At 34.8% G+C, this 144179-nt stretch overlaps 1 protein-coding gene across 2 annotated transcripts; it reads right to left on the reverse strand.

Annotated features, from left to right (window-relative positions):
* Positions 1-58801: 58801 nt before the first annotated feature.
* Positions 58802-106433, reverse strand: Awh (LIM/homeobox protein arrowhead). Of its 2 annotated transcripts, none has more exons than XM_073979860.1 (6): positions 105827-106433; positions 67452-67633; positions 66037-66254; positions 64896-65117; positions 64289-64414; positions 58802-60746 (listed from the first exon to the last, which is right to left on the reverse strand). In XM_073979860.1, the coding sequence occupies exons 1-6, from the start codon at positions 105830-105832 to the stop codon at positions 60685-60687; spliced, it is 816 nt and encodes a 271-aa protein (XP_073835961.1). In that variant the 5' UTR covers positions 105833-106433; the 3' UTR covers positions 58802-60684. The 2 variants fall into 2 exon arrangements, with proteins under 2 accessions (XP_073835961.1, XP_073835960.1); XM_073979859.1 differs by having other exon boundaries at positions 64884-65117.
* Positions 106434-144179: the final 37746 nt, after the last annotated feature.

The raw sequence follows: 144179 nt of genomic DNA on the forward strand, positions 1-144179 counted from the left end.
CGATTTTTTCACACTCCCGCTTTTCCATCTCTCTCTTTTTCCTGCGGAAAAGACGTTTCTCCTCTCTCCTTGCTACGGATTGTAAAGTAGCCCTATATGCCGCATTTTTCTCTTCGGTGGCAGCACGACACTCCTGATCATACCATGGATTCCTTGGTGGAGGCCTCTGGTATCCAAGTATGGATTTTGCGGCTGTTTGCATGGAGTGGGCAATGCTTTGCCATTGCGCTGATATGTTATCGGGATGAGGAGTGCTTTGATTAAGCAATTGGGCTAGTTGAGTGGAATATGCTGTGGCTATCTGTTGCGATTGCAGCTTACCGATGTCTAACTTTCGTGTTGTGTCTGTTCGAATTTTGTTTGCCACGTTTAAGCGGGTGCGTACCTTTGCTGCAACAAAGTAGTGGTCCGAATCAATGTTTGCGCCTCGGAACGATCGTACATCCAACACGCTCGATGAATGTCTTCCATCTATCACAACATGATAATTTTGATTTCTAGTTTTCTGATCTGGAGACAGCCAGGTGCCCTTATGAATATCGAGATGATTAAATCTGGTACTGCTAACTACCATGTTTTTTGCAGCTGCAAAGTCTATCAGCCTCATACCATTGTCAGATGTTTCACTGTGGAGGCTGAATTTTCCGACTGTTGGGCCAAAGATATTCTCCTTTCCAATTTTGGCATTAAAATCGCCTAGAATGATTTTAATGTCATGGGCAGGGCAACGGTCATATGTTTCTTCTAAGCGTTCGTTAAATATATCTTTGGTCTGTTCGTCCTTTTCTTCAGTGGGAGCATGAGCGCAAATAAAGCTGATGTTGAAGAATTTAGCTTTTATTCGAATTGCAGCAAGTCTTTCATTCACTGGAGTGAAGCTGGATACCAGATGTTTTAGTCTCCGACTAACTACAAATCCGCAACCAAACTCATGCTTTACGTCATGGCAGCTATAATACAGTGCTGGGTGTTGTTGTGACGCCTTTCCCAGTCCATCGTATTTCCTGTATGGCAGTAATATCGGCCTTGTACTTTTCAAGTACGTCTGCCAATGCGAAGACTGCACCTTCTCTATAAAGAGTGCGAACATTCCAGGTACAGATTCGCAGATCATGGTCCTTAAAACGTTTGCGAGGTTCGTCAACATTAGAGGGGGTTGTTTTCCTTTTCTTTCGTTTTTTCATAGTATGCTGTTTTTTCTAGGGGAGGGTTACTAACCCGACGCCCAGACCAAAGTTTTTAACGTTCTTATGGGAGAACGCGCGGCACATGTTAGCTCACTACCTTTAACGGGTGTTAAAGGCAGTTCCCCATGTGACACCACGGGGAGGTCAGTGTCCACTTGAGATGAAAGAGGGACCAAGATAAATCCTGGGCTTTGCCATGTTAAAACCGGTCAGGACCGTTGCTTGGTATCTTCCATCCCCTACGTCACCCAATATACATATAAACATATTTTTATATCCTACACCAACCACACTGTGCATATGCAAATATGCAAAAAAATACAAAATATGACCCTGGTATTGAATTCAGATTTCTGTGAAACGAATTTTGTTCCAATCGGAATCTTCGTATCTTTATTATAAAAGAAATATGCAAATATGCAAAATCCGATGTCTACTCATTAGTTAGCATTAGCAGCATAATGTGCTAACATTTTCAATATTAAACAAGTAAAAAAGCGTTAAGTTCGGCCGGGCCGAACTAAACGGAATAATTATTTTCTTTCCTGTCCATAAATATAGTAGGAGATATTTTGTGACCACTGATACCTAAATAAGGTAAAAAAAAACAATAAATATGTATTCAATCGGCCGGGAACCTTATATGGGGCTATATAAAAGTGTGGACCTATGCTTTTGGTGTAGAAGTTTTGTGACCACTGGGAACTTTAAACGTCGAATTGCAGATAATTGGGTCAAAAATTGTAGCTAAAATCCAAAAAACCGAAAATCGGGAGGCGCATTATATGGAGGGCTATACCAAACCATGTTGACAGTTTTTGGTGGAGATGTTTTTTGATCACTAGGAACCTCAACTGTCAAATTACAGGTAGTACGGTTGCAAATTGTACCTAAAATCCTCAAACTACTGAAAATCGGGAGGTACCGCTATATGAGGGCTGTACCAAAATATATACCTATGCTCACTAGGAACCTCAACTGTTAAATTATAGGTAGTTTGGTCAAAAATTGTAACTAAAATCCGCAAAACAGAAAATCGGGAGGTACCATTATATGGACCTATGTTGACAGTTTTTGGTGGAGATCTTTTGTGATCACTAGGAACCTCATATGTCAAACTACAGGTAGTTTTTCAAAAAATGTGGCTAAAATCCCCAAGATACCGAAAATCGGGAGGTACCGTTATATGGGGGCTATACCAAAAAATGGTCCAATGGCCCATCTTCGAACTTGACCTGCCTATGGAAAAAAGACACTTGGGTGCAAAAATATAGCGCTCTAGCTCAATTATTGCGAACGCTAGAGCGATTACAACAGACGGACATGAATTTTATCCCGGTCAAGAATATATAAACTTTATATGGTCGCAAATGATTAGTTCGATGTGTTACAAACAGAAAAACAAACTTAATATACCCTCCATACTACGGTGGAGGGTATAACAATAAATTTGTAATTTGCCGTATGTTTTTTGAGTTGAATTCAATTAACAACAAATTCTTTTGACGTTTCAAATTCGATCAGATGGTCTGATGCATCCACCTTGGTAATTGTGCTATGAAAAAAAAAACAAGTAAGAACGGCGTTATGTTCGGTCGAGCCGAACTTGTTATACCCTCAACCACGAGTTGTATTTAACAATTTGTTTCCCTTCGTAATATTTTCCTTCATAATATTTTGTCCAAACTTAGTTTAAGTTCGAAGATAAGCCATATCAGGCCACTCCTTCAGGTACCTCCTTCCAAGAGTTCAAAAATGTTCGGAAAAATTGTGCGCATGATAACTATTGATGGTAGTGACCGATTTCGTCCATACTTTACACATCTCAATATATCTACAAAATATACATATATCAGGTTCGTTTATGGACTATATTTGTCCACTCCTTTGGGTACCTCCCACACAAAATGTTTAAGAACTGCTCTGGAATCACTTTTGAAGCAAGTTTCATTCGCCGCCTCAAATACGGCGGTAAACTTTTTTAGGGGCAAGTTCATACTTCTTGAGAAAACAGCCCGTAAAGTGTAAAAACCCTCTATGGCGCCATGTATTGGCTGGAGAGCACGACAACTCTCAAACCAAATACTTAGTTGATCCACACTTGCCATATCGTAATATTTCTTCGAATATTAGGTGAAATTCCAAGGTGGTGCTTGTAGATCCACTCCTTCCGATACCTCCCCCACAAACATTCTAAAATTTTAGCTAAAACGTCTCATAAACAGAGCAATACGGTTGAGCGTCTGTGCGAGAATCCATTGAAAATTTTAACCTAGTGGTCCTGTTTACAGCGATATCATGTTTTTCGTAGGCAAGTACATGCTTGCTGATATAATGGTCCAAAACCTCTGAATTATATGGTGATCAACTTAAACGACAGGTGGTCGCGATATCAATTGAGGGGAATGACACCCAAAATAAGACCAACTTTCAAAATGGAATATGTCGGTCCATTCCTTTAGATACCTTCCCCGCAAAACTTTTTGAGTTTCTATCCAAATCCATATTTTTGTGGGTTCATACGCCCAAAAATTTCAAAACCCCTGAAATATATACGTTTTTGGAAAAAAGTGTTTCAATTCACACAGGCTGGGGGTATATCTCTGTCGGCAAAGCCGACTGATCCTTTTTTACTTGTTCTTGCTGTCGTTGCTGGTCGTCATCATACATATCGTCGTATCTCCAAAAAAATCAAAATTCGTTTAACGATTGAATCTAATGGATAAACCTTAAATACATGCTCTTGCAAAATTTCAAGCTTCTACGTTAAAAAATAACGATCCTATCTAAGAAATGACATTTTGGAAAATGGGATAATATTGCAGATTTTGTTGTAATGACGGATCCCAAACCCAAGCGTTTCCGCAGATTTGGTTTCATTACTTATTCCCATTCGTATACGATTGATAATATTCCAAAAACTCGCCCTCATAAGATTAATATTCAATAAAACAGTTTTAAATTGTATAACGTTTTTTGCTTCTCCTGTAAACATATGAAACTGTTACACACGACGTTTGGCATTTATGATGACAATATGTATGTTTCTCTAATAATTGTGCATGAAAGAAAGGCTATTATCTTAAAATATTTTTTAAATATCCAAAATGTTTCACCCGAAATGGTGGGAACTAAACATGAATGACTTTAAATAATGCGAATTTTATCATTTAGTTTTTCAATAATCCAATCCTTTTGGTTTTCTTTGTAAACTTTGAATTAAATTATTCTGAAGATGTCTTCCACTGGATGTCATTTGAGTAACTACAATATGTGGTGACATGTTTCCCATCTTCAATGTTCGCTTGTACTTGATTCTTCGTTGCCAAATGAACAGTGAATTTTGTGGAGGTGCCACCTGAAAGTGTTGGATAAACATATGTACATAAACTCTGATGGTCACCAGTCGACTTCATCGATTTCGACTATGGTCTCCTTGTCGAAACCTACATCCTGCATGCATATGAACGTGTATTATAATCGACAACCTTCCACCACTTAGCACAAAACGCCTGGACTACCATGGCGATTTCGCCTCGTAACAAATATGCAACCACCCAAAAGTAGCTAATAAAGCAAAACTTTGACAACATTCATTGCGACAAGATGAACGACCGAGAAGACAACTTCGACACTACCACTGTCCAAAATTTGCCTACCATCTAAGTCAAGCGAGGAGCGTCTGAATTGGCTTTGGTTGTAGTAGCCAACATCTTGTTGACGCACATTAAAACATGGAATTTTCGCCAATTAACACCCTGCAACATGTTCAGTGAAATTTCGTACAATGTTTACGCTGTTTGCCCTGACTTTGTTTTGGTTCGACTTGCTTTAGATTCATAAGTAAAAATGCGTTAATTAAAATTTTGGTCATCGCCCGAAGTGTCACAACGCCATTTACCTCCCCCACTTGCTAATGGCTGAAGGTGTTAACAACAACAGCGAGTAGCCACGTCGTGTGTTTTTTACAGATCGAATGGCCTCCGCTCCAATCGATGCTTGTTTATTTCAATGAAAATGGTGCAATCGATTTGAAATCGACTATTTATTAATTGATTGCATGAAATGTTATCAGACACCGATTGCAGCTAGTATTCGCGATAGCCGGAGGAAGCTATTCTATGCTGGACCAGTAGTGGTTAGCTGACATTGTAGATGACTCCTCTCAGCGGGCGGTGAAATAACCATCGTCTATAAATTCATGGCTGTACACACAAGGAAGAACATCTCTACCAGTACCCACTTTTATTTGAACAAACAGACATCATGTCATTTGTGCATTCGTGTTGAAACATGCATTCGTGTGGTATGAGCATATGCACCTCGTACCTCTTTCAAGTGCATCTCAATGAATCAAAACCTATGAACATGAACATAGAGATGGACATGTCCATGTAGACAACGTTTTTTCGTAATATTCCTTTAAAAGAAATGGCCACTGTTTCGATTCGGAATCAATAGAACTGTATGAATCTGTTATACAGGGGCGCATCTGGTAGAAAAAGAAGGCCTATTGGGGCTCCATTAATATGGACACTAGGGTTAAGACTTTTTTAAAACCTCATATCCCTGTGTCATAGCGTGATGAGTTTCTAAATAAGAATACATAAAATCTTAATTATAAAATGAATCGGTGAAAAACCTCACGCACAAAATTATTTTAAAATTTAAATGTACCAGAATTATTACCAATTTAAGTCCCTGTAGCGGATATATAATTGAAAATAAACTATAAAGCCACATGAGATAACAAAACTGACATAACATTTGTTTGTCACTAATTTTCTTTAATCCTGAGAATCATAAAAATGTCGTAAACGCTTTTCTCAAAGATATATTTTTTAGGCTTTACCTAATTAATTGCGTGCTGCGTGTGCGTTCGAAAAAACAAAAACTAGATAGGTACATGTATTTCAAATCGAAAACAAAAACAAATACATGTATTTTGTTTTTGTTTTTTTGAACTTTGGTACTGCGCCAATCAAAGAATATTAACGTTATTTACAAAAACTAATTATTTTCAGATGACGATGTGTTAAAATTTCGAAACTTCAAAAATATGGTTTTGGCCAAAAATTTCCTGATTGAAACCTATGTGGGATGGGAAGATGTGGGTCATGGAAAGATGGGCCGATTGAGGGTCTTGAACACAAAGAGACCTGAATCACAAAGAATGTTATCTGTGTATGTTTTGTTGTGTACTCGTTTGTCTTGTTTATTAATATTTTTCTGTTAGACCATTGTCTGACCTTGAATAGGTTTAGAACTCGCCCTGATGACTCTGAGTAGCCGGTTACGATAGTCAGCGATGTGTGGTCATAAGAGAAATGTTACAAACGGAATGGCAAATATAATTATACCCTCTATAGTATGGGGAAGGGTATAAATATGGTGATATGATAGTAGGTACCCAGCAAAATGTTTGCCTCCAAAGATGCAGTTAAATGATATGTACAAGTGATCTGGATGTGCATCAAATTATGCATTTTCACTGATGATTTTTACAAGAGCGTGACTACTGAAAGATACACTCCAAAGCACTGCATTTTAACTAACCCTTTGGCACTGCATTTTAACTGACCCTTTGGCATTGCATTTTAACTAACCCTTTTGCACTGCATTTTAACTGACCCTCTGGCACTGCATTTTAACTGACCCTTTGGCATTGCATTTTAACTAACCCTTTGGGGTAGAATAGGAGGCAGTCCAAAGCACGTGTTTGGTACAGGCATTCTGCGGAAATTGTGCAAGCCATTACAAAATATGCCAGAACAAATAAAATGCATTTATTATTTGTGCAAAACAAAAATATTAACAACTTTATTACATTAACACAAATTATGAAAATTCTCCATTGAATTCAATCGCAAACATGCGTGTTTCCTCCGCTTGCATTTGTTCCAAGCTGAACTGTTTTTGCTTCATTTGCTAAATAGGTTGTCTTCCCATCACCAGTTAAGATTTCGACACGTACTCCAACAGCACTCCATTCGGAAATTTTCTTCTGGTGAGTTACCGGAAAAATGTTCACAAATTAAATATTATTTCAATATTAAATATTATTTAGCTTGTATTAACATATGTTTGGATATGTTAACACGCTTATCTCTTTTTGGAAAATGAAAGCCGCTGCCTGTAGAGATGTACAATCTGATTTATGTACATATAGAAATCTCTAACAACTGCTAATAAAATGTAGCGAACGGAGTGCCTTTTTCACGACTCCGTTTGGACTGCATCCGCATGCTGTTAAATTGTGAGGAATTGGAGTGCCTTTTTCACGACTCCGTTGAACTGCATCCGGATGTTGTTAAAATGTGACAAATGGATGTGATTCTTTGGATTGCATCCAAATGCGGTTAAAATGTGAGGATTGGAGTGCCTTTTTCACGACTCCGTTAGAACGGCATCAAAACATGCCGTGATAGAAGCAGTCTACATTGCACTACTTCCAATTTATTTTGCTGGGTAGATTCTTTCAGGTTCTGGAACAGAGCAATCACTGGTTGTAATCAGTCATTATATACCAATACAGTGTTAATACCGTTCTAGGAGACTACAAGTTATCATCTATTGCATTTCAAGAAAATTAGTATGGTGTACTCTTCAAATTCATATTACCCATGAGTTGATGTTAGAATCCAAAATATTTGTATAACAAGCCGTAGATGCGCTCACTATATTGCCCGATAAAAAACTAATTTAGTATTTAGCTGTACTTAGAAATTCTTAATGTAAATTCTTGGCAATGCGATCCTTTTCGCCTGTTTTAGAAACTGCAAGAATCTACTATTTTTACCAGTTTTACACATTTTTCCTTTGAAAGTTGTAAAATGTTTTACATTTTTGTTTACGGGAAAACACACGTTGGGTATTTATTTGCCGTTTGGTCTGCTTTGTCAATAAACACAAAAAGTAAGTATGAATGTATATAAATGATTATACCCGAATGACTGGATATCTACCTACAGCCCCAAAATTTAGATCGACTCACCAGAATCTGTAAAGCCGGTTAGTATACTGAGAAAAAAGTTTCAGAATTGTTTGGACCCAAACACACGTAACATTCATTACCTTACCAATCTTTTAAATTAAGGGAACATATACGTTTTTGTATGCGCCCTTCGAATGGCGGTGTAATGTGCATTATACCGATCCAGCACTGAAATTTAATGAAATATGTCAGAAAAGTACGGCGGTGGCAGAGTAACACTCATCCCGTAAAATGTGTGCAATAGATTGCTCAAAAATAGCAAGGAGACACTCAATTCCCCACTGAGTTTTGGCTTGTACGAATAGACAACAAGCAAATTTCCACTTTCATGTCTTTGATGGAACAGTGGTTTAGGTTTGTGGTTAAAACATAAACTCACAGAGTTGAGTTCCAGGTTCTTTTAAGGAATTCCACAGAGTCAACCAGTGTACATTGCCCGGCGGTTCACTGTTATTGTTAAAGACATTGGATAACATTGATTATTCAGTCTCCACGAATGGTGTCGATGATGTTGTTGCTTCTGTTTTTGTGTTTGCGCCGATTCCTGTTGTTAGCTGTCGCTGTTATTGCTGATGTGTGCAGTGTTGTTCCTTTCTGTGTTCTTGTTTTATGGCAGACGACCTAGCTGGCCGACTGACTAGTTGGAGTTGCGTGTATTGCATTGCAAACACATTTAGACTTTTTACACCTTTATGCAAATGTTGGCCCAGTAAGAGGCCAATGGTCATCTTGTCGTTACTGTTACCATTCCGTCCAGTTCTCTGTTTGCCTCAGCAAATGACACCCTGCACTTCACACTGGTCGATGTTCACTCCTCTGCAGTTCTGTGGTGTTAATGCTAACTTACCTGACTTGCATTTGTATGATGTGCAAACATCAAGCAATTCACATGCGAGAGCGTAGCAGGAACCAAGAACATCATAACACATTAAGATCTTCAACACCTCCATCTCCAGACTGACGATTTCACCCAACTTCAGTTCATATTCTATGATGTTTTCGTCGTTGTTTATGCTGATATACAGGTCTGGGTGCAAGGATGAACATATGCAGAGACAAACATATGTATGTGTGTATTCATGTACTCTCTGGCTTCCATACAAAACGACAACAATTTTTGCTATTGCTTGCCGTATAGTTAACGAAAGTTGTGTCGGAGGTTATACAAACTGGACATCAACTACTTAAGATAAAAATACAGTTCAATTGATGAAAAGTATTAGGTGGGAAAAATTAGATTTGTCAGTACTTATTTTAGTCTTCTCGACAGGTCGAATCTACATGTTTAATGTTTTCCAATGACGCAATAAAACGAATAAAAAAGTATCAGTTGGCTTTGTATACAGAGATATTCATTTTCTCAGCCTGTGACATAATACAAAGAATCAAGTCCAGTATGGGTTGTTTTGCCAATGCATTACTGTTTCATTAAGTACTTCGAGAACTATCCAAAATGAACTATAACATTTATTCGCGAACAGGTCTCAACCTGTTCTTAAGCCCATATGTTTGAACTTTTGTGGAGGGGGTATCGGAGGAAGTGGACCTGGATGAACGATTCAGTTTGGATGCAGATTTTCAGTGGCCTACGATACTTTTAAGAAGTCGAGGAGGGGTACTTAACCAAACCAAAGCACCAATAGGTAGGAAGCAGCAAAGCTGCTGCTGAACTATTGAAACCCCTCTCGATTCTAGATATCGCCTTCGCCCTAGTCCAGGAACCTTATACAAAAATAAGGTGAACAGGCTAAGGAGCAAGAACTATACTGCGTTCGCAATCTCGAATGGGCACAAGATGAGGACATGTATAGTTGCTAAAAATAATCTTAATTTAATCATGCTGTCCAATTACAGCAGATGTGATATAACCACTGTATGGATAGAAGAAGCTGGGGAGGTATCCCCTTTACGGGGAAGAAATCCCAACGGGTGTGGGACCAAACAATTAGCCAATCTGCGTAAGGTAGCAAAAGAATCCTACAATAAATCCAGTAAGACGAAACTCAGTACGGATTGGGGTGCCTATGTAGCCAATTTCATAAAGTACAAGAGTGAAATCAAAAAAGCTAAGTGAAATCCTTGTGTTAGTTTCAGTGAGTCAATAGAGGGAATCAGTGAAGCTGGCATGTGTCGTAAGGTACTATTTAAGGACCCCAAATCTATAGGTAGTATCAAACGGAGCGGAGCGATGGTTCATGGACTAACTCTGGTTTAGAGACTCTGGATCTGTTGTTAGGATGAGCTGACTTCGACCGAGTCTTGCAAGTCACAGTCGAGTCCGAACTGTCGAGGATGAGCAACTAATTTATCAAAATCACCGGGACCGGATGGTATAATACCGACCTTGCTACAGAATGTATCTGAGCCAGCACTATCTATCCTAGTAAAAATTTTTAAGGTCTGCCTGCGGTTATCCCATATACCTGGTCTGTGGAAGGAGGTAAAGGTGACCTACATCCCCAAAGCGGACTACAGACCAATTAATATTTCTTCCTTTCTTTAAAAAAACGATGGAAAGGTTACTGGATCTAGAAATTCGAACACAACTAAATCTCAATCACATCAGCAAATCACAACACAAATCAGTGGAGACCGCCCTGCATGAGGTGGTGGGGCACGTTGTAAAACATATGGACAATTTAGGCTTCACACTGGCGGCCTTTCTCGACGTAGATGGGGCGTTCAATAATGTGAAGCTTGAATCAATCCACATTGCTCTCAGCAACACAGGTATTTCCTCTATACTTGTGGTATGGATTGATGAGATGCTGAAAAGTAGAATCATCAACTGATGCATAGGAGAGAGTTCTGTGAGGTAAACTATTAAACAGAGGCACTCCGCAGGGGGGAGATCTCTAACATCTGCTATGGCTTCTGGTAATAAATGAAGTACTTGTGTGCTTCGACCGGCAGAAGACCATACACTGGCTGTATGTAACCGTTGTCCTGCCCATACTACCTATGGGGGCTGGTTTGGTGGCAAGCACTTGGGTACAAAGCGTTACTCTCCAAACTATCAAGTGTACAAAGAACTGCGTCATTGCTGTTCACCGGATCGATTAAAAGCACTCCTCAGGCGGTTTTAAACGCCATCTTGGATTTCCAACCTCTAGACATACTAATCCAATTTCAGCTGGCAAGAACGGCTTTTAGATTCCGAAAGTCAGGATCTTGGCGTGGTTTACACTTCGGACACTCGAACGTCCTACAACTAATTGATAGTCGACTTGAGTTAGGTGACAATGGTTGCGTAAGTGATTATATGCCTACTTATTTCAAGTTTGATTCCTTAACCGTTATCTACCCAAGCAGGGACGCATGGTCTGAGTGCATATCTCCTCTGGATGGTCTGGCAATATACACAGACGGGTCCTAGATGGAAGAAGGTACTGGCGCCGGCGTCTACTGCGAGAATCACTTAATAAAAAACTCATACAAGCTCAACAATAATTGTTGTGTTTTTCAGGCGGAGATTCTTGCTATCAGCAAAGCAGCTGAACTGGTGAAAAGGCTTGAAGGTAGTCTTACAGGACCGGTGACTATAAATATCGATAGTCAGGCGGCCCTCAAGGCTCTCAAGTCATTAACCATTAGTTCAAGAACTATCCTTGATTGCAGGAAAGCTCTTCATGACATACACGATATCATAAAGCTATGTTGGGTTCGGGGTCACAGTAATATTATGGGAAACGAGGCAGCAGATGAACTAGCTCGAAGTGGCTCTAAGTCTATTGACTTATCAGTTAATGAAACCCGGCCACCGATGTGTGAGAGGGCACATCAAAGATGGCTATTTAAACCTGGTTGTAGGATATCCAAGGCAATCTGGCCTGTGGTCTCACGTCGAAAAACGGCGTCCCTCCTCTCACTTGATAAGTAAGGGATGAACATCACGGTGGGACTTATAGCAGGTCACTGCAGAGTGAGATCTCTAACCTCAAAATGGGATGACAGTGGCTGTGACTACTGCAGACTATGTGAAGATGCGGAGGAGATAGAGACTGTCGAACATCTGCTTTGTAGGTGCCCCATGTTGCAAACAAGGAGTTACCGAACACTGGGTAGATATGGAAGGTCAGAGTATCTATCTGACCTTCCTGTCTAACATAGATCCCATTGTTCTACTCAACTTTGCCAAACATCTATCATGGCTTGGCAAGGGTCCATAACTACTAAATACTAACAAATTTCTTCTATTTTCCAGTACAACATCATCTCTACCTTATTTAACTACTTCTATAAGTAGTCACAAAATAACTACGCATTTCGCGTGACATGCTCTTGTTAAAATAATGGGTTAGTAGGAGGTTTTGTAATGAGTATTTTTGCTGGGTTACATCTTTAAATCACCGTCTGCAACTTTAACCTACACAGGATGATCACAATGGACCAACGGGCTCCGAGTGAAGCAGTCTTTAAACCTAACCTAACGGTATTTGGAAGCTAAAAAACTTGACGTTTACATCTGATAAGGTAATTGGTGACCGCAAAGTCTACCTTTTAGGTACAATCAGTAAAGATTTAAATGGCTTTGTATATAGAAATTTCAATTTTATTGTATTATTCATGTTTTTCATTAAGAATATCTAAAATATGTAACACTAACTGCTGTATATATTAACTGTATGGATGTATATTTTTGGATGTGTTTTGCTAAAATACAATATTGCTAGCAAAGTGCCCGATACTTTGTATGCGTGAAGGAATAAGAATAAATAATATTTGATATGGATATGGTGAAGTATGAAAGGTTTGTTATTAATTGATATTAAATACGTACGTAAAGCTATCTTAAAGGTAGATGTTAGTTGATTTTATATGAAATATTGTCGCAAAGTATTACTTTGTCAAGCTGTCAGCATTTTCTTTACCATAGAAATTTATTCAAAATGTACGGGAACGGATGGCAAAACTAGCCGAAGTGTCAAAATCAACGTATCACCCAAATTTATGTGGGAGAAAATAGCAGAAGACAGCGTCATTCAGTGCCATTTTTGTTTAAAGAGTAGTGTAGGTTTTGCTACTTTTTGGAAAAATAGTACTAAATTGTACTATTTTGCATGTTCTGGAACACAACTTATATTAATGCAATAGGGAGAGCGAGAGTTCACAAAATTTAAAACACAAGAATTTGGTACAGAGTGCAAAACTAGTCCTTGGATATTCAAAATTGAAAATGTACGATAACACATCACTTTCGGTATAGTTAGTCCCCATACAAAAGTTCCGCCTGGTTTTCGGTATTTTGAAGTTTTTATCATTCATATATCCAACCACAATCAACTCATATTCAATATTTTGGCATATAGTTCACGAAGACATTTTAGAGCAATGTTTAAGAAAATTGCGATGACTAAAAGGCCATTTAGATATGACTTCATTAGCCGGATTTAACGCATTACCAGGTTTTATTTGCTAAATCCAGCCAAAATCTACCAGATTTCCCATACAAAAATAAATCCTCGCATTGGGTGGATTTGTTTTAAATCCGGCACAAATCCTCGTATACAACTTTGTTTTTTGCAACATGTTGCTATAAAATACAAAAAGTTGCAAGCTGGCACAAGATACAAGGTAGATGCATCGGTGAATTGCTACAATAAAAATAATTTAAAATGTCAAAATTTGTAAACAATGCGGAAAAATTAAATTTGTTTTGATGCACAAAGTTGATTTTAATCAAACAAGGCTAATATTTACGACGTCTAAGCAATAAAATAATTCTTTATTTGATCTTTAGTTAGCATTAGTAGCATAATGTGCTAACATTTTCAATATTAAACAATACATTTGTAATTTGGCGTATGTTTTTTGAGACGAATTCAATTTACAACAACTTCTTTTAACGTTTCAAATTCGATCAGATTGGCTGATGCATCTACCTTGGTAATTATGCTATGAACAAAAATCAGCAAAAATCAATGCAATGAGATTTGTACTGGATTTATTAAATCCAGTCAAGGATTTATGGCTATAACTCTAGCTCCTTTGTTATTCTGCTAGACAATTTTGGCCGAGTAGAAACTTTCAACATATTTGGACACGTTGATTTTGACATTTCTGATTGAGGAAAACAACTTATGTTGAAATAGGTTATTCGACATTTTCTCTCTTGTGAAAACTGATTTAAGTCTTATTAATTCAGATTTATTGCTGTGGCGGAATATCTTGAGAGTCTCAATAACATAATAATCTGCAAAAAATAAACGGCAAAAATACTTTATTTAGAACGCTTTTTGATGATTTTCCAAATTTAATTGACGATTTCGTAAAAAAAACGATTGCATATTTAGCATATTTTTGGCATATTTTTGATATGACCCCAAATATCGAAAAATTGACCCCCAAAACGCCTACATCCAAAATGTTAGTCCAATCGGATAATAAATAAAAAACATGCTAAAATCCGATGTCTACTTATCAGTTAATGGAAACCGGCCACCGATATGTGAGAGGGCACATCAAAGATGGCTATTGGAACCTGGTTGTAGGGTATCAAAGGCGAACTGGCCTGTGGTCTCTCGTCGAAGAACGGCGTCCCTCCTCTCACTTGATACGTTAGTGATGAAAATCGCGGTGGGACTTATAACAGGTCACTGCAGAGTGAGATGATCTCTAACCTCAAAATGGGATGTCAGAGGCATTGACTACTGCAGGCTATATGAAGATGCTTTGCAGGTGCCCCATGTTGCAAACAAGGAGATACCGAACACTGGGTAAATATGAGATAGATACTCTGACCTTCCTGTCTACTTATACTTCTATAAGTAGTCACAAAATAACTACTTATTTCGCGCGACATGCCCTTGTTAAAATAATGGGTTAGTAGGGGTTTTTGTAATGAGTATTTTTGCTGGGTTACATCTTTAAATCACCGTCTGCAACTTTAACCTATACAGAATGATCACAATGGACCAACGGTCTCCGAGTGAAGCAGTCACCTATATTAGTAGATGGCTGCGCATCCTTAAACCTAACCTAACGGTATTCGGTAAGAAGAAGCTAAAGAACTTGACGTTTACACAATCAGTAAAGATTTAAATGGCTTTGTGTACTGAAAGTTCAATTTTATTGTATTACTCGTATTAATGTTTTTCATTAAGAATGTCTAAAAATGTAACACTAGACTGCTGTACACATTAACTGTATACGAGTATGGATGTATGTTTTTGGATGTGTTATGCTAAAATAAAAATAATAAAATAAATAATAAATACTATATAAATAAAAATCAAATGTCGTTCGTTGGTAATGGCATCAGTTGAGAACGGCTGGACCGATTTCGATAATTCTTTCTGTAAAATGTGCGCCATAACCCGACTCGGGCTTTTATGCAAATAAATTTTGACCACACCCACTTTTACGCCCATTTTTCTCAATTTTCAATATTTGTCATATCTACAAAAACTACGGTACCGATTTTTCTGAAATTGCCAGGGAATGTACAGGGATGGCCCCGGTTAAAATAGGCTACAAATTTTGTTAAATTTCAGAAGGGGCGGGGTACTTCCCATTTACCCTATTTCTTTAAAAATGCTAGCTTCTAATATATAAAAGACAATGTGTGTATGTTAGTATGTTTGTTTGTTTGTATGTTTGTATGTTTGTATGTTCCGAATAGACTTAAAACGGCTGAACCAATTTTCTTGAAAATTTCAGATAATGTACAGGGAACACCGATGGTGAAAATAGGCTATATATTTTTTTGCTTTTCGAGGGGGCGGGGTACCTCCACTATGCCCTATTTTTTTAAAAACGCTATTTTAGCACAACTGACAAACCTATCGGAGAGAAAATTAATTTGCGAGACAATGGTTGTTGTGTCTCCGATCCTATATACTCATTTGGGGCCTAAAGACCCGACCACGCCCACTTTTTTAAATAGCTTATATATCAAAAACAGCTTAACCAATTTTCTTGAACATGTCAGAGAATCTACTGGGAGGACCCGTGGTGAAAATAGGGTACATATTTTGTTGAATTTCGGAGGGGGTGGGGTACCTCCCCCATGCCCTATTTATTAATAGCGCTATTTAAACAAAACTGACGTATCGGAGAGAAAATTAATTTGCGAGACAATGGTTGTTGTGTCTCCGACCCTAGGTACTGATTTGGGACATAAAGACCCGACCACACCCACTTTTTTAAATAGCTTATATATCAAAACTGCTTAACCGATTTTCTTGAAAATCTACTGGGAGGACCCGTGGTGAAAATAGTTTATATATTTTGTTGAATTTCGGAGGGAGCTGGGTACCTCCCCCATGCCCTATTTTTTGAAAATGATATTTTAACAAAACTGAAGAACGTATCGGAGAGAATGATAATTTGGAGACAATGGTGGTTGTGTCTCCGACCCTATGTACTCATTTGGGACCAGAGCACGCCCACTTTCTAAATATCTTATATATCCAAAACTACTAAACCGATTTTCTTGAAAATTTCAGAGAATGAATAGGGATGATCCCTGGTGGAAATAGGATTTTGTTGAATTTCTGAGGGGGCGGGGTACCTCCTCTTTGCCCTATTTTATTAAAACTGTGTCTTTGCAAAATTTTTTAACGTATGGCTTAGTAAATAGGGCTTAAAGACCTGACCATGCCCACATTTTTAAATATGTTATATCTCGGAAACTACTGAGCCGATTTTCTTTAAAATTTCAGAGAATTTACAGCGATGGCCATCATGAACACTCATGGCGAAAATAGGCTATATATTTTTTTGAATTTTGGAGGGAACGGGATAACTCCCCCATGCCCTCCTTATTTTAAAATCCTTTTAGCACACCCATTTTTTAAATACGTTATATCTCCAAAACTTTTGAACCGATTTCCATGTCATTTTCAGATCATATACAGGGATAGTCCCTAGTGGAAATATGCTATATAAAATTACGAACGTGTCCGTATCCCCAATCCTTGGTACATATTTTAGCCGTAAGACCCGACCACTCCCTATTTCTGAAATATGTTACAAATCAATGGAAATAACAGATGTTATGCATAACGAAGCTTTGGTCTTATTGGAAAGCAAGTCTTTGGATTAGAAGGCAACATATCGATAGCTATAGCTTCATCAGGTATACATTATAAGAAGGTGCAAGGACTGGACATTCTATTGATTGAATTGCACACATGCAATGTTAAATGAAAATTATCATCTGGAACGAATGTACGATGGCACATAAAAATTCCCAAGAAGCTTTACAACGATTCTTGAAGTATTTAAGAGCAATTCATGTTTAGATTTCAGACAAACACTGCCAGTTATACTATTCCAGCATATGAAATAAATGCATGCCTCAAATTTCATATAGACACCATCATTTCTGAAGATGTTTTATTTATAGTCACTTGCAGATCCCGACTAATTTGCGACGCAAGAAAAATATAATTTTCTTAAGAAAAGGTAACATAAAACTGTTTCAAGGGGCAGCAACGCGGACCGGGCCGGCTAGTAAATAATAAAAATAAGCAATTATTGATATGGATATGGTGACGTATGAAAGGTTTGTTATTAATTGATATTAAATTTCATTTAAGAACCCTTCGTACCCATTTAAATCAAATTTTCAACCGACCAAAAATCATGAAATTTTCAAATGTTGTGTAGCGTTACACACACACAACAATTCATTTTTCTTGATTATTTTCCACCACTCTTTAGCAAATTTGTCTAAAACAGGATTACAAAATTTGAATAGAGGCAGTGAAACAAGTTTCGAATCGGCTTTCGAGATATAGTCCATGAAAAACCATGTATCAATAGACATTTCTTTCATGCACTTCCATTCTCACTTTGATGAACTAGTATTTCTTTGGAAGCACGATGGTATAGAAAATTTTGAGTAAATTCATTACGGAATTCCGTGTTCCTTCATTATTTGATAATGGAATGACATGGCATAATGACCTAATCCAGATCTTACTGGAAGTTTCCGTCAAAAAGAGTATTCAAACGAAAATTTTGAAAATATTTCTTCAAAACTTGTTAATGAAGCACATTTTCAGTACAGAAACATCAGTAGTGGAATTCTGCAACGCATTTTTTGAGTTACCGACAAAACTCGATAAAAATTAAAACGCAAAATTATGAATGAAAAAGTGCCCGCGTACGTCCTGTGTACATCTCTGTATGGCACTATTTAGTATTATATTTCAAAACACTAGCTCATCTCCATTGCACAATAACAAATTATACCAAATTCTGTAACATTTAGTACTTTTCGTACATTTCCAAAACTATCTCTAACTTCTTTCAAATTCAAATTGTACCAAATTTGGTACCATTTAGTACACATAAGTACGAATTTCCAAAATTTCCTTCCTTCCTCCACTTTATACACCAATATGCTACACCAATACCGAATTTCAAAATTACAGCTCCACCCCGTTAGTACCTATCGTATTTCCAAAACAAACATCCACATCTAAACCCCACACCTCCACCTCCTCCATATCTAAACCCCAAACAGGAATAGGATCTCTAATACCAAATTTTAGAATACATAAGTGCGAATTTCCGACACTACCTCCATATCACAACCCCACACTTAAATCCAAATTTCAGTATTCCAAATCTATCCATTCACACATATCCAAAATATACCAAATTTAGTACCATGTGCACTAAACATACGAATTTACAAAATTACCTCAGTATCTCAATCCTTCACTCCAACAGTAATCTTTATTCCAAATTTCAGGATTCAAGTTCTCTAATGTACCAAGTTTAGTATCATGTAGTACCTTTTGTACACATAAATAGGTATTTCCAAAATTTCCTCAGTCTTACACACCAATTCTGAATTCGAAATTTTAGGATTCTATCTCCATCCGCTCAAACCAAATCCAAAATGTTCCCAAATTTACCTCCATATATCAATCATACATTGCAATATTAACCTTAGTTCCAAATTTCAGGATTCCAGCTCTATCCGTTAGGATTCCAGCTCCATCCCAAAATACAAATTGTACCAAAGTTAGTGTAATTTAGTACTTTTCGCGCATATAAGTAAGCATTTCCAAAACCGTTTCCTTATATCAACACCACTTCCCAACCTTGATTCCCATACAACATTTCCAGATTCTAGTAGTACTTTTCGTATACTTATAGCTCGAATTTCCAAAACCTTTTGGTACATCTTTCTCACTCTCTATCAGTGCCTTCATTCTAAATTTCAGAATTCTAGCTTTTCATGTTTGTCAAATACAAAGTGTACTCTATTTAATACTTTTCGTACCTTTCTAGTTCGAATTTCCCAGCCTTTCCTCACCCCTACACATCAACAATAACCGACTCAAAATATCAAGCTTCTAGTTTCAGCCGTTTCGTCTGGGCGATGATATGTCAGTCACTTAGTCATCACTTATCTCTTTTATATATTAAGATGACAAAACTTTGACCTACATTTATGTATATTGAAAATAATTATGGCTACAATGTTACTGGAACCTTCCCAAAAGAATTCAGATAGTTATGTTGTATAAAAGTATCTTTGTCGTAGCTTCCAATACAAGCAAAACTGGAAATAGACCTAATCGAGAACTCCCTTTAAGAGTCATTATACCCTACTTTACACTGTGGTAAGGGGTATTATGTCTTTGTGCATAGGTATGTAACATACATAAGGAAACCAGATAGACCCCTAGTTCTTTTTGGGATATATATAGAATCACATTCTGAGCCTATTTATGCATGTCCATCCGTCCGTCCGTTAGCAACGTACAGATCGCATTTATTGTCCGATTCAGCTGAAAATTGAGCAATATCATTTTTTTAGCCATAGGTGAATATCGCTTCAGATTTGGATATAGCTCCCATATATATTTTCAGCGGATTTCACGCATTTGCTGCACCTAACACGCTTTATTTGTCCAATTTCGATTTGAATTTGTGACTGAATTCGGTCTAGAAATAAATGTGCCAAATTTGATGGAAATCGGTTCATATTTGGATACAGCTCCCATATATGTATATTTTAAATATATATCACACGTGGGATTTTTTACAGTATTTATTATATCAGGAAACATGGACATGCTTAGGAAAACATTGCACAAGGTTTTTGACCACTTTTACAGCATCTTCCGGCGATTGCTACTATTTTTGGAGCTCATACGCATAGTTCCATGATTCGCCACCTGGATCCATCTTATAAACGTCTCTTGAAGCACGCAATCGTATTTTTACGAAATTTCTTGCACCGATCAACAAGGGATACAACGAGAAAAATCGCATTTTTGCCGCCATGTTGTCAATGCAATATCATATGTTAGTTGGTGGAATAAATGCCCAAGGTTGCCTCCATCTTACTGTATTTAACATGACGATCTTGCATTATCCGTTCACGCAGTCGGTGCTTTTAGCGAGTGCCGGCCACTATTGAATTTATTAAACCAGTTTGTCATAGTGCTATAAGATGGCCCTTTATCGAGACATACAAAGAATAAATTTGATCGATGGGCTCTTGCCGGGATTATCCACGTCGAAAGTTGTGAACAATAATTGGACGAAAATGTTCGCAAGTAAATTCCATTCTTATTGCTGTCCTGAGTACATTTAGGATAAAAACTGTCAATCTTTCCAAAAAATATCAAATGGTTGCCTAGCCCAGAAACTTTTCAAGTTCCTCTAGTATCGCTGTAAATACTACCACAAGGATTACTTTAGGCAAAAATTTGCAAACGATTCTTGAAAAGCCGTTGAACTGAACTTAAGTGAAAGTTTTGAAGTTTCGTGAGAAAATTACATGAAGATGTTTTCCAATATAGACTTTCTTGAATCTTAATGTACTTTTGGAAGAAGTTTTGCGTAGTGTAAAGTTTTGGTTCAATCGAATACGAAATTCGTAAGTCATCGTGGGTGCCGACAGAATTTTTATAGCTTTTGGTCCATTATATATTTATGTATGTAATAAAAATCGCAGTCTGAAAGGGAACTTTCCCATAGACGTTAAGCATTGAAATAAAATGAAAATGAAATTATCTCAGGAAGTATGGACAACATTCAGCGAATTCCACACGGATCGCTTTAAACTGGACTTTGTTTAAAACTTTGCAATACTATTATATTTTCATTAATCCTGGTGTGGAAAGGAAGGGCGTAAAGAAACACTCCCAAGGCCCCCAGAAATACTCGTAACACCCAAAATCGAAAATGAAAATAATAATATATAGAAAACAAGAACAAAGCTATTGGGGATTATGTAAGCCTTTTTGGAACCTTTTTCCTTTAGCGGTTGGCGTCACAATAAGAAAATCGAAAAGGAAAACTAATTTAGAGATTAAATAATATTGGGTGTATTTGTCCAAATGCAATTTTTGTTTACAAAAACAACAAAGTGGGGTGTCTATTCAAGATATATTATTAAGAAATATACAAAAAATCAGATGCAATTTCGGAATTTTTTAAAAACAATGAACAATGTTATGCCATATTAATGCAGTGTACTTAAAAGAAAAAAATTAATTTAGGAAAATTTTGGATCGCATAGCCAGTTTTTGGAGTTTATCCAATTGGAAACCCAATTCAAAACATTTCTGGTGTTCTTTCGGTGAAACTAAATTCCACACGCTAGTTGGGAAACCAACGTCATGTGAGCCATGTTTTGGATAATCCAACAGAATAGGCCAAATACGAAACGCTTAAGAAGACAATGTTGGACGAATTTATGGGATTGGAGAACGTACACGCAGAAAAATATATGTTAGAAATATGTTTGGATCCAAACAAATATTTGTTTGGATCCAAACATATTTCTAACATATATTTTCCTGCGTGTACATTTTTTAACATATCTCAATTTTATTTGTTTGGGTACCAACATATTTTTTATGTTAGAACATATTTTTTATGGGTGGAGAGAGGATTTATTTCAAAGAGTAACAACAGGACTCTCGCGGCTGCGGAATGCTGTTTTATAATAAATAGGAGAATATGCGGCCAAACATTTGTTGTTTTCTAAATACAATCGTTGAGTAAAGACGGTAAAGTGAGTAAATAAATCAGTGTTTTGTGTTTTCTTAAAGAATGGAATGGAAATATTTTATTGGACAAGGAAGAAATCGCATTTAATATTGGTAATTACATCAATACATTTTTCATATACATACATACATACATATGTATATTTAATTCAATATGCCGATTTCCCGCTGATGATTTCAACTTTGAGGAAAATGTGTTTTATTTTACAACTAAGGAGAAGCCTTCAACGATGTTTCTATATAATTTTTTAGAAACATATGTGTCTGTTGTTGCTTTTGTTTTCTATGCCTTTCAATAAGCCACCACCATTTATAAATGTGTGTATATGTTAGAGATAGCCAGTGAGCGTTTACTCCCTTGCTCTAAATCAGCGTCAGGCACCATACTTTTCTATTGCATACTTTACGGGGCGTCATTGTGTGAGTGCATGCTTTTTCAATGGGTTTAATTGGGTGTGGGGAGAGAGCAACGTTGAATGAGCGCACACGGGCGCCTAATCGCCTGACGCTGCTCTAAATAAGCGCCCACTGGTACATGTGTTTGTTTTTTTGTGGCTTTTGGGTTTGTATTTGTTTGCACCCAAACATATATTAGTTTGCAGGACCCAAACATATGTTATGTTGGGACTGATTGCAAACAAATATATGTTTGCTGCAAAATATGTTGGGGACATATGTTAGAGAGGCCTTTTTTCCTCCGTGTATGTATTGTTGACAAAAAGCCCTCACAAAGCCATTGAAAACATTTAGGTACCTCATCTACGATGATGGATGAGTGTGTGCTCCAGATAAGTCGTCTGTTCATTCAAGATAAACATTCGAATTGGAGGTATCTTATAGATACCACCGACAAGTAAGATTCAAATTGTCCACCGAAATCATTTGTGGTGTATGCGGGAAATAATACGGAAATACGAAAATATGGAACAAAATATATATATTGCAACATTGGTCTATGAAAAAAAAAATGTTGCATAATTTATATAATTTAGTTGTTCCCGATTTGTTCATGTTATGACAGCGAGTTACCCCCAATAGAACATCCTATAAGGCGACATATTTATATAAGAGCACCAGTAGTTTCCTCTAAGGTACGGAGATTATAACCAGAGAAACTCAAAATCGAAAAACATGAATGCATGATGGGGCAAGCCCATTGCATTGTTTTTTTACACAAACTTAACGTCTGTTTCTCTTATTTTTATGGCATACACGTCGCTTCTGAAAATGAAGAAGGGCGCGATGATATTCTCTCGGTTACAAGATTTTGGCATTATTATCAACAATCGGTGTGACCATTTTAGCATTTTTGCAGCTAAATTTAGCATTACCTTTTTATTTAGCCGCAAAATTTCCATTTAGAATTTTTCAATTATCAATTTAGCCTTATTCTATTCACAACATCTCAAATATTTTAGCACTTTTTTGTAAAAAACAATCAGATAATTTGTGGTTGAATACACATTTATACATATAAGTATTGAGATTGTCAGTTTGTTTTTGACATGTAAAAAGGTTATCATATAGTCGGACCGCCGACCTTGATCCTTTCCTTACTGGTTATAACTGGAGGCATTATATTTACGATATTAATTTTACGCTAAATACAAAAAATTTATGTATGTATGCATATGACGACATTTTTCTTGAACTAAATGCTATTTATTCAGAACTATGAAGTAGAATTTAGTCCATATTCATAACTGTTTTCACGACTACATTTACTAAGGGCAATAATACAATACTGCGATACGTTCGGTTCGACATCTTAATCATATTAGAAAAACATCCGGTCAAGTGTGTGAATAAATAAAACAAATCTGAAATCATCAAAATGTACAAATCATCACCAGCACATGATCAATCTCACAATCCAGCTGCCGCTAGGGGCACACCTCGAAACATGCCAGACATAATGACGATATCCAATACATTCCAAGGCATCATAACAAACAATTGAGATCTCAAATCCCTTTCTTCCATCCTACCTTCTGGTCTGATTTCAAAGATTACATTGAAAGTGCAATGTCAGTCGAATCATCAAGCAACCCATCGGTCGGTGTCAATAACGGTGTTGGTGTATGTGTTACGTTCAACCCCCCTCCAGCGACCTGTACTGTCGACGCCAAGACAAACAACAACTCATCTCTGACGATTCGTATTTGTTTAATATTAATTGAATTATAAGCCTAAATTATGTACACACAGACATCCAGAAATGACAACAACAAAAAATAACGAAGAGATTTCCTGCCGTGAGATGCTTCTGCAGGGTCTTCTTTTTCCAGTGTAGATGCACTAACGAACGATCGTGATGGATCTCTGTCTCTTTCGTCTCTCTAAGTGGAAGAATAGCCTTCGTCATAGTTGGCGTTGTTTCGAGAGCGTCATAAGCGTCACTAGGCAAAAGATAACAACTAAATCATGTTATTGTTAAGTCAGCAATGGAGTAAACGATACCAGATTTTCATCACTTACGGCTATTTATGTTATGACTTCCATTCGACAATAATAAAAATGAATGTTTGTTGTATTCCTCCGTTCCCGTTTGCTGGCTGTACGTTTTCTTGCCATGTCATTTTACCGAATCAATTTGTGTTCGAACAAAGGAGTTGCTATATCACGATTGAGGATAGTATCCTTAGTTCAACATTGCTTTTGCACTATGCACCTTAGGGTGATGTCTTTTTACAACACCACATCCCAGTATCATATTTGGAGGAGTTTTTATTCAAGATTAAATAATATTTTACATATAAGATGACTCGATAAAAAACTTCCACACAAACCACTTTGACATTTTTTAAATCATTTTGTGTGTAAGTTTTTTATTTAATTACATTATATATAATATTAAATAAAACTCATCAAAATCTAAGTTATAACTCTTGCATTAGAGTCTTAACTATGATGATAAAATTCAAAATTAGATAAAAGCTTACATAGATATAAGGTGAATATATATATATATATATATATATATATATATATATATATATATATAAACCTCACTTACAAAAATTCAAAATTGTGCTGAAGGGTTTCAATATACATATAAATGGAATAAACGTCATTTTAGTAGGCAGAACTTCAATTATAAGAATAATTTTTGAAAAGAAAAAACAAGTCAAAAAGTCATGACCCTTATGTACCTATGTAATTTTGTTTAAGGGAAAATTGATTAGCGATTGAGGCTTGTCGGATACCATCGTGTGATTTTCAATCATAAATGATGATAATCCAGGCAATTGCTGCCACCCATGACGGGATAAAATTCTGCCAAAATACCCGACAATTCTATAATTTCGACTACATATTGATATACGGAAATTTTGTCTATAATGACACTGTGAACCGAATTTTTGGGGCAGAGATAATTCCTTTTGGGGATGAGGGCCCTTGGTGAGTATATTAAGAATCCCCAAATGACAGATCCGCAGTGAGTCGAACTTCCGAGGTATGGCGTGATAAAATTTGTGCTGAAGACCATGCAAGGCATCTGAAATAAGCGTTATATCTTAGTTAACTTTTGTTTTAGCTTATTTATGAGATGGCATGTCTTCAGTCAATTTGAATGAGGCTAGTTCCGTAGAGCATTTTGACCTTTTAACTCGCTTGTTTCAATATCATTTTCGTCTTGTCGAAATGTTCTGCAAAAATGTCGCTCAGGAAATTTTAGGTACGACTGTCACTGACAACTAATCGATTTTGTCTCGTTTTCATGGCCCTGTTGTGCATTTACCCGGTTTTTGTTCAGAAAAAGACTAACAGGTATGTGATAGAAATCGAGTTCGAGCGTTTATTTTTCTCGGTTTGAAAACGGTCATATTTTTTGGTCGATTTATAAACGATGTAATACATTTTGAGATTTTTTAGGAAAAAAAGGTTGAAATTTAAACACGGATATAGAATAGATAAATTTACATTTATTTTCCTTATTTTTTGGTTTATCTTGTTACGAAAATATTTGATATTTCTATAAAAAAGTACAGATAAAAAAATCAACTTTAACATGTGTTTCTCCAATTTGGGAACACCCGCTTAATATGTTGTTTTCACTGTTTATAAAGAATTTCCACACTAAACTTCCAGATAGGCCAATTTAAATAGGAACACAAATTTATTTTATTTCTTATTAATTTTTTTTTTGCTTTTGCCATCGCCAAACAAAAAAGGTGTTTTTTCTATTTTTCTTCTTTTAACTGCAGATGAGGGATATTTTTGTTTGTGGGAATTTAGTGAAATTAGGTCTGTTCGATAACCCAAAAGTTTGTACAGATTTGTACAAACTTTTACAAAATGCTGTTCGATAACAAACTTGTTCAGTAAAAGAGAAATGAGAAGTAGTTGCAAGTACTTGCAAGAACTTGCAAATATTTTTTACTTGCGGAGTTATCGAACAGGTCTACTAAAACAACGTGGAATTGAAATTCGATGCGGTTCCCATCACATCTAAAAGCAATTCACTCGTTTTGGGTAAATCGTTTTCATTGCAAATCGATTCGAAATTCATCACATACCTGTATATATATATTTGTTTGTATATTTGTTATTTATTACAACATAGTTCTTTCTGAGTCAAAACAGGGTAGATGTCAAAAATGACCATGAAAACGCGACAATAGATTAGTTGTCAATGAGATTCATACCTAAAATTTTCTAAGCGACATTTTTGCAGAACACTTCGAAGCTGAAAAACGTCACCTTATGGTACGTTTATAGCGGTTCTTAAAATAAGGGACGAAAAGGACATTGAAGGAAACGAGTTCGAAGGTCGAAATGCTCTTGACTGAAGACATGTAATCTCATTAATAAGCTAAAACAACAGTTAACAAATATATAACGCTAATTCCAGATGTCTTACAGAATCTTCAGCAGAAATTTCATCACGCCATAACTCGGAAGTTCGACTCACGGCGGATCTGTCCTTCGGGATTCTTAATATACTCACCAAGGCCTTTCATCCCCAAAAGGAGTTATCTCTGCCCCAGATTTTCACCTCCATTTTGTGTCACAGTGTTATTAATGAAAAAATAAATATTCACAGAAATTTATTCTTAATTAGAAATATGAATGAAAATGTAAAAATAAAATAAATATCTTAATTAGAAATATTGTTAGGATGAATGCAAAAAAAAAAAATCTTTTGTATATTTTATACACAATAATCGAAATTTTATCCATTGGACCCCCGAAGCGGTGATGCATTGCATTTCTGGCGACGTCTCTGGCCCACACTGGCCACTGGGGTCTGAAATTCATATGGAATGTATTACATCCAGATTTTTACTATATATCAAGCCTATATTTGCCCTATCCCAACCTTGCTAAGATACCGAATACTGTAATGTATGATGGAATTATTGTCCGCAGTGCCATCAATAAACATCATGACTGTTGCTAATCGTTTTTATACCCTCAGCCTTTAGGCTAAAGAGGGTATTTACACTTTGATACGACCAAAAATGTGCCTCATCGAAATAATGGTTTTAGACCCCAAGTATGTTTGTACGATATCCGTTTCAGACAATTTTGAGTAGATCTAGCAATGTCCGTCCGTCTGTCTGTCTGTCTGTCTGCCCGTCTGTCTGGCTGGCTGGTGCGCACGATAACTCTCGAACGGATCAATCGATTCGGTTCAAATTTTGGGTATCGAAATATTTTGTCCAGATTCGATTTAAGTTCGAAGATGGGCCATATAGGTCCACTCCTTCAGGTACCTCCCCCACAAATGTGCAAAAATTGTCGCAAAACTTGTGCCCACGATAACTCTTGTAGGGAATAACCGATTTGGTCCATACTGTGCATATCGTGTAATTTCTACCAAACTTAGATGAGGTTCCAATATGGACTCAATCGGTCCACTCTTACGGGTACCTCCCACACAAAATTTCGGAAAAGTTCAGTTTAGGACCTGGTCTAGAATCGCTTTGATTTTTGTTTACGCAAGTTGTATTCGCTGTCCTCTATACGACTCTGTAAATTTCATTAGGGGCAAGTCCATACTTCCTGAGAAAATAGCCCTAAAGTTAAAAAAAAACCCTATGACACCGTTTGTAGTGGTTGGAGCGCAAGATAACTTTCGAACGTATCTACCGATTCGGTCCAAAATTTGGCTTTCGTAATATTTTGTCCAAATTTAGTTCAAATTCAAAGATGGATTATATCGGTCTACTCCTTCCGGTACCTGCCCCACAAAAGTTCGAAAATGTTCGGAAAATTTATGCGTACGATAACTCTTGAAAGAAGTAACCGATTTGGTCCATACTTTGCACATTATGAAATTTCTACCAGACTTAGGTGAGGTTCCAATATGGACTCAATCGGTAAACTCCTTCGAGTACCTCCCACACAAAATTTCGGAAAAGTTCAGTTCATATCGGTCCACTCCTTCAGGTACCTACCCCACAAAAGTTCAAAAATATTCGGAAAAATTGTGCGCACGATAACTCTTGATGGGAGTGACCAGATATAGATCAGGTTCGAATATGGACTATATTTTTCCACTCCTTCCCGTACCTCCCACACAAAATTTTGGATAAGTTCACTTTAAGACCTGCTATTGAATCACTTTGATTCGCTGCCTCAGTTACGACGGTAAAAGTTGTTTCAGGGGCAAGTCCATACTTTTTGAGAAAACAGCCCGAAGAGTGTAAAAACCCCCTATGGCACCCCCATGGTCTATGTCGGTCCATTCCTTTAAGTACCTCTTCCGCAAAACTTTTGAACTTTAATCAACAATTTTGTCGGTTCATACGACCAAAATTTTTGAAACCCCCTAAATACATAAGTTTTTTGTGAAAAAAAGTGTTTCAATTTGCACAGGCTGAGGGTATATCTCTGTCGGCAAAGCCGACTGATACTTTTTTACTTGTTTTTTTTTTTTTTAATTCTAAACATTGCGTATCTTTCCTACTAACTCATGCCGAGCAGGACATATGATTGAGATGACTTCATCATCAAATCTGATCCCCCCAAACCTGCGATGGGCATTAGAGCTATGCATGTCTCTAGTTTTGAATACCCCATATGGTGAACTTGAAAATAATCCAGCGTTTAGTTTTACATTTTCGAGTGTGTGTAACTTAGTACCTTTTACTGAATATGTCCAGCATGTCGGACCGTGCCACTTCAAGCGTTAATGTCGTAACATTGAATGTTGACTCTTATCTAGAAACGTAGAGGCCGGTTCACAAGTAAACATAAACAAATCGCTAACATCATTAATAATGGACATATTGTTCGCTTGCATTTCATAATTCGCTAGCACTCAATCTTGGCCACCCGTCATCTTTATTCCCTGGTTCACTCTGCTCATAAACATGTTATTTTTGCCATTTATAACTGCTGGATTTTCAATTCATCAATAAATGATAGATTGTGATCATCGCGAGGGTACTCATATGTTTGTCTGTCCCTGGCATATTCATACGGGTGATATTGTCGATTGTCAGTAAGGAGAGGAGGATTTCAGAAGAGGAGCAATGGCAACCTTATGTTATGTATGAATGATATGATATTTGCCCATGTACGATGTGTTTTGTTTGCAGGCGTAAAAAGGCATGACATCTTCCTCGAAGTCCGCATATGTTTATCTTCGTCAAAGATCTGATCGTATTCATCCATATCAACAGAGCTCTCTGCGTATTGTTAAATTTCTTTTTATGAGTAGCCACAAAATGTTCGACGAATCAATGTTATTTTCATTACATGGATCATTCTTATCGTTGTTTGGTTTTGCAGATTAACTCGAAACAAAATCATTTCGATTCGAGATACAGTTGTATCATTAATTTCTCTTTGTCGTTCTTTCTCAGTCGAATAGGCATGTTGCAAACATTAATCATTATCATAAAATGTCCTCACCAAATCTTCAATTCAAGAGGAAACCACTTCATACATCTATGGATGCTGGTGATGTTGATGGACTCATTTTTCAAATTCATGCAAACACTTGTTGATTTTTTTCTGGCCTTTGTGTTCAGTTCATATAAAAATGTTACCCTTTTGCCAAATCTTGATTAAACATACATACATACATACATATTATTAATTTGTTGTCTGTCGTTTGCAATGCTTCATATCTATATATATAAAATATTAGAAAAAAACTGGTTTTCTATTTTATGAATGGTGATAATGTTATCATCCAGATGTGAGTACTGGAACCTGTACTTAAGATACCTTAGTACGTCTTGATATTTATTGGTCAATGCGACCTACAATGGTTCAGAGATCGATTTTCCTTACCAAAACCCCAATTTTTTGTCGACACCTATTTTTAATTTAATACGATATACGAAAAAAATATGTCAAAATATTGGAAGGTCTGGGCGTGGCATGTCCCTAAAGACGAAAATTCTCCTCAAATTCTGGATAAAACATAAACAAAACAAAAAAGTTAACATTTCCCCTTAAAAACGGTTCTGTTGTTCTGGCATCGGAACCAACAAAGTTGTAATCAGCGAATTGATTTCATAAAAGCGTTGTAATGGTATACGTATAAGCTTAATCGGTTACATAAAACCAATTCAAACCCCGGGTTTTTATATCGGAGTATCCGGTTAAAAAATAGAAAACGGGATCTATCCTCGAAGAAAATTTACCATTAACGTGTTCGGTATAATGAGATCTATTTATGATGAATATTTTAGATGTCGGGTCTAGATGTCTATAGCAATAAACAATATGTATGTATGTTTACATATCAATACATAAGCAATAAATAACGAATATACAGAAAAAGTGAAGGACGAAAAGGACAGTATGAACTGTTTTACAAAAAGATTTCCCAAGTACAGGGTGATCCAACTAGAGTAGGCCTTTGCACACAACTATGTACATACATATTTTGAGATTGTGTTTGTCAGGGTTTCGGAGTCGGAGTCTACGAGTCGGAGTCGAGCAATTTTGCTGGAGTCGGAGTCTGAGTCGAAAAAAATAACTCGACTCCGACTCCGGGCAAAATTTTTTCAACGCTAACGAAATATAACATTAAATTTGAAACAAGAACATTTTTTTAAATCACTATTTATTTTAAAAGAAAGATATAAAAAAACATATATGCTACCGTTTGCAATTTACTAAGCTAAAGGACAATTCACAGGATATTTGCTATCCTCTGAAGTGTAGTCTATTCATCCCTAACCTCTTTCCTCGGAAGTCTTACTGGTCTTCCCACAAAGGTCTATTGGTATTCTCATCTTGTTTTTAATGAGAAGTCATCCTTTTCTTCTATTAAATATATTGTGGTCTCTATGGGAAACCTTACTGAATACCGTGTGACACAAAATGGAAGTCAAGATCTGGGGGTGGAAAAATTCCTTTTCGGAATGAAAGCCCCAATGATACCATAGCTGAAATTTCTAAGTTATAACATAATGAATTTTTTGATTGACCCCCATCAATCATTGAGATATTGTTTGGAGATATTGTTGCATCATTTCAGTTAAATAGAATGAGGAACTTTCTGTCGAATATGCTGTCCTTCTAGCTCAGTTACTTCCATGTCCTTTTTGTTCTTGAACTCAAAGAGTAAAACAAAATGAACTTTTCTACAAAAATGTTCCACCGAAAATTATATGTAGGTTTCCCATATCCAAGAAATCGATATTGTCACGTTTTCATTGTTCTTTATCAGTTTTACCCCTTACTTTCTCAAAAAACCCGTATGTATTTCGGTAAATTTCGCATAATCTATTAACTGTATGTGACATTCGGATGGTTACGCTTCTGAATTAGATCATCATAAATTTGTTGTTGGTCAACGACAGATTCATCTGTCTGTCTGACAAACGGCGAATATTTCTTCTAGGATTCATTATAAACTCAATGAGGGCTTTAGATGAAGACATTCAAACAACCGGATCTGTGCGCCAGGAACAGATATAGTTTATGTGTATCCGAGTTTTCTACGCAACCAATAACATATATGAAATTCAATGAAATACATAATCATAGAGTTTTCATGAGAAAGGATTGGGTAAAAGTGATAAAGGACAATGAAAACATGACAATACACGGTGTGCCTTAACAAATTTAAATGGAAGGTGCTTACACCTCGGAAGTTTTTGCTAATTCTGAAACTACAATGCTCATAGATGAGAAATATCAAGAAACGAAAAAAATCGCCGGAGGGATTTTCAAATAAATCGCGATTTAAGTTCACATTTTTAGGGGTTCTTTAGGTTTTCACGATTTAGCTTGGAAACCGCGAGTTCTATGTAAATAGGTCTAAATAAAATGTTGTAGCAGAGAAAATTCTGCACAAGATTGTCCTTTATGATATTTTTGTATGTTTTACCGTTTTTGAGATATGGAAGTTCAAATTGGGACAATGCACTGACTGTATCGTCCCCTTATAAAACAATATTATGCACAGTGCCCCTTAACTAACTTTTAATGGAAACCGCTTACACATAGGATGTTTTTGCAGATTCTGAAACAGCAATGTTCATAGATAAGAAAAATAAAAAAAAAAAAAACAGAAAAAATCGCGATCAAAATTCACAATTTTAGGGTTTTTTTAGGTTTTCATGATTTTGCTTGGAAACCACAAGTCGTATCGAAATGAGTCTAAAAAAAATGTTGTAGCTGTAAAAATTCTCCACAAAATTGGCCTTTATGATATTTTCGTAGGTTTTACCGTTTTTGAGATATAGAGGTTCAATTCAAATTTTTAGGTTTTTATCTTAAATCTTCACGATTTTGCTTGAAAACCGCAAGTCATATGAAAATGGGACTAAAGAAAATGTTGAAGCTGTGAAAATTCTCTACAAGATTGGATGATTTATTTTTTTCTAGGTTGTGCCATTTTCAAGATATATAAGTTTAATTTGGGAAATTGCAGTAATGACATTGTTTTATAAGGAGGCGATACAGTCAGTGCATTGTCTCAATTTGAACTTCTATATCTCAAAAACGGTAAAACATACGAAAATATCATAAAGGTCAATCTTGTTAAGAATTTTCACAGCTACAACATTCTCTTTAGGCCATTTACATAGGACTCGCGGTTTCCAAGCAAAATCGTGAAAACCTAAAGAACCCCTAAAAATGTGAACTTAAATCGCGATTTATTTGAAAATCCCACCGGCGATTTTTTTCGTTTCTTGATATTTCTCATCTATGAGCATTGTAGTTTCAGAATCAGCAAAAACTTCCGAGGTGTAAGCACCTTCCATTTAAATTTGTTAAGGCACACCGTGAATATCGACCCTACATAAAATTTTTTTACGTGCTGGGTGGTGTACACAATATATCTCAAATATTTCAATAAAATTATCTACTCCACATCAAAGTTCAAAATGTGAGCGCTGAATTTTAATTTTAAGGGTGATCCCTACTTATAAATTTCAGAAAAAAGTTGAAAGTATAAATGTCATAGAATATGTGGTCAAATGTTGAAGTCGATCGGGACAATATTGCCTTAGTATGAGCGATAGATGGAAACAATTTATCTTATTTTGTATGCATCATATAAACTGTTTTTTTTTCTCGAAATCGGCCACAAAAATATACGACAATTGGTTTATTAGTTTTCGAGCTAGAGTTGACACAGCAAAATGCTTAATAAAAACAGGGTTTCATAGACGGCCTCAAACTTCGTAGAATTTTTTCTTTCAGATGAAGAAAAAAATCTGCCAAAAAGTTACGTAGTTTTCTCGGAAAAAAATCATGAAAAATGGCTTTTATTGAGCCTTACAACTGGTGGTCTCCTTTTAAGGCTATTCACACTAAAATGTTGGCTTACATCCAGTTTGAAACTTAGTAGTTTTTCTCTTATAATTTTCATTGCATGTAATCCTTATGATTTGTATTGCCCCTTCATTTTCACATATTTTAAAAAGCTTAAAGAATTTCGTCCAGAATATACTCTGGAAAAAAGGAAATCCGACAAAAACTTTTTAACTTTGCTATTTTTCAATGTTAGATTCGGCAGAAACAATATTGATATGTTCGAATGTATTCGAACGAATGTCCTATCTAATGAATATGTAAGAAAAATCTAATACATTAGCCTATATCGGCCAAAATATAGGAAAAAGTTCAAAATTTGTGCACATTTTATTCATTTTTAGTGGTATAGGAATTCACTCTCGGAGTCGACCCGGAGTCGGAGTCGGAGGCGGAGTCGTGCAAAAAACTCGTCTGGAGTCGGAGTCGAGCCAAAAATACCTCGACTCCGAAACCCTGGTGTTTGTTTGAAAATACAAATATTTCCCATAGTTTCCCATTCGCGAATTTGGTGCAAATGGCACCATATTATCTTGTCGGATAGGTACAAAAAATATTTTAATGAAAAGCAAATATGTTGTTATAACAGATAAAATTGAAAAATGCATTACCGAACTTCAATGCAATTGGTGCGGAAACTTTTTTCGCGATAGAGAAAAAATAACATCTTATTTCATAATAGTTTTTCCTGCTCTACACGGCTATGTGTTGGTATTTTTGATATTTGCAAAAAAGTGCAAAAAGTTATATCCCTACTGCCCATACAACTACAAACATATTTTGTTATTGTGTTGGTTTTGAAACACAAACATTTTGATACCCCTTAGAAAATCGAGTCTTCGAAGACATATTCGTGCACGATTCGTTAACGAAATTTCCGAAATTGTCATGAACGACAAGTGGAATGATAATGTCTTGCAGTGTGTCTTGGCAAAGAACCCAAGAAATTTTTCAAAAAAGCGAACTTTTAAATTTATTACCACTTTTATGACGAATAGGTGACAATTTGCAAGACATTGTCTTGCAATGTGTCGTGCAAAACAAAAAAACGATACCAATTCAAAACTGTATGAAAGCAGCATGTTATGCAATATTAATAGAAAATTAAAACTATTTTTTTTGTTATTTTCAATTCGGTTTTTGCCTTCAAATAAGCTATTGAATATACATATTAAACGTGTGTTTATATACATAAATAAACGTGAATAAATATACAGATTATAAAAGAACGTAAGTAAAACTAAATAATATTTACAACATTTCATTATGTCATCTAAAAGATCTCTGCGGCGAGAAATTTCTCGAAAAAGTCTGGATTATTTGAAAAGAGTTCGAGGAAAACAATTTAATCAAAAAGACTTCTATCAGGCAGAGGACAATAATAATGTTGAAGTTTTGCCAGTTTACAACGAAAATTCCCAGTTTGAACCATTCCTTGAAGATTTGCCTGTTTGTGACGAAAGTTCCCAATTCCAGCCAACACTGCGTGATAAATTGAAGCACAACGTATCTAGAAGTTTGGGAGATGATATATTGACAATGCTGAGGGAAGAAAACTTAAATGTTCCCAGCACTTCCATCCAACTTTTAAATTACGATAAACAGAAAACAAAAATTGAAAAATATTTCCAATTTTATAATTATTACTATTTGTTTTAATTTTTATTATAACTATGTTATCATTTTAATTATTATTAATTATATACTCTTTGAAAAATACAATGTTTGAATTTACTTTATTTACTTTAATTATATATGCATTATTATATATTCAAAAAATGGTTTCTTTTCTTTTTAAATGGGGTTACTGGAGGAACTGCGGTTATTTATCCCGTCATGTCGTCAACGACTCATTGCATGACAGTGTCTTTAAACTGTCGTCAACGACTTATTGCAAGACAGTGTCTTTAAAACTGTCGTCAACGACTTATTGCACGACAGTGTCTGTAAAGTTGTCATCAACGACTATCTGCAAGACAGTGTCTTTAAAACTGTCATCAACGACTATCTGCAAGACAGTGTCATGTACATTGTCACCGACGACAACTTCGCTTACCCTGTCGCCCAAGTTGTCGTGCATGAATAGGCGGACACTTGTGTGAAAATGTCGTCAACAATCCCAAAGGGCTGTCTGCAAAGAGTCGTGAACGAATTGGGTATGTCGTGCACGATTCATCAATGTTGTCTCGAAGACACTTTCTATTGGTAGTTTTCCAACATACCGTTCAGTCTGTTTTTTTAAAATTTACGAAAAATAATTCGTATAAATACATTCTTCAATTACACGGATAAGCTAATAACACTGTGCTACAGTGAAAATTTGCAGGGGTTCTAATGCATAAATTCGGTTTTGTGGGAGTCCACAGAAGACGAAAATACCTTTGGTTTCTTTGGGTCACTTCGGTTTTTCATTTTATAACGGTAAATGTAGTGAAAAATGGGCTTTCTTGGATTTCCAAATTTAAACGGACATTACTTCTTTTTTCCACAACCGATTTGCACACACTGTTTTTCATTATAAAGGGGAGAGTAATGCCTTTCGAACAAGCCATAGATTTTTAAAATCGGTTAACAAATGGCTAAGTTATAGTGGTTTAAGTGTGACAAAAACGCATTAAAAAACAATAAAATGGTTTTCCTTGTGCTCTAGGCTGCGTAAACGACACCTAACAGTACTATGATTTACGGTTAACAAGTAGAAAATTTAGTTGGCTTTCTAAAATGGGAAAAACCGACAAAATCCGTTGAAAAATGAGTGCGTTATGGCATTTTTTGTGTTTCAACTTTTAGGTTTTTTTACATATTTTCCTTTATAAAACATTGATACCTTGTGCGTAATTGTTAAGCAAAATAATCACAATTAGAATCATACCTGCTAAGATACCCATCATTTATAAAGGAAAATATGAAAAAAACCAAAAAGTTGAAACACAAAAAATGCCATAACGCTTTCATTTTTCAACCGATTTCGTTAGTTTTTCCCATTTTGGAAAGCCAACTAAATTTTCTACATGTTAACGGTAAATAATTGTACTGTTAGGTGTCGTTTACGCAGCATAGAGCACAAGGAAAACCATTTTATTGTTTTTTAATGCGTTTTTGTCACACTTAAATCACTATTACTTAGCCATTTGTTAACCGATTTTAAAAATCTATGGCTTTCTCGAAAGGCATTACTTTCCCCTTTATAATGAAAAACAGTGTGTGCATATCAGTTGTGGAAAAACGAAGTAATGTCCGTTTAAATCGTGAAATCCAAGAAAGCCCATTTTTCACTACATTTACCGTTATAAAATCAAAACCCGAAGTGACCCAAAGAAACCAAAGGTATTTTCGTCTTCTATGAACTCCCACAAAACCGAATTTGTGCATCAGAAATCCTGCAAAAAACTTTTGTCCACTTTTGTATCACAGTGTAATTAGCATAAACATTCATTATTTTCAAGAGAATCAAGTTTCATTTATTCTCCAGTGGCTACGCAGAAATTTATAATTCAAATATGTTGTTTTTTTCGAGTTATGTTGGTTCGCTGGGTTGTCTTGTGTAATAGAAAAAAAATGTGTATTGAAAATTTTCATTTTAAAAACAAAAGCTCTATTTTTTTAATTGTGTGAGTTAGCAAATTGACACACACCGACAGCAGAAGTGCGCCCTTTGTGCAGCCTTGTTTCAAAAACAAAAGCTCTCTTTTTTAATTGTGTGAGTGAGCAAATTAACACACACCGACAGCAAAAGGGCGCCCTTCCCAGCCAGCATTTTTTGAAAATTTTAATCAAATTCGAGTCTTTTTTGATCCGACTGCACGATTAAAAAGCTGGAATATGAGCTCATTTTCTGATCATAAATGACTCCTTTGTCAAGAGGAAAACGTAACCTCAGGCGACTCTTCTAAACAAATCACAAATGAGTCTTCCTTTGCATTAGTTTCGAGTCATTTTTGCCCATTTTCATGAGTCTTTAGGGATTCATTTATGAGTATTTTTATTAGACGAAATAAATTAAAAAAAATTTCTTTTTATTCTTTTTTGTTCCTTTCCTTTGTTTTATTGTCTTTCTGCTTTGTTATGTCTTTTAATTATCCTTTATGTTGCGCGGTGGTTAGTATACTGCTTCTTCATTTCACTTGGCAAAACCTGAACATGTGTTGTGTTTGTCTATACACTTAATATTATACGTTACATTTATATCAAAGTTTTATAAAAAGTGCATATGAGAATTATTTACAACCAAACAAAAATAAAACAAAACAATCAGTTTTTAATCACCTATCTGTTCAAAATATGATCAGAGGATACATAATTATAATCACTTTTCAAACACCTGCATGACCCTTTTTTGGTTAAGCATTTTTCAATCTTCATGAAGATCAAAATGTGACTATAAATAACGAAAAAAAGTCACATTTTAAACGCCTCAATGATTCATTTGTGATTGCTACACATTTGTTGTTGTATTTTAAATTGAACTCTTTTTAATCATTACAGGGAGTCACTTTTGAGTCCCTTTCTGATCATACAAGCGACTTAATCAATTTTTGATCACCAAAGGGACTCTAAAAAGACTCCGCAATGTGATTTTTGAAGAAACAATCTTCCAAATGCTAGCTGGGCTTTGAACAGCCATAAACTAGAGGTTCCCAACTTAAAAAAATAACACACAGAAAATTCTAATTGAATGGAAAATGCTTATTATCATTTGAAAAAATATTCTTTGGCATTTATTTTTTAAGTTTATGTACATATATCAAATGTTGGCCGCGTCTACGTCTTAGACGGTCTACGGACAGAGTCCAATTTTCGATGAATCGTTCGAACATTTCAACTGGTAACTTGAATCTCTTTTGATTGCTCTTAACCCACATTCGGCTAATTTCCTTGTTTACATACCCATGGAGCCAGATATGGGCCTCATCGCTGAACAAAAGAAAGTGAATTTTCGTAATAAAGTTGAACGATTTGCAAAAATTGTTCAGTCACAAGTCTTGACAGCATGACGCGACTCACACGTGATCAGTCAAGAAAAGGCTATTAAAAAAAAGTACCTCTAGTTGGATCATCCATTATTAAAGGGGAAAAAATCAAAAAATTCCTCATGCCATATCTCAGAAACTCACTAAGGGCTTTCATCCCCAAAGGAAATTTTCCACGACCCAGATTTTCAGTTCCATTTTGTGTCACAGTGTAATACATGTTTTCGGCATAAACCTTTGGTCGTATGTTTGACGCCTTCCTAAGGAAGTGAGATGTAATAGACGATCTCCTTGAAAACAGCAATTTTTGCGGGCTAATTGAAACATGAACATGTATCAAATGAATGAGTCTAATTGGATTACCCTCACGTAGTCTGTCATCCACACTATGGACATACACACATACAGTATCGGACAAAACATTTGCAAATGATCATAAAATTTCGTTTTAGCGCTTATTATACTGTGCAACAAAATGAAGCTCAAAGTCTGGGGGGTGGAAAATTCCTATTGGAGATGAAAGCCCTTGTTGAGTATATACAGAACCCCGAAGGACAGATTCGCCGTGAGTCCCACTTTCGCGATATGGCGTGATGAATATTTTGCTGGAGACCCTAAAAGCCATCTGGAATCAGCGTTATATCTTTGTTCGCTGTTGTTTAAGCTTATATTTAAGATGACATGTCTTCAGTCAAATCAAATGAGGATTTTTTGCGTAGAACATTTCGACCTTCTAACTCGCTTCCTTCAATGTCCTTTTCGTCCTTTATTTCAAGAACCGTAATAAAAGTGGTACAAGATGACATTTTTCCGCTTCGAAATATTCTACAAAAATGTGGCTTGGAAGATTTTAGGTACGGTTCCCAAAGACATAAAATCGATAAAATCTTGTTTAAGCGGTCGTTTTTCACTTTTACCCGAATCTTGCTCAGACAGCCCTATATCTATTTATTTCAATATATTATTGTTAACCTATTGATGACCGAGAATTCTCGGAGTCATTAAAACTGTTGCATCTCGTTTTGCTAAGCACGTTAATTTAATAATTTTTTGGAATAAAGATCCGGATATCCGAATTATGGAACCGGTTCTTCTGATATTAAAACCGAATTTTTATCCGGTTTTTATGAACCGATTAACCGTATATCTATATCATTAGAAAGCTATTAAAATTGTCAATCAGATATGATTAATATGCATTAGACATTTTAAGCGGCTTTGGTGCTGGAACAAAAAAAAACCGTATTTTCGAACCGTTTCTTAACGTTTGTGAGGATACATTTCTGTACGTGAAAAAAATTATGATCCTGACCTGGGGGGTGGAAAATTCTTTTTGTAGGTGAAAGTCCTTGGTGGGGACATACAGAACCCTGAAGGGCAGATCCGCCGTGAGTCGAACCTTTGAGTTATGGCGGGTTGAATTCTGGGATGGTGACCCATTATTGCAAGTATAAAAAGTTACGTAACCGAATTTCAAGTGGGTTTAGAGTTCTACTGGGACAGTATGTGCTAAGTCAAATCGATTTAAGACGATTTCTGTAGAACATTTTGTGTCTTACTCTTATCCTGCCTTGTTGTTGAAAAAGTTATAAAAATATACTTTAAAAATTCATCCGATTTGGCTAGGGCATATCACGAAAATAATCTTACGCCGACATAGCACATATTGTCCCAGTAGAACCCTAAACCCAGTTGAAATTCAGTTACGTAACTTTTTACACTTGCAATAATGGGTCACCACCCCTAATTCAACCCGCCATAACTCAAAGGTTCGACTCACGGCGGATCTGCCCTTCAGGATTCTGTATGTCCTCACCAAGAGCTTTCACCTTCAAAAAGAATTTTGCACCCCCCAGGTCATGATCATAATTTTTTTCACGTACAGAAATGTATCCTCACAAACGTTAAGAAACGGTTCGAAAATACGGTTTTTTTGTTCCAGTACCAAAGCCGCTTAAAATGTCTAATGCATATTAATCATATCTGATTGACAATTTTAATAGCTTTCTAATGATATAGATATACGGTTAATCGGTTCATAAAAACCGGATAAAAATTCGGTTTTAATATCAGAAGAACCGGTTCCATAATTCGGATATCCGGATCTTTATTCCAAAAAATTATTAAATTAACGTGCTTAGCAAAACGAGATGCAACAGTTTTAATGACTCCGAGAATTCTCGGTCATCAATAGGTTAACAATAATATATTGAAATAAATAGATATAGGGCTGTCTGAGCAAGATTCGGGTAAAAGTGAAAAACGACCGCTTAAACAAGATTTTATCGATTTTATGTCTTTGGGAACCGTACCTAAAATCTTCCAAGCCACATTTTTGTAGAATATTTCGAAGCGGAAAAATGTCATCTTGTACCACTTTTATTACGGTTCTTGAAATAAAGGACGAAAAGGACATTGAAGGAAGCGAGTTAGAAGGTCGAAATGTTCTACGCAAAAAATCCTCATTTGATTTGACTGAAGACATGTCATCTTAAATATAAGCTTAAACAACAGCGAACAAAGATATAACGCTGATTCCAGATGGCTTTTAGGGTCTCCAGCAAAATATTCATCACGCCATATCGCGAAAGTGGGACTCACGGCGAATCTGTCCTTCGGGGTTCTGTATATACTCAACAAGGGCTTTCATCTCCAATAGGAATTTTCCACCCCCCAGACTTTGAGCTTCATTTTGTTGCACAGTGTAATAAGCGCTAAAACGAAATTTTATGATCATTTGCAAATGTTTTGTCCGATACTGTATGTGTGTATGTCCATAGTGTGGATGACAGACTACGTGAGGGTAATCCAATTAGACTCATTCATTTGATACATGTTCATGTTTCAATTAGCCCGCAAAAATTGCTGTTTTCAAGGAGATCGTCTATTACATCTCACTTCCTTAGGAAGGCGTCAAACATACGACCAAAGGTTTATGCCGAAAACATGTATTACACTGTGACACAAAATGGAACTGAAAATCTGGGTCGTGGAAAATTTCCTTTGGGGATGAAAGCCCTTAGTGAGTTTCTGAGATATGGCATGAGGAATTTTTTGATTTTTTCCCCTTTAATAATGGATGATCCAACTAGAGGTACTTTTTTTTAATAGCCTTTTCTTGACTGATCACGTGTGAGTCGCGTCATGCTGCCAAGACTTGTGACTGAACAATTTTTGCAAATCGTTCAACTTTATTACGAAAATTCACTTTCTTTTGTTCAGCGATGAGGCCCATATCTGGCTCCATGGGTATGTAAACAAGGAAATTAGCCGAATGTGGGTTAAGAGCAATCAAAAGAGATTCAAGTTACCAGTTGAAATGTTCGAACGATTCATCGAAAATTGGACTCTGTCCGTAGACCGTCTAAGACGTAGACGCGGCCAACATTTGATATATGTACATAAACTTAAAAAATAAATGCCAAAGAATATTTTTTCAAATGATAATAAGCATTTTCCATTCAATTAGAATTTTCTGTGTGTTATTTTTTTAAGTTGGGAACCTCTAGTTTATGGCTGTTCAAAGCCCAGCTAGCATTTGGAAGATTGTTTCTTCAAAAATCACATTGCGGAGTCTTTTTAGAGTCCCTTTGGTGATCAAAAATTGATTAAGTCGCTTGTATGATCAGAAAGGGACTCAAAAGTGACTCCCTGTAATGATTAAAAAGAGTTCAATTTAAAATACAACAACAAATGTGTAGCAATCACAAATGAATCATTGAGGCGTTTAAAATGTGACTTTTTTTTCGTTATTTATAGTCACATTTTGATCTTCATGAAGATTGAAAAAAAAACCCACTTGAAATTCGGTTACGTAACTTTTTATACTTGCAATAATGGGTCACCATCCCAGAATTCAACCCGCCATAACTCAAAGGTTCGACTCACGGCGGATCTGCCCTTCAGGGTTCTGTATGTCCCCACCAAGGACTTTCACCTACAAAAAGAATTTTCCACCCCCCAGGTCAGGATCATAATTTTTTTCACGTACAGAAATGTATCCTCACAAACGTTAAGAAACGGTTCGAAAATACGGTTTTTTTTTGTTCCAGCACCAAAGCCGCTTAAAATGTCTAATGCATATTAATCATATCTGATTGACAATTTTAATAGCTTTCTAATGATATAGATATACGGTTAATCGGTTCATAAAAACCGGATAAAAATTCGGTTTTAATATCAGAAGAACCGGTTCCATAATTCGGATATCCGGATCTTTATTCCAAAAAATTATTAAATTAACGTGCTTAGCAAAACGAGATGCAACAGTTTTAATGACTCCGAGAATTCTCGGTCATCAATAGGTTAACAATAATATATTGAAATAAATAGATATAGGGCTGTCTGAGCAAGATTCGGGTAAAAGTGAAAAACGACCGCTTAAACAAGATTTTATCGATTTTATGTCTTTGGGAACCGTACCTAAAATCTTCCAAGCCACATTTTTGAAGAATATTTCGAAGCGGAAAAATGTCATCTTGTACCACTTTTATTACGGTTCTTGAAATAAAGGACGAAAAGGACATTGAAGGAAGCGAGTTAGAAGGTCGAAATGTTCTACGCAAAAAATCCTCATTTGATTTGACTGAAGACATGTCATCTTAAATATAAGCTTAAACAACAGCGAACAAAGATATAACGCTGATTCCAGATGGCTTTTAGGGTCTCCAGCAAAATATTCATCACGCCATATCGCGAAAGTTCGACTCAGGGCGAATCTGTGCTTCGGGGTTCTGTATATACTCAACAAGGGCTTTCATCTCCAATAGGAATTTTCCACCCCCCAAAATTTCGGTTCACAGTGTTATTTGTAAAAACCAACTTTTTGTTCAGTTTTTATACCCTCCACCATAATATAGAGGGTATAATTAAATGTGTCATTCCGGAAACCCTATAAAGAATATATATTCTTGATCAGGGTAAAATTCTAAGTCGATATAACCACGTCCGTCCGTCTGTTCAAATCAAGATACAGCTCGCTATTTTTAAGAGAGAGCTTTGTAATTTGGTATTGATGTTTCTATTACTCCTAGGATGTTTGGTATTGCAAATGGGCTATATCGGTCCACGTTTTGATATAGCTCCCATAGAACGGTACCTCAGGATTTTCGGTATCTTGAAGGTATTAGCTTCATTATCACACCGAAATGGCTGAAATTTGGTATTTAGTTTTCGTTGGGGTTAAAAACTTAGGTATAGGTCCACGGACCTCCCGATTATCTGTATTTTAAAGGTTGTGGCCTCAATATTCCTCCGAAATGGCTGAAATTTGGTATTTAGTCTATATTGGTGGTATAAAATGTTTTCCCATACATTTGTCGGTACAGTTCCCCACCTTAATATAGCATCCATAGAACGGTACCTCCCAATTTTCTGTATTTTGAAAGTTGTGGCCTCAATATTCCACCGAAATGGCTGAAATTTGGTATTTGGTCTTCATTTGGGGTATAGAACTGTCCACATGAAATTTGTCGGTATATGTCCACGTCTTTATATAGCCACATAGAACGGTACCTCCCGATTTTTGGAGGTTATGGCCACAATAATCCATCAAAGTGACTTAAATTTGGTATTCAGTCTTCGTTGGGGGTATTTAACTTTCCCTTCTAATTTTGTGGGTATAGGTCCACGCCTTCATACACACAGAGAAGAGATATTGTTGGAACAATCATATTCTAAGAGCAAAATAGTGTATTTTAAAAATCTGAAAATATATATTGTTGTTTCAACCAAATATTTTTTATTAGGAAACATGATGACACAAAATATATTGTTGCGCCAACAATACATATTTTAAAAATTTTAAAATACACTATTTTGCTCTTAGAATATGATTGTTCCAACAATATTTTTTCTCTGCGTGTATAGCCCCCATAGAACGGTACCTCCCGATTTTCGTAATTCTGAATGTTGTGACGTCAATATCCCACCGAAATGACTGAAATTTGTTATTTAGTCTTCCATTGGGTTATATATATTCCAGAAAAGAATTATTAGTATAGGTCCACGTTTTACTATATTCCCATAGAAGCATACCTCTTGATTTTAGGTTTTAGCCACATTATGTTACAGAAATATTGGTATTTATCTCCTTCATAAACGAAAGGAAACTAGTTGTTTCATTTTAGTTCAATACAACTCGTGGTGGAGGGTATAGCAAGTTCGGCCCGGCCGAACTTAACGCCTATGTTACTTGTTCAGCAATAACATTCTTCATACTCCGAGGAAACACCCACAATAAGTTTTTGTGCCTTATAACGGTGTTCCATTTTAAATAGCGTACTTAAAAAATATCCCTTATTTTAGCAAGACAAAACAATTACAACGCACTCCGTCACTATACAAATAAGGTTCAAAATGATGAATTTTTAAATTATTTTTGTGTCATATTTAGATTTTTATTTGTTAACGGCCTCTTTAAGACTTAATACGTCAATATATAAAGCTAGAAAAGTTAAATTATGAATAGGAACAGAACATTTTAATTTAATTTTTATTATGCACTTGATAAGTTTGGAAAATGCCTAGGAAATCGTATAACGGTAGAATATAATCTAGGATCAAACTTAAGAATAGCTTATATTTGAATACGAAGCCCATACAACATAAATTTAATGATTTTTTTCACGATTTTGAGTGATTTAGTCTTATACCGGGCCTATTTATGGAGGTTCCTTAAAACGACAGAAGTGAAAAATGTTAGTTTTGTATCGGAATTAACCTTAGAAAAAATATTACGTTATTATATAATAACACTTGGACTGCATACAGACCAGAGTTATGCCAATCTAGTTCAATTGAACGATCTAGTTGACTACGCAGTTCCAATCGTCAACATCGTTTGTATGAAAAACTGCGTATACGTAATTTTTGGGTGCCACCGTGGTGCAATGGTATGCACACCCGCCTTGCACGCTGATGGTCGTTGGTTTGATTCCCCGGCCAGGCAACATCACAAAATTTTCAACGGTGGCAAAATACCCCTCAGTAATGTTGGCGACATTTCCTGAGTATTTCAGCCATGAAAACTTCTCTACAAGTGGTGTTTTAAGGCACGCCGTTCGGACTCGGCGATAAACAGTAGGTCCCATATCATTTAGTATTATGAATCGGGGTGCACTCATTGATATGAGAGAAGTCTCCCTTGTCCCGTCTGGGATGTTTGTGGAACAATTATATCTTATATACATAATTTTGGCATTACTCACATCTTTTGGAACCAGGACAGTGAACTAGGAACTAGATTGGCCAACTCTAATACAGACCCCGTCTCACCATTACCACCTTCATAATTTGTTACATTATGCTTCGGAAGGTCTTAGTCGCCAATAAGTTTGAAAATATGGCAAGAGGGACGTCCGTATATAGTCCAAGTGTTTTTATACAATCGTAATATTTTTCTATAATCGTAATATTTTCCGATACAAAACTAACATTTTTCACTTCTTTCGTTTTTTGGAACCTGCGTAAATAGGTCCGGTATAAGACCGTTTTTCAGAGCAGACCATCGTTTATGGACTTCAGCGGACTAAATCACTCAAAAACGTGAAAAAATCATTAAATGTATGTTGTATGGGCTTCGTATTCAACTATAAGCTGTTCTTAGGGATGATTTTAGATTATATTCTCCCGTTATACGATTTCCTATGCCTTTTTCAAACTTATCAATGTCCTAATACAAATTAGAGCCTTATTTATATAGCGACGGATTGAGTTACAATTGTTTTGTCTTGCTAAAATATGGGATATTTTTTTAAAGTACGCTATTAAAAGTGGAACACCTTTATAAGGTACAAAAACCAATTGTGGGTATAAAGAATATTTTAATGCTGAAAAACTGGACAAAAAGTTGATTTTTACAAATATTACAGCGCTAAAACTATATTTTATGTGTCAGTTGCAAATGTTTTGTCCGATACTGAATGTCCAGACTCTGCTGATGATTCCGTGACCGGTCTCAATTTTTTTCATATATTTTTCACCTTCTTAGTGCGGGTCATCAAGATGACAGTCTGGCACCTAATAAATTTAGTCATGTAGTGCCAGACAACGAAGGGAATCGGTTTTTTCGGCGGCCGCGGCTCGACCCTTCCAAGCAAGACGGCGGCGTGCGAACCCAAACGTTGTCGGCGGCGTCTGAGTTTCGGCGCGTTATGCTAAAAACAAATATACCCTCTAATTTTCTGACCGCTTGGAACCTCAAATGTCGGAATACTGCTATTTTTGGTATGAAATATAAACAGTAGTGCACATGAAAACTTTGGAACAGAGTAACCGATTTTGACTGTGAACTAGGAACTAGTACAGCCCAATATTTTCGTCAACCCACCAGAAATACTCATTACAAAACAAGGACATGCAGCACGAAATAGGTGGTTATTTTTGGTCACTAAAATAAGTAGTTACTAAAAAGTTAGAAAATTACGCTTAGTTGCAGTTTGTGTCCTTTTCTTGGTTCACCAAAAAATTTACCGCATATACATATTTAGCAAAAAAAAAAAAAAAAACATATTGCCACAAACCAAGACTTTAATTTAAAGCCTTTTTAGAGAAAGAATTTGGTCGAATTTGTAGGTAGACACAAGTAGGTATTACCGTGCAATGTTAGAGGAAGTTATGTTTCTTCATAACACCGGCATAGGGATATTATACATATAAGATATGAATGTAACTTTTTTAAGTATTTATTTGTAAATTAAAATATTAGGCCCTTCCAATCATCCATTAGGGAATAAATGGCGCGTCAAAATAAAGTTTACACTTTTGCCAAACGTAAGAATTTTCTTTTGCGCTTCTTTTCATCTTATTAGAGCAGGCAAATATTAAATCAACGAGTGTTTTGGTGTAATCCGGTGACTTTTCCCCATTGGACCCGTGGTACCGCTTTCGGCTCACTTTGGTACAAAATAGGCTTCTGTTTAACTTTCTGTCGAATTTTTTCTGTAAGTACTCTATGGGTTTGAAATCTAGAGACTTCACTGAATGATTCTAGATACATAGGAGTCAAATATAGCCTGGACAAATAGAAGACTTCATAATGTTTTTGGAAGGGATCAATATTTTCTAGATTTTAATTCACCACTAAATACTTAAAAATTTACATTTACAATATCCCTATGTCGGTGCAATTAAAAAATTGTTGAGAGGTGGACAGTTTATTTTGACGCTCACTGTATAAACTATCTGCGAAAGGTTCTTAAAGGTCAATATAACAAAATACGTTAGAAAATATTCGATTTTTATACTGTTTTTATCGATTCTGGTCCATAGATACCAAACCGTCCAAAATTTAAGAATAGAGTCAACAACAAAAGTGTACCTTTCTAGAACATATGAACTTTCTAGGAACGGTTCTTCAAGCTCAAAGTTCGATTATATTTGCCCATTCTATCCTGTTCAGGTCCGTAAATACATGACCTTTTAAAGGTTCTTCAATTATGAAGAGTTTGTTATTTACAGACCTGAGCAGGGGAAAACGTTAAAAATAATTGAGTTGTTTGTGAATTTCAGCTTAAAAAATAATTCCTAGAATGTTCTAGAAAATAGTTTATTAAAATCTTAGGAACATTTTTGTAGTTGACAGTATCCGTAAATCATGGATGGTTTGGTATCTATGTACACGAATCGGAGAAAAAGTATAAAATACGAAAAGTTTCTTTATAAGAAGAGCTACAACTTTGCCTTTGATGTTAAATCAAATTTCCTAACGGTTTGGGAGATATAATCCTGACAAAGTGAGCCTCAAGTCTTTGGAGGCCTATAACCGCGAAAGTTGATGAGATAGGGAAAAAGGCGAGACACGTGTCTTCTCTTTTTTGGCCTTCTATCACGCTGCAGCGTCAGTGTAATTTATTAAATATCCAATTATTTTCAACTGCTTGTAATGCAGAAAAATGTTCTTTTACATTACTTGGTAATAAATTATTTATGTGGCTGCCATTTTTTTACTGTGAAGCGAAAGAAGTTGGAACAGTGGTTCAGAATCGTTTTTTCCTTGTCAAAACTTTATAACTTTTGAACGGATAGAAATATTTTCAGGTTTACGGTGAATCAAAAACAATCAAGTTAAGTCTAGTAATTGCAGAGGAATTCAAGGTCAAAGCTAAAATTTTTAGTTTTTTCATTTGTTTTTTCTATATGTTCTAATCTGTTAAACAAGTAAAAAAGAGAGATATACCCTCAGCATCGGAAAGAAAAGAAGTAACACACAATACTTCTGACGTCTATATAATACGATGTACAATGGTTAGTTGGTGCCGACAGGCTTTTTTGGAGCTTTTGGGTCATTATCTCAAGAAGTAAGGACTAAAAAACATGTACCGTCGTAACAGCGATAGCGAATACAAGTTTTTACAACAATAACCAAAGGGATTCGAAGTCCAAATTTTGGACCGATTCGGCTGATCCGTTCGAGAGTTATCGTGAGCTCCAGCCACTACACATGGTGCCATAGGGGTATTTTAAACTTTTCGGACTATTTTCTCAGGAAGTATGGACATGCCCCTGATAAGACTTGTACTGTCGTAATGGGAGCAGCGAATACAAGTTGTTACAAAAAGAAGCAAAACGATTTGAGAGCAGGTCTTAAACTGCATTCTTCACAAATTTTGTGTGGAAAGTACTAGAAGGAGTGGACCTATATAGTGCATATTCAAACCTGATCTATGTCTCGTAGAGATATTACGATACGAAAAGTATGGACCAATCGGTTACTTCAAGAATTGTCGTGCGCACAATTCTTCAGAACATTTTCAAACTTTTGCTGGCGACGAACCTGAAGTAATGGACCGATATGGCTTATCTTCAAACTTAAACTATGTTAGGGCAAACTATTATGAACGAGAGTTATCGTGCGCTTCAACCACTACACATGGTGCCATTGGGGTTTTTAAAACCTTTCGGACTATTTTCTCAGGAACTATGGACATGCCCCTGGTAAGACTTGTACTGTCGTAATGGGAGCAGCGAATACAAGTTGTTACAACAAAAATCAAAACTATTAGAGAGTAGTTCCTAAACCGATAGATTCCACATTGGAATCCCATATATATGTGTTAGAAATTGCACGATGTGCAAAGCATGGACCAAATCGGTGACTCCCTTCAAGAGTTATCCTGCACAAAATTTTTCCGAACATTTGTGAACTTTTGTGGGGGAGGTACCTGAAGGAGTTGACCGATATGGCTCATCTTCGAACTTAAACAAAGTTTGGACAAAGTATTACGAAAGCCAAAGTTTGGGCCGAATTGTAGTTTACCAGTAACTATGACTATTGCTGGATAAAATTAGGTGTTTTTAAACAAAGCTCAAAAGTAAAAGTAGAAGAATACGAAATGAGAATCACAGTTCTAATGCACCACTTTTCAAACATTCCACTGCATCCACCTTTTATGGATGCTGATATTTTAAAGCCGGATTTTAGTTGTTTTTTTTTGTATTTTTGATTTAAATGGAACGCGCATTCGGGTGTTTCAAATACCTTATAATAGGATTAAATTACTCGCGATTACGCATAATTTGACATGTATATTGACTATGTACCCCACACAGCATCACATTAATCTACTGCCAAAGGACAAAATTGAGTGCGATATTTTTTCTAAAAACCTGTTTTTGGGTACAGTATTTACAATCACGGTTGCCACAGTTGGTAGAATATTACAAAAGTTGGTAACTTTTGGTAACTTCGTTTTTGGTTTGGTAACTTTCTTATAGTCCGTTTCCACGATACGTCGTTCGTTCTCTATTCGTTGTTCGACCCTCAAATACGAATAAATTACTTGATTCCCCGTACAAAATTCTGAGAACGAACGACGATTTTTCTACGTTGTTTAAGTAGAAATACTCTCCGAACAACGATAAAATATGTCCCATCTCTAACAAATGAGAGCATTTATCGAAATAAATTAATTATGACAGACAAAATACAAAATTTAAAAATGTAGGGTTTTTTTAGAAAAACTGCAAGACATGAATGAAAAGTAAACGGTTCAACGATTAGTACACATTCAAAGCATATCAAATTTTCTATTCTCTTTCATTGCAGTTACATTTTTTGTATGTCTCTCTCTCTCCTTAATTTTAAAAAAAAGAAATACATAAAATAAAATGAAAGCAGCAAAATTTACAGAATTAATGGAAAATATGAAAGAAAAGTGTGTAATTAAATATACGAGTATAACATACATTCAAAGGAAAGGCTATTGTTTTTCCCGTTCATTTAATGTGTATTATGTGTGTTTTTTGTTCAAATTTCCTTAAAAAGAAAAAAAACAGGATAAAAGTGTGAAGAAATGAAGTATGTTACTGTGAACGACGAACGGTGTCGTGGAAACGGGTTAATTCGTCTACGTATTTCGTCTCTCGAACTACGTACTTCAAATGCTCGTGTGAACATGACATTATGGCTTGTTTGGCTTGTTCATACTGACGGTAATTCGCTCTCTATTCGTTGTTCGAGCCCAAATTAACGATTTTTGTACGTTGTTCAATTTAAATTACTCTCCGAACAACGATAAAAAAATATCCCATCTCTAACAAATGAGAGTATTTATCGAAATAAATTAATTTTGACAGACAGAATTAAACATTTAAAAATTTATGAAAAACGCCAACATTTTTACAAAAACTGCAAAACATGAATAAAAAGTAAACGGTGGAACGATTAGTATGCATTCAAATCATAGTAAATTTTGTCTTTTTTTCCATTGCCATTCCATTTTTCAAATTCATGTACAAATCTAGAAACAAAAATCAAATGCCTGCCTGAAAGTCTGTATACCAAAAAGTTAATTTTGAAAAATGTGTTGAAAACACCACAATTTTAAGAAAAAATAGAAAACATGAGTGAAAAGAATAGAAAATAAAATAGATGTTGGAAGGAAAGAAAAGTATTTTTCCAGTTCATATCAATTAATTTTGCATGACTTTAGGTTGAAACTTCCTTTAAAATCAGCAAACAAAATGTATGAAAATATGAAATATGTTGGTATGAAGTATGTACCATGTCGTATGGACGGGTTAATTCGTATACGTCATTGTTAGAGCGAACAACATAATTAAAGTGCTGGTATGAACATGACATTAAGGTTTGATTGAACAAACTATAAATGCGCTGTTCCAGAACCTGCAAGAAGCTACTATTTTTTACTACGATAACATTTTTTCCTTTATGTTGTCGGAAAAAAATAGTAAAAATTAGTAGATTCTTGCAGTTCTAGAACAGACCATTCGTATTACTTATTCCGTTTCTAAGAATTAAAATTTTTTCAATATTTTTAACCTTAAATGCGTCGGGACACAGAAACAAGTCTTTTCGCAATATTCACCCATTTATGTTTTCCTGAACAATTTTTTAGAACGACCCCATTATTCAATATTTTCTTTGACATTAAATTTTCAATGACAACAAGGTTGTTTTTGTAAATTTGTTAGTTGTTGTAATTCATGCATTTACCTCATATGAATATGGCTTGATCTAAAATATATACATTTTACAGGGTTTCCGATGCATAGTTCGATGTGTAACAAACGAAATGACAAATTTAATTTGTTGGTAACTTTTTGGTAACATTTTCGGAAAATTTTGGTAGACAATTTTTTTAGCCGTAGCAACCGTGTTTACAATATCCTTTTGAGTATGTCGGTACCCCGGGATATTTTCGACGGTCCGTATCATATAAATCACAGATCGTGAAAATCCATCCACTAGAACCGACACACCGATCGCGTTTTGCGGAGTCTTTCATATCTTCCGCAATATGTTAGCGTGCATTCGGGAAGTGATTACAATAATAAATGTGCGTTTTCGCGTGAATTTTACCTAAAATAGATGAATAACTCCGACATATTTTTCCTACATTTTCTTCAACTAACTCACAAAATAAATTTTAAAAATTATTTTTTCTAACAAACATTTTTAGAATTGTCCAACATATTTTGTGTTGTTGCTATAATATGCGAACCGCTAACCAGGTTTGTAAAGTTTTGGTTTCATTTGAATATTTGCGATGTTTAGATTACGCACATATATTTTTAAGTTGCATAAACAGCTTGAATTTTATTAAAACATGTTGCAAACTATACATTTTTTAATTCTTTCTTATTTTTCGCGAAAAATTACAACTTTATTACTAAAGTTATGGGACATCAGTAATCATATAGTACGGAAGCCATTAATTAACAGATTTTTGAACAAACTATAGATTTTTTCTTATTATCAGAATTGAAACCGCCATAACTTTTGCAGAGATTTGAGAATGGGAATTTTTTCTCAATCCATGCACCAAAAATATCTCATGTAGCTTAAATTTTTTTTTTTTTTATTTTTTTTTCGGTGTAAAACAAAAAAAATTTGTCTTTTCCTCATATACCCTCGTTAGCATAAATGCTGAGGGTATAAAAATTAAAAATATTTTTTTTTTTTCAAAAAATTGAAAATTTTAAAAAACGGATGGAACGGGACTCATACAAAAGTATACATTGTCTGAAAGAGGATACTCTCAGGGATCCTTTTGCGAAACCGAAGGGTTGTTCCATGTTGTTCCCTAAAAGTTCTAGTCCACTAAAATTGGAATTTCACTAAAATTTAGTATCTGGAGATAAATAAAATACCTCACTATATGTAAACACAACGGTCACTTATTAAAATGATTCTAAAAGACAACAACGCTACCTAACAAAAAAGAATGAACACAATAGGTCTGTCTGGTTACTTTCCCAGCAACAATTGTCCAGCAAGAACTTTCTCAGAGAGTAAGGAGTTTTTATTCTCTTTTGCAAGAAAATTATAAAAAGTAAACAGACACCTTCCCTGCAAAAACCAGCAAGCAATTAGCTGACTTGCCAAAACAGAACAATTTGTCCGCCATTTAAGGAACCAAAGCAAGCAAAAAAATTTATTTTATTAAAAATAAAAACGAAAATGATCCAAAAAAGGAATATTTCACTTTGCAACTTTGTTTTCCAAAAAAGCCGTACAATTACACTCACAGAAAAAATATTTTTCGCTTTTGTTGGAACAAAAATATTTATTTTTGTTCTAACAATTCATTTGTTTTTTTCAAGCATTGCAATTGCAAATCCAAAAATACCATCGTTTGCTCCAAACATACAAAACAAAAACAACTTGCGAAATTCCTCAATGTTGTAAAAATCATTGACAATACCTATGGTAGTAACTATCATAATCTAGAATTTTTACAAAAACAATTGTCAGCCCAGAAAACCTGTTACTGAAATTTTTGATTTGATTGTATACAATTCTCATATACACTTTCCACATAACTTTGGTACAAATGTAATGTCACGTATAATATTATGAGCATTGACAAACACTACACATGGCCAGGTTTTGCCAGGTCTAACTAAAAAGACAACAAATTGAATGAAGAAACATAATTACTCCATTACGCTCATCCTCCAAGCGCCTACCCCAACATAAGGAATACCAATAAACCACAACAAATATTAAAAGAAAACTTAAATTACGGCCAAAAGCACTTCTCAGATTGTGGTGTAACTCAACTATCAAAACAGAAAGAAGAATGAGAAAGAAGAAACAAATAAAAAGAAGAATCTCATGGTTTTACATACACAAAAAAGGAACAAAGATAAAATAAAAAAAAAAACAAAGATAAGAGGAACTCATATAAACAAAACTCACCAAAATTGTTGGTTTTCACCACGGCATCGAATACCGTGAGAAGAGAATAAAATTGTCGAAGAAAAGAGAATAATATTGTCCAGCAGACAAAAACTATATATGTTGGATATGACAACAACTATTGTTGAATATGACAAAACAATTGTTGTAATTAACAAAAACGATTGTTTGACTCACAATACTACATGCGGAACTTAACAATATCTTTTCAATACATATTTTGCTCTTCGAATATTGTTGGATCAATCATATTTTTTTCTCTGCGTGTAGGCTTGCTATTTCCACAATAAAATTGTTTTTATACCCTCAGCATTTATGCTAACGAGGGTATATGAGGAAAAGTCAATTTTTTTTAGTTTCCATGAAGCCAAGGTTTGCACTATTAAAATACGCGAACTTTTGTAGTTTACCAGTAACTATGACTATTGCTGGATTAATTTAGATGTTTTTGTACAAAGCTCAAAAATTTAGCAAACAAATTTAATTTACGTGATAGTTACGACCGCGTAAAGGAAAAAACATAGGTAAAAACACGTTGAAGCTAAACAGGTTTTTTACATTGCTATTCGATTTCTGATTAAACCATTCAAATGACGGACATCTGTCCAAAGTAAAAGTAGGAGAATACAAAATGAAGATTACACTTCTAATATATCTCTTTCCAAAATTTCCACTGCATCCACCTTTTATCGATGCTGACATATTGAAGCCGGATTTCAGGTGTTTTTTGTATTTTTTATGTAACTGGGACGCGCATTCGGATATTTCGAAAAACCAATTATAGGATTAAAGAACTCGCGATTTCGCATAATCTGATATGTATATTGAGTATGTAGCCCACACAGCAGCAGAGTAATCTACTGCCAAAGGCCAAAATTTAGTGCGATATATTTTCTAAAAAATCTATTTTTTGGGTACAGTATTTACAATATCGTTTTGAGTGTGCTGGTACCCCGCGATATTTTAGTTTTTCGACGATCCGGATCATATGAATCACAGATCGTAAAAATCCATCTACTAGAACGGCGGAAATGGCTACTGCAAAAATTGAAAAATTTGCGAAAAATGTTTTTGAAAATATCGCGGATTAAATCTCGTTTTCTGTTGATCGTTTCCTTTTCAATGAAGAAACTGACACATCACTCGAGTTTTTGCGAAAACAGTGGTTTAAAAAATTTAGTGCCATGGGAGCTTTATCCGATTTATCCCAAAAATAGTGTGTGATGCTACATCCAGGGTTCTTGATGGATTTTATCGAAATAGGTTTAGATCGATTTTTTTTTATGGATGATAGTGAAATCGGATGCGCATAAAAAGTGTATGCACTTTGTGCAAAGTATAAGCGTTATACAGTTTGTTGCACACTAAACTGCAGATGATGCTACATCTTAGCGGTCAAAGTAAATCCTAGCAAATGTGTACAAATTAAAAGAGAAGAATTCGCTGTGTTGTTAAACCGCATGCGCATAAAGTGATTTTGAGGATTTCGCGTTTTACACGCATTTCAAAAAGAACATTACTCGATACAGTTTTATTTCAAGAGTATACCCCATTAAAAGGAACCCAACATTTATTTGAACGATACCCATATCTTCCGCTAGATGTTAGTGTGTATTCGAGAAGTGATTAGAATAAAAAATTCGATTTTTTGCGTGAAATTTCTCTAAAATAGAAGAATAACTCCGACAAATTTTTCCTAAATTTTTTCAACTAACTCACAAAATAAATTTTAATAAATATTTTCTTTTTCAAAAATTTTATAAATTTCCTCAATATATGTATCTTTTTGTTTTTGCTATAATATGCAAACCATTGAACGGATTTGTATAGTTTTGGTTTCATTTGAATCATCGCGATGTTTAGATTACGTACATATTTTTTTAAATATTTTTAGGATGCGTAAACAGCTTGAATTTTATTAAAACAAGTTGAAAAGTACCAATTTTTTTAACTCTTTCTCAATTTCCGCGAAAACTTAAAACTTTTTCACTAATGTTATGGGGCCTCAGTAATCATATATTACGTAGGGAGCCCCTAATTAAGAGAGTTTCTCAATATAATGATTAGAGTCTTTTAAAGATTTTTTCTTTTTATCAGAATTGAAACCGCCATAACTTTTGCGCGCAACAACCAAAATTAGTATCTCGAACAGATTTAAGAATGGGATTTTTTCCCAATCTATGTACCAAAAATCTTTCATGTAGCTTAAAAAACAATTTTATTTTTTTTTATGGAAAACTAAAAAATTTTGTCTTTTCTTCATATACACTTTCATACGGGCAAAATGTGCCTCATCGAAAGTACGTTTGGACGAAATCCGTTTCAGACAATTTGGAGTTGATTAAGCCATGTCCGTTCGTCTGTCTGGCTGGCTGGAGCGCACGATAACTCTCGAACGGATCACCCGACTCTGTCCAAAATGTGGCTTTCACAATATTTTGTCCAAACTTAGTTTAAGTTCGAAGATGGGTTATATCGGTCCACTCCTTCCGGTACCTCCCCCACAAAAGTTTGAAAATGTTCGGAAAATTTGTGCGCACGATAACTCTTGAAGGCAGTAACCTATTTAGTCCATATTTTGCACATCGTGAAATTTCTACCAGACTTATATTAGGTTCCAATATGGACTCAATCGGTCCACTGCTTCTGGTACCTCCCACACAAAATTTCGGAAAAGTTCAGTTTAGGACCTGCTCTCGAATCGCTTTGATTTTTTGATGTAACAACTTGTAATCACTGTCCTCCATATGACGGTACAAGTTTCATCAGGGGCAAGTCCATACCTCCTGAGAAAACAACCTAAAATGGGCAAAAAAACCTATAACACCATGTGTAGTGGTTGGAGCGCAGTATAACTCTCGAACGGATCTGCCGATTCGGTCCAAAATTTGGCCTTTGTAATATTTTGTCCAAACTTAGTTTAAGTTCAAAGATATCGGTCCACTCCTTCGGGCACCTCCCACACAAAACTTCGAATAACTTTACTTTAAGACCTGCTCTCGAATCACTTCGATTTTTGTTGAAGCAACTTGCATTCGCTGCCTCCATTACGACGGTAAACGTTTTTTCAGGGACAAGTCCATACTTCTTGAGAAAACAGCTCAAAAGGTGTAAAAAACACCTATGGCACCATATGTAGTGGCATTTGTCATATTTTGTCCAAACTTAGTTTCAGTTTGGAGATACCGGTCCACAACTTCCAATAATTCCGCCCAATATTTAAAAAATAATGTCACTAAAATGCTATGCACTATATTTCTTGAACGGGCTGAGGGTATATCTCTGTCTGCAAAGCCGACTGATACTTTTTTACTTGTTAATTTTCAGAAACATAAACCACCGAATAATTAAAAACAGATGATTGCTTGTTTTTAGGAAGAAGAGGAGATGCAAGTGCTTGCTAGAAGAAATTTGTCCAGCAAGAATTTGCAAACTCTCAGTAAAAGAACGGTCTCTATTGCTGGACTTTTGTGTTAACAGACGACTTCCAGCAACAATTGGTACAAATTGTTAAAAATTTTAGGGTAACCAGACAGACCTAATATCTGTTATAGTTTCTGAGAAATAGCTATTTTTCTCCAGAAATGTGCAAAAATTACATATTTTCCAAAATATGGGAAAACTTTCGTTTTTTAGGAGCACAACCATGTTTACTATCGCATCCCATATAGACATTAACAATCGGTAACGAAAATATGGAGGCTTGGCCAGGAAAATCGATTCTGAACTAGAATGTTATTTCGTGTTTGTTGTGAGCTTTTCAATGCTCTTTCTGGCTTCACTTACTAGTTTGTGAGCCTACCTCTTGCATAAAATTGCCACATAGGTTGTTGTTTGTATTGCATTATGTTCTGTCGATTCCATTGTGTAAGTCGCTATGTATATGTTTCTGAAGGCTGTGTCGAGACTAAACTCCTCCTCCATTAACCCAAACACTGTGCAATTGTAACATTACCTTCGACCACATAAATGTCCGACATCGGACTGTTTATGTCTTGCACGGTAAATTTTTTACTTTGCGAGCTTTTCACATTGCAAGTTATGCATGGAGTACATACATGATACAAAAAGATAGTTGATCACACTATTCTGCACCAGAAACAACGTTGCCCTAAGTGTAGGTACCGCTAAGTCAGTTCAAAATAATGTTAGCCAGTTCTAAATTTATTACATTACCAGTCCGCTTTTATACTTCCATAACCTCGCCCTTTTCGCTTTCTTGTGGATATTAAGAATAGAAATAAAAAATAAATTACAGAAACTTTTTTAATTTGAAAATTGTTTTATTTTTATTGTAATTCTCTTTTCTTTAATCTTCCATTTTGATATATATATTTTATGTATATATACGGTTTTTTGTTTGTTTCATCATTATTGTTTGTTATAAATACTTTAATATGATGTAGCAATTACTATTTACAAAACAAATGCCTAATTATAATCTGCATTATCTATAAAACATTTCTTTAAAATTTATGCATTTAAATAATTTAACTTAAAGTTTAAGGGAAATTTCTATTTTACAAAACATTAAATCCTTCAGATAAACACATATACATACGTACATATTATACATAAATATGTATGAAGGAACCAAATAGGGATTTGAACATGCAGAATGTTTACAGATGCACAGGAAGGGAGAGGGAAATGCAGGAATCATTAGAAAGTGGTCATAGGAAGTAACAGGACCAAACAAGAAATAAACAATAACAACAGTTTTATTTTGTAATCATTCTTAAATATAAATTACAGGGACAAATTGTTTATCTAAATTAATTTACAGTATATCTATCTAACTAAATACATACGATGGATGATGATAGTATGTTGTATGTACGTATGAACGTGTGAACACTTATTTTTTCATATACATACATATGTAATCGAATATGATACAATTACTACAACCAACTAAAGGCAAAGATATGTATGTTTGTAATGCCATGGATGCATATGTAGGTATTCGGATATTCATCTGCAGGGAAACCATTTAGATTTGGCTGTATGTATGGGTGCATGACTGTTCATCGTCGGTGAAATCGGCAATGCACAAACCAGTGCAATAATGTATGGCTAGCTCAGGACACTTGTTAGCATGCAGCAATACTCTATTAACTTTAGTAAAATATTTCACTGCACACACATTCATACTTACATATATACATGGTTCTATCAACCAAACAAGTTCTAGGATCTGGCTATTGGATTTAATACAATACACATACGTACAATCATATGTAAGTGGAGTGCATATTTATGTTAGAAATGTTGTTTGTGTGTGAATTGGTTGATAAACATGACTTAGAACAGGAATCTAATCCACAATTATACTGGCGCTACAAAATCACAGTTTACATAGTGACTTTTTAAAGCAAATCTGACTTAAGCCCAAACAATAAATCCAAAATATATTTTTATATACATTCATATACATACTTTTATTATATTACCTTAACTAATTGAGCTTCAAAATCGATAGCAAAAGTAACAGAAAATTTCACAATATTTTCACAATAGAATTTAATTTGAAAGTGCAAGAAATTTGGAATGCGTTTTTGGGCGATTTTTAAGCCTTAGCCAGTTTTCTCCTCAACCAATTCACTTGAACCGACAGAAGTACTTAAAGCACTTTAACTGAATAGGATGTTTATATACAGCAAAGTGAAAATTGGTCACTTGTGTAAATTTTCACTTGATAAAATCGCATTATTTGGATGTGTATGTTTGGGGGGATGCCTGTTAGCCTTCTAAATTAGTTTCAAAATAAAGTAAATTAATGTATTTAGAATTTTACTAAGAACCTGGCTTTTCTTCTTGCATGAATATCGAAGGCCTATAACAATCTAAGATGCACTTATGCATACACATTGTCATTGAATTAGGTAAGATCTTGTACACATATCGCACCCAATTTTGATTTAAATTACACCGACAATTATTTGCGCTTTACATGGTCTCCACATATTTCACGATTCGTTTGATTTGCTTTTAATATATATTTTAGAATTGGACGATTTTGCAATTTTGACTAGGATTAGGACGTTTTCTCTTTCTTTCTAAAATATTTTCAATATTTCGTTAATAAAAAATAATTCTTATGTAAGATAAGGTAATTGATCTAATTAGGATCTAACAGATTAAGTCACACTTCACTTTGCATACAATGCACACTGGAATCCTGTGATAATTCATCCATTGAAGACTCTATAAAGAAAATGAAGAAAAACAACCGATTATTCATTATAAGTCAGTCAATAAAAAAATAAAGTGTGTAATGTATAGATGTAAAATTATAATATGATCATGTTAGTGTATTAAAATCGGTTAATATGAATTACAACAAGAACTGTAAATTAAATTTTTATATGAAAACTAGCTGACCCGGTCCGCGTTGCTGGCCCGTTGTTTGGGTTCTCTGTGTAAACTTTAGTTATCTGTCCAGTATTGATGTCAATGTTTGACATAAATTCCATGTAATGGTATCTCCCAAATTTAAGATATAAAATCTCTTTTATTATACCCTTCACCATAAATGGACAGTTTAAATCGCTTTGTGACCCACATATAATGGTCGGTGCAGGTCAATTAACATTGCTATATATTGGTTTGTTGGTCTCGGTTGGGGTCATAAATATTACTGCAGAGAATTGTCAGTATAGGTCCACGTTTTGATATACATAGCTCCCATAGAACGGTACCGGCTGATTTTCACTATTTTTTTAGGATTTAACATCATTATCACACCAAAATGGCTTTAATCTGGTTTTAATATAATTTAAAGATGAGAGCATAGGTTCACGTTTTGATATATCTCCCAAAAAACAGTACCTCCCGATTTTCGATAGTTCGGAGATATAGCCACTGTTGGGGGTCGTGAACAGTCTTGCAGAAAATTTTCAGTATATGTCCTCGTTTTGATATACATAGGTCCCATAGAACGGTGGCGACTAATTTTCGCTATTTTTGGTGGATTTAACCTCATTCAGCCCGATCGAACGTAACGCCTTTTTTCTTCGCGCTCTATTTTACCACTATTGCATGGTAAAATACCCCTCTGCGAAATGTATGTTCCTTCGGTATATGTATGGCACCATTTATATAATTCATAAAAAATTACTTCTATAAACTATAAACTGAAATCAATGCTCATGAAGTTTCACTTCCCACATTTTGAGATTTTATCCGTAATTGTAATATTTTCAAAAATCGGACACTATCGCGGTATTCTGATTCTAATGATGATATTGTTTTGTATATCAATAACTTTGTCTGACGTCCAATCATTTTTCTGGAATTTCGGTCTAGTGACATCTCAAGTTATCGGGATTTCACTGTATTCCAAAATGTGGAGTTGATCGAGCTATCCCACTTATTGTTAAGTGTTCAGGGTTTGTAGCGTTTTTTATGCACACTTACAAAATTATGTATATTATCTGAAATCATAAATGTTTGAACATTTTGTGATGACCATGATATTTCACTTCCGCGAAGACCATTCAGGGTCAAGACAGTATTACAATAGTATTGCAAACAATCTGTAAACAATACGTTCAAAAATATCATGGACTTCAGATTTTTTTTTTTTAAATTTTGGAGGAGAACCTCCGGTCACTACCTCCGGCCACTACCACTTGTTCAAGCTAGTGTTTATATCATTTTTGTGTCACGCTTACTAAAATTATGTATATTAATTGAAATAATACATTTTTGAAAACTTTGTGATGACCGCGATTTCAGATTTTATTAAAAACATTGTAGGGGAGGACCACCGGTCACTACTCTTAGTCGTATAAAAACAGCTTACGAACGTTCTAATTAATTGAAATAATACATTTTTGAAAATTTTGGGATGACCGCGATATTTCACTTCCACGACGACCATTCAGGGTCAAGACAGTAATTACCATAGCATTGCAAACAATTTGTAAACAATATATTAAAAAGTATCTTGAATTTCGCGGTTTTCTTAAAAAATTGTGGGGAGGACCACCGGTCACTACACTTAGCGGGTTAAATAAATAGATTACGACCTATTCTCAGACCTAAAAACTTCACATACAACATTTTATAAGACTTCCCAATCGATTTTTCGGAATTGCTTTATCGTGACATCTCAAATTATCGGGATTTTACTGTATTCCAAAATATGGCGTTGACCGCGTTATCCCACACATAGAAGCCAGTGTTATAGCGATTTTATAGTCACGCTTACTAAAATTTGCTATACTATCTGAAATAGTACATTTTTGAATAATTTAGGATGACCGCGATATTTCACTTCCGCGACGACCATTTAAGAAAATATATAGCCTATTTTCACCACCGGTGTTCCCAGTACATTATCGGAAATTTTTCAAAAAATCTATTCAGCCGTTTTTGAGTCTTTTCGTTTTTGAATAATTTGGAATGACCGCGATATTTCACTTCCGCGACGACCATTCAAGAAAATATATAGCCTATTTTCACCACCGGTGTTCCCTGTACATTATCTGAAATTTTCAAGAAAATCTGTTCAGCCGTTTTTGAGTCTATTCGGAACATACAAACATACAAACATAGTAACATACACACATTGTCTTTTATATATTAGATAATATCTTTAGGACTTTTTTGATTTTCTTCAAAATCCAAAATTACAAAAAAAAAAATTTGGAATTCTTGCGTTTTAGGCCAAATGCATGAAAATACACAAGCGACGGGTAACAGACAGTACTATAACAACACATTTTATATCCTTTTTTGTGGAGTTTAATCAACCAGCAGTAATAAATGGGTTAATACAGATATGTTCATTGGGGTTATAACTTTTTTGAATTTTTTGTAAAGTATAAAGAAATGCGTTGACAGTTTTCCCTACGGTTAAAAAGTTCCCGCACCAATTACATGTAAGTTTTATTTCTTCTATTTAAATAACCTATTTTTTATAATCTTTTTAAAATCATGGTGGCCGTAGAGTTCTCTATACCTGTCGGAACATGTTCTCAGAAAGTTTGGACATGCCCTTGTACCGTCTTAATAGAGGCCCCGAGAACAATCTCAAAAAATCAAAACGATTCGAGAGCTACTTTATCAAAATTTTGTGTGGCAGGTAGGAGGTGACCTGTATAGTACATATTTGAACCTGATTTATGTCTAGTAGAACTATTATGATGTACAAAGTATGGACTAAATCGCGGGCTCTTCTAACCCAATCGAACGATGATATGCCGCGAGACTTTGACGAAGTCTTTCTAAATGTTCCCAAGTATAAAATGAGAACATAATTGTTTCTAAAAGTTTCCATTTTTTGCTAATATATGTACGTCTTACGGTGCTTACAATGGCCAAAACTGTTGTGTAGCTACCGGAAATATACCATTTTTTTGGGACACGTCGCCAAATGTAAATCTGTTACTCCCTTCGAGAGTTGTCATGCGCACCGTTTTTGCGAAAATGTTGAACATGTTTTTATTGTTTACAATTTTTGGAATTATATTTTTCTGCTGGTTCTATGTAATCATATAGTTTTAAAATGCAAAATTGCTTACTTTACTCAGCCATACTAGGCTAACCGTACTAAAACCCGCAAGAGATAAATTGATGTCAATCCGTAGACTCAAATGAGCGAATTAATCTACATCGTGGTAACAGACAACATTCGGTAATATTTGGAAACATCTGTTGTCAAATACCTTCCAATCAGACACAGATAATTTTATTCTTAGTCATTAAATTCTTTGTCTCAATCATCATTTAATTGTACTTACCATGAGTTGGATATAATCCTGATTTATTGCCATTCAATTGCATAGGATTTTGAGCATTATTCTGGAACGAATAGGTAAGTTGCAGGTTGATGTGGCGGGCAAATGAATTTCCTTCAGGTTCACGCACTATAATCAAAAATATGTTGTAGAAAACATGTCTATAAGTATGTAAGTGGTATCTACAAAAATTCTATTAAGTTCAGGAAATTGAAACTTAGTTTCATAAATCGGAAAAATTATTAAAATCTAAATACATATAAAATATTTTCAGAACTAAAATCTACATAGTAAGTACATAAATTCATATGTGCACGGAGAAAAAAATGAAGTAAGCAAATAATATGTTTGGGCGCAAACAAATAATATGTTTGGATCCAAACATATTATTTGTTTGCAACAGTCCCTAATATAACATGTGTTTGGATCCAAACAATGCCTAATATAACATATGTTTGGATCCAAAAATATGTTATATTAGGGACTGTTGCAAACAGTTGTTTGCACCCAAACATATTATTTGTTTTCTGCATTTTTTTCTCCGTGTACTATAACAATACAACTACCGCTACGCTACAACTACTACAACACTACTTACTTTTATTCTTACCAGCATGTATATGTTTTTTTTGACGAGCTCGGGAATTTTGAAACCAGACTTGTGTTACCCGTTTACTCAGGCCGGTAACGGAGGCAATTCGTTCCAGGTCCTGGCCATCGGGGTTACTGTCTATTTGAAAGTTGGCCTGTAATACTTGTAACTGTTCTTCGGTAAATGTTGTGCGAACTCGTTTCGTTTTGCTTTTGTGGTATCCATCTCCATCACAGCCATCTGAAATAGACACAGAATAAGACAAAAATGCATCAATGGAGGAAAATGACGACAATTAATTTCTGTGCGTCCAATATCCAATGCCATAAAGGACAAATTGAAAATGCACATGCAGTTTATATTATATTATTTCATTCTCTTCACAAAGAGACATTTTGATGTAGAATTCTGATACTGAAATTGTAACACATTTCACTTAACACTACTACACTCACTAAAATGTCTTTAAATCCCAAGTTCTGAAATATACACATGTTTGGATATGTACATACATATGTGTGTCGTCCCAAATCAGAATCATTCATCACAGGTACACAACATCACTGGCGAGTAACTGAGGAATTTCATTTTTAATGTGGCATTTTTATACTTTTAGCTGCTTTCATTTATAGCGGATTTGAATGTTTTTTTTTTTGGGAAAACGGGGATACCGACTTCCAAGCACGTTTCATGTCAACTTGTTGGATAAATGGTTCGTTGGCTGGTTGACTGGCGTACAGTCATGCGGACGGACAATTTTTCATAGGTACATACGAACCGTTTGACTGAGTCAGGAAGCGTAGTATCAAAAATATACTTGGTTACCTAGTCGGTGCAAATAAATAAAACGGGTTTGAGGAATGAAGGAGTGTCTGACGAATGAATTGAATGCCCGACCAAGTGAATGACGTTGAGTAGTTGTGTATTGAAATTTATTTGGTTTAGTTTGCTGGCTTGGCTTGGACTGGCACGCTTTTGTGAGGTTCCGACATGAATTTGTACGTGGTTCATATGTTAGAACGAAATCTCGTTCACCATCATAAGCGCATGCCATTCAAACATAATTCGTCATGTGACAAGTTAAACAGCTACCGTTTAACAACATGTGTCTCATACAGTCTCATTGATATGTGGATAACATGGCCAGTTGCCAACTTACCATCACTTGAGGTAGTTCCTCCTTCCACAGTCTCAAGGTAGTGGGATTTACACAGAACTCGGTCTTCCATCAGGGCGAATTGTTCTCCGGTGGAGAGCTGTCGACCACATTGATCACATGCGAAGCAGGCTAAATGGAATACTAAATCACGGGCTCTTCTAACCCAATCGGACGCTGAGATGCCGCGACAACATTTCGAACACTTGGCGCCAAAGTTTCTGTAAAAGAAATAGTGAAATTAAGTAAATAAATAAAGCACACAGGTGAGTTTGACGAAGTCTTTCTAAATGTTCCCAACTTTTAAATGATAACATAATTGTTTTTAAACGTTTCCATTTTGTTGCTAATTTAGGTACGTCTTACGGTGCCTACAATGATGGCTCAAACTGTTGTGTAGCTACCGGAAATATGGCTTTGTTTTTGGGACGTGTCGCTAAATGTAAGCGAAAAGATGTGAAACAACCGCTCATAACATTTGAAGAGGAAGGAGACTTGCACCTAACCATACATACATTCATGTGTATGTAGTTCGTTCTAATCATCTGCATCTTTAGTTGGATCTCATGGTGATGGCAGAACGTAAAGCTCCACATTTTCAAACTTATTATGCCTGACTTGAAAAACAAATATTTTTTCAGTCTCCTATAAACATTTGATGTTTTTCTTATTTCCGTCAAGGTGTTTGGCTTTGGGCTTTTCCTCTTTGTCACCACCACTTGCCATTGTATGACGATAATTGTGTATTCTTCTCAGAGAGAGAATGCTGTTTACACAATGCGGACACTACGCCGGTTGGATTGAATTGCTTGCTGTTTATGTTTGAGAACTTTGTCTCCACACGAGTGTCGGTCGGCTAGTCTTGGGACACCATGCATACATCCGCATCCGATGTTGACAAGTCATGCTCAAGTGGCAAGTAGAGCACCAATCTATTGATACCAAAAGATGATGAAGTGGCCAAACGAACCTTAATAAAAAACATACATACATTCGTACGTTGGGTTGTGTCACTCTGCCGCTTTATCTGATTCTTTAGCTTTCCAATCGATCTATTTTCATTGCGCCTTGATGTTTTTATTTTTTTAGTTTTCAATAAATGCTGCAGACACAAATAAATACGTTGACGTTTCTGTTTGTTTTACGGATTAAAAGCGAAGTTAAATGATGACGATGATAATTTAGATATTGAAATAAATGTTTCGATTTCTCACGTGTAGGGCTGAATATACCAGTCCGCACACACATATACACTAACACAGGTGCATTAACGGTGTGGGAAAATGCCTTTACTCTTTCAACACCTGAATATACACAATTTATAGCTAATGGAAACTTTATGTCGATCAATGTTATTGGGATACAAGTGAAAACACCTTATCTAATCGGGAGACAAATATTCAGACTATGGAACTTACTTGCTGTAATCTGCTTTGCAGTAAACCTGCCGTTCTCTTATGAAACAGGACTGTTGACGATCCAGCGGACACATGCACATACAACATCGCAGACAATTGGCATGCCACGAACATCCACCAACTTCTAAATAGAATCTATCTGAAATTGGCTCCCCACACGCTGCGCATGAACGCAGCTCAGTCTGTAAATAGAATAAATAAAATATGTACATATATATTTTTTAGTAGAAATATTCAAGGAAAATAATTCAAATAGGAGACAAATAATATTGAATCGAGGATTCTTCCGGATAACTAGATAGCCATGTGGCAGCAGCATTTTTATACCTTCAGCATTTATGCTAACGAGGGTATATACACTTTCATACGGGCAAAATGTGCCTCATCGAAATAATGTCCGTCCGTTTGTCTGTCTGGCTGGCTGGCTGGTGCGCACGATTACTCTCAAACGGATCAACCGATTCGGTCCAAAATTTGGCTTTCGTAATATTTTGTCCAAACGTAGTTTAAGTTCGAAGATGGGTTATATCGGTCCACTCCTTCAGGTACCTCCCACACAAAATTTCGGAAAAGTTCAGTTTAGGACCTGTTCACAAATCGCTTTGATTTTTGTAGTAGCAACTTCACTGCCCTCCATATAACGGTATAAGCTTCATCAGGGGCAAGTCCATACTTCCTGAGAAAATAGCCTGAAAGGTACAAAAAAGCCCTATGACACGGTGTGTAGTGGTTGGAGCGCAATATAACTCTCCAACGGATTTGCCGATCCGGTCCACAATTTGGTCTTTGTAATATTTAGTTTAGTTAAGTTCGAAGATAAGCCATATCGGTCCACTCCTTCAGGTACCTCCCCCACAAAAGTTGAAAAATGTTCGGAAAAGTTGTTCGTACGGTAACTCTTGAAGGGAGTGGCCGAATTGGTCTATACTTTACACATCCTAATATATCTACCAGATATAGATCAGGTTCAAATATGGACTATATTTGTTCACTCCATCCGGTACCTCCCACACAAAATTTTGGATAAGTTCTCTTTAAGACCTGATATCGAATCACTTTGATTTTTGTTGAAGCAACTTGCGTTCGCTGCCTCAATTACGATGGTAAAAGTTTTTTCAGGGGCAAGTCCATACTTCTTGAACAAACAGCCCGACGAGTGCAAAAACCCCTATGGCACCATATGTTGTAGCTGGAGATCCACTTCCATAACGGTCAATGTCGATCCATTCCTTTTAGTATCTCCCCCGCAAAACTTTTGATCTTTAATCTCAATCAACATTTTTGTCGGTTCAAACGCTCAAAATTTTAAAACGCCCTAAATACAAACGTATTTTGGGAAAAATTGTTTCAATATACACAGGCTGAGGGTATATCTCTGTCGGCAAAGCCGACTGATACTTTTTAAATGGTTTTTTTACTTGTTTAATTTAAATTTCATATAAAGGCACATATGTACCTATGAGATGATCATTACTAAGCACGAAAGAAGTTTTAAATTTTTTATATTACTGGCTAACATTAGTTTTTTCTCGGCTATGACTATTTTATAATGGATTGCCATTTATTAATTCTAAGCAGCTGTCACATTTCAAACTACTTTAAGATTCCCTGAACAATGACTGCCAAGTCGGAGTGACCACGACTTATTCGGAAATAAAAAAAAATATATTATAAGAAATTAATATTTATGTCGTAAATCACGACAGATACCAACGAAAGTTCCCAATATATATACAACAACAACAGTTACTATTCACAGCATTTTATGTATTTTTTCTTCTTCTCTTTATGAAACGTTTTGGGCAAGCCAGGCAAACGAAACAGTTCAAGAGATGCTAACACAAAATGGAATTTTAAATCAACTTGAAATTTAAATTTTACATAAAAACGATAAATCTTTGTTCGGCTCACAATTTGTAGCGGCTTCTGTTTGATAATGGAATTCTGTGTTAGTTTTTTTGTTGAAGAATTAAAATTAAAATGTATTCAAATCTAAAATGTTTTTATGCAATAACCTAAAACAAATAAACAAAGCATAGACAACGAATGCGGTACTATTACAAAAATTCAGAAGCGAAAATAAAAATTGTAATAGATTATTTAATTGTTCGTTAATATGCATATATGCATGAACGAAGAATCTAAACGAAATATATACATAAACGAATTACAAATAGAATAATTCGAATTACAAATGGAATAATTCGAAGTACAAATGGAATAATTCGAATTAAAAACAAAAAATTTCGAATTGCCAATAAAATAATTCGAATTACAAGTGAAATAATTCGAATTACAATTAAATTGTTTCGAATTACAAATAAAATGTTACGAATTACAAACGGAATTCTCGAATAACATCTGAAAAAGTTGTAATGTCAACGTTACTTAAGTTATTCTCATTGGGTGATAACTCAAGAATGGTGGTTTACAATTCCCGGATATCTCTTTGGTTGCCGGAGATCGTGATATTTAGATACACAATCATCTGTATAAATTGGAAGAATTTATAAAAATATTAGAAAGTAATCTTCATTCATTGCGCGCATTGAAATTAGTCAGATTTCGTTATGGCGCCAAAAGTAGAAAATAATTAACAAAATTCATCTGAAATTAATAACTAAATTTATTTAGAGATTTATTTTATTTTTCAGAAAACTTTATTCAAAATGTTATCAGTAAAATATAATTCCATCACATCTTTTAGGTGTTACTTTATGTTTGTGTGGAAAAAGTATAAGAGGCTACAATAAAGTTAAAATACTTTACGATGTGAACGTGGCAATTAAATCGTTCGCATAACCATCAACACTCGAGATATGTACCCAACAGGCGTCATGTTACTTTTTTAACATTTGAGAATGAATCATTGAAAGAAACAATCCATGGTTACCTGTTTTTTCATTGCACGTACCGTTGGCCAAAGGTATCATTAAGTGTGAGAATTTATAAAAAATGTGCTAAAATGGACCGATTTATGTTATTTGCATTTCATTTGTTGTTGAGTGCAAAAATAAAACAATTGGCTCCAGCTACCATTAGTATGAACGTAAGTGCCGTGTAACTATCTGCGTTCTAGTGTATTAGAGCAAAAATTGAAAATAAAAAAAAAAACAAATACATTTTATCAAAGACAACGCATTTATTATGTTTACATTGGCCGAACAAATACGCTGAATAATTAATATTTAAAATACAAAAACAATTAAACAAATTATTCACAAACATTCAACTAACCGTAAATTTTTTTACATAAAATTACAAATAGCGAAGAAGAACAACAACAACTAGCAGCAGCTATTGTTTATTTAAATTATTGTTTAATTTGACACAAAAATGCACAGCCGAATAATTAGTTTGTTTATTTATTTCTTTATATTTTACAATATCATTCGACAGCCAAATCTTAAAAGGGCGTTTGGCTGTTGGCTCTTTACAGTTGTAGCAACTCAATTTGACCAGCATCCGATTTGACTGGCATTAATTGTTCGAAATGAAAACATAACATGTTTCGTTTTTTCTGTCTTTGTAATAAACGAAATATTTAATCTAATATATAAAAGGCAATGTGTGTATGTTAGTATGTTTGTTTGTTTGTATGTTTGTATGTTTGTATGTTCCGAATAGACTCAAAAACGGCTGAATAGATTTTCTTGAAAATTTCAGATAATGTACTGGGAACACCGGTGGTGAAAATAGGCTATATATTTTTTTGAATGGTCGTCGCGGAAGTGAAATATCGCGGTCATCCCAAATTATTCAAAAATGTATTATTTCAGATAATATACCTAATTTTAGTAAGCGTGACTACAAAACCGCTATAACACTGGCTTCAATATGTGGGATAACGCGGTCAACGCCATATTTTGGAATACAGTAAAATCCCGATAACTTGAGATGTCACTATATAAAAATTCCGAAAAATCGATTGGGAAATCTTATGTGAAGTTTTTAGCTTTGAGAATAGGTCGTAATCTATTTTTTTTTATCCCGCTAAGTGTAGTGACCGGTGGTCCTCCCCACAATTTTTTTAAGAAAATTGCGAAATTCAAGATACGTTTTAATATATTGTTTACAAATTGTTTGCAATGCTATGGTAATTACAGTCTTGACCCTGAATGGTCGTCGCGGAAGTGAAATATCGCGGTCATCCCAAAATTTTCAAAAATGTATTATTTCAATTAATTAGAACTGTCGTAAGCTGCTTTTATACGGCTAAGAGTAGTTACCGGTGGTCCTCCCCCACAATGTTTTTAAGAAAATCTGAAATATTTGGTATTTTTGAACGTATTGTTTACAGATCTTTTTCCCTGAATGATCGCGGTCATCACAAAGTTTTCAAAAATGTATTATTTCAATTAATATAAATAATTTTAGTAAGCGTGACACAAAAACGATATAAACACTAGCTTAAACAAGTGGGATAGCGCGGTCGTGAGCTATTTTAATACGCCTAAGAGTAGTGACCGGAGGGTTCTCCTTCAAAATTTTTTTTTAAAAAATCTGAAGCTCATGATATTTGTGAACGTATTGTTTACAGATTGTTTGCAATACTACTGTAATTACTGTCTTGACCCCGAATGGTCTTCGCAGAAGTGAAATAGTGAAATATCGCGGTCATCACAAAATTTGCAAACATTTATTATTTTAGATAATATACATAATTTTGTAAGCGTGCTCAAAAACGCTATAAACGCTGAACACTAAACAATAAGTGGGATAGCGCGATCAACTCCACATTTTGGAATACAGTAAAATCCCGATAAGTTGAGATGTCACTAGACGGAAATTCCAGAAAGATCAGACAAAGTTATTGATATACAATACAATATCATATTGGAATGAGAATACCGCGATCGTGTTCGATTTTTGAAAATATTATAATTACGGATAAAATCTCAAAATGTGGGAAGTGAAACTTTATGAGCATTGATTTCAATCCTTGGAATAGCTACATAAATATACATTTTTTAAATACAGCAAAATCTCGATAATAACAACTACATTTTATAGAAGTAATTTTTTTATGAATTATATAAATGTTGCCATGCATATCCCGAAGGAACATACATTTCGCTGAGGGGTATTTTACAACTATTGCATATAGAGTGCGAAGAAAAAAGGCGTTACGTTCGATCGGGCTGAATGAGGTTAAATCCACCAAAAATAGCGAAAATCAGGTGCCACCGTTCTATGGGAGCTATATCAAGACGAGGACGTATACTGAAAATTCTCTGCAAGACTGTTTACGACACCCCCAACAGTGGCTATATCTCTGAACTATCGAAAATCGGGAGGTACTGTTTTATGGGAGCTATATCAAAACGTGAACCTATAACTGTTACATACTGAGCGCAAATAAAAGGGCGTGTCTTTCGGTCGATCCGAATATTTTGCTCTCCTCTTTAAAATATATTAAAACCGGATTTCAGCCATTTCGGTGTGATAATGATGTTAAATCCTCAAAAATAGCGAAAATCAGCCGGTACCGTTCAATGGGAGCCATATCAAAACTTGGACCTATACTGACAATTCTCTGCAGTAATAATTACGACCCCAACCGAGACAAACAATCCAATATATAGCAATGTTAATTGACGTGGACCGACAATTATATGTGGGTCACAAAGTGCTTTAAACTGCGATTTATGGTGAAGGGTATAATAAAAGAGATTTTATATCATAAATTTGGGGGATACCATTACATGGAATTTATGTCAAAACATTGATTTATATTATGAAGTTTCTAGAAGGATGCCTAATTAAGGCTGTATCAATACTGGATATATAACTAAAGTTTACACGGAGAACCCAAACAACGGGCCAGCAACGCGGACCGGGTCAGCTAGTCTAATATATAAAAGACAATGTGTGTATGTTACTATGTTTGTATGTTTGTATGTTCCGAATAGACTCAAAAACGGCTGAACAGATTTTCTTGAAAATTTCAGATAATGTACAGGGAACACCGGTGGTGAAAATAGGCTATATATTTTCTTGAATGGTCGTCGCGGAAGTGAAATATCGCGGTCATTCCAAATTATTCAAAAACGAAAAGACTCAAAAACGGCTGAATAGATTTTTTGAAAAATTTCCGATAATGTACTGGGAACACCGGTGGTGAAAATAGGCTATATATTTTCTTAAATGGTCGTCGCGGAAGTGAAATATCGCGGTCATCCTAAATTATTCAAAAATGTACTATTTCAGATAGTATAGCAAATTTTAGTAAGCGTGACTATAAAATCGCTATAACACTGGCTTCTATGTGTGGGATAACGCGGTCAACGCCATATTTTGGAATACAGTAAAATCCCGATAATTTGAGATGTCACGATAAAGCAATTCCGAAAAATCGATTGGGAAGTCTTATAAAATGTTGTATGTGAAGTTTTTAGGTCTGAGAATAGGTCGTAATCTATTTATTTAACCCGCTAAGTGTAGTGACCGGTGGTCCTCCCCACAATTTTTTAAGAAAACCGCGAAATTCAAGATACTTTTTAATATATTGTTTACAAATTGTTTGCAATGCTATGGTAATTACTGTCTTGACCCTGAATGGTCGTCGTGGAAGTGAAATATCGCGGTCATCCCAAAATTTTCAAAAATGTATTATTTCAATTAATTAGAACGTTCGTAAGCTGTTTTTATACGACTAAGAGTAGTGACCGGTGGTCCTCCCCTACAATGTTTTTAATAAAATCTGAAATCGCGGTCATCACAAAGTTTTCAAAAATGTATTATTTCAATTAATATACATAATTTTAGTAAGCGTGACACAAAAATGATATAAACACTAGCTTGAACAAGTGGTAGTGGCCGGAGGTAGTGACCGGAGGTTCTCCTCCAAAATTTAAAAAAAAAAAATCTGAAGTCCATGATATTTTTGAACGTATTGTTTACAGATTGTTTGCAATACTATTGTAATACTGTCTTGACCCTGAATGGTCTTCGCGGAAGTGAAATATCATGGTCATCACAAAATGTTCAAACATTTATGATTTCAGATAATATACATAATTTTGTAAGTGTGCATAAAAAACGCTACAAACCCTGAACACTTAACAATAAGTGGGATAGCTCGATCAACTCCACATTTTGGAATACAGTGAAATCCCGATAACTTGAGATGTCACTAGACCGAAATTCCAGAAAAATGATTGGACGTCAGACAAAGTTATTGATATACAAAACAATATCATCATTAGAATCAGAATACCGCGATAGTGTCCGATTTTTGAAAATATTACAATTACGGATAAAATCTCAAAATGTGGGAAGTGAAACTTCATGAGCATTGATTTCAGTTTATAGTTTATAGAAGTAATTTTTTATGAATTATATAAATGGTGCCATACATATACCGAAGGAACATACATTTCGCAGAGGGGTATTTTACCATGCAATAGTGGTAAAATAGAGCGCGAAGAAAAAAGGCGTTACGTTCGATCGGGCTGAATGAGGTTAAATCCACCAAAAATAGCGAAAATTAGTCGCCACCGTTCTATGGGACCTATGTATATCAAAACGAGGACATATACTGAAAATTTTCTGCAAGACTGTTCACGACCCCCAACAGTGGCTATATCTCCGAACTATCGAAAATCGGGAGGTACTGTTTTTTGGGAGATATATCAAAACGTGAACCTATGCTCTCATCTTTAAATTATATTAAAACCAGATTAAAGCCATTTTGGTGTGATAATGATGTTAAATCCTAAAAAAATAGTGAAAATCAGCCGGTACCGTTCTATGGGAGCTATGTATATCAAAACGTGGACCTATACTGACAATTCTCTGCAGTAATATTTATGACCCCAACCGAGACCAACAAACCAATATATAGCAATGTTAATTGACCTGCACCGACCATTATATGTGGGTCACAAAGCGATTTAAACTGTCCATTTATGGTGAAGGGTATAATAAAAGAGATTTTATATCTTAAATTTGGGAGATACCATTACATGGAATTTATGTCAAACATTGACATCAATACTGGACAGATAACTAAAGTTTACACAGAGAACCCAAACAACGGGCCAGCAACGCGGACCGGGTCAGCTAGTCTATATATATAAAAATGGTGTAAAAAATGTATAGTAATTCATAAAATGAGAACGGCTAGGCCGATTTCTGTAAAATTTTTTGTCAGTTATTCGTATTTTCGAGGAGAAGGTCTTTACGGAAGAAAATTTTGGAAAATCTCTCTGGAAAAGTCGTAAAATTGGAAAAATCGAAAATTGAGTGTTTGTATGAAATTTTATTCCTTAATAGCGAGACGAAGTTCGCCGGGTCCGCTAGTTTTAATATAAAATTAAAGTTTCTTCTTTTTGTGTACTTTTTTTCAATACATTTAAAGGAATTTTGCACACATAACATATTTATAAGCTTAAAATTGTTGAATAGTCTATCCGAACAATTTTCCCCAGACTTCTCCAGAATCAAAAGAGATTTGACAACAACATCAATAAATGCCCATGGCATTCTCACGGTGTTTACGGTAAGATATTCGATCACAAATAAAAGTCTTTTTTTATTGGAGTTGTATTTCATGGTTGCTAAACAAAGTTACTTTTGTTGGAGTTGTTGTTACTGCTGTTATTGCCCAGAGCTACACTGAGGCAACCAACACTCGATGACAAATCATAAAAGTTGTCAAAATTTACAAGTGATTTCTTTTTGACAGTTGTCATTGTGGACGTCTGAAGCGACCAACCGGGGCACAGCGAATTCTTGCCTTGTTTCTTCAAGGGGTAAAACCATAAAAAAATGAAACGCCAGTCATTATTGATGGAATGGATATCTCAATCGACATGAAATATGTACATACATATGTATGCATTTGTGTTCATACATCGATACTTTTTTGGATACGACAGTCAGACAAACAATAGGCTTCAGAAGCGATTATGAAATCGTTGTCGACAATCTAAGTAACCATGCCATCCATCTATTCAAACATCCATCCCAACCATCGTCGATATGTTGATCGATCGATCAATTGATGCTGTTGTGCGTAAGCAAAATTGACAGTTAGATGCCAACGCCAGATAGACGATGATGTGGATTTTTTCAACTCAGAATTTGTACTTATTATTGTTGATGTGATATATTTCTTATGAAGAGTAGAATTGGAAATCGGTAGCAATATTCAATAAAATGATACAATCAATATTCTACACCATGGTCTACACATAGAAATGGAAATGTCACTTAACTTATTGAACCCTCGTATTTTTTTATTTTTTTCACTTAGATGCAACATCTTCTTGAATATAATTTTTGGCCGAAAACGACTGAGTATATCACATCTCCCATAATTTCAGAGCAAATTTTAATTGGATAGAAAAAAAAAACTTAAAAACCAAAAAAGCTCAAAACGTTCTAATGTCTTGGGGCAACATAGTCATCGTAAAAGGTATTGAAGTAGAATTCAACAACCGACTTTAGAAAACTAGGTCTGCTTTGGGGAGGCTCAATCTTGGCAGAGAAGCCGGATATCTTGCAAAATAAAAATTCCTTTATTCAATGCCTGGGCACAGTGGGTCCAAAATGTTTTTTTTTACAAAAATCGCACTTTTTGTGTGCGAGATGTTCGTGGGAACTATTATATATAATTAAAATGGCATATCCTTTTGTTTCTCCCTAAATTTATCATCATATCATTACATATATGTATATCATTTTATATCATATATAATTTTTTCATATATCACATCATTTAAAAGTGGTTTGCGCGGGACTTTTTTGAGAATTAAAATGGAATTAAAAATACACCAGAACATTAAGGAATTAATGTTATTTTAGTCATTAATAGGCAAAAGGAAATAATTTTATGAGCATTTTTTTTACTTCATAGTATTTTTAAAATTTTTTTTCAAAGTCGTTTGTGCGTGACATTTTTAATACTTAAATACAATAAACGTTATTTAAGTCATTAATAGGCAAAGATTCATTCATTCTCGCTACAGGAAATAATTTTTGAGAAAAAAGGTAAAACCCTAACGTACACCCAGATCCCACCTTGCGTCGTTCCTCATTGTTTTCGAAGTTGCGTCGTTGTGCAATTAGTATCAATTATTACTCTGCGTCGTTATTAGGCAAGCTTTTAGATTAGTTGTGTTGAAAAGACTGTTCAGGAAACATTTGACCAATGTGCAGTAAAAGAAAACTATCTTAGTACAAAAGTCGCTACGGACATTGAATAACTTTAATTTTGTTTTTCATAAATGAATTTTATACAAACTTTGTCAATTTTGTTATTACATTTTCAATTGCCTTTTTTTAAATTAGCGTTTTATTAACCCTGGAACCTATCTCCGAACTTTACATGGTTTTTCATAGAAAATTTTAATTCGTTTTGCGTAGTTTCACACTGAGTCTTGTATTTGGACCGTATTTACGGTGCAAAGCCAGGTCTGCGTGTATACAATGATTTGAAGATATAAAGGTAAGATTTAACTTTTAATATTTATTATTAAGTTATTAAGTGAAATAGCAAAATGGAAAAAAAATGTACCAACAAGATTATAAGATAAGACCATAAGAATAATTTTAACCGACTATTTCCTAGCAACAATTGCTCATTTGCTGTTGACCATAACATACATATGTTCCCACAACATCCCTGAAGGGACAAGGGGGGCTTCTCTCATATCAATGAGTGCACGCCGATTCTTATTGGCTCAATGATATGGGACCTACTTTTTATTGCCGAGTCCGAACGGCGTGTCTTACGACACCACTTTTTAGAGAAGTTTTTCATGGCTTAAATACTCAGGAAATGTCGCCGGCATTACTGAGGGGGAATTTTGCCACCGTTGAAAATTTGATGTTGCTTGGCCTGGGATTCGAACCGCAGACCTTCTGAGTGCAAGGCGGACGTGCTAACCATTGCACCACGGTGGCCTTTATGGCTGTTGACCATAAAGTTTAAGTAATAATAAGTGTTTCTGCCTAATACTACACCATTTTCACATGTAATTTGAATAATTTGTGTTGTAATTCGAAACATTTCACTTGTGATTTGAGAATTCCAATTGAATTTCGAATTATTTCATTTGTAATTTGAAAATTTCATTTGGATTTCGAATTATTTCATTTGTAATTTGAGAATTCCATTTGATATTCGAATTATTTCATTTGTAATTTGAATTTTTTCATTTGTAATACGAACTATTTCATTTGTAATTCGAATTGTTCCACTTGTAAGTTGAATTTTCTTGATTTGAAATTTCAAATGAAAAAATTCGATTTACAAATAGAAAAATTCAAATTACAAATGGAAAAATTCGAATTACAAATGAAGTAAAGTGAAAGCTTTTTAAATAGAGGATACTGGAGAAATTGTCCAGTAACATTAAGAAAATACAAAGACACATCTAATAACAGTAGTTTTGGTTATTTTGACTTGACAATGTTTTTATAAAAAAACAAGCAACACCCTTAACTCACTAAAACGAAAATGTTTATAGTACCTTTAAACCTTGCTTGTTATTTATGATTTCCTACCTTGCATTTATTGAGAATTTCTCAAGCATCTGAAAGATCTTGTCAATTTTATTGAGTCAATAAAATCTTACGATTTCTATCGACATCTGTTTGAAACGCAATGGGATATTTTTTCGTCTTATGCATAGGTGCTTTTACAGTCAGTTCCTTCTGGCCATATATCGATCAAAGTAACATCTCAATATTTATGGTTCCAACAGAACCTCATTATTAGCCACACAACCTAATAAAAATGTTTTTTTCTATGTTTTAAGCAAGGTGCAAGAAATTATTTATGGTAATCATTAACATTGTTTCATTTTTTCGTTTATGGTACCCACGTATTGTTGAAAAATTTTCGACTGTAATTTATGTATGTATGTATAAGCGGCCAATTATGAAAATGCTTGAATATTCCAAAAGTCTTTTGCAAAACATTCATTATCTGTTTCATCAATTTTTGTAGAATTCGTTTTTAGCCACAACAACGATCTGGTAAAATGTTATCATCGATTGGAAAACAACTGCCTGTAGAGCGATTCCCTGAAAATTCGGCAAAATTCAACTTTGGCGCCACACAAATTACTATGGAAACGAAGAACCGCTTGGTTGACACGGGTTAACCTTAACCGATCGGCATTAAAATTCATATATAAGGTTCCAAAAAAAATTTTATTATTCTTTTCTTGTTTGGGTCGACCTTATGTACATACACAGAGTACTTTTATGTGCTGCTAAACAAATTAATTAAAATATTTAATAACATAATTAATCGCACAATTAGAGTTTTATTTGATATGCTTTCAACGTATGAAACTTGTTGTTTAAATTTGACAAACATTGATAGATGTTTATACAAGAACAAATCAAAAGATGATTGATATAATTAAGCCGGCGGTATTATAAAAAATACAAAAATGTTGCCGCAATATTGTAAATTTTATTTTAATATAAATAAAAATCCAACTGAGTAAATATAGCAACTGAAATTAAGTGAAACAGTACTTATTCTTGTACTAGAACGGCAAAACTTCAATCGAATTCTCAACAGCCTCAAGGGGACGTTGAAATGTCCAAAGCATTGCAAATTTTGCCATACATACATGTGTATGTATTTATGTAAAGAATCGATAAATATTTAAACAGAAATATGCAGAACAATCAATTTGCCGCCTCTGAGAAGTGTATTTATTGTCTGCTTGGTTTTTCTCAGTGGCCAAAATACAAAAACAACCGCATTCAATAAGCGACAAAGTGTAAGCTTAAACCAACAACTGTACAAATAACTAGGTATGTGATCGGCCTTCGCTTGTATTCGTTAATACGGGCCTCACAAAGGGCGCACTCCACCTCCCCACTTACTACATATGTACATTTGTAATTCATGGAAGGCAATTCGCACCTAAGGTTCTGCGTGCTACAAATTAGTTAAACCTTGTGAATTGCACTATTCAATTACAATTCTCATGAAAACAGAAAGTCAGGGCGATGGTATATGGTTAGCTGGCATAATAAAAAAATTCAATAACATTCCCGTCCCTTTTCCGCCATGCCACAAAGTCAAATGTTTTCCTTGTTGCAACACCATGCTAGACATGTCAAAATTATTTATGACATAACAAATGTATATACAAATGTCCACATAAATATGAGTTGTTGTATGTGATTGCGCACTTACTTACATACAGAGGCTAACCACTACAACCACAGACGACCACAAAACACTGGGGTTAGTAACTTTTCAAGTGGCGTAACAATGGAAAAATTGAAAAGATACCCCTAAAATGAGATACTACAATAATAAGTGCTTGTCAGGCAGGCCAAACAATTGTCCGTCCGTGTGGTAGTTGTTCTTCCAGCTGTCTGGGCCCTGTTTACGCACATCCATGGATCACTTAAAATGGGTAATGGTTACACACGTCTGTATTTAGCCAGCTAAACATATTGTTTGTGTCTGCATTGCATATGAACACAAAAAAAGTCGCACACACAAACGCTGGTCCTAGCTCTAGCACCCAATCGAATACTTGCAAACATTGACAAAACAAATATCTAGCCGTACAATCATATTAAACACTCAAATTCATAGCCTTATACTCGTGTCAGGATAAAACTTGTATCCCATGGGAGGGGAGTGAGGAAGGTAAAGTCATAACTCCCTTGCTATAACCAGGAGGTGTACTGTCGTCCTTTGAAAATGATTATAAAATAAAAACATTGAATGCGTACGAATATAGAGACAGACGGACAGACAAATGTATGGAATTTGTTTATGTAGTTTCCAAACATGCATGATATGTTGTGTGTGTGTTTGTTTGTAATACAAATACGTAGTACAATGATGGCTTCTATTATTGTCTTATTTGTGGGCTGTTACTGTTGACTAATTTTTCTACATACATACATATGCATTTACAAATTTGTGCATACACTGGTAAATAGAGAGACTATATGTGTTGCTAGTTAGTAGCCACTGACATTAAAAAAGTATGCATAGTTATGCACACATACATATACATATATATTTCAGATGAAACAGCCGAATATTAAATTTTTTGCTTTGATATAGCCCCCATAGAACGATACCTCCCAATATCCAGTATTTTAATGGTTTTAGCCGCATTATTCCATCGAAATGGCTGAAATTCGGTAGGTATTTAGTCTTTGCTTGGGCTACAAAACTTTTCTCCAAAAGTTGTTTATATAGCCCCCATAGAATGGTACCTCCGGATTTTCGGAATTTGATTATTCTCACACACATTATTTAGTGTCACATATTTCTGCACAGAATTATCGGTATCGTTTTAGTATAGCCCCTGTAGAACGGTACATCCCGATTTTCGGCTGAAATCTGGTTCCAATATAATTTGTGGTGGAGGGTATACAAAGTTCAGCACGACCATACTTAACGCTGGTTTTACTTGTTTTATTTAGTGAATATCCGCAGGGGAAATTGTTACAAAAATATATTCAATATTGTACGGACGTAGTATCAACATATAGAAAGGCGTTAATTTCGGCCGGGACTAACTTGTGGTGGAGGGTATACAAAGTTCGGCACGACCATACTTAACGCTGGTTTTACTTGTTTTATTTAGTGCATATCCGCAGGGGAAATTGTTACAAAAATATATTCAATATTGTACGGACGTAGTATCAACATATAGAAAGGCGTTAATTTCGGCCGGGACTAACTTGTGGTGGAGGGTATACAAAGTTCGGCACGACCATACTTAACGCTGGTTTTACTTGTTTTATTTAGTGCATATCCGCAGAGGAAATTGTTACAAAAATATATTCAATATTGTACGGACGTAGTATCAACATATAGAAAGGCGTTAATTTCGGCCGGGACTAACTTTTTATACATACCTGCCATCATGCCATCATAATAATATTAGCAAGAAGGTGACACGAAAGTAACTATGGCCATAATGTGTGGTGGGAAAGTTTTCTGAGCACTGAGAACCCTAAATGCCAAATTAAATGTAATTTGGGAGGAAAATGTCGATAAAAATTCAAAATACCTAAAATCGAGCGATACCGTTCTATGGGGGCTATTCAAAACTGTGGACCTATGTCCACAACTTTAATCACTTCGAATCCATAATATAGCTAAAAACTTAAAAATTCCTAAAATCGGGCGATATATAACAAAAGGTGTACCAATATCCATCATTCATTTGGTGGAGAAGTTTCTTGATCACTGAGAACCTTAAATGCCAAATTATAGCCAATTTAGGCAGAAAATGAAATAAAAACTTCCAACGTACGTAGACCTCTGTCAACATTTTTTGTTGGGTAACTTTGAATGCAGATAAAATCTTCAAAATGAGTGAAATCGGGTGATACGATTATATGGTGTCTATTTCAAACTATGGACCTATGTCCACAATTTTGGTAGATAATTTGTTTGAAAATGCTTAAAATCGGGTGGTAGACGTTATATAAGGCTATTGCAAAGCATGGACCCATGTCCATAATTTTTGTACGAATGTTTCATGATTTCTGGAACCTGGTGGCTATAACCCATTTTCGAACTTGTACTGTCTGCAAATAAAAGACGCATCTTTCCAAAATGTCAGCGTCCTCTCTCAATTTTTGGGGATGCTACAGAGATTACCACAGACAGACGGACGGCCTGGCAAACATAGATCGACTCAGAATTACCCTGATCAAGAATATATGTGGGGATTTCTGAGTGAAATCAGACACTTTTTCAAGATAAAGTTTTTAATTTCCTTTATTTTTTACTGTGGTGTTGCTGCTAATCAGCAAAACATTTTAGTATATTTTCAGATTTTTTTGACTAACGGTTCTGAGAAATTCTGTAAAAACTATGTGCAAAGAAATACTCATAACTTCGTTAATATTGATTTTTTGTTGTTTTATCAGCTATCTAATAAAATAGAAAAAATGTGCACAGTGGGCTTGGATGCAATTTTCGCTATTTAAAACTTAAAATTAATTTTTATCAATGATTGTATTCTTCGATTTTTTATTAGATCGCTAATAAAATAACAAAATATACAAAAAAATTTCTATTTGGACCAACATTAAAGAAGTTATGAGCATTTCTTTGCACATAGTTTTTACAGAATTTGACTTTTTCAAGGCGTTATATCTCTGGAACCGTTAGTCAAAAAATCTGAAAATATACTAAAATGTTAATCTTGAAAAAGTGTCCGAATTCACTTGGAAATCCCCATATACTTTATATAAGCTCGCAAATAATTATTTCAATGCGTTACAAAGGGTAAAACAAACTTAATATAAGGATATGAATATCCTTATTTTTAAGCAAATCTTTACATATTTTTTCGAAAAACATGAATATAGTTGAATGAGGGAAACACTTTAAAGGTGTTTTAAAATTTAAAGTACCCAGCAAAATTTGAAGGAATGGGTTCCATGCGATGACGTGATTTCATGGCATCTTTTGCATTGGTTCGAACGAAGTCGTGAAAGGTTCGATCTTTTCATTGGCATTTGAACCAATGAAAAGGAAGTCGTGAAAGATCCGATCTTTTCATCAGCAATTGAACCCATGCAAAGGAAGTCGTGAAAGATCAGATCTTTTCATCAGCATTTGAACCCATTCCATCGATCTAATAGAGATGAATTTTGTGTTTTTATTTATAAAGATTTTTTAAATATATAAGATTAATTATTTACAATAGGCTTGATGTTGTCGGAGACTCGAAATCACAACCAACGTTGCTAAAACTCTGGTCGCAATGATAATATCATTACAAACAGTTGGTGAAAATTACATTCCAAAGCATTGGTGAAAATGACATGCTCAAGCATTGATGAAAATGGCATGTCAAAGCATTGGTGTAAATGGCATGCTTTGGATCCACAAATGAATAGCATCTTTTGGGGTCCACGCTCATATAAAATTCATCGATGAAGATGCTAAAAAGATGACATTCCAGATCACTTGCACCCATGATTGAATGGCATCTTTGGCATCGAACATTTTGCTGGGGTAATTATTAAATTTTTTGTGAAATTCAAATGAATGAAAACAAAGATTAATACATATGTATGTATGCACACACTGTTGTAAGTCAATATACACAGTGCACATGACAATTTCATATATTTTATACCATATACATACATATATACATCCACACATATGTATGTCCGAATATAAATATGTATGTATAAATTCTATATGCTTCTCTACAATTCCAAAAAGCCAAATAGCTCACATTGGCTTTGAGAAAAGTCACACAAACGCTATTTAGGTTTTGACAGTGGCATTTAACCGCATTTGGACTTTTTTGTCTCGAATAGAAATATGTAGATGTCTGCGTGTTTTAGGTACACTCAAATATAAGTCCTTATACATACGTATATATTTACACACTACTATGTATATGTACGATATTCATTTATGTACATATGCATCCTCTATACCGCGGCATGCATGGCATAGACAAAATAATTACAGCAACAATTCATGCAACATTTTCGTTTTTGAGATTGCGCGCTGTCACTTTCTTTTGACACATGACAGTTTGTGTGTATGTATAAAGGAGCTTTCTATCGTATAATAAAAATGGGTTCCAGTTGATAGTTTTCAGTTTCCATGTGTACAAAATATGGCCGTTATCTGTAAAGAAGTTTTTTTCATTTGTGAATGTTAATGTTGAGTTTTAGGTGACATACATCTGTCTGATGGCACGTAAAAATGCCAAATTCGTAATTCGAAGAACTAAAAGTCAAAGTTCTTTGGTTCAATTCTCATGACAAATTCAAAATGTTTTTTAAAACACCAATAAATGCTTTTATATATTCACATACATACATATGTATGTATATTCTCGTATCTATATTGACAGCTAGCAAGGTCACAACTTACCGAACTGAATATTAAATAATCCAAAGTTTATTTACATATCCAAGTATTATAGTTGACATCTTGCAAAAAGTGCTCCCAGTATTGTTCAACGAAAATAGATACATTTGAGAGAGAAATCTATCTATTGTTTCCAAAATTTATTTTATTGAATCGACAGAAAGAAAACTGTAAATATAGTAGTCGGTCGATTCTTATTTATGACCAATATATGTACATGTGAATATCGCCTCAGTCAGAGTTGGGATAAAAAAGATAGCTGAGGCAGGTTTTAAATGCGGCGTTTCGAATAAAATGAGAAGAAAAAAACTATTTATTTTTAAGCTGTCTGTCTGACTGTCTTTCAGTTGGGTTGATTGTTTGGATGCCAGCGTGTGAGTGTGTCTGCTTATAGATATTTTTTATTATTATTACTAAACATAAACAGAAGGTAAGATTGTACATTTTTATTGACCACATAAGCCGATCGTGTTGACAACATTTTATTGTATCTCTCTTTGGTTTTTGTTGTCGTGGTTGGGGAGTTTTTAATTCGTTTTCATTTTAACATTTGACAAAAGTTATGGGTTATGTGTGAACGGGATTACATGGAGTATGGAGTGGATGCTGTTTGATGTAGAGTTTATGGTCGATGCCAACCAAAAGCACTCTTACAAACCGGCCGTTCAAGTGGGACCAATGAGTGTGGTTGGCGTCGATGTTTTGTTTTACCAAGTATCTAAAAAAAGTGTTACGTTTTTATGACTTTCTTCAGTTTGAACGACAAAACTAAAAAATTTACATATTAACTCGTAGCTGTTTAAATACGACAACAACACGAACAACAAAATGTGTCTAAATATTTTCCCACAATAATTGCACTGGACCTACTTTAGCAGTTGAGACTGGTGGAAATGACGTAAAGACTGTATTGCCTGGCAGCGAACACCACAAGCATTCCTATTACCGGATTCATATTCCGCCGAGTTGCGGATGATCGACTTAAATGACAATAAGAAAACCATACCATGGTTCAAGCCCCCATCACATATTCATTACCAACAACATTGTATTGGATTATCTCTGGTTAATATGTTATACCGCTTTTCTTGACCGAATAATGACCATAGGATAGCGCCCTCAAACCAGTCTCAGTGTTTGCTTCAGCAGCAACAATATGACTGTCACATTTTTTCTTTCATTTTTTTAAACATATATTTACTACTGTTTACCATATTACCTGCCCATCCAACTTTTGTGGGTTTCTTTGTTGTTGTATTGGTGTTGCTTGTGAATAGATATTGACTTTTTATGAGTTCGACTGACTAAACTTGTTTTGGTCTTTTGTTTTTGGCCAATAACATAAAATTTATAAATAATCTTAAGTTGACATTAATTTTTCTACAGCAGTTGGGCATTTGAATAACACACAAAATATGCCGCCAGATAAAAGCAGCATGAACCAATGCGACGGACGACAAGCTACTTTAATATCTATAGAATTATTTTCGTAGGTCAACATTCACAATTCTTTTGTTGCATGTAAAATACGAGGGTGGTTTTACATAGCAAGTACTCCTGAAAAATAATAAATCAAAATTCCATGCCCTATCTTAAATGTATATAAAATGTGGTTAAATATAGAATTTTAAGATAATGGAATACATATATGAGATGAACCAATAATGGATTTCAGTATTTGTCGCTCTCTAGTCTGCTTGAATTGTCATACCGACTTTCGTATTTGATCAACTTTTCATATGCAAATACATTTTGAAAATTTAAATGCGAATTATGAAAAAAGCTCATACCAATACAAACAAACAGACAAATAGTGGCATACGATTAACTACCTACTTGATTTCCCTAGAAGTGTGACCACAACGCCTGACAATAGCTATTCGCATTGCTTTCAACACAAAGGAAAACATGCGTTCAGAGCATATTCACCTGCAAAGTGTGATCGGCAATAGCATTTACATAGCGACACTAAATTCAATTTAACCGAAACAACTATTAAGACTCTATTAAATATTAAGAAACAATAAATATTAACAAAACTCTTTAAGATTCTATTGATGTTAAAGATGGACCACCGTTTGAGAATACGATTGAATCTATGGAGAAATCCTTTCAAGACTATGCATCGTAGCAATTAGAGGTTTTATTATATAGAACATATGGTCGAATTCTCAGAAAAAAAGTTGAATCTAATACACCTTTTAGTCGTACATATTTCCATTTTGGTTTTTTATACAAAAAAAAAAATCAAATACGTCCAACAGATGTTCTGCTACCAAATTGGTATGCATATTCTATTATTAATTTTCTATAAATTTTGCATAAAAATCGCATTGATAAATTTAAAAATTGAATTTTAGCCATAATTCGCGAATAAGCGGGCCACGAAGGGAGAAGGAAAGTTAAATCATGTGTGCAAATATTATTTATTCTTTGGGGTCCCAAGAAGTTTGCAAAATATCCAAAAAATTATATAAGTTTGTTTATAGTACTACTCCTAAGAGTCATCTGATTTCTTTTTATTTAGAATGTACCATGGTAAAATAATGTATAGGTAGGCCACAGCTTATTATTATTTTTTTTTTCTTATTATTATAGCCTCTTCTGTCAAAAGCAGGGTTGACATTTTTTACTGTTGTTGACATTAATAATAAAGGTAGGTGCATCGGTGCATCCAACAGAAAACTTTTGCTGTTAGACTATAAATAAGTAAGTGAATGACATCTTTATTTCCACTGTCATAAGTTTGGTTACAGCTTTTGCTATTTTTGAAACACTTTTCTAGCAATATTCTGTAGCATAGTGTTTTTTTTTACTCTATTTAGTAATTCTAACATAAACAGTGAAGAGCTAAATTCCACATATTTTTGTAAAACTGACTAACTATGCAAATACATCTACCATTATTATTGCGCCATGCCACTTGGCTACAGGGTTGTATTTTTCAGCAATTTTTATACCAGGCCTACCTACTTCAGTAGTTCAATCGTTCGTTAACAAGGTCTGGATAAATCGGTCATTTGTATGCAAACAGTTGTATACCCAGCAAACCAAATGTCGGATGTCCGACGCGTCTGAACAATTTCGGAAGCAAAATCGTTCAGATTTCGTTCCGATTTCTAATCGATTTATCGGAGGGGAAATAGTTCAGATTTTGTACCGATTTTGTCCCAAAATCGGAGCGAATGTCGGAAATAAATTTCGCTTCCTAATTTCCCCAGGATTTTCTTCAGATTTCGTACCAAAATCGGATCTAGTCCACACGATCTTTTTACTGAGTGGTTGAATTGAATAAGTTGGTTCGTGAACAATACAACTTTACTTTTTATTTAAGATTCATCAATTTTTCATTTTTAAACAAATTCTAGATTTCAGATGTCGGACAGTATTTTAGATATACGCTAAAAATTAGAATCATACCTTAATATAGGAATTTGTAATATTCGTTTTATCGATGTGAGCGGAGATTAATGCCAGTATATATTTTTATATTCACGCAATAGCATGACCCTGTTCTTAATTTTAAACACAACAATGAAGATTACTGTAAATTGAAAACCAATAGCCTCCCTCTGCTCTCTAAATAATGTACCATTTAAGATAAGGGCTCAATGACACCCACAGTTAAAAAATTGCCACCGGTTTCGCTAGAAACAAAATCACTAATGTCCGACCAATGGCGACGTTATACAAATTTGCAAAAGCATATCTCAAGTCTTTTAATATAAAGCTCTTGTCGAAATATACCGCATGCCAGCGAACACAAGTTTTAATCTAGCGGAACAACTAAAAATTATTGCAACTGCGAGGACTAAAACAGCAACTGCCAAATAAAATAAATTTCGTGGTGGGGTGTAAAATACGTTTTATGATTTCTCGGAGTTCCAAAACTGAACAGCAGTACTCAACGTGATGGCATGTACCTGCCTGCCTTGTCGTTGCTATTGTTACTGACATTTTCACATTCGCTCGCTTAATCTATGCTATCACAATATTTGCATATACAATTCGTCGTAAACTTGTGACCATTACGTTTTGTAGTCGCTTCGATCCCAGTTTTATCCCATCACTTCGAACCAAGTTTGTTGGTATGAATGTATTTATTAAATTATTTCCTCTCTGTCCAGAATGCAAGGCAAAAGATAGACCCGATTTCCATTCACAAGGATGATAGGAAGAATGTGTCGTCCGGTTAAGTTTTAATGTTAGGCAGTTGATAGCAACTTGTAGCTATCACAGGCTGTCTTATGTGAGTGTGTAGTTAACCACAAGTTTAAAAAATAATATTGCAAATAAATTTTGTAAAAACATGTTGTATGAATTGACATTAAGTGTTAATGAAGTTTTTTCTCTTTCTCTCATTTTTTTGTCAACTGTTTCACTTTATTCGCCAGAGAAGTTGAGAGGGAAACATGCTTATTTCATTACCTCTACAGTTTTGTTTTTTTATGTAAGCAGTTATAACAGGGCTGGCAGTTTCTTAACTGTCGATAAAGGCCATACGTTTTGGTTCATTTATCACTAATAAATGTCTTTAACATCAGTGTCTTCCATAGCTTAGGCTAAAAATCAACGAGTCGGCTACTCCACGAAATGGAAAAGATATAAATTGAAGAAACAAGCCTAGATAAAAAATATATTGGCTTGCAGATAAATATGTTATTAATAGATCTATCTATCATTATAGAGTTTTATATTCTGAAAATTTATTTTTTCATTTGCAAATCAACAAAGAATGACCATTTACTTCTAATGTGAATTTAAAAACATCAACTATTTCCCACGAACAAAAGATGACATTAAAACCGATTTTTGAACCGGTTTTAAGTAACCGATTAAACTTATATGTATACCATTAAAAAGCTTATAGAGTTGCCAATCAAATTAAATTAATTCCCTTATGAAAACTTTGCTAGTTGCAGTTCTAGAACAAAAAAACCGTTTTCTTAAACCGTTTTTAAGGAAAAATATCAGTACGCGCAAATATGGAGATCAAAGGCTGGGGGGCTTTGGCGATTAATGTCGATGAAGATAGTATGACGAACCTGAAAGGACAGTTTTGCCATAGGTCAAACTTCTGAGTTATGGCGTGATCAAATTTCGTAAAGTTTTTTGTCATGTAGGTATGTATAGTTTGTCAAGAAAGAATTCATTTCGCTATATCTCAGAAGTTTGACATATGGCAAAACTGTCCTTTCAGGTTCATCATATTAGTTTCATCGACATTAATCGTCAAAAAGAATTTTTCACCCCCCAGCCATAAGTTTAATCGGTTACTTAAAACCGGTTCAAAAATCGGTTTTAATGTTGAATATCCGGTTCAAAAACTGAGATAACCGGATTCATCCTCCAATAAAATTTGTTATTAACGTGTTCATCATTACAAGAGCTACTTGTGCTAAATATTTCAGAGGCACCTTTCATCTCAAAATGAGGCTTAAAAATTGTCTACAAGAATGATCTGTATGACTTTTCTGTAGGAGTCACCTTTCTGGAGATATCGTGATATAAGTGTCAAATTACATATGTGAAGAAGTAAGCCGCGTAAGAACATCTTGAGGCGGACCGGCTAAATTAAAAACGCCATGCCTTAGGTATTTCCATAAGCCTTTAAACGATACCCATAAACGGTACAGTAGGACCGGGTATAACCCGGATTTAAATCTGGCCTTTTGTTAAAATGACACTAATATGGAATAACTCTTTAGTAGGGATACGCAAGTCGATTTTCGAGTAATCGGTTCCTCGATTCTTTGATTTGAAGAATCTAAAAATCGGAATCGAGTTTTGACTTCATAGAGAATCGAAAGATCGATTTTCTATTATGATTCTTCGATTCTTGCAGTGGGAATCGAAAGATCAATTCTGTTTTGACTTTTTGATGTACCACGAAAATGAAATATACAGATTACATTGGTAAGAGCAAAACAACAATATTATATTATTTGTTGTACTGATGAACAAAGTTAATCTAACGGTACGGCAGAGCGAAGCATTGTACACCTAAACGTTCACATTTTCGACTAAGGAGTCATCTCGATCGAACGATTCTTTTATCCAAGTGAGTTCTAAGTAAGAATCAAAGGATCGAAAGATCAATTTTTGATTCCTACGTAAGAATCGAAAAATCGATTTTTGAGTTCTAAGTAAGAATCAAAAGATCGATTCTTGAGTTCTAAGTAAGAATCAAAAGATCGATATTTGCTTGGTAATACGTATCCCTACTCTCTAGTAGGTATAATTTCGCTATTCAATTAAACATATATTTTTTTGGGCCCGGTTATTCCGGTTAAAACAGCCGTTTCACCTGAGTATGTGCGTATTTCCCATATATGTGCATAAAAATGATTTGTTTTTAACAACCGCTTTATCTCAAGAATGGTTCCTTCTAGGGAAAAATTAGAAAGACCAAACTTGTAGGAAATTTTTCTGTCTACAATATTTGTTCCAGTCACTTTTTAATTTATCAAGAAAAAATTCGAAAACCTAAAAACATCCCTAAATTTTGCCCTTTGACACCGAATTACTGTTTTTGCACCCATTGGATTGATGGGGGCTGTTAGGAAATTGCTTCTAATGGCTCTCCACCAAAATTCAGCTTTGTGGGAATTTTTGCTATTTTAATGTCTATTTTGACTGGACTAATTTGCAAGACTGTACAATAATACCTAAAATCATCAGACGTGATAAACCCAGTGGCGCCCTAATATTTCAATTCGCCCCTGTTAAAGCTACTATGTATGTATAGTTGTTACTCGTACGTTGATGTTAGATGATGGTTGGTTGGAATTGCTAGCCAGTTCAAATACATACACATATACATACATACTTGCTATAAAAAAATTAAAATAAAAAATGAAATGTCTTTTATAGTAGAAAAATTCACAAAAGGGAAAAATAATTGTGTGTTTTTTTTCTTTTTGTTCTTTGGCCATTTCATACATTTTTCCGTTTTGTTGTAAATAGTAAATTACAATCTTATTAGATTCTGTTGCATTTTGGTGATGTGTACAAACAAAACAGCAACATTATGAACAAATATGTATGTATGTGTATGTACAAGGATCGTTAATTTTAAATAAATTGCTTACATAGAAATGTATGCATGAAGACCTGAATTAAATTCTAATCTTTAATCTTTAATCTCTAATCAGTTTATCGAACCTTTGAAGCCTAGAATTTTTGTTCGTTATTATTTATTTGGACTCAACTTCTATAGAAGTAATTAAATTAAAATAAATAAGTAATTAAATTAACAAAACCATAATATAACAAAGTTAAAATTCAAGATATATGTCACGGTGCTCTTGAAACAATTTTAAATGGAAGGTGCTTACACCTCGGAAGTTTTTGCGGATTCTGAAACTACAATGTTTATAGATGAGAAAAATCAAAAAACAAAAAAAATCGCCGGAGCGCTTTTTAAATAAATCGCGATTTAAGTTGACATTTTTAGGTGTTGTTTAGGTTTTCACGATTTTGCTTAGAAACCGCTAGTCCTATCAAAATGGGACTAAAGAAAATGTTATAGCTATGAAAATTCTCTACAAGATTGACCTTTTTGGTATTCTCGTCGGTTTTACCGTTTTTGAGATATAGAAGTTCAAATTGGGACAATTCGAATTCAATTCAATTCTGTATCGCCCCCTTATAAAACAATGTTATGACTGCAAATGCCCAACTTAAACTCATATATCTAAAAAAATGGTGCAACTTAGGATAAGTTACTAAAGCCAATCTTGTAGAGAATTTTCACAGCATTAAGATTGTCTCAGGTCCCATATCGATAAGACTTACCGTATTCAAGCAAAATCGCGAAACCCTAACAGAAAAAATCTAAAAATTTAAACTGAGCTTCATTATCTCAAAAATGGTACAGGCTGGGAACAAATAATGAACGTCAATCCTCTAGAAAATTTTCACAGCTACAACATTTTCTTTAGCTCCATTTCGATTGGACTTACGGTTTCCAAGCAAAATCATGAAAACCTATAAAACACCTAAAAATGTGAATTTTGACCGCGATTTATTTAAAAATCCCTACAGCGATTTTTTCTTGTTTTTGGATTTTTCTCATCTATGAACATTGCTGTTTCAGAATTCATAAAAACTTCCCCTGTGTAAGCGGTTTTCATCAAAAGTTAATTAAGGCGCACCCTTCATGACATTGTTTTATAAGGGGGCGATACAGAATTGAATTGAATTTGAATTGTCCCAATTTGAACTTCTATATCTCAAAAATGGTAAAAACTACGAAAATACCATTAACGTCGATCTTGTAGAGAATTTTCATAGCTACAACATTTTCTTTAGTCCCATTTTGATTCGACTTGCGGTTTCTAAGCAAAATCGTGAAAACCTAAACAACCCCTAAAAATGTCAATTTATATCGCGATTTATTTAAAAAGCGCTCCGGCGATTTTTTTTGTTTTTTGATTTTTCTCATCTATGAACATTGTAGTTTCAGAATCCGCAAAAACTTCCAAGGTGTAAGCACCTTCCATTTAAAATTGTTTCAAGAGCACCGTGATGTATATAAACTTGAAACAATGAATACCGGAACGAAACCAAGACCTAATGCTGGATTCCAAACACCTTGAAAAGGAAAATAATACGGAATGTATGATTTCTGATTAAACTTCTGGCATTCAAATAGGGTGGGGCGATTACTATGAATAGAAAAAAACTTAATGGGCGCCTTGCGTTTGTGATTCTTGGCATTGTACTGATCAAAAATTCCACTAGACCATACATATGTACGTCTACGGTGAAAATCGAGCACATTTATCGCTCCTAAACTTTTCAATTTGTTTTTCATAGCCAAAAATATTGATAAAATGTGACTAGGGTTTGGACGAGGGATTGAACCCCAGACGTTCTGTGTCCAAGACGGGGATGCTTACCACTTCACCACTATTATAATTCAATGAATTACGACACAGAATAGAAAATACTAGTAAAAGAAACCAACTGCTTTGTCTGTTTCTTTTTCCTGGTGTGTATTTCTCGCTCAGTGTACTCGTATATGCATAAATACTTGTTACTGCTTTGCGTGTTTAAAAACTATTAAGACATTTTTTTTCAGTCATAGTTGAAGTTTTTACGAACATTAAGATGTAGATGTGGAATTTTCTCTAACCCTCTCTCTTCAGATCATGCCAAACTTTATACACTAAAGCGTTCCACCAGCGTTCACGATGCAACGTTGAACATGACATCAAATACAATTCAGTCCATTTGACATGATAATCGCCACTGACTCCAAAATCGTACATGGGTTATGAGTTTCAGAAGATAGCGTGAAAATATTGCTAGAAGTATAAGAACAATAATCGTCGGTAACATGAAACAACCAACTTGCATTGTTCTAAAGTTTCTTTAAAAATGATATTCAATAAGAACATATTATTAATGCAATACTTTTTTTAGCTCTAACATTTCAATAACACAGCCAGATGTCTTCTATTTATCAAAACAAGCCAAGTTTCTACCAAGAAATAAACATAAAATAAAGAAATCCATTGCTGAAAGCCTCATGTTTAACCGACCGACCATATGTTGAATATTATTAGTATCTGAGATATTCATAATCTTGTACTTTTGAATATTAATTAGCCGACTTGTTTTGTGTGGATATGGATTTTTTTAACATAATTTTTACATTAATTTCAGAAATCACAGAAATCCCAATTCATTTTTGGTTATTTATGAATTCGATTTGACCCAATGGATACCGTCATTGCTGCGCCAAACGTTTTGTCATCATTTTCAGAATATTGGAAAACGACGGAATTTTGAATTTATTACCAAAATAACAAAAAGCATCCAAATCGAATTTATTTCTAATTTTGAACATAAATATATGGTCCAAGTTACGCCCCCCCAACTATTGTGGCAACATAAATTTCATTAAATAAATGCACGGACAATTATTTATTCAAACCTAAACTGAAATGGTATAGGACAACAAACACCTCTTGAACCCACATAAATGAGATCACATCATTTTTTTTTTTCAGAAAAAATCGTATCTGGAACATCTATCAGATGGTCAATTGTTGGACATTTGATAACGCATATCACGTTTGAGATGCGTGTGCCAACTACAAATTGGCTAAAATTGTAAAAACACCTTTTTGCGGTAACAAAGTAAATGTCCAGATGTCCAGTGTTACAGTAGGACAGATTTGTTTCGATGCGTCCCTTAAGGATGATTAGACATCGACGACCCTCATTATCGCTAAGGCGCTTTTCAAACAATACAAGGATTTTCAAATTCGAGATTTCATAATTGACTTACAAACCTCTATATTGCCTCTCTTCAACACAATGGACAAATCCTGTCTTGTGTGCACAATGACAAAAGATGAAAAAAAAACACAAAAGACCACAAAGAAAGAAAAAACAAAATACCATCTTGACTTGTGACAAACAACATCAAGATCAAACAACGGAAAATTATTTTGGCTATCTCACCTCAAGTGGAAGGCTGTTAGAAATCACACCTTTACTGTTTTATGTCGAGTTGCGCATGCGCCCTATACATTGATCTGCGTGTCTGTCCAATGCGCCAGCCTTGTGCAAACAAACAGACGCACGGCTACTTCCCGTAAACCAAACTAGAACAATAGAAATGTTTAAAATCACAAACATTTCGAAAGTCAGCATGATTTTTAGCAGGTAATTGTGAATTGTTAGCAATAGGGAAATAGAATCGAATGTAAATGAAATTACCCCAGACGCGTTTACACACAAAAAGTAATACTGACGGTCCAATCATTCCAACCACCACCGATGGCGTTTCCATTCTCTTTGAAATTGAATAGCAAAATGTTCGAACAAAAGATACATGTATCTTCAAGTGGGCATTGTTTGTTCAGTGAAGCATCCCAAATCCACAAAATAGCCTTTAAGGATACATGCATGGAAAACAAATGAGCCCAACAAATGTCTCTTAACAAATAGACAAACACACATACACACTGTTACGACAATGCCGCTAAGATGCCGCTCCACTCTGAATCCTTTACTAGGATTTCCGAAGATTATGTTTGTGTGTGCGCGTTTGTGACATAAGCATTTTATAGATGAAATTACCTTTTCTTTGTTCGGCGACCAAAAAGAGTGTTACGATGCTACTTGAAAATCATATTATAAAACAAAAATTCACACCATGTAGTCAGTCATAAATTCAAAAAAGGGGATTCATGAGTTTTATAGCTGGTCGGTCGACCACAACAAACCGCTGCATTAAATCTCTTCACATACCACATTGTAATCCCACCCCCTTTTGCCTGTCGTTAAGGAAGCGCATACTTATATCTGTATGTTTATGCATACATACATATGTATGTAGTAAATGTATTTATTGTATGCGGCTAATAGGGATGGATGCTGCGGGTAAATAAAGTCACACCCGTGTCCAACAATGTGTTACAAACAAACAAATCTTACTGATGCTATTTTCCATGTGAAATAATGCCATCCATTGTGTTGTTATTGATAACTAATAAACGCTTTACGCACACATTCGTTGTTGTATTCAATTGCAATTTGTTGCAACTATTTCCCTGACATCTAAAACGAATTTCAACCCAACGATAGCCTATGTGATATAATGGATTACATTAAACCAAATGTCAGATACAACAATCTATGTCATCTTTGGTATTTTCAATTGTCAAATCTGTTCTTTCGGAATTGTATACAGCTGAAGAAATTTATTTATCTGGAAATAACAGTGGTTTTATTTGAAAACAGCTTAAATTGACTTATGTCAATTCGAGTTATAGATAACGCGTTGTTGTATTTTTGGAGAAGTCTATTCTAGAGATAATTTTCGCCAAACGGTTTCAGAATTTAATATTAATGCAGTAATAAAAAGACAAATAAGGCTTATGGGCTAGCTCCACTGATTCCGCAGAGGGAGGTGTACGTTTCTTTAAATTTTCGTAACTTCAGTAATTAACAAAAATTGTAAGCATAGGAATAAAAATGTTTTTGCTTAGTTTAAAAATTAAAAAAATGTGTTTGCTACAAAAACAAACTTTATTTTAATTTACAGAAATTAATGGTTAGCGCAAAAACGTTGGACTATATTTTTAATAGCCAAATTCAAAAAATTTATTAATTATTAAAATTGATAACGATTTGATACAAATTCAAATATTCAATTAAATTTTGGTTGATTTTTGCCGATAAGCGAATTGTCATATTTACAAACGTGTTTATCAAACATTTCCCCAAACATTTTAAGTTGTTTGACTTGCTTTTTTGTTCAATTTGTTGTTCAATTTATTGAAAATATAATAACTTTTATGTCATCGTGTTTCAAAAAGTTAGTTACATTTTAGTCAATTGCAAAATTCAAATTTTTGATAAAACTGTTTATCGGAAAAGTTTTTTCTGTGTATCGAAATTCCAAAGCAAATTTACTTTTACAAAATCGGGTGGAAATCAATTTTCAATTCCATTGCTTGCATTGTCAAATAGAATCCCAAGAATTTCAGATGAGAATTTATTTGACGTATACGCAATGGAATTAACAGTTGACATGCTTTAAGAATAATATTAACGACAAACTGTCGAATTATTAAAATATGTATTTCTTATATTAACAAAAAGTTTTTGCCGATGTAAACAACGGCGTTGAATTTATTTCTTTTTTGCCTATTCTTAATTCGAACCTCGATAATTCGCAATTCAACATAATTCGTAATAGACTGCCAGTCCCTTGAAAAAATTGTTATACATACATACTTCGTAAAAATTACATGGATTTTGGTCCCCTCGATAATTCGTATTTTGTTCTGGAATTCTAACCGCCTGTTCATGTATGTCGCACGGAAACCTGTACGAAAGGAAAGCAGGCACTCACTTCCGTCTAAAAATGCGTTCATGTATTTCGCAAACTATCGTGCGACTGCCGTTACGTATCCTATGCGAAATACTACTAATTTGAATGTACATTTGTACAACTATGTTCCATAAATGAGAGCCAAATGAGAAATGAAAACAAAATCCACATATACATACAAACATTGGAATATGTGTGATTTGTTTTGTTTGAAAAATAAAATGTGTCGGTATTTTGAATTATTTTATTTTATTGATTTCTTCAAAATAGTGAATGAAACCCCCATTAAAATGTTTCTATAAAATTTTTATTTTGTTTCAAGATTGTTTTGCATCAATTTGTTTTAAGATTTTCGGTGTTATTCGCGAGTTTACGTTCTACTCGGCAGCTACAAAGCAAGTGAGTGATTTTGACATTCTCTTTCTATAAGGGACAGCCCTTTCGAAATACATAAACCCAAATTTAATGGAAAAGTGCACGTTTACGTGTTATTTCGTATGGCTTGTCGGTCGCATAGATTTTCGTTTCGAAGGCGTTTACATGAACAAAAAATGATTTTTTTCCACTTCCGAAGCGCAAAAAACCTTTCGGTCGAAATACATGAACAGGCTGTAAGTCTGCACAACCTCACATAATTCTTCATTTTTAGTTCGCCACCTCAATGTATAAGTATATTTTCAAAGATGTTCATTACAAATCCTAAAATTTCACCGTTTTTGAGGCATTTCCTTGTTGTTCTAGTCCAATATTTCGTTGATGGAATTTTTAAAGAATATTAATTTGCAATCTGTGATCGATTCGCATTGCTATATTCTCAAAAATTATTCTGTTATATTGAAAATATTGAAAACTCCAATAATTCGTATTGCTAAATTTTAATTCTCTATAATTCATAAAATTTGTCTGTTCCCTTGAATTACGAATTATCGCGATTCCACTGTATATACTTATCAACATACATATGTATGTAGAAGAAAACTATACAATATGAAGGAGTCATCTAAACAATCATTTTTGTTCCCACTCAGGGTAAATTAGTTTCCACCTACAGAATTAAATCCCCCCTTTGCATAACCGTCTAGTCGAACAAAATCGATTGGTTACTGTTTTGCTTAATTATTAATGTCATCGATTATTTGGACTTTTGGACAATTTAAATATGGAAATTATGAGTATCAACAACACCTTTAACTGATTATCAACGCTAATGAAATCCGATACACAATAAACCGATATATAGGCGACAAAACAAATATTCACATTAAAAGAAAATTTAAAGGAAAAAATACCAACGAACAACGATCATAACTTTTAAAAGCGTAACAATTTCGTGTGGGTGGTATTTTTACATAAACATTTGGATTATCATCTTGGAACATGAATCAAAACCACAACAAATGAAAAGGAAAGAAAAAAACAACAATCGCAATACACACCAGCCGATCTATACCACAATCGAACAGGGGGAACGTGTTGAAGGAAATGAACAACAAATTGAAGCATTTAAAAGTTATCAAAAATACACAGCGGGACGGCAGAGTATTTAAGCGCAAATATCTCAGCAATATCAATGCACCAAAAGGAATCGATTAAGCGCACACACTCACTTCAAATCGATTTTGACTTGGAATCGAACAAAATACGATGGAGTACTCCAGCGTAGCTTCGATTGTAAAGAAACGGCAAATTTTTTTCATTGTGGCAGGAATTCAATCATTGTAAGTTCGTCTTTCGCGTCTTTAAAATGACGAGTAGACAGGCATGAATGAATACGAAACTCAAACCTACATACACTTGTATTATATTCGGTGGATCGAAGTTGCAGATATGTAAAATAAAACATACATACTTCATTGTTGTTGAGAAATTTCTTGCTGTATCATCACTGCCCAAGCGAATTGAATTTACACGAATCGATAAAAACGCCGACAACGTCAACAGCTTTTGATGAAATAAGGAAGAGTTGCTCTGTTGGTGTTGAATATTTTCGACAGAATCACTTCGCCATCTCAAATTGGTACACAGGCGAACGCACAGTCCGTCAGTTATCATTATTGTATCGATTTAACAGATTGCCAGCTGAAAAAAATCTTCACCACCTACAAGCAGCATGAAAAAGCGCGGAGATGCCATAAAGCAATGTGTACATTCCCGCAGAGAACAACAACTTATTTTCTCGAATAGGCCCCATGCATTTGAAGTTACTTACAAATATCCAGCTGGGCATTTCAAAGCGTTGATCTCCAAGACCCGCCTGTCAATAAAGGCACTGAAACTTTTTGAGCTTTTTGCCACTATCCCCCAAACGGTATTGTTGTGTTTTATTAATTTTTGTGAACAATCCATTGGAATGTCCAAATGAAACTATCATCGATGAATTTTCTTCGCTGTTCCTGAGTTATTATTGCGTACGTCAATGTTTTTGTTTTGTGGTGGGTGAAGAAGATGCATCTGAATGCCTGCCTGAAGAGACCACAACATGACTCAGACAATGAATTCGTCAATTCAGGGCTAACCTATTGTTAATTCTTATAATCTGTAGTAATCTGAAAATATCTGTTATCTTTTTGTTAACACTTAAAATAAATATCCTTAGAAAGAGAGGTCCATGAAAATTAGTAGCCAATGAAAATCGAATATTAAAATACCAAAATAAGAATTACAAATACTGCTGTATTATGTAAGAAATTTAGAATTTAACACTGAATAATAGGAAATCACACACATACATACAAAATTCGTGCAACCTTTTTTTTGAATTTTTTGAAAAATTTGATTATTTTTAAGTCTGGAGTATTACCACAAAGGCTTAACTTAACTTTTTGACAAATTTATAAAGGGAAAATTTGTTGAAATTGCAGGTTCTGTAACAGAACAGTATATGAATGTACATATATTTAATGTTTAATATGATGTGTATCTGGTTACTTGCAAGTTCTTGCTAGCAGTAATTTCTAAATACCACGCTAGTACCATGCGGGGAATTTTTTAGTTGGATTCCGTAAAAAAATTTCCCGCGTCGAAAGCGATTCCTAAGGCCTTTGCATAATTTTTTCTTTATGAACATTTTGACGTGCTGGAAGCTTGCAACTATTTTGTTCTGATGTTTTCTGGGAAAGGCAAGAAGTATCTATAATGATATTGGTTTTTGATGTTAATGCTTTGAACAAAAATTTATATGTACACATATGAATGTCTTTTTTAAGTTTAAATATCGCGAATTGGTGAAAATTATTTATTAGTCCTATGTATCATACTTCGATATTGAAGGTTATTACCAATTTCAATTAAAAATGCTATTTGAGAAAAACCATTCTCTCTTCTTAACTATAAATTCAAAAAAGTTTCGTATGAAAGTTTAAAAGTGTATGATAAGAGTAATGAAAAAACCAGTTATAAAGCGTTAATTTCGGCCGGGCCGAACTTTTTATACCCTCCACCGTGAAATACTCTGAGATAATATGGAATTATTAGTTTTCTTTCTGTTGCGAAAGTACCTATGCACATAATTTTAGCTGGAGAAGTCACTTGACCACTAGAAACCCTAAATGCCAAATTATTGCAAATAAGGCCAAAATATGTAGCTAGCTTCAAAATACCGGAAATCGGGCTGTACCGTCATATGGGGGCTACAACAAAACGTGGACCTTTGCCCATAATTTCTGGTGGAGAAATTTTGGTCATTGGAAGCTAATTCGGTCTGAAAATGTAGCCAAAAGCGTCAAAATAGCTGAAATCGGGGGTACCGCTATATGGGGGCTGTACCAAAGCGTGGACCTGTGACCATAACTTTCGGTGGATAAGTTTCTTGCTTACTGGGAACACTAAATGCCAAACTATAGCTAATTCAGCCAGAATATGTAGCTAAAGACGTCAAAATATCGGAAATCGGGCGGTACCGCTATATGGGGACCTTTGTCCATAATTTTTGGTGGAGAAGTTTTTTGCTCACTGGGAACCCTTAATTTAAAATTATACCTAATTCTGTCTGAAAATGTGGCTAAAAACGTCAAAACGTCAGACCAAAAACATTTGTGTACAAAATTTCAGCCGTGTAGCTTAACTCATTCGGAAAATAGCGTGATTAATTCGACTTAGAATTTTAAGCTGATCAAGAATATACAAGGTGGCGCAAAAGTAATCTTCCTATCAGAAAATGCTATAATTTTTGCGATTGGCCCCTAATGTCAGTTCTGTTTTGACATTAGTGTAGTAAACAAATGCGAAATACACGTTAATAAGCAATGTTACGCTACACTGCTCCAGAACGCGGAATATTGGCGACTATTTATTTGACAAATAATCGGTCGGTGACTTTGACACAACGTGAATTTCGTCGCAGACGTTTAGCCGCTCGCTTCGAAGACGAGATGCTGCCAGGCATGGCAGACCCCGGAGTATCCGTTCTGCAGAGAATATTGCTGCTGTAGCCGAGGATGTCACGGAAGCGCCTTGGACATAGACCAGACATACAACGCAAATGGGTATCAGTTGACGGTCTTTAGGGCGAATTTTGGTACAATATTTGAAGATGTTTCCGTACAAAGTCCAGAAGATGCATCAGCTGTTAAACGCTGACCGCCAATCGCGTCTAACATACGATCATTCCATCCTTAATCACCACCAAGAGGAAGATGATTTTTCATCAAAAATAATCATGAGTGATGAGGCGCTCCAGACTTCTTTTTGTGGGGCTTTTTGAAGTCGCGGGTTTATGTCAACAAGCCTCAGACTCTTTCAGCTCTTAAAGACAATATCCGCCAAGAATGTTAGGACCTATCGCCGCAAGTTTTGGCCAAAGTGATGTAAAATGCCATAAAAAGGGCTCAAATGACTATAAACTGTGGCGGCGGCCATTTATCTGATATCATGTTCTCGACTTGATGTAAAAAAAATTAATAGACCAAATAAAAATAATCCACAAGAAGAATCAAACTTTTTCATTTTTCTTTTAAATTACAGCCAAAAAACATCGGAAGATTACTTTTGCGCCACCTTGTACATATAAACTTTATAGGGTCGCAAATGATAATTTCGATGAGTTACAAACGGAATGACAAACTTGATATACCCTACATATTATGGTGGAGGGTATAATAAACAAATAAGTGCAATGGAAAACTTGAATGCAATCGGTGCGGGAACTTTTTTAATGGTAGAGGGAAAGTGATAACGCATTTCATAATATTTTTCGTGTTCCGTGGTGATATTCTTAACATTTGCAAAAAAAGGCAAACAAATTATGACCCTAATGTATATACTGTAAGCAATAAATTGATGACACAAACCGAAATACTGTGAATTATATTAAATAGTTAAATACCAATAAACAAGCACTGTGGACCCTACATGTCGGCACTAGCCTAGTTATCTGAGACTACAGCCAGAATTTATTGTTGAATCGGTTAAAAAACATTAATTCATTGTTGTGGCTAAAAAAAAGAATTTAAGAAAAATTCATAGCAACGATCTGTGTTTGTTGTTGCGTTGAAGATGACAGACCTCTTCGTCCGTCCGGCCACCCAAAGATTTGGGACTTTGTTTAGCTTCTTTGTCGTTTGTGTTGGATGCATTTATGAACTGATAATTGCACAGTCAATTGCATTATTGCGCCGTCTTTCGTAGGAATTTCCTTTTCATGTTTTCATATAAAACGATTTTAAGGATGATGATGCTGCTAGTGAACACAACTTTAGTACTAATACGTTCATTTTCTACACGATAGAGAGATGGTTGACAGATGTGCGCAAAATTATGGAACGTGAATGAAACATTTAAGGTAGCTACTAGCTTCGTGGGCAAAAGAATTTTCTGAACGGAATTGAATTGTTGTTTTAACAGCAATGGCTCTTAAATTGTAACATCCAAGACCATACCCTTTTTGACTATGAGAAAGCATTAGATATATACCGATCTTCTAGCCATTTATATATGCGATATGCCTGATGAGCTGAATAACCACCAGCGAAACGTTCGTAGCACATTGGTTGGGTGTGTGGGACTTCGCTAGAATTCACTTTTTTTTTCTTAGGTCATGTTAGCTCAATTATTTCAATTAATTAGATAATTTTGGAATTCCTCCAACAGGAAAATCTTCAACATCATGGCGGACCATAGATTTAAGTCGGATTGACGTTTTGGTGATGAGGATTGTCCTCAACTTCTTAAAAAGGTGCAAAGCTGTTTATAGTAGGATGGTGCAAGAATAACTGTAGTACAATGAGGAACCCCCACCATTCTAAGCAGAAGTGAAGGGCCCCTGCAGTTTTAATAAAGCTGCAAGACAAAGATGACTGTTTAATGTACCACTATCGAGGGTACCTTCGCACTGTGGCTAAGCTTGTATGGGGAAAAATATGTATTTCTTCTATACAACATATGTTCCCATAAAGAAAATGTTAAAGATACGGCTATAACAATTTTCCTATCAATTGATAAACAACGAATTTAAATTGTTAAATCTATTTGTTGGAAACACATCCTAGAATATCCTGAATGAATATTATATTCAAATAATTATATATGTAATAAGTAAACCTTTATGAAGAACAATGTAGAATGGTATTATAATTTGCTAACCTGTTCCACTTATGCCTCCAGGCAAAGATATAGAAATATAAAGATAAGAAAACTCAATTGCTAACAATTTTCAACAGATGGAGTTAAACTCTGTTATCACGATATCTTAACAACTTTTTTTAACGATTTTAACCGCATAGGTAACTGTTATGGAATACAATTACATATTAGGTCCAATATTTCCTTTTGATTGTTCTTCTTGTTGTATTTTATTATATTTAGTTTTGTTTTTTTCTTCTAACATTTCTCTATTGTACATCAACGCCCGTTCAAATTTTTTGTAATCTATTTGTATGTCAAATGCATTTCTTCTAGACTTTATAGGTAGTTTTATGTCTTTGATTTTGCCGTATTGAATATAAAATAATTGCATAATTAAAATAACAAAAATGTGTAATGCTATTTCTTTTCACACACTGTGGGCCACTGTACGTGAACGATAGACAATAGGAAACATCATTCATTCATGATTTTGGAATTGTTTTTAAAATTTACGAGTTCATTTGCACTCAATCTTGTTACAAGAACCTAAGATTAATTTCGCTTTATTTCCACAACACGTCGTTCAATTCGAATAAGTGCAATAGTAAACTAAGAAAGATCCCATGGAATGGGATTTAAATTAGATTTATGATTAATAAATCCATCAGATCCATAGGACATGCAATTTCTTAACATGAAACGACAAAAATCTGAAGAAACTACCTATATGCAAAGAAAAACGGCACAAAACTACTCGCAGATCCTATTTGCGAAATATTGCAAAAGCAGCCCAAGGGACATATGGACATGCTAAATAAACATAGTACAAAACAGCCTTTCAAGAGCTTTTGCATAATAGGAAATAAAGGCAACAATATACTGGTACTTTATTCAATTTTTGCCATATTATGAGCATATCACCATCAACAATAACAAAACTACAGCAAAAATTCATTTCTGGATCATAGCTTTAAATTGTCGAAAATACCACATACCTATATCTTATGTTTACAAACAAACTTCCATAAGAATCCAAAGTACCTAAATACCATTGCCGTCGGTGAGTCTCCGAAATTATGTTATAGAAAAACTCACCTTCATTTTAAGTGCCTCCACAATTTTGGCGGTTTTTAATCCACAGCAGAGAAGTGTTGTTAAATTCCAAATATGTGATGTACTGCCCTATTCCAATTCTGAGGCAGCAAAGTGGAACTTGTTCCAATGGCTAGAATAAATTTCTTTGCACAGCTTTAACGCACTTTCTTCATTTATCAATTATTGGAATCTTTTTTCTTCTACTTTTTTTAATCTTTTGTATTTTTTGTGATTTAATAGGATGTAATTATGGGTGTATATCTTAGTATGAACGTATATATGTTATTTTATTTATTGGTTCCCGAAAATATTTGCGTTTTCCGGTTTAATCACACACCACTTTGCACGACAATGGCGCTTCAATTTTAATTTTGTTTTTTTTTTTTTTTATTATATTATGTATTATTTTTTGTTTCTTAATTTAACACAAGATATGCGAACGCGGACACAAATAGATGGCCACGAAATTTATGAAATTTGTGTGGCTGGACTTTTCGTATAGAATAAAAGAGGCGGACAAACACGTCAACACTGAAAATCTTGATACATCATTCGCACAGTCCCTCCACACAAAACGTCGTTACAACGCAAGACCACTCGTTAGACTGATTAGAGTCAGAAGCTGAACACAAGGCCGGTAACATTCAGATGCGGCGGGTATGAGCATTCAAACGGATTCGCTGTGACCGAGTGATGAGATGTATAGAAGTGGTTGTTAGTTGGTGTATTCTCGAGAAACAACAACACTATGAAAACCAGTCTGATACCATGATCCAGACCAGCCAACCAACCAACCAACGAATGTCTAAAACATCCATGATCACAAACTCACGCAAGCATTCATTCACCACCAACACAGTAACAACAACCAGAAGAATTGGAAAAATAAACAAAACATCATCCACCCAAAAACATTTGTAGCATGAAGATATTGCAGTGCTCAGGGAGTCGAAGTTCTATGGGCCTTGGCCATGTAAGGGTGGTTATGGATTGGCAGAGACAACAAGTGAAGCACCGCCTATTGGGCGAAATCTGAATAGATTGTTTTGTTTTTAAATGGAGAGACCCATTTTGAGTGAATTCCTCTGATGTGTGGTACTCTTCTTTCGCTCCGAGTGCGCAGCTGCCAGTTTTGAGTGAAAACTTCTCTGAGTACAAGGCGAATACAACCCAATTGGATTTCGGTGTTGTATTTCTACATACACATGTAGATGTCTTGATCAGGTTTCAGAACACTTGCAGGGACTGAAAAGCCGCACTCAAAAGCCGTCAGTACTTGTGACAGACAGTTAGATGTGTCATGATCCAGAACGCGGGTAAGTATTTCGATATTACAAGAAAGTAGTGAAGTAAACTATACAAACTGCGAAACGAAGTTTATTCATACGTAGCTGGTCGTAGCTGGTACTTGACCATATCAAATGGATTGAGTAACGCCCCTCGCGAACGTCGCCATATCGTTGTCGTTCACACCGCTACACTTACACAATGTCGTCATTAGCTATCGCACACCCCACGACACCCCACCCCACGCTAGTACGCTAACATATTCCATGAAGGTAGTTTCTGCGATTTCGATGTTAGTCTGTTGTTGTCTCTTTTTGTTCTCTTAAAGAAACTGAAAGAAGCTTTTTCAAGTATTTGGAAATACTCAACCCCCAAACAATCACAGCGACTTTAAGAAGAATAAATATTTCTACATGCATAGTATGTAGGTATATTGCATAGAATGTTTTTGGACCCATACCGTAAAGCGTCCTTGCATGGTGTGTCATGGTGTGTGTATGACATGGGAGCACAACCATTCATTGAAAAACATCAGCAGAGCTTTAAAAGAACAACGAACCAAACAACCCGTCTTCTTATGTATTGAGGAGCTGCTCGCTGCTCTTCCTTTTAGCGTCATAGCTGTCAAACGTCAAGTACCATTAAAGGATTAAAAATACAAATTATGCATCAATGTTTGTTCAAGTTGCACTGAGATGACAGACCTCCACATCCGTCCGGCCACCCAACGATTTGAGACTTTATTTAGCTTCTTTGTCGTTTGTGTTGGATGCATTTGTGAGCTGATGATTGCACACTTAGTTGCATTATCGTGCCGTCTTTTGTAAGAATTTCCTTTTCATGTTTTCATATAAAACGATTTAAAGGACGATTATGCTGGTAGTGAGCACAAGTTTTGTACTAATACGTTCATCTTCTTCACGATAGAGAAATGTCTGACAGACGTGCGCAAAATTATAGAACGTCAATGAAACATTTCGGAAAGGAATTGAATTTTTGTTTTCTACATAGGTATAAAATGAAACAATATTCCCTAAAAATAATTTGAGTTTTAACAGCTATGGCTCTTAAATTGTAACTTCCAAGACCATACCGTTCTCTCCTTAGAGGAAGCATTATATATTTTAGGATCTGGGAGCACAGATAGGAATGAGGCCAATCGTCGACAGTAACGGAATTTTCAGACGATATCCCAACAGGAAAATCTACAACATCATGGCGCTGTTTACTAGACTGGTTTTAACTCAAAGGGGAAGATTTTTTAATGCGGCACCCTCCTAAAATGTTTAGGTTTGTTAAAAATTAAGATTGCCAAAGTTTGAGCTCAATCGGAATATGTTAACACGTGCCACTGGGGCCTCAAAGTTTCCATGGGCCCATTAAATAGCTAATATTAAAATCTGACCCGATTTTCAAAATTTTTGTAAGAATACTTGCTTAGCCACTACAAAGAACTGGTAAACTGTTTTCATCAATTGGACAATAAATGTGGTCTGTAGAGCGATTTCTTTAAAATTCGCCTCTGGTCCTATACAAATTTGTATGGGACCACAAACCCACTCTATAGACCACACTTATTGTCCAATTGATGAAAGCAGTTGACCAGTTCTTTGTAGTGGCTAAACAAGTGATCCTACAAAAAAATTTGAAAATCGGGTCAAATTTTAATATTAGCTATATAAAGGGCCCATGGAAACTTTGGAGATATTTTCTTAGTTCGGGCTATGGAACAAATATTCTGTAATGTGTCAGCTAAGTAAGTAAGTAAGGAAACTTTGAGGCTCCAGTGGCACGAGCTAACATATTCCGATTGAGCTCAAACTTTTGCAATCTTAATTTTTAACAAAACTAAACATTTTAGGAGGGTGCCGCATAAAAAAATCGACATCGATTTTTTAAAACCACTATACTGTTTACGAGATGAGGACTGTCCTCAACTTCTTGAAAAAGAGCCATACTGATGATAATAGGATGGCGCAACAATTACTGTAGTACAGTGAGGAACTCCCCATTATTCTCAGCAAAAAAGCTGTGAAACGGAGGAGCCCTTTACGAATATGGCCGTTGAAGAGGTTTTGGTCCATTATCTTAGAAAGTGTGGATTTTACCAGCTACATGACCTTAAACTGCACTTTGCGAAAAATTTTGAACTTTTGTGGTGTCGGTAACTGAAAGAATCGGATTTTGATATAGGACCCAAAATCGGCCAAATATGCATATTGTGGCTATATCAAAATCAAATTCGATTTTCACAAATGACAAATGTTTGTAGGATTCGTTTTTAGGCACAACAATGTACGGGTAAAGTTTTTTCATCGATTCGACCATAATTACACCACTGTGTAGAGAGGGTATTATAAGTTGGTTTTGACCAAAAAGTTTGTAAAGCATTGAAATAATGGTCGTAGACCCATACATATATATACCAAAAGGAATGTCTCGACAAGCTGAGTCGATCTGGCTATGTGTGTCCGTCCGTCTATCCATCTAAACCTTGTAATCACGCTACAGGTCGCAATTTTAATCCGATTGTCACCAAATTTTTGGTGCTGATGAAGGTACCGGAGTGGAAGAACCCTATTGATTTTGGTAATGGTCGGATAATATTCAGGGGTCGGAATGGGCAAAAAACTTATTTGGAGAAAAAGTCAACGTTATTGCAACACAGGTCGCAATTTTGATCGGATCGTCACGAAATTTTAGGGGTTAATTCGGGTCCTACAGAGAAAGAAGCCTATTGATTTTGGTGATGGTCGGATAATATTCAGGGGTCGGAATGGGCAAAAAACTTATTTGGGGAAAAAGTCAACGTTTTATTTCAAAGCGAATATCTCCGCTTCTAAAAGGGGTATATCAAAAGCAAAACCTGGTAATGAAAGTAGAAAATATCACCTTTGCAACGATGTTACGTAGGTTGTCAAAAAATCGCAAAAGCCGCAAATAGAACACAACTTTTCATTTTTGCGATTTTAGTAATAATGACGAATATCACAGCTTTGGTTCGGGACCTTCCAAAAGCAAAGTCTGACTATGAAAGCAGAAAATCCCATCGTTACAGTGATGTAAAGCAGGTTGGCGTAGGTGGCCATTTTTTAATTTTTTGTAATCACGCTACACGTCGCAATTTTGATTGGATCGTCACGAAATTTTGGGTGTTAATGGGGGTCCCACAGAGAAAAAACCTATTGATTTTGGTAATGGTCGGATATTATTAAGGGGTCGGAATGTGAAAAAAACTTATTTGGAAAAAAGTTGTAGAGGGAGGTCGTTTGCGTACAAAGAGAAAGGAAGTGGCCCAATTATGGAGCCCTGTGGAACTCCTTTCCCAACCGATAAAACTTTCGATTTTAAGTTCCCAGAATAAACTGATTGTGTTATATCGGACAAATAAGTTTTTATAAGTTTTGTAGCAGTGTATGAAAAAATTAACTGATTACGAAGTTTATAACAAAGATTATTATGATCTACGGTATCGAAGGCTTTGAAATGATCAAGGAGTACAAGTAAACATACCTCATTGTCATCTATGGCAGTCCTAATCGACTCCGAAACTTCTACCAAAGCGCTAATACAACTATGACCAGCATAAAAACCCGACTGAGCTGCAGTAAGCAATGATTCACGTCGTATGTTATCAGACATCTGTTTATGAATTAATTTCTCGAAAACTTTAGAGAGGTATGATAAAATTGCTACTGGGCGATAATCTAAGTTCGTTTTCGGTAAAGGAATTATTTTTGCGTATTTCCATAGTTTGGGGTACAGGCTTGAAGTCAAAATTGTATTGAAAATATATGTAAAGAAAGGTAACAACCGTGGTAGAAGTATGCGGATAAACCTGGAATCAAATTCATCAGTACCAATGGCATTTGATTTTATCTGTTTAAAAGCATTTATAACTTCTACATTGGTGATGCATCGAAATTCAAATTTTCCTTCACTAGATACATACGTCATTGAAATCTTCTTGAGATGTACTGTAGAACGAAGGATCGATCAACTTGCACTGATGGAATATTTGTAAATGTTTCGTTAAGTTCATGTACATCAACATTACAGGATCTTGAAGAATTTGATCTACCCACACCAATGTCTCGGATAACACTGTGCAACATTTTTAAGGTGTTCTTGTGCAAACAATTCGAACTGAGGATTTTTTGAAAGTACAGACCCAAACGACGAGAAACCCTAGTTGGTTTTTGTTGTGTCAGATCCAGCTCGAATTTTATGGCCCCATCTAAACATGGTTAAATATTGAGTTTTTAAAGAAATTCGGGGCTATATCTCTGAAACCAATGCAAATCTTCTTCTGACAACAGAAACAAATTTGTAGGTAAGGACAAGAATAAAATATTTGGAGAAATAACGAACTCGAAAAACTACATTTATTGCCTCATATTTCAAAATATATGCAAAAAATCCACAATTTTTATACATTTCGCACCGTATCTCCAAAACCGTTAATTTTTTCTTAATATTTTCTTTTGGAAAAATATTCCCTGGAATGTGATACACAACTCTTCAAAACATGTCATTATTGTAAAATGTCTCTATCCCGTTGTTTTCAGTACATTTTTCAACGACGATTTAATAAAAATGTCAATAAAGTATTGAAATCCGAAATGCGAGAATAAACTGTTGGTGTGAACTGTGTTTGAAATACGTGTTGTAGAAGATATGATGCAAAATACCGCTGAAACAACATGAAGTAAGCATTTTAGAGTTTCAGAATGTTCTAAAGAATTGTTGAGAACTTTATTTGGAAGATTTTTGCAAAAGGTCACTCCCTATAGTTTAGCCGATACTGACCAGAATTTCAGCAATTATGTACAATTTTCTATATTTTATAGATTTTAATGCCCTAGATGGAGTTTTTCTTATGTGGTTTTTTCAAAAGATAAGTTCTACTAGTTTAGGGCTACAATATTGCTAAAGACAGCAAACCCAAATTCCTATTCGTTTCTGAGATAAAGGCCTGATAAATGCAAAAAAGTGTGGATTTAGCCCGGTTTAGATGAGGCCATAAAATCCGAACTGGATCTGACAGGACAAAACCCTACTAGGGTTTTTGTAGTCTAAATATATACTTTCAAAAAATTCATACTAGAAGTTGTTTGCATTTTCAGTGTTGCATAGTGTAACTTTCCATCTGCTTTTAGCATCTAGAGCGGAGCTAAACCTTGAAAAATAATATTCAGTTTTGGCTGACCTAAATTGACTTTTTACTGAGATTCGTGCCAAGCGATAAGCTTCGTGGAGCTCCGGCGTTTTATAACGTTTCCATCTAAAATAAGCGCTGTCTCTATTTGCTATAGATGATTTTATAGAGGGGCTAAACCATGGTTTTATATTCGAGCGGGTTCTTATGTTTTTAATGGGAACTGTCGCATTGTACAAATAAAGTATATTGTTTTGAAGAAATTCAAGCTGTTCGTCTACCGAGATACATCCATGCATATTATTCCAATTAGTTTTAAAAAATTTTACCTCCAAATCATTAACATCAAGGTATCTAAATTCCCGAAAAGTGCTTGGTTGCTTATCTTCTGTAAAATTAAAGTCGTAAGCAAGGAATATTAAATCATGTTTAGAAAAGCATGACGCAGAACACTGGTCGTAGAGAAGAACGTGTAAAGGATCGTTGACGAAAAATATATCAAGGAGTGTGCTAGTATTCAATGAAAAGTGAGTTGGAATTTGAATGTTGTTTGGAGACAAACCCAGGGATGACATCATATTTGTCAGAGAATTATCAATAAGGACATTGGAATTAAAATCTCCAGCAATTACGTAATTGTAATTCTCTCTAGGATATCTTGCAGGGACGGTAAATGCATCCAATCAACATTTTCTCATTTTCAGCCTAAAGTTCAATAAAGATATGTTCAGTGTCATCGCCCACGGCTGATCTGATACGAAACCTAGCTTTAATACTACTTTTAACGTAAATAGCAACTCCGCCTCCTCGACTTTCTCTATCTGATCTGTAATCAGAGTATCCACGTAAATTAATTAAATCATCTGGGATCGAGGACCGAAGCCACGTCTCCGAAAGACATACATATAATATCAATACCTGAATTTTCGTAAATATATCTAAATTCGTCGATTTTGTTCATGATACTTTGTGAGTTGATATGACATATTTTTATACCTTTTCTTTGTTTGGCTAATATTCTTAGTAAGGTCTTGGTTACATCCACGGAACCTCTATCTACGTTATCGAATTGCATCAGAATGTGGTTTAGAGCAGATTTAAATGAAGGCATTAGCAGCAATTGTAGATACAATTTTTGTATTCCGATGAAATAGGAATAATAGTTGGTCAAGAAATGTACAAAATAAAATAAAAATATTAATATTGATAAAATTGATAGAAACAATGTAAAAACAATTATATATCAATATGATTAGAGAATTATGAAGCTTGATTTTGTTGTTGTGCTAGATACCCTGCCGAACGCCCGGCAATCATCAATGATCTTAGCATGATATATGCAAATGGGTTCGTTGCTGTCGTGCCGTTTAACATATACAAGCCCGCGAAAAGTATATGCCGCTCGTACGATACCCTTCCTCTGGAGGTTAATGGCATCTTGTAGAAATTGAAAATTTGTATTCGAGATATGTATTTCTATACAACATATCGCACATTTACTCAAAGAATGTCACATTTAGTTTCGTGAATTAAATCGAAATGCCCACAAAAAATACAATATAAATGTAAACAGTCAAATTCTCCAAAGGTTCCTCGAACCTTTTTGAGGGAGAAAAACGAATATGTTGTCCAATATAAACCTTCTTGGAACTTGAGTTTTGGTGAAATCGAATCGAAGTCATTAGACATTTTAGTTGGGCCGACACGGTTTTTAGAGATTTTGGTCCATTATCTTAGGAAGTGTGGATTTCACCAGCGACATGATTTTAAACTGCACTTTGCGAAAAATTTTGAACTTTTGTGGTGTCAGTACCTGAAGGAATCGGATTTTGATATAGGGAAATACCCAAAATCGGCCAAATATGCATATTGTGTCTATATCAAAATCAAATTCGATTTTCACAAATGTTTGTAGGATTTGTTTTTTAGACACAACAATGTACGGGTAAAGTGTTTTCATCGATTGGACCATAATTGCGGTCTTCAGAGAATTTTCGTGAAAATTTACCTCTGGCCCAATGCAAATTACTATGGAAACAAAAACCGGTTTTTGGCTCGCCCTAAAAGAGGCATTTTGTTTTGAAATGTATACCCTGCATTTTTACATTGTATCAAACATCCTTCAATGCGAAATTGTATTACGATGGGTTAAAGTTGTCAGGTACCCCCTGACCGATCTTTATTTCCACAGTAGTTTTGTGAATTTTCACGAAATCGCTCTACAGGCCGCATTTATTGTCCAATCGATTCACTGCTGTGCTAAAAAACTAATACTAAAAAATCATACAGTTTGCAGCAGTCCGGTCATACATATGGATATATTCATTGGGGTTACGAAATGGTTTGGTCGAACAAAATTTTTTAAGCTACTGTAACTAGTTATTATATTTTTTTTCTCATAAAAATGTTTGTATGTTTGAAGATTTCAAATTAAAACTTATATTTTCTTAAGTTTCTGAACAGAAAATGTACATCATTAACAAGTTTTGTAAGAAAATATTTTAAAAATTTTTGTTTGTAAGCTGTTTTTGAGAGAAACTTCCAATAAAATCTGAATTACTTCTTCATGTCATATCATACCACTATCAAAAGCTAATTCCTTAATGAATATACCCCATGTCTATTATTTATTCGAACTATATAGAGCTCTCGAGGCTTAAAACTCATCCGGTTATAACAAAAATAACGTGTTCAGTATTATGGGAATGGAAATATATAAAAAAAATCTATTGAATAAAATGTATGAAGGGTCGGTCCTTCGTGGACTACATATTGAGAGCCAATTAGAAATTTGTTTTACTGCCATCGCCAAAATTTTGTTATTCTGTTTTAGACAAATTTGCTGCTAAACAGTATGAGAAAATAATGAAGACAAATGAATTTTTGTGCGTTACTTGATTTTTACTTATCATTACCGAAGTATAATTGTAACCTCAGACTTTAGATTACGAGAATATATACACTAGGATTGTATAGATTTCATCAAAATAATGATTTAAGACTTCACATATGTTTGGACGATATTCGTTTCAGCCAAGATGGAAGTACTTACCACCGTCCGTCCGTCTGTATCTCTGTTTGTCTGGCAGGTTGGAACTCATGATAACTCTCGGTCCAAGTTATGGATCTCGTAATGTTTTGTCCAACTTAAATTTAAGTCATATCGGTACCTCCGCCATAAAAGTTAAAAAATGTTCACTAAAATGGTCGAAGGGACTAACCGATTCGGTCTAAAATCGAACCTAATATGGTTCGCAAGATTACTTCCAAAAGTACATCAAGGTCCAAGAGAATATGTTTGGACAACATCATCAGGTCTCTTATACAAGTCTAACATAACTGCAGTTTAAAGGCTGTTCGATGATTCTTTGGACATTTTGTAGTCTTGTTTACAGCGATATCCTACTTTTCGTGGACAAGTTTATGCTTCCTGACAAAGCTCTAAATTCTACGGCGGCCAACTAAAAAGCTTATGGGCGCGGTAACTATCGAGAGGAGTGTCTCTCAAATAATTATTAGTGAATAATTATGTGGGGTTCAATAACACTGTGCAACATTTTTAAGGTGATCTTGTGCAAACAATTCGAACTGTGGATTTTTTGAAAATACAAACCCAAACGACAAGAAGCCCTTGTTGGGTTTTGTTGTGTCAGATCCAGCTCTAATTTTATGGCCCCATCTAAACATGGTTAAATATTGAGTTTTTAAAGAAATTCGGGGCTATACCTCTGAAACCAATGCGAATCATCTTCTGATCTCTGAAGCAAATTTGTAGATAAGGACAAGAATAAAATATTTGGAGAAATAATGAACTCGAAAAATTACATTTATTGCCTCAAATTTCAAAATATATGCAAAAATTCCACAATTTTTATACATTTCGCACCGTATCTCCAAAACCGTTAATTTCTTCTGAATATTTTGTTTTGGAAACATATTCCCTGGGATGTAATACACAACTCTTCGGAACATGTCATTGTTGTAAAATACCTCTATGTCGTTGTTTTCAGTACATTTTTCAACGACGATTTAATAAAAATGTCAATAATGTAGTGAAATACGAAATGCGAGAATAAACTGTTGGTGTGAACTGTGTTTGAAATACGTGTTGTAAAATATATAATGCAAAATACCGCTGAAACAACATGAAGTAAGCATTTTAGAGTTTTGGGATGTTCTAAAAAATTGTTGAGAACTTTATTTGGAAGATTTTTGCAAAAGGTTTCCTGGTTCAACTCCCAATAGTTTAGCCGATACTGACAAGAATTTCAGCAATTATGTAAAATTTTCTATATTTTATAGATTTTGATGCCCTAGATGGAGTTTTTCTGATATGGTTTTTGCAAAAGATAAGTTCTACTAGTTTAGGGCTACAATATTGCTAAAGACAGCAAGGCCAAACTCCTATTCGTTTCTGAGATAAAGGCCTGATAAATGCAAAAAATATAGATTTAGCCCGGTTTAGATGAGGCCATAAAATCTGAACTGGATCTGACAGGCAAAACCCTACTAGGGTTTTTGTAGTCTAAATATGTACTTTCAAAAAATTTATACTAGATGTTGTTTGCATTTTCAGTGTTGCATAGTGTAAGGATCGATTATATAGAACTAAGCCCATCAAAGTGTTTGTCATCGAGTCCAAAAACTTCTAACCGTACAATTAAGAAAACAAATTATAACGCTTCTTTTGTAACATAATATTAAAAGTAAAAATAATCCTGGTATCAGAATCTATCTCTTTCGGTAAATAACACTGTGCAACATTTTTAAGATAATCTTGTGCAAATAATTTGAAGTGAGGATTTTTTGAAAGTACAGACCCAAATACAAAAGCCCTAGTTCCGTTTTGTTGAGTCAGATACAGCTTGGATTTTATGGCCCAATCTAAACATTGTTAAATATCGACTTTTTAAACAACTCGGGGCTATATCTCTGAAACCAATGCAAATCTTCTTCTGACCTTTGCAGCAAATTTGTAGATAAGGGCCAAAATAAAATATTTGGAGAAATGAAAAAAAATACATTTTATAATATATCTAAAAATTCCATAATTTGTATACATTTCGCACCATATCTCCAAAACTGTTAAAGTTTTCTTAATGTTTTCATTTCAAAACATATCAACGACAGCCGATATTAGGCTAAGATCATCGAAATAGTGAAAATCTTGCTATAGCAAAGACAACGGCAATTCTTTGTTGTTGTAAAATTCTGCGATAAACCATAACGTGGACCTGTATGATTAAAAACTTCAATATACTTCAATAAATTTTACATGGCGACATTACCGATCATGGCCCGATATTGTCTATTTTCAATTCTAAATATCCCACTCTGTAAATATTTAAAATTGTATCCTTAGTCCCAATTTACATTAAACGATTTTTCTTGCGGCAATTTTTCTCGTTCTCTTTTAAACTTGCCTCTTGCGTTTATACAGGCTATTCTGTTTCTGCAAGTTTTGTTTTCATATCAATGAAAATAATGTCAAAAACGAAAAATATAAAAGGAATTGCCTGAAAATTGCTGGTACGAGCAATTTTTTCCACTTCCATACCCCTTACGTGTCTCTCCTACAAACTGAGACTTGCCGCAAGTAAACTCGCCTAATGTAAATTGGGACTAAATGTTATGAATTCTTTCTATTGAATTTATATACTTTGTACCATTATTTCATATAAAATATGGAATAGATTATAGAATAGAATATGTGCCAAAATTCCCAGTCCATCGGACAAAAATTTACCGAGATATGAGCTATCGAAGGGAAACATTTATTGTGTTTTGTATGTAGCATAGAAACTAAAAACGTCTTTTCCTCGAAGTGGCACTTTATATGTTTTTGTGGGACTATTGTACACATAAATCATGTGCTTAACAGAGAGAGTCTTAAAAAAACTGCTGACGGAGTCAGAAAAAATATCAATTTTGTACGGTGTTTTGTTTTTGTTAAAATCGAAATTTTGATTTTAAATGTTCAAAATTTTTAAAAATTGTTTTTTTTAATACCTTTTTGATAATGGACAAGATTATTAGGTACGTAATGATCCCACAAAAATATATGCTGATCGGTTTATTCTTTTTCAAACTACCGTGGGTACCGCAAACTGCTTTAGTAAAAACAGTGCTTTATAAGCGGGCATTTATTTGAATGTAAAATTTTCAAAAAAAAAAAAAAAAAAAAAAATAGAAGGTAACTTAAGGTTTAATAGATTTTTTATAAAAAACTAGCGGACCCGGCGAACTTCGTCTCGCTATTAAGGAATAAAATTTCATACAAAAACTCAATTTTCGATTTTTCCAATTTTCCGACTTTTCCAGAGAGATTTTCCAAAATTTTCTTCCGCAAAGACCTTCTCCTCGAAAATACGAATAACTGACACAAAATTGTACAGAAATCGGCCTAGCCGTTCTCATTTTATGAATTACTATACATTTTTTACACCATTTTTATATATATATAGATTCATGAAAATGGCTTTTCTCATGCTTATAAGTGGTCATAACCCCTTAAAATAGCTTTACGTAAAGCTACACAACATTTGAATTTTTCATGATTTTTGGTCAAAACTTTGAAGCAAACGAGTTTTTATAACCTCCATCATAAAATGGAGGGTATAATTAAATTTGTCATTACGTTTGTAACACATCGAAATATTCATCGGAGACCCTATAAAGTATTTATATTCTTGATCAGGGTAAAATTCTAACTCGATATAACCATGTCCGTCTGCCCGTCCGTCCGTCTGTTGAAATCATGATACAGCTCGCAATTTTTAAGATGTTTGGTATTGCAAATGGTACCACCAGATTATCGGTATTTTGGAGGTTTTAGTCTCATTATCGCACCGAAATGGCTGAAATTTGGTACATAGTCTTCGCTGGCGGTAAAAAACTTTCCCCCATAATTTTTTTGGTATAGGTCCACGCCATCATATAGCCCCCATAGAACGGTACCTCCCGATTTTCGGTATTTTAAACTTTGTGGCATCAATATTCAACCGAAATTATTGAAACTTGGTATTTAGTCTTCGTTGGGGGTATAAAACTTTCCCCCATAATTTTGTTGGTATAGCTCCACGCCATCATATAGCCCCCATAGAACGGTACCTCCCGATTTTCGGTATTTTAAACTTTGTGGCATCAATATTCAACCGAAATTATTGAAACTTGGTATTTAGTCTTCGTTGGGGGTATAAAACTTTCCCCCATAATTTTGTTGGTATAGCTCCACGCCTTCATGTAGCCCCCATAGAACGGTACCGCCCGATTTTCGGTATTTTGAAATTTGTGGCCTCAATATTTCTCCGAAATGCCTGCAATTTGGTATTTAGTCTTCGTTGGGGGTATAAAACTTTCCACCAGAAATTTGTCGATACCGGTTCACACCTTAATATAGCCCCCCATAGAACGGTACCTCCCGATTTTCGCTTTTTTTGAAGGTTGTGACCACAATAATCCATCGAAATGGCTGAAATTTGGTATTTAGTCTTCGTTGGGGGTATTCAACTTTCCCCTCTAAATTTGTCGATAGTTTTCGATATTTTGAAGGTTATGGCATCAATATTGCAACGAAAAGGCTGAAATTTGTTATTAAGTCTTCGTTAAGGTACAAAACTTTCCACTTGAAATTGTTAGGTATGTATATGTAGGTCTACGCCTTCAATTTCCCTTATAGAACGGTACATCCCGATTATTGGTAGGGCTGAAATTTGCTATTTAGTCTACGTTGGAGGTAAAAACCTTTCTGACTGAAATTCGTCGGTATAGGCCAACGTTTCGATATAGGCTCCATAGAACGGTATCTTACGATGTTCGTGATTCTGAGAGTTGTAACGTAAATATCCCACCGAAATGACTGAAATTTGTTATTAATCGTCAATAGGGTTATAAAATATTCAAGAAGAGAATTATCAGTAAGGATCCACGTCTTCCAATATTCCCCATAGAAGCGTACCTCTTGATTTTCGGTATTTTGAAAGTTTTACCTACATAATCTTTCCGGTATTTAATCTTCTTTGAGTCTAAAAACTTTCCGCCAGAAACTTGTCGGTATAGATCGAAGATTTGATATAGCCCGCATAGAACGCTACCTCTCGAATTTCGGTATTTTGAAATTGCTGAAATTTGGTATTTAGTTTTCTTCATAAAATAAAGGAAACTAATTGTTCCATTTTATTTCAATATAACTCGTGGTGGAGGGTATAACAAGTTCGGCCCGGCCGAACTTAACGCCCTTCTTTTTTGTTTCATTTAACTTTTATACATTTTATTTCAGGTATTTCTGAATTATCTGAAGCACATTTGAGATACACATTCCCAGGACCAAATAAACGTAAGAAACATAAGCTCCAGTATCAAGGATTCACGCACAAATTTCAATATCAAGAAATATAAAGATGAACATTAAATTGTCCATTGTAATATATGTATGTATGTATATACACGTCATGTAATTAAATAAAGCGTGGTTAGCGCATATTTGAAATATACAGATTAACTGTTATAATTTTAGTGTTTAAACTGGTATAATGATTAAAACTTACTAGTGATTTTGGCTATCATTTCTGACTACCGAATTAACCAGCCAGACTATCGAATTGGCTGGTTACTGGTAATGCAATGAACAGTAATTGCCTTTCACACGACTATCGAATTGGGTGGTTACTGGAAATGCAGTGAGGGGACAATAGACCCCTTCCTATGACATCCCCATGTTAAATTCACCAGTCTATAGCATGGCGAGTAGGTTGGGTGGCATATCGAAGAGATGACTTTCCCAATAGAAAAGTTCACCGGGCATGACTTTCCCAATACAAAAGTTCACCGGGCACGACTTTCCCAATACAAAAGTTCACCGGAGATGACTTTCCCAATACAAAAGTTCACCGGAGATGACTTTCCCAATACAAAGGTTCACCGGGCATGACTTTCCCAATACAAAAGTTCACCGGGCATGACTTTCCCAATACAAAAGTTCACCGGGCATGACTTTCCCAATACAAAAGTTCACCGGGCATGACTTTCCCAATACAAAAGTTCACCGGGCATGACTTTCCCAATACAAAAGTTCACCGGAGATGACTTTCCCAATACAAAAGTTCACCGGGCATGACTTTCCCAATACAAAAGTTCACCGGGCATGACTTTCCCAATAGAAAAGTTCACCGGGCATGACTTTCCCAATACAAAAGTTCACCGGGCATGACTTTCCCAATACAAAAGTTCACCGGGCATGACTTTCCCAATACAAAAGTTCACCGGGCATGACTTTCCCAATACAAAAGTTCACCGGGCATGACTTTCCCAATACAAAAGTTCACCGGGCATGACTTTCCCAATACAAAAGTTCACCGGGCATGACTTTCCCAATACAAAAGTTCACCGGGCATGACTTTCCCAATACAAAAGTTCACCGGGCATGACTTTCCCAATACAAAAGTTCACCGGAGATGACTTTTCCCATAGAAAAGTTCACCGGAGATGACTTTCCCAATACAAAATATCACAGGGCATTACTTTTCCCATACAAAAGTTCACCGGGCATGACTTTCCCAATACAAAAGTTCACCGGGCATGACTTTCCCAATACAAAAGTTCACCGGGCATGACTTTCCCAATACAAAAGTTCACCGGGTATGACTTTCCCAATACAAAAGTTCACCGGACATGACTTTCCCAATACAAAAGTTCACCGGAGATGACTTTTCCCATACAAAAGTTCACCGGAGATGACTTTCCCTATACAAAAGTTCACCGGAGATGACTTTCTCAATACAAAAGTTCACCGGAGATGACTTTCCCAATACAAAAGTTCACCGGGCATGACTTTCCCAATAGAAAAGTTCACCGGGCATGACTTTCCCAATACAAAAGTTCACCGGGCACGACTTTCCCAATACAAAAGTTCACCGGAGATGACTTTTCCCATACAAAAGTTCACCGGAGATGACTTTCTCAATACAAAAGTTCACCGGAGATGACTTTCCCAATACAAAAGTTCAACGGACATGACTTTCCCAATAGAAAAGTTCACCGGGCATGACTTTCCCAATACAAAAGTTCACCGGGCACGACTTTCCCAATACAAAAGTTCACCGGAGATGACTTTCCCAATACAAAAGTTCACCGGGCATGACTTTCCCAATACAAAAGTTCACCGGGCATGACTTTCCCAATACAAAAGTTCACCGGGCATGACTTTCCCAATACAAAAGTTCACCGGAGATGACTTTCCCAATACAAAAGTTCACCGGGCATGACTTTCCCAATACAAAAGTTCACCGGAGATGACTTTCCCAATACAAAAGTTCACCGGGCACGACTTTCCCAATACAAAAGTTCACCGGGCATGACTTTCCCAATACAAAAGTTCACCGGTCATGACTTTCCCAATAGAAAAGTTCACCGGGCATGACTTTCCCAATAGAAAAGTTCACCGGGCATGACTTTCGCAATACAAAAGTTCACCGGGCACGACTTTCCCAATACAAAAGTTCACCGGAGATGACTTTCCCAACACAAAAGTTCACCGGGCATGACTTTCCCAATACAAAAGTTCACCGGGCACGACTTTCCCAATACAAAAGTTCACCGGGCATGACTTTCCCAATACAAAAGTTCACCGGAGATGACTTTCCCAATACAAAAGTTCACCGGGCATGACTTTCCCAATACAAAAGTTCACCGGGCACGACTTTCCCAATACAAAAGTTCACCGGGCATGACTTTCCCAATGCAAAAGTTCACCGGGCATGACTTTCCCAATACAAAAGTTCACCGGGCATGACTTTCCCAATACAAAAGTTCACCGGGCATGACTTTCCCAATACAAAAGTTCACCGGAGATGACTTTCCCAATACAAAAGTTCACCGGGCATGACTTTCCCAATACAAAAGTTCACCGGAGATGACTTTCCCAATACAAAAGTTCACCGGGCACGACTTTCCCAATACAAAAGTTCACCGGGCATGACTTTCCCAATACAAAAGTTCACCGGTCATGACTTTCCCAATAGAAAAGTTCACCGGGCATGACTTTCCCAATAGAAAAGTTCACCGGGCATGACTTTTGCAATACAAAAGTTCACCGGGCACGACTTTCCCAATACAAAAGTTCACCGGAGATGACTTTCCCAATACAAAAGTTCACCGGGCATGACTTTCCCAATACAAAAGTTCACCGGGCACGACTTTCCCAATACAAAAGTTCACCGGGCATGACTTTCCCAATACAAAAGTTCACCGGAGATGACTTTCCCAATACAAAAGTTCACCGGGCATGACTTTCCCAATACAAAAGTTCACCGGGCACGACTTTCCCAATACAAAAGTTCACCGGGCATGACTTTCCCAATGCAAAAGTTCACCGGGCATGACTTTCCCAATACAAAAGTTCACCGGGCATGACTTTCCCAATACAAAAGTTCACCGGGCACGACTTTCCCAATACAAAAGTTCACCGGAGATGACTTTTCCCATACAAAAGTTCACCGGAGATGACTTTCTCAATACAAAAGTTCACCGGAGATGACTTTCCCAATACAAAAGTTCAACGGACATGACTTTCCCAATAGAAAAGTTCACCGGGCATGACTTTCCCAATACAAAAGTTCACCGGGCACGACTTTCCCAATACAAAAGTTCACCGGAGATGACTTTCCCAATACAAAAGTTCACCGGGCATGACTTTCCCAATACAAAAGTTCACCGGGCATGACTTTCCCAATACAAAAGTTCACCGGGCATGACTTTCCCAATACAAAAGTTCACCGGGCATGACTTTCCCAATACAAAAGTTCACCGGAGATGACTTTCCCAATACAAAAGTTCACCGGGCATGACTTTCCCAATACAAAAGTTCACCGGAGATGACTTTCTTAATACAAAAGTTCACCGGGCACGACTTTCCCAATACAAAAGTTCACCGGGCATGACTTTCCCAATACAAAAGTTCACCGGTCATGACTTTCCCAATAGAAAAGTTCACCGGGCATGACTTTCCCAATAGAAAAGTTCACCGGGCATGACTTTCGCAATACAAAAGTTCACCGGGCACGACTTTCCCAATACAAAAGTTCACCGGAGATGACTTTCCCAATACAAAAGTTCACCGGGCATGACTTTCCCAATACAAAAGTTCACCGGGCACGACTTTCCCAATACAAAAGTTCACCGGGCATGACTTTCCCAATACAAAAGTTCACCGGAGATGACTTTCCCAATACAAAAGTTCACCGGGCATGACTTTCCCAATACAAAAGTTCACCGGGCACGACTTTCCCAATACAAAAGTTCACCGGGCATGACTTTCCCAATGCAAAAGTTCACCGGGCATGACTTTCCCAATACAAAAGTTCACCGGGCATGACTTTCCCAATACAAAAGTTCACCGGGCATGACTTTCCCAATACAAAAGTTCACCGGAGATGACTTCCCAATACAAAAGTTCACCGGGCATGACTTTCCCAATACAAAATATCGAATCAATAGGATTACGGATTGGCCGTTTTTAGAATTTGCCGACAAAAAATATATTTGGTTTCAAGCTCAAAAGTGTTGCGTAGGATGTACATGAAGGAATGGACAGACATAATCCATTTTGAAATTGGATCTTATTTTGTGATATTGTGCCCACCAGTCAATTCAGTTGGTCTTAAAGCATGGACTTGTCCACGAAAAACCTAATATCGATCTTCTTACACCTTTCAGGCTATTTTCTCAGAAAGTGTGGACTTGCCCCTGAAAAAACTTGTACCGTCGTAATGAGGGCAGTGAATAAAATTTTTACAACAAAAATCAATGCTATTCTATAGCAGGCCTTAAACTGCATTTTTCCGAAATATTGTGTGAGATGTACCCGAAGGCGTTGACATATATAGCCCATTTTGTCTCGATGTAGCCGATTTGTCTCGACGTGCACAGTATGGACCACAGATCCCATACACGACAGTTATCGTGTGCACCATTTAAGTGACAAGTTTTGATATTGTATGGGGGAGGTACCTAAAGGGGTGGACCGATATGGCTCATCTTCAAACTTAAGCTAATTTCGAACAAAATATTATGATGGTGAAATTTTAGACCCAATTTGCAGATCCATTCGAGAGTTATCGTGCGTTCCAACCACTACACTTGGTACCATAGGCGGTTTTTACAACTTCGAGCTATTTTCTCTGGAAGTATGGACTTGCCCCTGATAAAACTCGTACTGCCGTAATGGGGGCAGTAAATACAAGTTGTTAAAACTTTTCCGAAATTTTGTGTGGGAGGTACCCAAAGGAGTGGACCATTAGAGTCCATAATGGAACCTCATCTATATATGGTAAAAATTTCACGTTGTGTAAAGTGTGAACCAAATCGGTTACTACCTTTAAGAGTTATAGTTCGCACAATTTTTCCGAACATTTTCGAACTTTTGTGGGGGAGGTACCTGAAGAAGTAGACCGATATGGCCCCTCTTCGAACTTAAACTAAGTTTGGGCAAAATATTACGAAGGCATCGTAGTAAAAAATAGTAGCTTCTTGCAGGTTCTGGAACAGAGCATACGTTTCTTCCAAAAATCGGTAGAAATATTTAAAAAATGTTGCATTTAAAGCAAACTGATATATTTGGTAATTATAGAAATTATTAAATTGAAACCGATTTTCTTTAATTTTATCGTTAAGTAGTTACAAAATCGCTACACAAAACAGAGCAACAAATTGACCAACTCCCTATAGGAAGGAAGATTTGTTTAAGCTTTCTATTGATAGAAGAGCACTGCTGATATATTAAATTTAAATTATCCCTTTCACAATCTACAAAATAGCACTTGTTACTCAGACACTCTGGAGTCCAATAGAGTCACACAAAGGCCTCCATTATGCATTTCTGCGGTAATAGATACATAAAAACGAAAACATGACATTTAACAAGATAATATGCTGACTATTACCGTTGATGGGTATATTCACATTAAAGGATAGAGGGATGGATCATCAAGCACACTCCCACAAATGGACAACAATTGGATTGCATACCGGCCGTTTTCTTTTTGTTTGGTTTTGTTTTGGTTACCAATGCTACCGACAACAGGCGACAACAGGTGAACAAAGAACAACCAACCGAAGTAAGGCAATCTGTCTATGATACATTCTTTAGATAAACCACACATTTTCCACAAGATCACATCACGCACAATTCCTGTTAATTTAAGGGATCAATTACGTAGAAATGCCCTAAGTGGATGCACGAAGAATGGACTAGTGAAAATCAATAAGAAGCAACAGTCGTTGTTACCTCCTTCGTGTCAAAAACATAAATCTTTAAGAAGGTTTAAACAGTTTAAAGCGACAGGCTATAATAGAAACATCAATTTCAGAGTTATATTTACAGTTCAATACAGAAAAAAACCTATGTAGTAGGGCTATAACCAAAAAAATACCACCACATAGCCGTGTAGAGCATGAAAAACTATTATGAAATACGGTGTCAATTTTTCTCTACCGCGAAAAAAGTTTCCGCACCAAATGCATTGAAGTTCTATAATGCATTTTTTAATTTTATCTGTCATAACAACATATTTGCTTTTCATTAAATTTTTTATTTTTTTGTAATCTAATTTAAAATCATTATCAAAGCGTTCTGGACCAATTTGTTCTAAAATCGCGCCATTTCGGACCATATTAGAATTTTTTGACACTATTGCAATTTTTGGTTTTTCATTATAAACTCGTGAATTTTATGTTTATATTTTTTTATCCTATCGGACCAGGGAATATGGGGTCATTTGAAACGAATTCGCGAAAGTTACAGACTGTTTTTGTTGACTTTGCTTGTGAGAATCATATTTGTTTTCTACAAAAATACAACACCAGTACCATGTGGGGAATTTTGTCCTAATAATGAAAACGCGTTTCTAAGACCGAATCTGTGAAAAAAGTTCCCGCACCGGCCGTGATTACTAAAACCCTTTTGATATTTTTTCTACTTAAAATTTTAAATTTGCTTTGTTTGAATAAATATTTATAGAAAAAAATACAATTCTCAAAGGCAAAGTCAACAAAAACAGCCTGTAACTTTCGCGAATTAGTTGCAAATGACTCCATATTCTCTTGTCCGATAGGTTAAAAAAATATAAACATAAAATTCACGAGTTTATAAAGAAAAACCAAAAATTGCAATAGTGCCAAAAAATCCTAATATGGTCCGAAATGGCGCGATTTTGGAACAAATTGGTCCAGAACGCTTTGATAGATTACAAAAAAATAAAAATTTTAATGAAAAGCAAATATGTTGTTATGACAGATAAAATTAAAAAATGCATTACAGAACTTCAATGCATTTGGTGCGGAAACTTTTTTCGCGGTAGAGAAAAATTGACACCGTATTTCATAATAGTTTTTCATGCTCTACACGACTATGTGGTGGTATTTTTGATATTTGCAAACAAGTGCAAAAAGTTATATCCCTACTATGTAGTCAACGTTGAACATTTAATGCCGTACATATGCAGAGTCTACATTGTACACAACAGTGGACGGAAAAATTCTACTGAACATGATATTTACACACAATTTATTCAAACGTTTCTGTTAGTATTTAAAGAGTTAACAGTTAAAAAAAATATTTAAAAAACAACTATTTTATAAAATGGAACCAATAATAAAAAAAGAAAATTTTATAGTAAGGAGCTTATGCCATGTTCATACTAGTACTATAATTACGTTGTTCGTTCTCAAAATTACGTATACGAATTAACCCGTTCATACGACATGGTACATACTTCATACCAACATAATTCATATTTTCATAAATTTTGTTTGCTGATTTTAAAGGAAGTTTCAACCAAAAGCCATGCAAAATTAGTTGATATGAACTGGAAAAATAATTTTCTTTCCTACAAACATATATTTTATTTTAAATTCTATTCTTTTCATTCATGCTTTCTATTTTTTTTTTTCTTAAAATTGTGGTGTTTTCAATACATTTTTCAAATTTTCTATTTTCAAAACAAGTAAGGCAAGGTAATAGCCGGACGGGGCCGACCATGTAATACCCTACACCTTTACCCCTGGGAATTAGCTTTCCACATATCAAAATTTCTTTATGGAACAAATAAAGTTATTGTAAGAAGTAAATTTGTGGATTCTGGCACCGTATCACACCAAGCTTAAATAATAACATAATATTTCACAAACATCCCAAAAGGGACTACGCTCACAGCTTATCTCCGAGTCCGAACGGCGTGTCCCAAGACACCACTTGTAGAGTAGTTTTACATTACTGAAATACTCATAAAATGTCGCAAACCTTACTGAAGGATACTTTGCAACCGTTGACAAAAACCCCTATTATATATTAAGCAGTATGCCCGTTATTTAGCAGACACTTTATTGCAATTTTCATAAAGGGGAAGATCAGTAGTTCTATTTTCATATGTAGTCTACTTTGCCAGTATATGCCCTCCAGGAAATAAAATATAGACCAAAACTATTTTTTTTTTTGTATTTTGCATACAAAAGTAATGGTCCATTTTACCCGCGAAATAATATTAGATCATCATCCAAAATTGTAAGCATCTTCCTCTACCTAAACTCTTACCTCGTGCAAAATTTCGTGATTATTGAACTATAATTGCGACCTCTATCGTGTTTATGATTACACTACAAGCAAATAACAGGGTATATTAGGCTGTAACTCTGTTATTTTATCATGTACACCAACACAATAGACATCAATAGAAAGGACAAGCGTTCCTCTTCCAAGTATAGCTTACTTGCCCGGAATGTCTCTTCCAGGAATAAAGATATAAGCTGTAAATTAAAAAATTTCACAATTTCACACGGACGGACGGACACACATCTCAAAATCGCTTTATCTCGCCTAGATATGAAGATTGGTATACCACATTGGGGGTCTCCTACGAATATTTCGCGGTGTTACATGAATTTTTACCAAAACAAACTTATAATACCCTTTCCACATAGTGGTGTAGGGTATAATTAACGAGAGGGAGACCTGCCAAAATAACTTTCATATACAGACTTTCAGGCAGGCATTTGATTTTAGTTTCTAGATTTGCACGCGAATTTGAAACAATCGGCAACAAAATTTACTATGCTTTGAATGTATACTAATCGTTCCACCGTTTACTTTTCACTCATGTTTTACAGTTTTTCTATAAATGTTCGTGTTTTTCATAAATTTTTATAATTTGAATTTTGTCTGTCATAATTAATTTATTTCGATAAATACTCTCATTTGTTAGAGATGGGACATATTTTATCGTCATTCGGAGAGTAATTTAAATTGAACAATGTACAAAAATCGTTCTTCGTTCTCAGAATTTTGTATGGAAAATTAAGTAATTAATACATTATTTGGCCTCGAACAATGAATAAAGAGCGACCACAAGCAAATATTTTTGTAATAAATGGTCTGTTCCAGAACTGCAAGAATCTACTATTTTCTTCGACGTCATAAAGGGAAAAATGTCATCGTAGTAAAAATTAGTAGCTTCTTGCAGGTTCTGGAACAGATGCCAATGATTTGTAGCCAGTTTGGGTATATGTATTATATTTTTTTCGAATTTGCACTGGCATGTGTAAATGCTAGGAAGATTTTTTAATGCTGCATTTTCATTACTTACTGGAAAGAGAATTTCATTGCTAGCTGAGCTGATAGTTCGAAAAATATAATTGTGATTGTAAAAAGGTGTGAGTGTATTGAGTTTTTCGGACTGTCACTGGCGGGACAAGGGAGACTTCCCTTATATCAATGAGTTTACCCCGATTCATATTAGCTCAATGATATGGAACCTACAGTTTATCGCCGAGTCCGAACGGCGAACAGTGTTGCCGCTTGGACAAAAAACAAAAAAATGTGATGTTAATTTTTACATATGTTTATGTTTTTTTCTCACAGTAAACACATCCGATACAACGAATCTCAAAGAATTTTGTCGATATGTCCATCCATAATGATGTTATAGCTTTTTAAATATGAAAAATATTTCCCAGGTAATCTAAAGTGATAATCATATGAAAATTAGACACATTTAATTGTGTAGACCATTCGAGGTTAATAGAGAAGCTACGCTGTAAATATGCGTTTGATAGCACTCTTGTAAGTTAATTTGTTCCTATTTGTCGGGACGTTCTCAGTACGTTTCCCTTAACGGTTTTATTTCCAGCAGATGTAATATATACGGTGGGGTACCTCAAGGTTCCATTTTAGGCCCTCTTCTTTTCGTTTTATACGTCAATGACATTGGAAGTTCGTTATATAATAGCAGTTGTCGTCCATTTTTGTATGCTGATGACATACATTTACTTTTTAAAGGTAAATCTAGCGCTCAGTTAGATCATTATATAAATACTACATTATTTCTAAAACCAAAGCAATGATTCTGGGTCCATTGTGTCGTCTGAATAGTAGTATTAATATACAACTTAATGGACGGTTGATTGAGTTCGGTGATCGTTTAAAATGTTTAGGAGTTTTACTCGACACAAAACTTAATTTTTCAGCGCATATAGATGCGTTATACCCCAGAGTAGTTAATATGCTTCGTAAACTGTATTCTACTGAATTCTATTTGCCCCTCTTTGTCAAGAAAAAGCTTGCTTATGTTAATATCGATCATTTCTTATGGTATAGAAGTGATATCGGGTACAACGCATGATCATTTTGTAAAAGTAGAAAAACTGTTCAACATGATTGTAAGATATGTATATAACATGCGCCGATCTGAACATATTTCGGCAATGATTTTCCTAGGAGTGCCTTTTAATGTTTTTGTTCAGCAACGAGTTGTTTCATTTCTTTATAAATCGGTAATTGTTGAACTACCCGGTTTCCTGCTTTCTTTAGGTCTACTAGAAACACATCAAATGCCAAATGGCTTCTTCGCAACATATAAACAAAAATAAATAAATAAAAATAACATTTTTTGAAAAGTTGGTTGATAACATTAAAAGTTTTTGATGGGGATTTAATGGGTGGACTATAAATATAAAATTTTAGTACAAAAAGTTGACATCAACTGCACATAGGCAAAGTACCGTTATCAAGAATCAAAAATTTAAATTTGCTAAACAAATATAAATTCTTAATATTTCGTAGAGTATATCTTTTGATTTTCGTTAATTAGACATCTCTTCCGAAGCGAAATGTGTAAAAACATTCTGACCATTCCTGCGACCTTCTGAGATATATCGGTTCAGATTTTATATAGCCCCCATATATATCTATCCCCGATTTTGCTATATTTCGGTCAATTTCTTAGACCCATGGATAGATAGATGATTTCAACTTTGAGGAAAATGTGTTTTATTTCACAACTAAGGAGAAGCGTTCAATGATGTTTCTATATAATTTTTTCTTTTTAAAAGTGCGAGTTTTTATAAATTAGTTCATTTAGTTTTTCTTTTATTAAAGTCTGTTATGTATTTCTTTGTAATTTTTAATGTACCTATGTGTTTGTTGTTGCTTTTCAGTAAACCACCACAATTTATAAATGTGTGTATATGATAGAGATAGCCAGTGAGCGCTTACTGAGAGCAAGTGAACATATATTTCAATGTGCACTCCCTTGCTCTCAGAAAGCACCCACCGGTGCTTTTTGGGTATGTATTTGTTTGCACCCAAACATATAATTTGTTTGCACCCAAACATATATTTGTTTGCAGGACCCAAACATATATTATGTTTGGGACTGATTGCAAACAAATATATGTTTGCTGCAAAATATGTTTGGGACATATGTTAGAGAGGCGTTTTTTTCTGCGCGCATGAGTGTGCTCCGTACAGCATCCTACACGCAAAAAAAAAGGCCTCTCTAACATATGTCCCAAACATATTTTGCAGCAAACATATATATATATATATATATATATATATATATATATATATATATATATACAACAGTCCCAAACATAATATAACAACAGGCACATAGATAGGTACATACAAAATTCTAAAGAAATACATAACACACTTTAATAAAAGAAAAACTGATTGAAATAATTTGTAAGAAGTCACACTTTTAAAAAGAAAAATATATAGAAACGTAGTTGAACGATTCTCCTTAGTTGTGAAATAAGACTAATTTTACTCAAAGTTGAAAAATATCAGTGGGGAATCGGCATCTGGAATCAAATGATTATGTAATAAATATGGATATACCATATTTCAAATATACATATGTATGTAATGCGATTTCTTCCTTGTCCAATAAAATAATTCCATTGAACTTTTCGATTCAATTATAAAATGTTTTGGGCATTTAATTTACTAAAAACACAATTTCTTTAAGAAAACACAAAACACTGATTTATTCACTCACTTTACCGTCTTGACGCTACGCTGGCAACTAAAACACTGAAGAAAGAAAACAAAATAATTCATACCATTTCTTCTTATCCTCTTCGCCTGCTACGTTGGTTAACAACAACAAAACAAGAAACACACGAGTTTGTCGCATACATGCCACCAAAGCCCCCTTCTTCGCTTCTACGTCTTCTATTATACAATACACACAACTCTTCATTATAATACAGCATTCCGCAGCCGCGAGAGCACTGTTATTACTCTTGTTGACCAACATCCTCTCTCCACCCATGAAAAAGATGTTCTAACATTAAAAATTTGTTTTACCCAAATATATCAAATTGAGATATGTTACAAAATGTTGCAAACATATATTTGTTTGGACCCAAACATATTATGTTTGGATCCAAACATATATTTGTTTGCAACCGGTCCCAAACACATACTTGTCTGGATCCAAACATATTTCTAACATAAATTTTTCTGCGTGTAGTAATTGGGTCTAAAGTCCAACATTTGATGCGTGAATTTTCTTAAAAAAAAAATATTTTTTGCGTTTAAAATTTACAAGTGTCATTCAATGTCGTTTGAACCCCGCGTGCAATAATATGAAAATCTGAAATTTTTATTAAATTATCCAAAACGATATCGTTTTCGATAGCAATAGCTTTGTCTGGTTACCCTAAAATTTGTAACAAATTGTACCAATTGTTGCTGGAAGTCGTCTGTTAACACAAAAGCACTTGCAACTCTTCTTCTTCCTGCAAACAATAAATCAGCTGTTTTTAATTATTCGGTGATTTATGTTTGTGCACATTGAAACAAATTTTATTGTGGAAATAAGCAAGTCAATTGTTGTTTTTTTTTTTTTGTTTTTTTTTTTTTTTTTTTGAAAACCAAATTGCAAAATGCAAAATTTAAATTTTTTGGGTCATTTTCTTTTTTATTTTTAATAAAATTCACAATTTTTGGCTCCTTTAACACTAATTGTTCTGTTGTGGCAAATCAGCTGATTGCTTGCTGGTTTTTGCAGGGAAGGTGTCCGTTTACTTTTAACATTTTTCTTGCAAAAGAGAATAAAAACTCTTTACTCCCCGAGAAAGTTCTTGCTGGACATTTTTTTGGATCCAAACAAATATTTGTTTGGGACTGGTTGCAAACAAATATATGTTTGGATCCAAACACATCTTGTTTGTGTCCAAACAAATATACGTTTGCAACATTTTGTAACATATCTCAATTTTATTTATTTTGGTACCAACATATTTTCTATTTTTTATGGGTGGAGAGAAGATTTTTGTCAAAGAGAGAGCCCTGCGGTAGCGGAATGTTGCTTTATAAAAAATGGTGGTGTGTTTGCGGCCAAACACGTGTGTTTCGGGCTTTGTTGTTGTTAACCACCTTAGCAAGCGAAGGGGAAAAGAAAAAATGTTGTTATTTTTTCTTCAGTTTTCTAAATTCAATCGTTGAGTAAAGACGATAAAATAAATGAATAAATCAGTGTTTTGTGTTTTCTTTAAGAAATGTTGTTTTTTAGTAAATTAAATGCCCAATACATTTTATAATTGGAAATTTTATAATTGAATCAAAAAGGTGAATGGAAATATTTGATTGTACCAGGAAGAAATCGCATTAAATATTGGTAATTACATCAATACATTTTTCAACTTTAAGGAAAATGTGTTTTAATTCACAACTAGGGAGAAGCGTTCAACGATGTTGCTATATATTTTTTGCTTTTAAAAGTGTGACTATTTACAAATAATTTCATTACATTTTTCTTTTATTAAAGTCTGTTATGTATTTCTTTGGAATTTTTATGTACCTATGTGTCGGTTGTTGCTTTGGTGTTTGGAATTTCTATGCCTTTCAATAAACCACCACCATTTATAAAAGTGTGTATATGTTAGGGATAGCCAGTGAACGCTTACTAAGAGTAAGTGAGCATACATTTCAATGTGTTTTACATTGAAATTTGCGCTCCCTTCCTCTCAGTAAGTGCCCACTGGTACATGCCACACATGTTTTTTGTGGCTTTTGGGTTTGTATTTATACTATATCTAAACAAATATTTGTTTGAACCCAAACATAAATTTGTTTGCAGGACCCAAATATATGTTATGTTTGGGACTGATTGCAAACAAATATATGTTTGCTGCAAAATATGTTTGGGACATATGTTAGAGAGACCTTTTTTCCTCGGTGTACAGACATAAACCCCGCTTTAATATTGATGACACGGTTTTAGTTTAATGCACTAAAAATACGTAATTTTATAATATCGATCTGGATTGCACGCATACATTATTTATTTTTAAACATTATTATTTTTATACATTATGATACCCTCCACTATAAGGAGGGTGTAATTAAATTTGTCATTCCGTTTGTAACACATCGAAATATTCATTGGAGACCCTATATAGTATATATATTCATTTTCAGGATAAAATTCTAAGTCGATATAACCATGTCCGTCCGTCTGTTGAAATCAAGATACAGCTCGCAATTTTTAAGATAGAGCTTTGTAATTTGGTATAGAAGTTGCTATTACTCATAAGATGTTTGGTATTGCAAATGGGCTATATCGGTCTACGTTTTAATATTGCCCCCCCATAGAGTGGTATCACCCAATTTTCGGTATTTTGAAGCTTTTAGCTTCATTATCACACCGAAATGGCTGAAATTTGGTACATGCCTTCTAGCCCCCATAGAACGGTGCCTCCCGAATTTCGGTATTTTGAAAGTTAGCTACATTGTTTTACCGAAATTGCTGGAATTTGGTATTAAGCCTTTCTCATAAACGAAAGCAAAATGAAGAACACCCAATGATTAGTTCCATATGACATCACTTAGGAAAACCACATAGTAGCATGGTAAAATAAGTTAAAAATCTTGGAATTGTCTTTAACATGGCAAAACCACTCACAAATTTGAATGCTCAAAAATATAATTTCAAATTTGGTTTGTGGATGACCTTTTTAACATTTAAAAATAATGAACGTTATTTTAGTCAATGATATGTAAAAGTTCATTCATTCCTGCTACAGGAAAGCAGTTTTGATAAAACAGTCGAAAAGTCATTGCACACGCAATTAACTAATTTATGATACATTAGTTTTGTATATAGGTTATAAATAAATATTATTTTTTAAGAAAAATACTTCCAAAAATATGAAATTTCACACATGACAAATTTCTGAATTATCGAGTAGAATAATCTCATTATTTTTTCACGTAAGTGCTCTACTTCTACGAGTATATTTGATTTAATTGTTCGATTTTATCAATTACCGAGATTATACTGTATATATGGGAGCTATATCGAAATTTGAACACATATCAATATAATTTGACAAACGACAAACTTTTATCTAGACCAAATTCTGTCACACATTCCAAATTTCATCAAAATTGGTGCACCAAATATGTACCTAAAATCGGACCAATTTTTTGGCGAATCGGACAATAAAGCGGCCTGTACTTTGTTTACAAAAATACATGGCAAGATGGACGGAGAGACGGACATGCCTAAATCGACACAGAAAGTGAATCTATGTATGCAGAACACCAAAATTAACTAAGGGTCTATTTCGTTTCCTTTCAAACTAATTCACAAAGACATAATGCCCCTTATCATAGTGTGGAGTGGGGTATTAAAATATAGTTATGTGTATATTGTATTACACTGTGAACCGAAATGTTGGGGCAGAGATAATTCCTTTTGGGGATGAAGTGGGTGAGTATATTAAAAATCCCGATGGACAGATCTGCCGTGAATCGAACTTCCGATTTATGGCGTGAGGAAGTTACTGCTGAAGACCCTGTAAAGCATCTGAAATTAGAGTTATATCTTTGTTAACTGTTGTTTTAGCTTATTTATGAGATGATGTCTTCAGTAAAATCGAATAAGGATTATTTTCGTAGAGCATTTTGACCTTCTAACTCGCTTCCTTCAATGTCATTTTCGTCCCTTATTTTAAGAACCGCTATAACACCCCAAATTGAAAATGAAAATAGGCCCCAAACAGGTATATGGAAAACAACAACAACGCTTTTGGGGTATATTTTCGTCTTTCTGGGAAATTTTTTCATTTAGCAGTTGGGGCCAATTTGTCTTCACAACAAGTAAATGGAAAATTTGAAAATCAAAGTGGGGTCTAAATAATATTGGGGTCTAATTGCATTTTTCATTGGGGCCTTTTTGCACATGATTAGGGCTCAAATACAATAGAGTGTTTAACAGAAACAACAAATTGGGGTGTATTTTCGAAAGTTATTATTAAGGAAACGAAGAAAAATTAGGGTGTAATTTCATACATTTTATTAAAAACAAACTATAAAAAAAAAACAAAAAAACGGTGCCCGGACGTAACACCCACGGACATAACTCCCAAAATTCGTTGGAAGTTTTGCCAGTGAAGCAAAGCGGACATGGCGTACAGAAATAAGGCCCCAGGAAATAACACCCCAAATTGAAAATGAAAATAGGCCCCAAACACGTATATGAAAAACAACAACAAAACTTTTGGGGTCTAATTTTGTCTTTTTGGGACCTTTTTTCATTTAACTGTTGGGGCCAAATGGTCTTCACAACAAGTAAATCGAAAATTTGAAAATCAAATTGGGGTCTAAATAATATTGGGGCCTAATTGAATTTTTCATTAGGGCCTTTTTGCACATGTTTGGGGCCTAAATATATTTTAGTGTTTAACAAAAACAAGAAATTGGGGTGCATTTTCTAAAGTTTTTATAAAGATATGATCAAAAAATGGGGTGCAATTTCGAAAACTTTATTAAGAAAAAAGCGAAAAAATAAAGGACTCAAAATAACAATAATTTTTAGTAATAATAAGCAAAAGTAAACACTTATTTCATAGAATTCAAAAAATTATATGATAAGTAATAATAATTGGTAATAATTATTACTAATGTTGCAGATTTTGACAGTTGTGTAAAGGAAAAGCTGCTGAAAAAATGTTTCAGCAATATTAAGAAAGTAAACAAGATACACCTATTAACAATGTTTAATTTATATACCTCATCTTCCATTGGGAGCATATTTGTGCATATAGCGTTTTCTTCAAACACCATCCTATTTAAAAATGCTAAGGCATTTATTTTTCCTTTTTTATAGAGGAAGGAAGGAAAATATATTTAAAAAAAATCGCGCGATTTTTTAAAAATATTTTTCTTCAGCTACTCTCCTAATTATGTTTGACTTGACTTGGAGAGAAAAAATATATTAAAAAAAATCGCTCGATTTTTTTAATATATTTTTCTCTCCATTTCTTTCTTATTCTGTTTGACTTGATTTGGAGATTTGGAGAGAACAAATATATTTAAAAAATCGCGCGATTTTTTAGATATATTTTTTCTCTCCAAATCAAGTCAAAAAGAATTAGAAATGGAGAGTAGCTGAAGAGCTACTCTACTCTACTCAGCTACTCTCCCTTTTTTCTAAATCTGTTTGAATGCATTCGGATTGAAAAAAATATATTAAAACAAGTAAGAACAGACTATAGTCGGACGGGGCCGACCATGTGATACCCTATACCACTATCCCTGTGCACTAGCTTTCCGGGCTAGCTGTTATAAGATGTGCATTAGAAATTTTACCAATTTTCACACAAAAGTTTTGATCAATTTAACCCGCTAAATATTATCCGATCATACCGTTGACTTGCACGCTACTTCTTCATCTCAAACCAAAACTACGTTTAAAATTTCGCGCCGATCGGACTATTATTGCGACCTACAGAGCGGCTACAAAATCGAGCAAAAATTTTGTTTTTGGTCCATTTCATCCCTTTAACATTTCACGATCATCGCCAAAAACTAATCAGTTCTATTCTGGTCCAAACCCGACCTCCATACTAAATTTCGTGACAATCGGTCCATAATTGCGGCCTCTAGCTTGATTACAATTTTTAATGGACGGACAGACGGACGGACACACATCGCTAAATCGCTTTATCTCGTCGAGATATGAAGTTTGGTATACCACATGAGGGGTCTACGACGAATATTTCGCGGCGTTACATGAATTTTTGGGAAAACAAACTTATTATACCCTTTTCCACATTGTGGTATAGGGTATAAAAACGCGCCATTTTTTAGTATATTTTGTCTCTCCAAATCAAGTCAAACAGAATTAGGAGAGTAGCTAAAGAAAAATATATTTAAAAAATCGCGCGATTTTTTTAAATGATTGTACTTGAATGATTGTACTTCGATTTTCATAATTTTTTTTTGGTATTAAACTACTATCAATAAGTCCATATTTACATTAGGCAATTTTCCTTGCGGCAATTGTCAGTTTGTGGGAGAGAGAGGTGAGGCATATGGTAACCCTTTGCCTCTCAACACCCTCTCTCACTGACAAACTGACAATTGCCGCAAGGAAAATTGCCTAATGTAAATATGGACTTATGAAAGTTTTAAGCCCTATTTGGTAGTGGAATTCGAATAATTATTATTTTCTCTAATTTTTTTAAAATTTGTCATAATTTGTCATAATAAATATTTCCTTTATACCAGTGTGAAATATTTATTATTTTACCAAAAAATAAAAATACATTTCTAACATTCGTTTTGTTGTTTTAATAGGAATTTATCTTATACCTCTTAAAAACTGCTTCATTTTTATTTTTTTTGTAAATGGATTAGCAATTGTTGTACCAGCTGGATAAACCAACGAAAATGATAATCAAATAACTACACTTTGGGAATTATATGAATATGCATCCGAGACGAATAATATACTAAATATTAAAGTGATATTTTCTCTAGAAGATGATTTAAATACAAAAAAAGGATTTGAGAGCTATTAAAGGGCTAAAATTATAGCGGACACAAAAAACTTTATTTAGTAATATAACTAATACTGGTACAATAATTGTTAACCATTCGCAAAATCGACAAATGAAGAAATTTTTAAGGTGTTCCAGATAAATTCCTAAATAAAACGACAACAAAAATGTTAATAAATGTAATTTTGTACAAGCTTTATCAGGGGCTAGTCCATACTTTCTGAGAAAAAAGTCCGAAAGGTTTAAAAAAACCCTATGGCACCATGTGTAGTGGTTGGAGCGCACGATAATTTGGCGTTCTTAATATTTTGTCCAAACTTTGTTTAAGTTTGAAGATAGACCATATCGGTACACTCCTTCAGGTACCTCCCTACAACAGTTTGAAAATGTTCGAAAAAATAGTGGGCACGATAATTCTTGAAAGCAGGAACCCATTTGGTCCATACTTTTCGTATCGTATATCTTTACGGTACATAGATCATGTTCAAATAAGGACTATATAGGTCCACTCCTTAGAGTACTTCCCACCCAAAATTTGTGAAGAGTACAGTTTAAGACCTGCTCTCAAATCGTTTTGCTTCTTTTTGTAACAGCAAAAGGACCGTGAAAACGAGACAAAATCGAATAGTTGTCAATGAGATTCCTACCTAAAATTTTCATCTGGTACTTTTATATAGCGTACAGAAATAAGGCCCCATGAAATAACACCTCAAACGGAAATGAAAATGGACCCCAATTTTTGGTTTTTTTTTCAATCTGAAAAATGGTCCCAATACAAAAAGGCCCCAAACTAGGAAATTTGGCCCCAAAAAATATTACATTTATGCCCCAAAATGTCATTGGGGCCAAAATGCATTTTTGAAATTGAGGTGCATTTGGCAAATGCACTTTCACCCCAAACACCGAAAATACAATTAGGCCCCAAACTATCCATTTACGCCCCAAAAATATTATTCACTTAAATGAAGCCCAAAATTTGGGGTGTATTTCCAAAAAAGATTATTTTAAAAAATCGGGCGATTTTTTACAAATATATTTTCACTATTTTAGAAAATACAAAGTTTTTCTAACAAATTGCAAATAAAAAAATCGCTCGATTTTTTACAAAAATATTTTCACAATTTTGGAATTAGAAAATGTTTCTACAAAATAAATACAAATACTCTTATAAAACCGAAAGGCGCCGCACATAGGTAGATATTGAGTAATTAGGCGGCCAAAAGTCCAAAATTCAAATTCCAAATACGGCGCGCCGTAGGCGAAAATATTCTTGTAAAAAATCGCGCGATTTTTTTCAAAAATATTTTCAAATTTTTAGAAAATACAGAATTTTCTAATATATTGCAAATACTTGTATAATATCGAAAAGCGCCACTGGCGAAATATTTGTGAAAAAATCGCGCGATTTTTAACGAAAAAATTTTTACTATTGAAAAAAATACAGAGTTTTTGTAAAGAAAGGCAAAAAATTAATATAATCGTATATATGACTGTGTCTTCGTCGAATATCGTAGTCTGGTAAAATTTCTCCGAACTGCTTCTAACAAATTCAGATATAATTTCATTTTAAAGTAATATTATGAAATCTAGAAGATTTTGTGGAGACTTCGCTATTGTTTGACACTTAAGCCTTTCCCAAATGTACAATTACGTTTATATTCTTACCTCTTCTCTAAAATTTAAAACAGATCTTTGATCAGTAAAAAATAATGAAAAATTTCGAAAAGCAAAAAAAAAAAAATAACTTTGAAATAAAGAGCAAAATCGTTGGGAGTTATGTCCGCGTTTTTTTTTTGTAGTTATGTCCGCGGCGTACAGAAATAAAGCCCCAAGAAATAACGCCCCAAACGGGAATGAAAATGGACCCCAATTTTAGGGGTGTTTTTACAATTTGAAAAATTGCCCCAATACAAAAAGGCCCCAAACTAGGAAATTTGGCCCCAAAAAAATATTGCAATTATGCCCCAAAATTTTATTGGGGCCAAAATGCATTTTTGAAATTGGGGTGCATTTGAAAATGTATTATCACCCCAAACAACGAAAATGCAATTAGGCCCCAAAGTATGCATTCACGCCCCAAAATATTTATTCACTTAAATTTGGGGTGTAAATGAAGCCCTAAATTTGGGGTGTAATTTCAAAAAATATCTTTAAAGATATTCAATCAATAGTTTGTAATATGTTACTAATTGATGACTGTACTTTTTTACGATTGTAGCATGTTAAAGCCACCTAGAAACAAGCTCTTATTTTCAAGTGTACTAGCAGGCGTCTATGAATGTGATAAAAATTTAAATTTTAAATAAAATTGAAGACAATTGCGTAGGAATCGTAAAATCTTTGGGAAGTGGATCGTCGGTATCAAGTACCGTTCGTAATGTTTTTCAGAAACATTGTGATAAGTAAGTATTTCTGTACCAATTTCTATATACATATATGTATGTATATATTTTTATAGTTTTCAACAAGAATCACAATATATAACAAAATACAAAGAAGTTTGCGTCACATCGTTAGCAAAAAATTTGTGCCGGCTCCAAAAACTCCCCATCAAATAGTTGAAGCATTCATGCTCGGACTGACGAAAAACCAAACAAACCCGAGACAGACTTTAACTACTCCAAATCAAGTCAAACAGAATTAGAAAGAAATGGAAAGTAGATGAAGAAAAATATTAAAAAAAAATAATTTAAAAAATCAAACAGAATTAGAAAAAGTGGAGAGTAGCTGAAGAAAAATATATTTAAAAAAATCGCGCGATTATTTAAATATATTTTTCTTCAGCTACTCTCCACTTTTTCTAATTCTGTTTGATTTTTTAAATTATTTTTTTTTAATATTTTTCTTCATCTACTTTCCATTTCTTTCTAATTCTGTTTGACTTGATTTGGAGTAGTTAAAGTCTGTCTCGGGTTTGTTTGGTTTTTGGTCAGTCCGAGCATGAATGCTTCAACTATTTGATGGGGAGTTTTTGGAGCCGGCACAAATTTTTTGCTAACGATGTGACGCAAACTTCTTTGTATTTTGTTATATATTGTGATTCTTGTTGAAAACTATAAAAATATATACATACATATATGTATATAGAAATTGGTACAGAAATACTTACTTATCACAATGTTTCTGAAAAACATTACGAACGGTACTTGATACCGACGATCCACTTCCCAAAGATTTTACGATTCCTACGCAATTGTCTTCAATTTTATTTAAAATTTAAATTTTTATCACATTCATAGACGCCTGCTAGTACACTTGAAAATAAGAGCTTGTTTCTAGGTGGCTTTAACATGCTACAATCGTAAAAAAGTACAGTCATCAATTAGTAACATATTACAAACTATTGATTGAATATCTTTAAAGATATTTTTTGAAATTACACCCCAAATTTAGGGCTTCATTTACACCCCAAATTTAAGTGAATAAATATTTTGGGGCGTGAATGCATACTTTGGGGCCTAATTGCATTTTCGTTGTTTGGGGTGATAATATATTTTCAAATGCACCCCAATTTCAAAAATGCATTTTGGCCCCAATAAAATTTTGGGGCATAATTGCAATATTTTTTTGGGGCCAAATTTCCTAGTTTGGGGCCTTTTTGTATTGGGGCAATTTTTCAAATTGTAAAAACACCCCTAAAATTGGGGTCCATTTTCATTCCCGTTTGGGGCGTTATTTCTTGGGGCTTTATTTCTGTACGCCGCGGACATAACTACAAAAAAAAACGCGGACATAACTCCCAACGATTTTGCTCTTTATTTCAAAGTTATTTTTTTTTTTTGCTTTTCGAAATTTTTCATTATTTTTTACTGATCAAAGACCTGTTTTAAATTTTAGAGAAGAGGTAAGAATATAAACGTAATTGTACATTTGGGAAAGGCTTAAGTGTCAAACAATAGCGAAGTCTCCACAAAATCTTCTAGATTTCATAATATTACTTTAAAATGAAATTATATCTGAATTTGTTAGAAGCAGTTCGGAGAAATTTTACCAGACTACGATATTCGACGAAGACACAGTCATATATACGATTATATTAATTTTTTGCCTTTCTTTACAAAAACTCTGTATTTTTTTCAATAGTAAAAATTTTTTCGTTAAAAATCGCGCGATTTTTTCACAAATATTTCGCCAGTGGCGCTTTTCGATATTATACAAGTATTTGCAATATATTAGAAAATTCTGTATTTTCTAAAAATTTGAAAATATTTTTGAAAAAAATCGCGCGATTTTTTACAAGAATATTTTCGCCTACGGCGCGCCGTATTTGGAATTTGAATTTTGGACTTTTGGCCGCCTAATTACTCAATATCTACCTATGTGCGGCGCCTTTCGGTTTTATAAGAGTATTTGTATTTATTTTGTAGAAACATTTTCTAATTCCAAAATTGTGAAAATATTTTTGTAAAAAATCGAGCGATTTTTTTATTTGCAATTTGTTAGAAAAACTTTGTATTTTCTAAAATAGTGAAAATATATTTGTAAAAAATCGCCCGATTTTTTAAAATAATCTTTTTTGGAAATACACCCCAAATTTTGGGCTTCATTTAAGTGAATAATATTTTTGGGGCGTAAATGGATAGTTTGGGGCCTAATTGTATTTTCGGTGTTTGGGGTGAAAGTGCATTTGCCAAATGCACCTCAATTTCAAAAATGCATTTTGGCCCCAATGACATTTTGGGGCATAAATGTAATATTTTTTGGGGCCAAATTTCCTAGTTTGGGGCCTTTTTGTATTGGGACCATTTTTCAGATTGAAAAAAAAACCAAAAATTGGGGTCC

Source organism: Musca autumnalis, unplaced genomic scaffold, assembly GCF_047663935.1.
Source record: "Musca autumnalis isolate F117 unplaced genomic scaffold, ASM4766393v1 scaffold_4, whole genome shotgun sequence".
NCBI classification, from domain to species: Eukaryota; Metazoa; Arthropoda; class Insecta; order Diptera; family Muscidae; genus Musca; species Musca autumnalis.

Bases quoted from the DNA above. Each gene is read 5' to 3' on its own strand.
- Awh (XM_073979859.1), bottom strand. The intron at 66,255-67,451 runs GTAAGTTCCATA...TTTCTTTTACAG, and splicing joins TGCAAAGCAGATTACAGCAA to AAACTTTGGCGCCAAGTGTT. The intron at 64,415-64,883 runs GTAAGTAGTGTT...TTTTGATTATAG, and splicing joins ACATGCTGGTAAGAATAAAA to TGCGTGAACCTGAAGGAAAT.